Here is a 140007-nt window from a genome sequence, read left to right on the forward strand (position 1 = left end):
TGAACCATATGCACTGTACAGTAAGGTCCCTTTCTCTTCATTCCCACCACATTTCCTAATGGCTGACGACAGGAAGGTCGATTTAACTGCGATTTGGGCTGCAGTAAGAAGGAAGAAATAATCTCAGTACAATAAATTCAGTCACTGAAATCTTTGGAAAAGACCAGAAGTCATTTTTTGTCATAACAAGGTAAGAACATGTGTTAACTATTCTATAATAAAGATTGTAATAATCTACATGTCACCTAAAATCCATGTAGATGAGTACAATTGATGTCAATGTTATGTTATGTTTTGTTGCACTCATTTAATTTTTTATAGAACCATCTTGCCCTTGAATTTTAGAATTGTACTTACAGAGATGCAATGATAGAAATGGCTTTCATATTTCTTATTTCAGTTCTCTTTTTTTTTTTTTGAAGCCCTCTAAATATTTGTGATAATTTACTTTAGGGTGTTCAATAAAATGCCTAACCTGCAAATTGGATGAGATCTGCATATGATATAGGTCCACCTTTGGAATATGAATCTATTTCCTTCTTTGCTTCCTCCAAGAAATTTAAAGCAGCAGCTAGATTTTTATTTTCTGCTCGGCTAATCTCTGAGCTTCAAGAAACAACATATAGCATAACAAAAATAGTAACATTAAGCATGATATACACTGTCACAGAGATATCTTCTGACAAGGACAGCAGAACAACTGAGATTTGACTACCACTAAAAGTTCCTCTTGAACATCAAATGAATAACAAAAGTTTAAGGTTGTATTTCAAACAAAATTTCTCAACTGCAAGTTACAACGTTGACTTTAGTATCATAGATAAACAGTCTGCCGCTGAAGATTTTTGGTAAATTCTAGAAACCATTTTATATTTGCAAGCAAGTAGGGCCTCATGCAACTTCTCCACAAATTTCTGACGTTCTACTTCAATGTAAAAAGGCAAACGTTTTTCAAGTTACCTAAACCGAATCGACCCATTGGGGCCTCCAGATTTTGTTGCCTGCAAACTTAATAAGCAAGTATGTAAGTTTTCCCTTAATCAAAATCTTTAACAAATTAAATATGCAACTTGCAAGATTATGTCTGACCTTATCGTAAGTCATAGCATCGTTGAGTGCTAAAGTTAATATAGATGGGGTGAGTTCTGGATTCCCCTGCACGGACAAAGACATAAAGGTAACACAGATGAAATGTAAAAAGATTGGTTCAAGTCACTTATGATCCTAAGATTTATACCTTCAGTGCTGTAGCGAGGGTCCCCTTAATCTTTGCTGTTAAATAGAAAGGGGATTGATTGAAGCAGATAAAAGATGAGATAGGTCTGATTTCGAAATAGAGAACCGAACTTTTCATAAAGCTTACACTGAAATTCTGAACGTTGTCTGCGTTGTATCAAGTCAGCAGCATTGGCCACTTCACTTAATGAGCTGGATCTTGCAATCAAGTCCTGCGAACAGTGAAATGACAAACTCATCATCACGTTCCTCGTATGGGTTGATCTAATCAATGTTGGACTATATCCTTCCTCAGACAGGAGGAAAAGTATTTCCAATTTCTTTTTAGATGAGTGGGAACTACTTTTCGGTTCATGATATTGAAGTTTTGGTTCAGGAAAATGTCAATCTGATTCATTACAGTATTTCCTACTTTTGTAATACGCAAAAAAATTAATAGATCCCGTTCATTTTCCTTTCCTTATGGCCCTAACCCCCACAAAGCATGAAGATATTCTGGAATAATATGAGCATTCATTAAGGAAATAACAAACTTACATATGACCCTTGTTGAGTCTGTAAGCAAAGTGTATTTATTCTATGGCGGTGAAGGTCTAAATATACTGAATGCACTTTCAAGTGATTATAACAGTGAAAGTGACAAGAGAAAGAGAACAACAAAAGGTTCATGTCTCATATTTCAATTCTAGAAACTATATTTGAATTATTCAATTCTCGAGCCCATAGGTACTTATGTAAGCTTACTCAATTCAACAAAAACCTTCAACCATGTAATCTAAAGTAAGCCTTAACCTCTTGTATCTAAGCAAATCTATCCAAACTCTTTTTCCACTGTGCTGAACCGAGTGTTAAAATCATAACCACTTCATCCCAAGTGGTGAAGCAGAAGCTACTTATTCCAGGAACTTCAGCCCAGGTGATGCAAGAATGACTTTACTCTTAAGAACTCCATCCTGAATGATCTTAAGGCCATACTATTCTGCGACCGACATTCCAATATAAAAATATTAGGAGTCAGTCTTACTAAATCATAACAAAAGTTCAACTAAAATTTATTTTTACAGGCGCAGTCTTGCAACAGCTCACTAACGTGCTCCTTTAGTACTCTATCCTTAGTGGTATTTTCATACTGTCATATTAGCATTGTAATCCTAGCTACACTTGATTCATATAGTTGTTGAGTTTTAACAACCCAATACAGTCCCATGCCACCAAACCAAAATGCATCATTCCTAAAAGGGCAAGGGACTCACTGTTCGGGGTTAACACGACAGAAATCAAGTTTGATCAACCACGCATAGATGGTTGTGATCTTGAGGCCTCCTTAGAATTACACCCCCCCCAAAAGTGGATCCCATTAGGAACTACAGATGACAAAAGGTGTATTGGAAAGTGACTCACTGTAGACAAAGTGACAAACAGATCACCAAATCCACAAAAACACACACAAACAACAATGGCAAACAATTGAAGACCATCAGACTCACCATGCCAATGGTAGCACCAAAGCAATGCAGAACGTGGCGTCGTGAGAGGCGATCTTCATGATCATAATCAGCTTCAATTTTGCAATTTATAGTGCTCTGGAATTTCAATAAGAAACAATTAAGTGAACTGAACCATGTCATAGGAAATCCTGAAAGGCTTGTTTAACTGCCAGTAAATGAAGAAAAATGCTCCAAGGTCGAACTAAACTATAATCGTAGACATACAAACAAATAAAAACAACTGCAACATTATAACTCCAAGAATTGGTCAGAAAGAAGAGCATAAACCAATAGTTCACCAAAACCCATATACTTTCTCTGAGAGAAGAAGTGAAGTAGGGGACGGGGAGTAAACTTACAGAATGACGAAGGAAGCATTTAGAGGCAGCCCTAGATGGTGATGGAATCAACGAAACCAGAGAAGGGACGGTTGAAATGAAGGACACCATTCCCATATCTCTCTCTCTCTCTCTCTCTCTCTCTCTCTCTCTCTCTCTCTCTCTCTCTCAGACTGTATGTTTCTGCAGGGAACTGAGGAGAGTGATGACAAGAAAGGGTCCTTGTCTTTGTATTTGTATGAGATTTTACGTGGTTCTTTGTGGAATGCGGTAGGGCGTTGCCGATTTTGCGTTATCCTTCTATCCTACATGGGACACTCGCGAACTCTTTTATAATTATAAATATCTTTTTAATATTTAAAAATTATAAATATTTTTTTAAAATTATAAATATTTTAACATAATACATTTTTACGACAACTCAACTCATTGTAGGGAGGTTTGTTATGGTATTTATAATTTCAAGATATAATTGTAATTTTTTAAATAATAAGAGAGTATTTGTAATTAAATCAAACGTCAAGAATCCACTTTTTCTAAACTTAAACTACTTACTTAATTTGATGAAGGTTTTTTGTAAGTGTTGAATATAAAAATACAAGATGTTACGAATCACAGTATATCATCATAATATAAATTTCGAATTAAATGCAATTTACTTCCTGACAATCGCCCCCTCCCCCTTCCAACATTTTGAAAATCTAGTAAAACACCCTCTCGGCACTTGTTGTGAGACAAACGTACCCTGTATGCTTTTTTTTGAAATTTTTTTATAATAAAATTAATTTTACGTTTTAATTTATGAACCGTTGGATTTTATTTGATATAGATATATGGTTGAGATTTGTAGGATACAAATCAATTGTTTCTAAAGTATCTATACTTAATATATTGATTGGTTGTGATTTAAATAAAAATAAATAGCTAGATTTCATTTTATTAAATTGACTGTCTAGAATTAACTGTAACTTCCCTAGATTTTCATACATAATAGTTGGATAAATTGGTAATTGTTAAAAAAAATCTAAATTTATTAATAAATAAATTAGAAGTTGAAAATTTGAATATATTTAAATTTTGTGGACTGAATTGGAGTTTTATAAAATATTTTAGCACGAATTATATAATTTTAAGATTGGGAGCAACACAGTTGCTTTGAAATTCTAAGGCACTAATGTAAATATTGATTGACCTTATTACCGCTCACCATTTTAATTTAAATTAATAATTTATGATACGCTCTATATGTGCGTGATATTTTTACTATCTAATAAGTATATACAAAATCATAATTAGTATTATATTTATAATGAAGTGATGATAAAATAAAAAATAATAATAATAATAATAAAATATTGAGATGGGAAAAAAGATGCATGAAAACAAAAAGAAAAACTATCAAAAGATAATGAAAAAGTGGGAAGTTAGATAAAAATAAAAAATAAAAAAATCAAATTAAATAATAAAAAATATATACAATGGCAAACAAAAAATATAAAACACCAAAAAGCCTCTCTCCCTTATAATAAAGTATAGATTGTGCAGAGTGACAAATCAAGGCCAAAGATTGCATCTCATTTTCGGAAAACTTTAACCCACATTCGGTTTGATCGAACTTGAATCAATTATATGATAAGTACAATGTACTTGTCGTGTGATTGGTATACAGTTGAGAGAAAGTAATCAATTACATATAGAGTACGATATACTTGCTCTGTAATTGATTTGATTCGACCAGACCTGATTCGGGCAAGAATTTTCCATCATTTTCATATTATTCTGAAGCCTTTCCTTCTCTCTTTCGTCCTGAGACCACGTGCAACAGGTTAAATATTATGTCCTTTTAATATTATTTATTCATCTTATATATTATGTTATTTGGTTAATGAAAATTATTAAATGTAATTTTTACTATCTGATTTAGTATTTAATCGAGGAATTTATGAGTTTGATAAATAAATTAGTAATTGGTTAAATATTTAATTTGAGTTAGAGGTATTATAGACAATTAATTAATTTACTTAATTTAATAGATTTAATTATTTCTACAATTAATTTGTTCAATTTAACCCGACTTATTAACCATATACTTAATTATATGTACAGGTGTTTAATTAGCATTGTAATAGTAAGAAGTGATGAAATTTATAGAAATATTAGAAATTTATATTGAGAAATATATGTTTTATTAAAAATGAATATAAGTTTTTTTGACATAATTTAATCCAGGTATATCATAAAGAGTGAAAGTTATAAAAATATGAGGAGTTTGATAAAATAAACCGAGCGTTATGAGTTAAGGAACAAGTTATATATAACCTTGGGAAGCATAGGATGTCTAGTTATTTAGAAGAAAACAAAACAAAATTTTAATTTTTTATAAAAAAATATTAAAGATTAGTGAAAAGTGTACGAATATTATTTAATATTTATTTAGATTTTATAAAATTCTTGATATATTAATTACATGTATTATAGTTCATTATAGGATACAAGGATAAACTATAGGACCAAACACCCCATTCTACTATCATTGTGAGATTTAGGTAAGTATAGTAAGTTGAACTTATGTATATGTTTGTTTGTAAACTTGATTGAAAGTTGTTAGTTGTTTTTCTAGATTATATTGTCGTCCTGTGAAATCATCATTACGTGTATCCTCTGTGTTTATGGGTGTAATAGATATAGTGAATGATTGTGAAAAACTTTTATTAGATGACGAGATGACTTACCTAACTGGGGACATATTCAATGGTTTATGATTGTGACTGACGACGATGTGATTGATAATTCAATGGTTTATGATTGTGAATGACGACAATGTGATTGATGATAATGTGACTGATCATGTGGTATGTAATATGAAAAAGATGAATATAAAACTAAGTACCATGGTGCATAAAGTACCAAGATATTTCAGGTATTGTGGAATATTATGTCTTGATAACAACACACTAAGGTAGTATGGGGATGTTATGTTCATTGTAATATCTTGTGTTGATATTACTACATATTAGGATGGTGTGGGGATATCATATTCAATGTTATTCTACGTTGTATATTATATGAAATTGATTGGAAATGATAATGACCAGCAAAACTCATTGAATGATGTACTCTAACTTGGACAACCAAGGTCCTAAGAAAATCAACAATAATTTTGGATCTATTATAATGTGGATTGATGTATGATTGTAGTATGGGTTACTTTGTGATTTTATCGTGATTATATGTTGAATATCATGCATGAAGATTGTCTTACTGGTTATGTGTGTGTATATATAAACTAATTAGTTATACTTATTTAGTAGGCAACTCATTCCTTACCAAATATTTTTCAGGAGATAAGGGCACAGTGAATTAACATTGGATATTAAGCCATGCCTCCCACTATTTTTCTGTTTGGGTTGTATACGTGAATACATTCGTGAAAGTAAATTTAAAATTTTGTGACGTTAACACATTACTTAAGATATATATATATATATAGATATATACATATATTATATTCATAAACACAGAATTTGTCTTATTCATTTTAGATGAAATTTTCTTTTAGACGAAGTTTTAATTAAGGAGGGAGTATGATAATCAACGGTATTAAAGTGTAGTGCTGCAGGGGGTGCTACATTAACAATGATGCCCCTAAAAAGCAATAAAGCCTACTAGTCCAAGGATCAAGAGAAACCCCAACATTGGGAGAAGCCCGATGGAGTGGGGCCTTTTAGGCCACCCTAGGACTCTAAAGTTTAACTGGAGGGAAAGCCTACCTTAGAAAATCAGGTAAGCACAAAGACCCTGCCCACCCGCCTTCATGGCAGCCCACTCGTATATGCGTTAGTCCAACCTCCACAAGGTGACAACCCTTTACAAGCCTACTCGGCACACAATAATCAGTTGTTGCCACGTACAACATCTGGAAAACTGGAAAACTCTGGCGGAGGTTTGCCAACCAACCAACCAGCTTAAAAAGTGGGGTGCTTATACCTGCAAGAGGATTTTCCTTATCCCTAGACAATAGGCCTTATCCCTAAAGGAAGATGCTCAGTCCATAAAGAACTACTTTGCCGAAAAAGGAGAATTCGATCAGAGGGATTAATAACCACCTTCCCACATTCGCTAGAAGTAAACTCCTCCCAAAAGTTGGAGGAGGCCCTTATAAATACTCCCCTTATCTTACTGGTAAGGGTACTTTAACACTCACACAATAAGAGAAATTATCATGCAATTATACTCGCTTCTATTTTATTATGCAATTCTGATTTTTGCCTTCCTACTGTTGGAATAGGTGACCGACAAGTCAATGAGTTGGCTCGTGTCATCTATGGTAGAGGACAACCTTATAAAATGTAGTATTAATATAATCAGACAGTAAAATTCATTTGGCCAACTTTGTCATGTATACTACTTATTGCGTTATATGCATATATTAAACAAAACCCAAATCGTCATAACAATGAAGCTGGGCCATGCATATGATGGTGACTATGTAACCAACTTTTGATGGTTGGTCTGAAATATTTCAAGTCGAAAACATCGAGAAAGGGCATTGAAGGTTTCATTGAGACTTGCACTAATGAACATATTCAAACGATAGGTGTCAAATTTCATTGACGACAGACATGTGATGTCCATACGTTATTAGTGGGTGGTTAACAAAGAGTTGTCAAGCCAACTTAACTGACTCGCGAGGAGTCATCATATGAAAGTCCAAGAGGTATGATCAATATGACCTAAACTCCTTAGCTCCAAAAGTATGTGTTTAGTCCTAAGATTTGAGGATCCACAATAGCCTCATATGTGGGACGCCTGCATCTTGGTCTTGTCAAAAAGTGATTGCCTTTTAACATGGTCACTATAAGCCCTATTCCAGTGCAATCAAAATAAGTATAGTGGCTAATGAGTTTTAAGATAGGATTCGTCGCCTATCATAAGATGATAGTGATCTCCTGTGTTCTTTGAGCAAAAAAAAATAATTTTCCTTCAAATTATTTGGTACAATTGAAAGGGGAATAAATCTCAAATACTTCCTCTTGTTTGGTAGGAGAAAAATAGATTGAAAAGAAAAAAAATTAATTTTTTGTAATTTTACTGATTAGTCCTTTTTCTTTATTTTATATTAGAAAGTAAACAAGTTAAATTGTACTAAAATAATTTTAATATAAAAAAAATTTATATTTTTTATTAATGAAAATATTCATCAAATAAGAACAAAAATATTTTTTATTAATATGAATAGGGTAAATTATATTTTTCCATTCGAACTCTACACGTTCTTACACTTTGCCATTGAAACTTTTTTTTTTTGTGTGTGTGTTAATTTACCATCTCAAATTTGTGAAATTTATACTTTGAAAAAGGTTCAAAATTAACTTTGAAAAATATGAGACATGTTCCTAACCTGACTCATAATTTGATCCCCTATTCTGTCCTTGAGAAAGAAGGGCTTGAAGGGAGATAGGGTAAGGCTCTAATGAAAATTATGAAGGGTTTTATATGTCTGCACTGTAGAATATGACTCTCTTGCTGCATCTGTTTTACAAATCAGTAAACTGATTTATGGCATAAAAGGTTAGGCCAAATCAACTTGAAAGACCTTGAGTTACTACATAAAAATGGAATCTTGAATGAAGAACCTGATGACATGAGTTTATGTGATGAATGCATATTAGGAAAGCATCATAAAGTACATTTTCCCACTTCACCTTCCCCAAAACCTACATCTTCCACCTACATTCTTGATTACATACATGCAGATGTGTGGGAGCCTACAAATTTAGAAACTCATGGTGGAAACAAATATTTTCTGTCAATTAATTGATAACTTTTCTAGGAAAGTTTTTTGTGTTCTTAATGAAACAAAAATCTGAAGTATTTGAAAAATTCAAAGACTAGAAAGTTTTGGTTGAAAACCAAACTGGAAGTAAAAGTTTTAAAGGCAGACAATGGTCTTGAATTCTGTAATCAATAGTTTTCTGCTTTGTGTGAAGAATTTGGAATTAAAAGGCATAAAACTAATCTTTATACTCCACAACAAAATGGTGTTGCTGAAAGGATGAATAAGACTCTACTAACAAAGTTAGATGCTTATTGATTAGTTCTAGCCTACCAAAGTCTTTCTTGGGTGAAGCTTTATTAACTGTTGCATATCTCATTAACAGATCTCCTTCTGTGCCATTGCTTAGTAAAGTACATGAATGTGTTTGGACTAATAATAATGTTGATCTTTCTTCTCTTCGCATTTTTGGCTACTCTGCTTTTGTTCTAACAAATGGTGATGAGCTTGACCCTCGTTCTAAAAAATGCATTTTTATTGGTTATCCTGAAGGGATAAAGGGATATATGCTCTAGCTTAGGAGTCAGCCAGGTTTTAAAGTAGGGATATAATGTTGTGTTTAATGAATTTGAATTTCCTTTCTTATCTAAGAATGCTAAGAAAGATGAATTCTATAATTTAGGAAGCACCTTTAATAAGGTAGAGAAACTTATAGAGCATAACCAACAAGGGAAAGAAAATAGAGAAGAAAGAAACTCTGAAATGAAATCACTACTAATGAGGATTTAGTCTCTGATAATGAATCCCTGGAACATGCTGAACAAAATAATCAAAATTTGTATCTTCTTGCTAGAGATAGAGAATGAAGAGAACATAGAATTCCTTCTAACTTTAGAGATTTTCAGTTAGCTTTATATTCTAAAAGTTTTGAACCTTCTACCTATGATGAAGCTTCTAAATGTATTGATTCTAGAAAATGGATAGAAGCTATGACTGAAGAAATTAAATCTCTGCATAAAAATAAAACTTGGGTTCTTGTCTCAAAATCTAAAAATGCTTATGTTGTTGACTGCAAGTGGATTTTTAAAATAAAACAAGAAAATGATACATCTCGTTTTAAAGCAAGATTAGTTGCAAAAACCTTTACGCAAAAAGAAGGCATTAACTACACTGAAATATTTTTCCCTGTTGTGATATACACCACTGTGCGTATTATTCTTGCTCTTGTTGCAAAATTTGATTGGGAACTAAAGTAGAAGGATGTTAAAACTGCATTTTTACATGGTGGTTTAGAAGAAAAAAATTATATGAGTCAACCTAATGATTTTGCTGATAAGAAAAATCCTAATCATGTGTGCTTACTTAAGAAATCTCTATATGCTTTAAACCAGTCTCCTAGAAAATGAAATAAGAAATTTGATCTCTTTATGCTCTCTTTAAAATTTCAAAAAAGTGTATATGATCCTTGTCTGTACTTTAAATATGACAACTACATTCCTATATTTCTGGTTCTTTATATAGATGATATGTTGATTGTAGTCCTAGCAATAGCTTGATCAAAAACCTTCAAAATAATTTGTGTAAGAATTTTGAAATGAAAGATCTTGGCAATGCCAAGAAAATTCTGGGGATGTCTATTGAAAGGGATAGAAAAAATTCTACTATTCTTCTAAACCAAAAGTCCTATGTGAAATCTGTACTTGAAAATTTTTCTATGACAAATTCAAAACCCTCTTATGTTCCTTTGGCTACCCATTTTCAATTATGCAAATATCAAAGTCTAAAATCAGACTTTGAAAAAGATTGGATGAAAAAATATTCCTTATTTAAATGCTATTGGATCTGTTATGTATCTTATGGTTTGTACTAGACCTGATATTGCTTATGTTGCAAGTTGTTTGAGTTGATACATGGCTAATCCAGGTCTTCCTCATTAGGAGGCTCTTAAGTGGCTATTAAGATACTTGAATGTCACAATTAAATTCGGAATAAAATTCTCAAAAGGCTCTAAAGATGCATGCTTTGTTGGTTATGTAGACTCAAACTATGCAAATGCTAGGGATAGTAGAAAATCCACTACCTCTATGTGTTCACTCTATGTGGTGCATACATTAGTTGAAAATCATAATTACAACAAATTGTTGCATTCTCCACTACTGAAGCTGAATATATTGCCATGACTGGAGCATTTAAAGAAGCCATTTGTCTTGAAGGTTTGTTGAAAGAAATTGATTTTCTGAAACAAAACTAACTGTCTTCTCAGATAGTCAATATGATATCCATTGCGTAAAAACAAGCTTTTCATGATAGGAAAATATATATTAATGTTAGATATCATTTTATAAGGGACATTGTTGGAAAAGAAATCATTAACCTAGAAAATTAATTATGAAGATAATCCTGTTGATATTAGCACTAAGTGTTTACCTGTAGAAAAATTCAGGAATTGTCTACAAAAACTTAACCTAGGTTAAAAATATATTTCCTGCATTTTCTGTCTTTTGTAGCTGTTTTGTAGAATTCTTAAAAGACCCCGAGTGGATAAGACAATGATGTAAACCATTTTGATCCATCCCTTTAAATTTGGTCCAAGGTGGAGATTATAAGAAAATAAGGTGGCCCAAATCACTAACGCCCGGCCCATCACTCCTGGATGGCTGGACCCTCTCAAGGTTCCCTGGCCCAAATGTTGTTATCCACTCTCTGGCTGAGCCCATTCACCTGACCTGCTTCTGTGTCTGATTTGACCTTATATTTTATCTATCTCCTCATTTTTCTATGTCAAACCCTAATTCCCTCGTTCCTCTCTCTCGCCTCTTCCCCATTCCTGGCCTTATGGTTTTCTTCCCACCGCCCTCTTTCTCATTTTCTTCTCCAACCATTTGATGGCCAGCCTCTATAAATATTCCTTTCCTTGCCTCTGCTCAGTTAGTCTATGATCTCTAATCTTTTGTCTTCTTCTTCCTCTAGAAAACCCTAAAATTTCTAAAGCTTTTGTGGCGAAGCCTTTGTGGCCTTGTATTATAACCTTTGTGATTCATCTTGTGCTTTTATGGCTTTAGTATCTGATCCTAATAGCCTTTGTGGCTTAAGGGTGATCAAGCAACCGAGTGTTTGGATTACTGGCCTTAGTGGCCTTTTGGGTTCCCCCTTTTGGATCTAGTTATAAGCCTTCTCTTTTATTCTGTATAATATTTATCTGCTGTAATCTTTCGTTCAAGATCTGTATATTTTTCTGTAACTTGTTAGTATCCTATAAAGGTTTGTCATTTAAGGGTTTCCAATCCATTTTCTATTTCTGTAATAGTTCATTACATAGGCGTGATCCTGAAGTTTGATACCTAACACCTACCTCAGGATTACACCAATGCACAATGACTGATTTCTTTTTGTTGGTTGCAACAAGGGTATCTGAAGGGACGAGACAGCCAGAGAATCTCCCTTTCAGGTGTTCAGGCCTCTAAAGTTAACATCTATTAATGGTGTGAAGGTGATCCAATGCTTTAAAAATGATGGAGCTGGCTTTGAAGGATCAACCTCTGTGTTTAATGTCATTCCTGACTGTCCAAATATGCCATATAATGACCATGGGAATGATGTCTCGTATGTGTATGTGTTGATAGTTTCTAATCTTCCATGCTTGAATAGATGTGGAGATTCTGGTAGTTTGAGGAATTCTAACATTAAAGATGTTAGCAAAAAATTTCCATGCCTCAATTGACTGTGCATTAGTTAGGAAAAGGTGTTCTTCTACTGCTTCATGTTGGCAACAACAACACTTAGAAGCCATGGATATACCCTTTCTCTTCACTTTGCGCGTACTATTATTATTCTTACCTTTTTGCTATTGTATTAGCTTAAAGAAGCATTATAATTTCGTACTTAAAACTTTGATTCTGTATCAATTTTTTTTTTTTGTACACAAAATCAAGCAATAACATTCTCTTCTTCACTCAGTTAACCGTTCTTACTTTCGAGCACTTATTTCACTACTTTCCACTCCAAGTGGAATGAGCGCGACATTTTTTCGCTTACATTATTTATTCCATACGTGGGTTTTTTGCACGCATCAATTATATTTGTTGTGTTTCTACTATATATATATATATTAATTTATACTCCACTTTAATTTAAATCCTTCACTTATTATAAAAAATTAATTAAAAAATAATTTGATGATGATTTAATAAGCAAAATACTAAAATATATTAAAAATCATATAATTGTTCAAGACATGATAGGCATTTTTGTCCAACCAAGGGGGTAAGTGTTACATTTCTTAATTTAGGAGGTAAATGTTACATAAAAATTAATTTAGAGGACAAAGTGTATTTTACCCTTTAAATTATGTTGCTAAGTAATTTGTTTAATTTTATCTATGAATATTTTGAATAAAGACATACAACCATAAACTTCTTTAAATTCAAATCAAATTTTAAAATAATCTTTTACATAATAAAATAGAATTCAAAAGGTTGTGCATCGAAATATTGTTTCTGTTGATGTTGCTAATATACCTGCAATAATGATAAAACGAGTGATGGGAGTTTGGAGTATAAAGTGGTTGATGGGAATTGGATATATATGGAAAACGCTGCCATGATACTCCAACATAATTTAGATGAGGGGGAGATTATTGTGGGTAATGTCAGGCCTTTGACAATTCGCGATCCAATCTACCTGATCAATCGCAATCCCGTTGATACAGAATCTGCAGAACAGCTATTACAGGAGCTGGCCACTCCGATCAGACTGCCCAGAAACCAATTCCCTATGGATAGTAATCGGATTACCTAGTCAAGAATTTGGATGAGAATAAGCAGGTGATGCAACAAAGGAGTAATTTTTGTGGTCCAAGAATTCGGACGAGGCGAATCAAAAGAAGATGGGAGCGAAAATACAAAACATGACGTTGTTGGATGAAACTGTTACGGTGTAAAGGAATAGCACTCCTTTTTTATGCTTTTTGTTGCTGTAAGGATGTAACAATGGCTGTTTTTTTTAATTTCAATAAAGAAGGGACGGGGACCTTGAAAAGCTCCCCCACCATGGTGGTTTAACTAAAATAAAATAAAATAGAATTCAAAAGGATATTCAAGTATGCACACTTGAAGGTTCCAATGTTTTTATTTTTTTTATTATATTATTTTGGGATAATTACACCTTTCTCTCCTAAGATTTGGTATAATTACACATAGACTTCTTGTGGTTTTAGAAATTACATTTAGCACTCTTGAGGGTTGCTTTCATATAACAAATAAGTCCATTCGTTAGTCAAAATTAATCGAATTTATTGATGTTAACAAATTTCAGGGGTGCTAGATATATTTCTCGAACTACAGAGTATTTAAGTATAATTATACCAAAACTCAACTGAGGTAAATGTAATTGTCCTTATTATTTTAGATATAAATTATTATTTAATTTTTTTGTTACTCTTATATATTACATATAGATCATTACACTATGAAAATGACCACAAGGAACAGGAGTTAATTATTTTTTTATTAGTAAAAAAAATTATATTAATATAATTTATTAAAATAGTATAATATTAATATTTAAATCACGACTTGACAAAAGAAATAATTTTTTTAATAGCAAAATGGCCAAGTCGTGATTTAAGATCACGACTTGGCCCATTTTATTTTTTTTAATTCATTTAATTTAATTTTGTATAATTTAATTATATATAATTAATTTTTAACAACATATTAAAGTCCAAAAAATTATAATGTTAAAATTGTATTAATTTAAAAAATTACAATTAAGGGAACAAATGTAATAGTATATTTTTTTTTTGTACAATTGTAAAAAATACAATAAAGTATACAATTACAAATGTAAAAAATGTCCACCCGTTCCACAATTGCGTCTGTGGTGTTGACGCCGAGGTCTTCTTATTTCTTCGCTCAAATTTTGCACTGGCTCATTTTGTGCCTCATTTTCATCACTATCGAACCGACTTTATGTTGTTGCGGAACTAGACTACATATTGTCACGATATGCACTAAACGATGAAAATGGAATTGGTGAAGTATTGTATTCTTGTGCATATGGTTGATTAATACCAAGACCTAGGTCAAGATGTACTTGTGAAAAATAATCTTGTGTTTGGTTTGGCATATATGGAGTCGATTGAAACCAATCGTCTTCAGGCGGTTGAGGCATATAATAATTTTGAGACGGTTAAGACACGTAATAATCTTGAGGTGCATATACTGTAGAAGGACCAGCTATATCCACCCCAATATTATGACGTTCAACTGAACTAGTAGACATTAGGCTAGAACTTCTTCTTTGCCTGTTGGATGTTGTGGGAGTATCATCTGATGGAGAAGCAATTTGTTGTGGTTGTTGGGTTATGGCTTCCTTTATGTAACTCATGTTCAAATCTATCCACCAATTGACTATATCCTTCAATATTTAGTGGTCTAGATCGACATAAAATTTCAAGGGCATTCACCTCATTTGCCTGAAAATTGTAGAAAAATAATGAGCCTTATATTGTAAAAAAAAGATTAAAATAAATATGTAATATTATATACCAACGTACCACAACTTGCAACATAGGTGCTTCTCCAGGTTGGTACCCGCTTTCCATACGTCTTTCAGTAGATGACGACACAAAATTTCTTGTTATGTTGTAGTATCATTCTCAATAACCTCGTTCTATTTCTCTTCTATTGAAAATGGGTGGCCTCTGTACAACTGTGTCAGATCACCTTTGCCATCTAGTGATATATTGTATGTGTTGCAAGTACCAATCTGTGCCTGTGTGATTTTTACAGGAGATCTGATGGAGGCTCATATCTCGGGTATCCGTCGCTTTTGGAATATTTTTCCTCATCCCCAATTGACGAATAATTCGTTCCGGACGATGCATTTCAACTATTGCGTAGAATATTAATGGACATGATGACCTCCACAACTGGGGGTTCAAATCAGCGGCGTAAGCCATAATGACATCCGAGTCCATGTCAGACGGCTGCTATATGAACTGTAATAAATAAAAAGATGTAAATTAATACGCATTTAATTTACGGTATAAATATACATATAATATTAAAAATAAGTTACCTGATCCACTTGCATCTCATCTAGTATTTTTTTTATCACCCGTACAGTTCCCCGTACTGTTCGGGTGCACGTGTGCTGACAATTTCAAGTAGCACCATATGGTGCTGCTGAGAACCAGCGATTGTAGTCCATTTGGACTTGGCCCATAAATAGTCGCTCCACACCAAGTCCAGGATAAAGTGGAGTAATCATGACCATGCCCAAATTTGTACGATTAATACAAATATGTGTTATTAATTAATATTAATAGCAAAAAAATTGTGTAAGAGTTATTAAGTAAATTTTACCTGCAACAATTGTAGCGCACCACCAATTGCCGCTTTGCCTTTTGTGCTGGCATTACATAATTCGCGATATAAAAATGCGAGCACAACACTCCCCCAACTATAGTTCCTGGCTGTTTCTATATCTTCTAATTTTGAGAGATATAGTAATGATACATAGTTACCTGAGGAATCTGGGCACATCATTCCCCCCAATAGAAGCAACGCAACAGCACGGACGTACTGGACGACAACGTCATGGGGAGCGTTATGAGTAATATCGATCGCCGCCAAATGAGATATAATTGCGGATATTTGCAGTCTTGAGCCATTGAATGCATTTGCGTCCGGGCTAAAGCCTAAATAAGTAACCCAATATTCCTGCCATTGTTGTGTTGTGCGCTCGATATCAACTCCAATCACCGGCTCGCCATCTATTGGGAGTGCCTATATGCACGACGCGAGTATTGGGTAGCTGAGAGTTCGAAGGCCAAATGGAAAGTATTATGTAAGCATAGCAGCTCAGGAATATATATATATATATATATATATTTGTATATGTATAAGCATACAAAATTAAGCGACTGATTCATATTTATTTTTTTTCAGATATGTGGTGTAGATGGGAGCTGCGAGGGATTTTGAAATAAAAAATTGGAAGGTGGACAATAACAAAATATTGGGGGACCATACATGTATATTGAATCAAATGTCCCTCGAACATGATAATTTAGATAGGGTTTATATTGCTTCTTTACTTTTATAACAAGTGAAATGCAACCCGTCGTACGGAATAAAGCATGTCATCCAAATTGTGAAAGACCATACAAGGTACGATACTATACCAAAAGGCATGGTACAGTTTGAAGATGGCACATGAAATTGTTTACGGCACATGGGAGAGCTCAGTTCAAAAGCTACCCAAATAGTTGGGAGCTCTCCAAAAATATAATCTAGAAAAGATTGTTGAATGGCAACACAAAACCCGCGACCCATCAACCTGTGCATATGTGATAGAATACGTCTTCTGGGCATTCAAGCCGTGTATTGAAGGGTTCCAACACTGTCGCAAACTTATCAGTGTAGATGGGACCCATCTATACACAAAGTACAAGCACAAAATGTTGATTGCTGCTGTCATGGACGGAAATCAACAAGTACTCCCCCTTGCTTTTGTAATTATCGATGAAAAATCATATTTATCTTGGAAGTGGTTTCTTACACAATTGAGGAGACACATTATACGGGGGTGATGGGGTATCTGCCTTATTTTTGATCGCCATGCTGGTATCACCAAAGCTGTACGTGAATGTTCGGATTTTGTGCCACCTAACGGCGTGCACCGGTATTGCTTGAGGCATGTGTCTTCCAATTTCAACGCTAAATACAAAAATGTCGTGTTGAAAGATCTTTGTTAGAGAGCTGGCTCTGAATATCAGATCAGGAAATTCAATCGCATTATGGAAGAGATAAAGAGCCAGAAACTAGACGCGTTTGAGTGGTTAGATGGGATCAACAAGGAAAAATGGACAGCATCTCATGATGGTGGATGGCGATGCGGAATTCTGACGACAAATATGTCGGAATGCATAAATGGAGTATTGAAGAGATGAGGTTTCAGCGAAGTGTCGATTATTTCCGTGAGAGGTTAGCGAGAAGTTCTGTAATGTTGGCCAACAACCAACCGTGGACGGATTTTGCACATAAGATGTTCACACGTTGGCATCAAAATTCTGTTGAGCATAATCGTCACCAAACACCATCAGTTCCAATAGTCCGCTTTGGTTGTTACAAGACGTCACAGTGGACATAGAGTCAATACCCATGTTGTCAAAATTGCGAACCGAGAAAGTTCGTGCGGCAAGTGGACTCAATTTGGTATTTCTTGCAGTCACGCTCAAAAGGTATGTGCTGCATACATGATTAATGCTGCATTAATAGTAAATGATTATTATGATATAATGGCTTATAAGAATACATATTCTAAGTCATTTGACCTCTACATTCCGAAGATTATTGGGATGTATCGGGATTTAAGTTGGTCCACGATACTACTATTCGCATCTCTTCGCGCCTTGGTCGAAATCAAACAACACGTATTCACAACGAGATGGATTGGACGCAAACGCGTGCAAGGCAACAAGCCCAACAAAGAAATTTTTCAACACAATCAGATGTGCCGGTACCGGGTTGCCAAAAATAATTGTATATTTCATTGTATTTTTTACAATTGTACAAAAATACCACTATTATATTTGTACACATAATTATAATTTTTTAAATTAATATAATTTTAATATTATAATTTTTTAAAATTTAATTTATTGTTAAAAATTAATTTTATATAATTAATTTATACAAAATTTAATTAAACGAAATTAAAAAAAAAAAAGAAAATGGTACAAGTCTGATTAAAAATCACGACATCCTTAATCACGACTTCGCTTTTTTGTTAAAAAAAATTATTTTTAAAGTTGAGTCGTGATTTTAAATTATGACTCGACATATTAATATTAACGTATTAAAATTAATTATATTAATATATATATATATATATATTTTACAATAAAAAAATAAATAACCCCAAGGAACCGCGTTCACTGACAGTAATACAATGAGCATCAATCAATGAGGGAAAGCGGTAAAAATTGATTAATTAGTTGGAACGTCAGCAGTCATAGTGGCCCGCAATTTATTATTCGAATCGGAGTGTTTGTCTGGCATGTCTGAGGAGCGGTGAATCGGAGCATTTCAGAATTCTGTCTCCTTACGGCTTAATCAGTCTTTCCCCTTTCACGTACCAAATCTTCGCAACATTGATGCTAAGCTATCAAGCCCTAAGCTTGATCCCGTTTTTCCGCAGCTCCCGCCACTAACCTCTGGTAATTTTATCGAATTTGTCTTACAGTCGATTGATTATTCAGGATTCGCGATTAATTTTGATTTTTGTCAATGTCTAAATTAGTTGCTGACTGCAAGGCAAGCTGGGATTTCACAGAGATTTGGGTCAGGACACACAATGCAGCGTGCACCAGCGACGATCGAGGAACAGTTGATAGTAAAAGCAATTGCGGACGAATGCCAGTGGGACAGCCTTCCCAAGCGCCTTCAATCCACCTTGAATTCCAAGGAAGAATGGCATCGGAGGTTTAAACTGTTTTCTTTTCCTTCAGTTGTTATTTTTCTGTTTTCTTTGACATGATGAAACGTCTTTCTGGTGCGAGAGTCACGGTTGCTTCTGACTTGTTATTACGTATATATGTCTTTTAAGTAGGTCTGATTGTAATTTCTTTTCGGCATATAGTTCTCTTCTTCTGTTTAGATTTGATACTCCCGTTCTGCTCTAATATCTTTAAGTTAGAAACTGGAGGAAATTAAAGATATGTTGATACAACTCTTGCCATATCAACTTCTATTTGCATTCCACATGTTGGCTGATTGAAATTTGTTCTTTCCTGGTACAATATCTTATATCCAACCAGCTAATAGCTGACAACTTTTTCTTGCATTATATACTTTACCGGCAATTTGGTTTAACTTATAGTTGCATTAACACACATATTGTCCTCGTTTATATGACCCAACTTTTCACTAGAGTTGTACACTTGACTGAGAACAGAGAACCTCAGGAAGTTCGAGGAGATATTTTAGTTTTCACTTGTCAAAAGAGAATTATCATTCGCTCCTATAAGCTGAAGATTAAGGATTCAACTAAAAGAGTAACTTAGGTTGCAGAATACATGCATTAAATAATACTGCATTCGAACCCTGAGCCTTTGCTTAATTGTCTGTACTATTATTTATATTGAAGATATTTGTTAAAAAATGGATTGCTTCTCTACCCAATATGATCACCTTTCTCAATTTCCCAATTAGACATGATCAGAAACCTTAACCAAAACATGGTAATTGAGAAAGCACCACTCTCCTGAAATAATGCATTTGAAAATTTTTTCAATAGTCAAAGGTAAAATTTAAGTTATAGTGTCACTCAGTGCAAAAATACTGATGTTGTAATTTGATTTGCCTTTGATTTGTTTTGGTTTTCATAAAACTTGATGGAAAACTATTTTCTTTTGTTATCTGAGACTTAGACATTACTTGTATATAGCTCAATTGTGTTTGTACCATTTCGGCAGTGACTGTCAAGTGTCAGGTGAACTAGTTAATTATATTACATCTAACTTAACTCATGTGAATCTCCTTCAAGAGAATTTTTTATTCTTTCATGTTGCTTTCATTTTGTGCAAATCAATTTCCGTTGATTTACCATGATTATCATGTTATACAGGGTAATTGAACACTGCATCAAGAAAAGACTTTTGTGGAACAGTTGTTTTGCTCGCAAAGTGTGCAAAGAAGGTGAATACTATGAAGAAATGATGCGTTATCTGAGAAGGAATCTAGCGGTGTGTTTAATGGAAATCCCTTTATCCATTCATTTATTGTGCTAAGTAATTGCTGTTATTTAGCAGGAAATTGATGATAAGTTATTTACCACAGTAAAATGCTAAATGACTGTGCTTCATTTGAAAACTTTAAGCCATTGAATAAGAGTGTGAATTTGTTGAGTAGCATAGCTGACACACCTAGAGCATAAGCAGAGGAGGATAATCAAGGGGCATTATTAATTTTCCAAGACATGAACACAATAGATGACCTTAAAAAAGACAAAACACTGTCAATAAATGAAATGAAAAACAGAAAAGAAAGAAATCACTTTTAAGCTCAGGATGCATAATGTAGACTTTCAAACTATAGTCCAGAACAATATGACTTAGGACGTGAAAGAAGTGAACATTTCCTATTATTAAGGATCTGACAGCAACTTGCAAGTGAACTCTTGTCTTTGCTTCTCATTGTTCTTTAATGAGTTTTCAAGTAAAGGAGCGGCCTCATCTTGTTCTAGCTCAAAGACTAACTATATAGATGAAGTAATGATTGAGTGTTTCAAGGTTCTACTAAGGTTTAGCTTATTGTAGTCTTGCAATTAACTTGTTACGTGCTTTTGCAGCTGTTCCCTTACCATCTTGCGGAGTATGTTTGCCGTGTTATGAGGGTTTCTCCTTTCAAATATTACTGTGACATGATATTCGAAGTTATGAAAAATGGTATGAAGATTTCAAAATGACCTTGTTCATTAAATATCTGTACTAGCTTATCTATTGTCAGCTAGAGAAAGTTGCTCTATTTGGAGATGAAAATCAGTCCTGCTTAAGTTGAAGCAATCTTGCTTTTTTCCCTCTTAATGCTCATAATTAGATGTATAATCATATATAAGTTAAGATGCGGAACTGTTAGAATAACATAATAGACTATTTCAAATGTGAAGTAGAAACATAAATAGTTAAAATGTTATTAGCAAAAATCTGGTAGTAACTAAAAGATGGTCAATAAAATAATGAGAGTGTGAGAGGAAATGCGAGAGCATTAAGATAAAGCATACACACTTCACATTCCCCAATTTATTTCACCAAAACATTCTGCAGGACCACCCCAGAATTGAGAACTGCATAAACTCTTGTAGTCCTTGAATTGGTATTTCTCACTGTAATGTAACATGCTTTAGCAAATACCACATTGGTCCATAGGCTGGTTTTCTAAACTTGAATATTTTCTACGAGTTAATGACTGTAGAAGACATGGATATGATTCACTAGAAATTGATTTCAATCTTAGACTGCATCTGTTATGCTGTTTTGCGTTTCATGATGTTTTATAATGTATTTGCAGAACAACCCTATGACAGCATTCCTAATTTTAGTGCGGCAGACGCGCTGCGGCTCACAGGGATAGGAAGAAATGAATTCATTGACATCATGAATAAGTGCAGATCTAAGGTAGGGTCTAAGAAAATTCATGACTGTTTGTATACCATGTTACAGATCAGAATACATTTAGCAGATACTTAACTCATTAGTTGCTGCATAAACATTGTTGCTTTGTTTTTGTGATGAGGTAATCTTATACTTGAAATATATGTACCTCAAATTTTCACTTCTTTGTTTTGCACTTTTTACCAAGCAAGTTGTTGAAGCACCAAGATTGGAGCCCAGTAAACTGAGTGAAGGAACGAGTCAATATTGTTGTTTATGTCCTGAGACCATTAGTTGGATATCTTTTCTTCTGTTTATTTCATCATGTACTGAAAATGGATAGGCGTTTTGTCATTCTTCATATACAATTAACTCTTGCCAGAATGCATGAATGCTTGAAGAAATTGTTTCATGATTGGGTTAAGGATGGTGCTGCTTTGCCAGTCTTTGCAAAGTTAGGTTGCGTTTCAATCTGAATGGTTCCCTGAAGAGCTAGAATCGTCCAGTTAAGAAGAGATAGAGATACCAGGATGAACTCCATCCTTGAACTCCATAGTTGCATGAATCTTTCCAATTCTCATAAAGAACATTGAAGTGGATTGAAAAAAAAAAATTAGAAACTGAATACACAATAGGATGAGTTATATGCTTACCTAAGTAAAAGGAAGCATAATTGCTGGAAAATTCCTGCAAGCATGATTAACTTTAAAGTTGAAGATTGCCTTATATCTGACTCTGTGTGTGTGTATTTCATGCTGCTGGCTGCTGCTAAGGGTGAAATAATGGTTGAAGAAGCTAACTTTAGGTCCTTCCTGATATGATGAGATGCCAGCTAGTGGTGGATCTAGAACCCTTCGCATTTTCATGGAGTAGCCACTGCAGAAATATTTGACATTCCAAATCATATATGACATGGGTTTTTTTGGTTCGTCCATTTTACTGTATTTAACTTCTTGGAGCCTTCCAGAAAATTATGTGGAAGCTGAATAAGTCAATAGCTAAAGAACTCTTGCCAACAGAACCTGTGGAATTTGTTATTGAGCCATGGTGGGGAGTTTGCCTAGTCAACTTCACTTTGGAAGAATTCAAGGTCTGTGGCTTTTGATCAACTTTTTCTCCAAGTGCATATTTCGGAAGTCAAATTTGAACTAACTGACATGAAATCTTCTCTTCCTTATCCTCTTCCACCTCTTTTATAGAAACTCTCAGAAGAAGAAACAGCAACCATTGATAAGATCTGTAAGGAGGAAGCAAATTCATTCATCCTTTTTGATCCTGAAATTATTAAGGGTCTATATCGCCGGGGACTTGTCTACTTTGATGTTCCTGTTTATGCTGATGATCGTTTTAAAGGTAATATTCTGACCATTTTATTTATCTGATTGATTTGCTAATACCACAGCAGCACAGCCACTTACCTGTGAAATCCGTACTTATGACTTTGTTGATGACATGATTGATTTTGGCCCCATCTTTGCATGTCATTCGATGATTCTTGGGGCAGGTATATTTGTTTGTTGGAAGTAAAATTAGACTTACCTATTCAATTGGAGTTTGAGGAATGCTTGTTATTTACATGTCCAACCTCAGTACCTCATTCTCTAATATGGAATCCACTTAAATTTACCTGGAAATCCTAAATTTTAGTAGTCTAAGCAGAAATTCGTTTCAATATTTGCTAATTTTTGGTAGATGGAAGTTGTTTTACTGCTGTAACACTTTGAGCTCTCTCTTCTTTCTGTTTTCAGAACTTAAAATGCATGGGGCATGCAGAAATTAGAGCTGTGAGCTGGTGCAATTGGTTATAGAAGAGTAGTAATCTGTCTATAGCATCATTTTATGATGAATATTAGGACAAATTTGCTGGGTTAAATTGGGTTGATGTAATTGAGCAAATGAAACAATTTCCTGTTGAGGCATCCCCCCACATGGTTATCCTCTATTACTAAAGATGCAAAATATGTTCCAGAAATTGTCTGCTTTGGATTTCCAAACCGCATTACTAAGGATGAAAAATATTTCCCATAATTTTCTGCTTCGCATTTCCATACTTTGAATGGCCTAAATTTCCTGAAAAATGTCACCTTCCAAAACATTTGATGATAAAAATATCTAGAACAACAAACAACGAATTCCTCGATGCAACAAGGACATTAGGAGTTTATCAGTTGTTCCCCTCTAATGTAAACTAAAGACCACTCTCCGCTGCGGCGCTGCCTTAAACTCTACCAGCAACGCATTTGAAAGTTTACACCTATTTATTCCCATGAGAAGTAGATGCTTGACATTGATTAAGCATCAAATACTAAATAACAAATGATATGTCATTTTGCAATTATGTCATGACTTATGCGCTTATAAGTGAAACTTAAGAGAGTTAAGAGTTTTATATGTGTTTCAGTTTCTAGGCTTGAAGGATTTGTTTCAAACAGGGAGCAGTTATATGAAGATCCAATTGAGGAGTAAGACTCCTGCTAACTCTCTTTTCATTTGGATTACATCTCTCAAGAGTAAAGCTGAGCATTTAAGAATTGGATACTATGGATCACAAAATCCAGGTTGCTTTATGCTGTGTTTGTGGTGTCAAGTGAGAATTCAACTGTCGCTGAATTGGCTACAACTTTACAAGCTGATATCTCTCAGCTACAGGCTGCTGCATCCTTTGCCTGTCGACTGGGATGGGCAGTAAAGCTTATTGATCCTGCATCTATTCTTCAAGAATCAAATGCTCATGGATCTCCAAAAAGTATACTTGGTGACGAGGAAGATGGTGCTCATGCGAATATGAGCTCCTCAAATTTGTCCAGTGATGGCACTGCTCTCCAACCAGGAGATATATTATGGACAGATAATTCTAATCCTGCTGCTGATTGTTCTCGTGTAGCTTTTGTCGTCGATGCTAATATTACATCTTATCTTATGATGGGATCTGTTTCACCAGGTCTGCCTCTGTTTCTCTCTCATCTTTATTTGCCATTCATTTCATAAACATTTACATCTCTCCCATCAATGCTTTCCGTTTCAGTTCTGCATGCTTGGTGCCATATTTTTGGCGCATATCTCAGTGCGTGTTAAATCAAAGAGAACTTTTGAGGAAAACGGGTTACTTATTGGTATATTCTGAAAGATGCAAAGGTTATAACAAACTTCGGTTTGGTGGTAGTGGTGATGGCTGCAGGGTCTCCATTTGATGTCATCGCTGTCTTGGGCAACACTAGATGAATTACATCCTCTTCGTACTTAATTAATTTTTTCTCAAGTTTTATTACTAAACTTTCTAGTCGTATCAGTCAACTTCTTATTTGAGGGCCAAATATGCAAAACCTGAAGCTCTGTTTACCAATGCTCTCAAAAGGTGTTTGTTCAATAAAAAACACTGATTCTCCCAGTGATTAACCTCTCCCCATCATCATTTCCAACAGATGACTGGAGAGTTTGTGGTGGACTCCGAATCTTGTGGTCCCTGGAGGCACCTTAAAACACCAGCCAACTGCTAATATTTAAGTGTTCGAGAATAGATAGGCACCTTAAAACATCAGCCACTGCTAATATTAAAGTGTTCGAGAATAGATAAACTTCCCATCTGCTTGCATAAACTAATCTCTCTCTCTCTCTCTGTTTTCTTGCTCCTTGAGTATACCACTAGGTCTTTATTGTATGAATTGTTGTAATGGCTGAACAAAAGAATCTTCATCATAAGAAGACCAGACTGCAAGGAACTTCCACCTTTGGGGAAAAAGGAACATCTTAAGAAAAGGTAACTCCATTCTAGTGAGAACTTTAGTGTTGCATCCACAGCCCTTTTTAGTGAAAGAACACACTTAATATTTTGATTTTATCACTTTGACGACTGGAGGTATGGACGAATCGAACACAATTACAAATTTGGAAGGAAAGAAAATTGGACATTTTGCGAAAACAATGGAACAGTATTATGTAATTCCAAAATAAATGCATAACAATTAATAAAAAATATAGCTCAATGCAAACCTTCTGACTAATTAGTTGAATGAAGATTCATAGACAAAAGAGAGTGGATAACCCCAAGCATAGCTGGTTCTTTTAGTTAAGTACCTACTTTTGCTAAGGAGTCTTTGCACTAGAAATTTGACAAATGGAATTGTGGTCTCAAGCATTAGAACACAAATCTTTTTAGATCTATTTTCGCCCTTGGTTAGATCCTATGGAGCATGGATGCATGGGACAGTATTAGATACTCTCCAGACACCCAATGCACAGGTGGCAGGGAAGGATACATCTTTGGCTCATAACGACAAACATATCAAATTCAGATAAAATGAAAGAAGTTGGATTTGGGGTCCTTTGCTGAGGATATGGCTAGTTAGGTGATGGTGAGGATGCGTCAGTGGCAGTGAGGTGTTGGTGGTCACTGGTATATAAACATTTATTTGGGGAAAATTAAGCGGACGGAGGGACGAGAAATGGAATGGAAGGAAAAAGAGAGAACAACACTAGAAAGAAGGGAAACAGAAAAATGGTCAATAGGAAACGTTCTTGAGTGGAGCTATTATTGAAGTCTCACTTTCCTCAAGATGGTTTATTATTAAAGCTGGCTTTGTGGTTTGCTTGAGTGGTGGGTTGGGGCTGTTTGCGGTTTTATCTTTGCTATTAAGTTTGTGGTTCTCAAGTCCTTAATTTGCTTGTCATTATTTTATATTAATTCTAGGCGAACGATAGTCCCTACCAAATTTTGTATGCTTGAGACTTATGTACGTAAACTATGTATTTAAGTGGAAATTATATTCTTTTAATTCTTTTCAAGTAAGAACTATTGGGCATTAACGTTTAACATATCAACAGATGCTTATTTGCTTCAACTTTTACTTAGTCTTATTCATGCTCAGTATTGTTCTTCTACGCTTGAATTTGTTCATAAAATATCTAATCTAGCCAAATTATACCATGACATTTGACAATTTTTTCAAAATAGTTCGAATGTTAGATATGCATAATCTCACATCTATTCATGCAAACTTATGATTTGCCTTCTTTCATGTAAAGCTACTACTTTTGCTAGAGATGACACATTAGAGGTAATAGTGAAACAAATTTATAATATGAATATGAATAAAAATTTAATACTAATTAGGATAAAAGTAAAAGAATAAACTTTCTTTTGCATGATAATACTATATTTTTGGTTAATATCACTTTATTATTTATATTATAACTTAAGATATATTATATAATACACAAGTCATAGATTTCAGTTGTAGTTTTTTGCCGTCAAAATACTTACACCATTCCTTCTTACACGCCCATTCAATTGCAAGCAAGCAATATTTTTTAGGTAACATCTTGCACGTGAAACTCATTTTGGCTGCTATGTTTGAACTTAAGATCTCTTATTTAGTCTAGCTCTAATGCGATATTGAATGACCACCTCACTAAAGGCTTAAATTTTGGAGAGGATAAACACTTAGTCCTTGCTTGGTTTCATTTTCAAATTTCAATTTTCAGTTTTTGATACAGTCATAAAAGTGAAACATATGTGTATATATATAATTTCACTAGAAATGTTTTACTATCATTTTCATGTCAATCAATACCTTTTTATATATTTACATACATATAAAAGATTTTTGATTATTAATTTTATAAACTAATAGTATATTCTTTTAATAATGTTTTGATATGACATCACTAACAATTCTAAATTAATAAAAATATAACCATCAAAATCATTTAAATAGAAAATGTATTTTATTTGAAACCACTGACAATACAAAAATAAAACTATCATTTCAATCAAATTAAAAAATATATTGATTTGACACTATTAGACCATAAAACACAATCCATCAACTAATCCATACACATTCTAATTTTCACACGAAAATCTATACAAAATGAAAACACACATTTCCCCCTAAAAACTGAAAATTGAAAATAAAAATAAAACGAAATGAGGTATAAATATTTTAATATCTCAACTAGAAGGAATATTGCTATTGCATTTTACATCTTCAGATATACTATATAAAAGGAAAAGAGATATCTAGAAAATTTTGGTAAATGGATCTGAAGGATAATAAATGAGAGAGGCATATATCGCCTTCCCTAGAAATGGATAACGAAGACCATAAGCAGCAACTTGGACCTTTTATTACTGGGACAAATGGAGTAAAATTTAAAGAGCATATTGATCTTGTGATCTTAAATACCTGATTCAATCAGTTCTGGAGTTAAAATGAAGAGGCACAAGCATTGAGTGGAGGTGGGAATACCTGATTCTGCAAGCATGGATACATATATGGTTTCTCACGATCGTGCATGACATGCTTTAAAAGCTACATAATATTTCCTTAAATCAAAGCATCCAGTGTTCTTTGTTAGTATATTAGCAATTGAACTGTCCACTTGTACCTTTTTCATGTGAGCAGTATGAAGAGCCTGTTTCATGTTCTTTCATTTGTATTTGTCTCCAACTCTCAACTTTCCATGCTTGAGAAATTTTCTTCAAATTCACCTATGCTATCTTCATCTGCTTGTATTTGCCCCATTTTCTGACCTTTTTCAGTCAAATGCATCAAGTCAATACTCTGAAGAGTTGGACCAGATGAGGAGTTTATGGAGGACTTTTAATGCAATGCTATGTAGGTGCTGGGTGATTAGAGGAGAGAAAAAAGGATCAAGAAAGTCATGAAAGAGGATAATTCTAGAATCACATTACTGGATGTTTCCGTGACTTTATGCGTATTACTCCACTGCCTGCCAAAATGGCTGGGATAGGGGGTAGTTAATGGGAAATAGAGTTGGGATCTGAAGTTTATTTCTTCCAGGCTTGTAAACAAGGTAGCTTGTGGGTGCATGCAGGCAACATGGTCTTGTCTTGTCAGCATCGCTTTCTTCTAATCAGTCTTGGTTTATGTGTCGGTTGGCTGCTTTCTTCCTTCTCCTGCCTTTTGGTGTTCTGCTCAGGGATATTTGCTCTTAACTGCAGAATCTTTGTCTATGTTATGCTTATAGGTGACTTCTGCAGCAGTCGTGCACAAGATCTACATGATTATTGCCTTAGTTTATAGCTGAATCAACTTTAATGTTTTCTCAAATGTCCCTCACAGGTCTGAAATCTCATGCTGTCACACTGTATGAAGCTGGGAAACTAGGTCATGCAAGCATGGCAGATCTTTGCAGAGATCTTGTTACTCTAGAGAGTGCCAAATTTGAAGGAGAGTTACAGGAATTTGCTAATCATGCTTTCAGCCTCAGGTGTATCCTGGAGTGCCTAACTTCAGGAGGTATTGTTGCTGATGGAAGAGAAAACATTGGGTCTATATCATTGAGCAAAGAGGAGGCCACTTCATTCACAACTGATGTTTGCTATGGTGACAAGTCTACAGATTCTGGTATGAATAGATCTGAGTTAAATATGGAGGACCATGAGGCATTGATGATGCTAGACGGTAATGTTTCTGCTGAGCCTTCAACTGAGAGGACTATTGATGAAAATTTCTCGGCTACCTTATCTGAAGAATCCAATTCCTATGCTGAGGATTCTAAATTAGGCCTTAGTTCCAAGAATAATGAAAAATCACATTGTGTTGAAGGTGTGGGTACAGGAAAAGAGATAAAGAAACGAAGGAAGTACAGGGTAGATATTCTTCGCTGTGAAAGCTTGGCTGCTCTAGCTCCAGCTACCTTGGATCGTCTATTTCACCGTGACTATGATATTATCATGTCCATGATCCCACTTCCTCACTCTTCTGTTTTGCCTGGACCCAAGGGTCCCATTCATTTTGGTCCTCCATCTCATTCTTCTATGACTTCCTGGATGAAGTTGGTGCTGTATTCTGCTCTCTCCAGTGGACCTCTTTCAGTTGTTCTGATGAAAGGTCAATGTTTAAGGTTGCTTCCTGCACCATTAGCTGGTTGTGAGAAGGCTCTAGTATGGTCATGGGATGGATCTACAATTGGAGGTTTGGGAGGAAAACTTGAAGGAAATTTAGTTAAAGGAAGCATACTCTTACATTGTTTGAATTCTCTTCTTAAGTGCACTGCTGTGCTGGTTCAACCTCTAAGCAGATATGACCTTGATGATGGTGGAAAAGTTGTAACCCTAGATGTTCCGTTGCCGTTGAAGAACAGTGATGGTTCAATGGCTAGTATTGGGGAGGAATTGGGACTATGTAGAGAGGAAAGTTTGAAGTTAAATACACTGTTGCATAATATTTCAAACAAAATAAATTTGTGGACTATGGGTTATATTCGCCTTCTAAGGCTGTTTAAAGAGGGAGAATCTGAAAACTTCTCAGTTGATACTGAGAAGTATGAATGGGTTCCACTGAGTGCAGAATTTGGTATTCCACTTTTTAGTCCCAAATTGTGCAACAATATATGCAAAAGAGTGGTATCCTCAAAGTTACTTCAAACAGACTTACAAAAGGAGCATCATGAAGCAATGCAAGACTTAAGAACCAGGTTACGTGATGTTTGTGCAGAGTACCAAGCAACAGGCCCTACTGCAAAACTTCTTTACCAGAAAGAGCACCAGAAGGAAAAGGATTCATCTCGAGAACTTATGACTTATGCAAGTGGAAGATGGAACCCGCTATCTGATCCTTCTTCTCCTATATCAGGAGCCTTAAGCGAGAACCAAAGATTAAAACTTGCTAACAGGCAACGTTGTCGGACTGAAGTTCTGAGCTTTGATGGTAATATCCTAAGGTGAGTCTTAACTGTTCCTGCCCTCCATGTTCATATGCAGCCAATTCTTTCTTTAAATTCTTATGATATTACTATTTGCTCATTAGATAAGTTGTTCTCTCTTAAAGGCCTGTTAATCTGATATTGGTGTTCAGTTGTTTGTTAATTCAAAAACGCTGTTTTCTCTTGTTTTGTTTTCTTCCCTTACTCATGGATATTTATCCATGTGGGTTAGGGGAACAACATTGTGTGGTTTGGATTGCGGCAGATAGAAATGATATATCTGCATTTCAAACCTAATAGAACTTCTGTGCACATGATATGTATAATCTTGTTAGGTCATCATCTGTAGTTACTGAAAGCTCTCATGTCAAAGGAATAGCTTACGTGTGGTCCCTGTTTCTAGAATTTACTAGTTTTTTCTTTGAAGAGTTATTTTAAGGGCTAAATTCCTGCTCCAGCTCAGCTCGAAACTCATGAATAAAATCTGGATCCACGATTACCTTTTTGACTGAGCCATTTTCTAGTATACTCAAGTGAGTTAAGCTGGTTTTCTAGCATCTATTAAAGCATTGCTGCAGTATGAATTTCAAAGTGAATCAGAATGAAACATGATAAAAAAAAACTTGTGCAACCTGCTTAAATGCAAACAGAGAAAAAGCAAATGATTGTTAGGAAATAGGACACTCTTGGGGATGCTATGTTTTGCTTTCTCCAAACCAACCTTCGTTCTTGTACATCATTGGGTAAATTACACTTTTGGTCCTGTACTTCAGGTTAAAATTGATTTTAGTCAATAACTTTTACAAATTGAAATGATTTTGGTACCTAAAATTTTTCAATGCACGATTTTGGTTCCTAATACTTACAAATTGTTACAATTTTGGTCCATTCGGTTCCCTCATTCTTAACATCTTTAAACCCAACTTTAACGGTTGGACTAAAATCGTAAAAATTTGTAAAGATTAGGAACCAAAATTATACCTCGAAAAGTTTAAGGACCAAAATCGATTTTCAAAGTATAGGGACTACAAGTGTAATTCATTAGTCTGCCAATATTTCCTGAATACCTTGTCCATTGTGGGGTATTTGTCTCATATAAGTTTATGACATTTTGTAAAAGGTGAAAAAACTATTTACTGATCAGAATCCTCGACTGACTGGTAAAGCAAGAAAATGTCATTTATATGATTCATATACAAGTATTTCCGTTTAGTAAAAGATTCACAAATAGATACCATTTCAGGTAGCACTAAATTTTTTCTTCTCATTTTTTTTCATAAATTACTTTGGCATTATGAAGATTTTTATGGCATGATTAATTGGAATATTAATTTCATAAATTTGCAGATCATACGCTTTGAGTCCAGTCTATGAGGCTACCACAAGGCCTATTGAAGATTCTGTCTCTATTGGCACTGCAAAAGGTGAATCAGAAGATGGTGACAGCAAAGAAGTAATTCTTCCTGGAGTGAATCTTCTTTTTGATGGGTCTGAATTGCATCCTTTTGAGATTGGTGCTTGCCTCCAGGCTCGTCAACCTGTGTCCTTGATAGCAGAGGCCTCAGCTGCATCGGCGTCTTTGGCAGTGAAACAAAAAGTTTAAAGTTAAATTTCTCGTAACTTTGAAGCTTGTCTCCTTGAATTCATCTGTTATACAGAATGTGGAGCATATTGGTATTCAGAGTCACTAATCCATTGGTACTGCTCATCTAACTATGAGAGCACAAGACATTGCAGTTTTTGAGGTAAAGTCCAAATTGTCTTTTATGAATCTCACAGTTGCGGTTATATTTCCACTGTAAAACACATCTTTTCTATATGTAGATGCAACGTTCCTTCATCTAATAATTTACCTATGTACTCTGACTATTGATGTTCTAATATCTGCATTTCAGTTAGTATAAATTTTAGATTGGAGTTGACAATGGGAAATCCTAGAAAGTAACAAATCCTGGTCAGTTGTTGTTGATAATTTTCAGAAGGGTACAGTTGAAAATAATTATCCATTCAAAGAGAAGCAATACTAGCAGCTGTACCAAGAAAGGACTCGGAACACTTGATCCAGAACGAAAGAGTAATTACTCTTGTACAAGAATATAGAAAGTGGTCACCTTTTGAGTCTTGGTCTTTCACATCCTTATCTTTATCCACCATGCAAGCTAAACTTATTTATCACTGGTTGAAACCTAAGGGGGTTTGATTCTTATGCATTAATAGGTTTGGTTGAAAATGAATGAACTTAGGGATGAATAAATGAGGGAAATGAATGATTTTATTATATCATTCATATGTTTGGTTCTTAAAAAGAATAAGAAAGGACTTCAGATTTTTAAAAATCATTTAATTGATGTACTTGTTAAATAATAATGAAAGTTACAATTAAAAAGAAGGGAACTTAAATAATAATGAAAGTTACAATTAAAAAGAAGTGAAAGTTCCCGTTAGGTAAGAAACAAAGAAATCACAAAAGGAAATTGAGAAATCTGGTACCTTAGTTCTCTGAATTCTCAGAGCAGCAGCATAGCTCCTTTGAGAGGTTTGGATGGCAGTTACTGCAAAACAAGCAAGATTACCAGGACTACTAACACCAGTTGGCAAAGTTGCAGACTTCATTCCATATACTCCTGTTGCAAATTCCCGCAAACTGTCATTACGTTTCGATATATTCGGTACAGTTGAGACATATTGTATCCTTTTCATATAGCATGGCATAGATGTCAAAGTAGATCAGTAAGCTGGAACTTGCCTTATGTGTTTAACATTCCTGCCTTATGTGTTTACCTTTCCTTTTCAGCATTTGTCATTCATGGACGCACTCTGGATTTGCACGGCCTTGTTTGTTTCGTAGAAGGGAACACTGTTTTGATTGAGCTCCACAGTTTCAATGTGTGCCATGTCTACAGTGATTCATTTCTAGTATTAAGTAAAATAAATTTGCACTGTGCAAGACATGTCGATGAATTTTTTTGTATACAAATTTCTCAGCCTACACATTAATAGAGACAGACCACCACATATGTGACATTTGACATTGTGCATAGCATATTGGATCCCTGTCTGGGGTCTAAAAACCCATGTTTGAAAGGGGTTCTGAGAGGGAAAACCGTGGTTCTTGTGAGATTCTTATCTGCATCTGGCTATATTCTGTTACCGTATTGTTAGCTCGGTTAGCATAGCAGGTTGTGGACATACATTCAGATGTAAAACAATTTTGTTCAGTGGTTATGGCAGTCGTTCTCTACTTAAGGGTTAAATACAAATATAAAATAGGGTAAATGACATTGAGACTCCATGTGATTCATTTAGTTACAAATAATTTTTTAGGGTTGACCCTTTAAAAATACGAAATTACACTCTCTTAAAAAAGTTTTAGAATTACACTTTCTTCCCCTTTGAAAAATTCATCGTTTATGCTTGATCTCTGGTTGTTATGATCTGGATGAGAAATAATGATGTTGGCCACTCTATATATATATATATATATAAATCTCTAAGTTTAATCATTTTGTTATGCAGGTGGAGTAGGCATGTTATGAGATTTTGTGAAAATTCCAATTGTCTCTAATTCGTGCTTTCTAGGACAAGCTTGAACAATTCTTGTTTAGAGACTTTTATGTACATATTTAAGGTAATTTAGAAATTAAGTTCAAATATACAAATATCTTCTAATTTTTATTAAATTACAAATATATTTTTTTAAACTGTAATTAATTATAAATACATTTAATACCAATATATAAACATATTCACAACAAGAAAATTGATCACTTCTAATCTTTTATGCATGTAAACACTGAAAAAATATAGTTCCAGATCCTAAAATCTGGATTTTACAATTTTGGTCATTAATGTTTAATACGTTCAGACACAATAAATTTTCAATTCGAGTGGGAAATGAACACTCTAAAAGAAAAGAAAAAAGGAAGAGGAACTTGAATCAGGCAAACTTGTTCATTATCCCAACCCAAAGGAGTTCAAAATTACCAATTGCAGATCCTACTTAGCAAAAGATCCACCAACAATTATGATACCAACAAAATCCTAAAGGAACAACTCATGAAGAAATTGAATAACTGATGAAATGGGTTGTGGATTGGTTCAAATGGGATTTGTCATCCAATAAAGTTTTGGGATCAACTTTTTTGATCAGTTTAAATCAATAAAAACTCTCTCAATCTTCATGAGAAAACTGGCAATACTAGATGGAATAAGATTACTTTCTGGTGCAACAAATGGAAATTCCTCCAATCTCCCTGTATTCATTCTCCCAGTAGTAGTAACAACTCCACAGACCCAATGCTGCCTGTTAGAAAGCATATGAAAACCCTATAAGGTGCGCAATCTCAAGTATCACTTCATTCAATTTTGGAAAATTCACTATAAAATTTGAACTCACAAATCTTGCCATGGTAGTGGAACAAATGAAGAGCATGAGCATTTATGCCCTTGGTTGAAGGTCGGAGCGATTGTGAAAGCCCTTCAATTCTTGAGAAGAAATCTTGAAATTAGAAACATTACTTCATTAATGTATTGGCTAAGCATCTTGAACACCGGAATATGGCTGGGTGAGTTCCCCAAGATGATGTAACCCTTTTGAAGAAACGACAACTGAAGCTCACAGTTGACGAGCCTCATAATTTTTATAATTTCAATATCCACAAGATCGCAGGTTAGCATGTATTTTTCGATGGATGGGGTGAAATGGAGCTCAAAATCGCCTACTCCTAACGTAACAACCCTATGTATCCAGTAACAAACTAGGCATGCATCACCAGCTACGACACCCACATGTCAAAGCAGAGGTCACTAAAGAAATGCCATGAGTACCTAAATCCTTACACCAAGCCTGCAAACTTTCTCATAAGGAAGGAATAATCGAGATGATGGTCACAATAATGTGATTGGGCAAGTGAGGTACGTTGCTTCTCTTGTGGGGGTTGCTGAGACTGTGAGATATTCGACCTGATTTTGCTCGTTTTGAGTAGCCATTGGTACTACTAAAAGTTCTTACTCAGATATACCTCAAACATACTGTGTTTGAATATATAATTTCATGCAGTTGTAGAGCAATGTAGCTGTAATTTGCAACTGGATACATAGGGCTGTTACTTTAGGAATAACCGAAATACACCTTTTATAACTTTTAAAAAAAAAAAAATATTATGGTCAAGATTAATGTTGCTAAAACACACACACATATATATATATATACACAAGTAATTAAAAATAATAATTAGAAAAAAGTATTATTTTAGTCAGCTAAGTATGCCTAATTTTAATTTTAGTCTGATAACTATGTCTATTTTTGTTTAGGCCAGTAACTTACGAAATTGCTTACTTTTAGTCATCTGGTAGATTTTCAGACAATTTTACCCCTATGCAACTTTTGAAATGCAGTTTTAGTCCATATGCACTCATAGGGGTAAAATTATTCGAAAATATGCCAGATGACTAAAAAGTAAGCAATTTCATAAGTTACTGGACCTAAACAAAAATGGACATAGTTATCAGAGTAAAATTAAAATTAGGCATATTTAGGTGACTAAAATAATACATTTCGCTAATAATTATGAAAAGAAACAGGTAGAAAAGATGTAAAAGGAATATAGTTGACCAAACATGTAAAAAATGAATTAGTTCCCTAATTTTTTCTATACAACTTAATGTATTAGGATTTTAAATAATGGTATGAGAAACCAATCAAATCAATTAGATGCATCAAATAAGCAATACTTATTTACTCATATGGAATAATAACATTCAACCATAAATAATTAAGACTTTCGTATTGTTTTTTCTGAAAAACAAAAATTAATTTACCATAAAAATCTTTTACCTGCTTAAAAATAATTATAACAATAATTTTACCATCAAAACGACAGGGATTTGATTTTGTGCAATTCCACTCCTTCTTGATGAATCAATCCAAGAAATAACTGAGGGGAGTGAAAGTACAAAGAAAAATAAAAGGGAAATTCAAACAAAATACAAAAATCTTATATTGTCATCATTTGATGAAATGCACAAGTTTTTTCTAGACCATCAAGAAAAACCTAAAATGAAAAATATAAGTATAAATTAAATAACAAAAGAAAGAAAGAAGTATAAGTGAGCAAGACGGTGAAAAAGAGAAAACGCACAAGAAAGAGTAAGGTCGCTTGGGGTTTTTATAGTAGAAAAAATCTGTCGTAGATGGTACGCGAGAATCAAAAAAAATGCGCAATGATAATAAATAAAAAATATCTACACATTGCAATACATAAATCTTAACTTAGATTTCAGTGATCCGATATGAAATACAATGCACAGAATATTAAATACAAAAGTGTAATCACACTGGTAACTCTGCAATTATAATGATTTTATAGCGATTTAATCTTTCTTTTTAAGTCAAAATATTCCTAATTATGTGATTTTATTGCATATTCAGCAAAAAAGGAAGATTACAAGGAAATTTCTGCAGAATTGACAAAGGGTGCTCACGCTTAGCGGAGTAGTCAACTCGGGATAAGGATAAGCATGAGCGATTTCCGCAAGAGATAAAGGAATCAAGTGTTTAGATTTAGAAATGATTTTTTAAAACTTATCTCTTGTAATTTATTTATCTTTTTAGAGTTTATCACGTATCTATCCCCCCACTACGTCTAGATTCGTATGAGACTTTTATTATAAATAGGGGGATCTCTTCATTTGAAGGAGTCAGTTATTGTTTAGAACTCCATAGAATTCTTGTTTATCTTTTCTCTTTTATTTTTATTTTACAACCGGAATTAATGGAATTCCACTTTTTAGTGTGTTCTTCCATTAATATGTCCGGCTAAATTCCTTATTTTCTGGTTAAGGTATGGTGATTGCTTGATTCCCATTATGTTGTGAGATCTAATCTGCGTTCTACACTTGTCAAACAAATATTCATGCTATTCTCTGTGCTTTAATTACAAACATCTGATTTATGAATGATTCGGCCGGTTGTTCATTATCAAGAAGGTTTGCTTAGCTAATTGGACTTTATAAATTCGTGTAATTGTTTATTTAGTTCAATGCTTAGTAGCAACGTATCATGATTAATTGTGTCACAGTAATTAGTTATGTTATGGGGAATGCATGATCTAGTTTAAACGAATTATCCTCATAGGAGTTTGTTGATTAGAATCAGGCCTTTCTAATTCTTAATGCTATTAATAGATTAAATTTTGTGGACGTTCTCAGGGTTGTCTGTTAATTAGGGATCTAGCCAACGGTCATACCTTGGCTAACGAAAAGGTAAGGAAAGGTGAGGTTGTTAGGTCGTACCAACAACCATAACTGGTTTATTTGTCTATACATGTGATATTTTTGCATCGATGATTAACTCACAAGAATCAAGCATAATCCTAGCCTTAACTGGAAAATCTCTCTATCATATCTTCACCAGGTATTTTTAATTATTTAGTTTTCGATTACTTTTTTTTTATCAACAACCTTCCCCCATTATTTTATATTTCTCTAAAAGAAATTAACTTAAAACTAATCCTTGTGGATCGACCCTACTCCCACTTTCACAAGTGTAGTATGAATTATTTTTGGTGATCTCGACACTCATCACACATCGAATACAAATACACGTGACAATCTCTTTGAAACTTTTAGATAAGCTTATTTGGTCGTACCTAGTGGTGTGTCTTTTTACCAGAACATTATTTCAGGGGACTCAAGTCTTAGATTAGTTTTTTAACTAAAATTCAATAAAAAAAATCAATATTTTCATACATTTTTTTTATGAACATTATATAATGTATTCTATTTACAGTTACTCAAAATTATTTAAGTTGGATAATGAATCACACTGCCTTGTTGCGCTCTCTAATTTAATAGTAGAAACAGTTGAAAAGTGCTTACAATAAATCCAACTCAATGTTTGTTTTTGTGTTTTTACACTTTATTTGTGTGTTTTTTTATTTTTCAACTTTTTATATATAATATATATATTCTTCTATATATAATATAAAAGAGACATGATTTGACATTAAACAGTGATTTTTATCGCCAAAAAATTAAACATTAAATATACAATATTTATATATATAAAATATATAAAAAAGATATGATTTAACAATGAACAATGATTTTTGTCAACCAAATCCCAACATCAAATTTACACCACTTATTTTAAAATATAAATCCAAACATATCATCTATTTTTAAAACATACTTATTTTTCTCTATTTTCCTCTCTCTATCTCCAAAACACAACAAAAATATTCAAACTACAAATTCAAAATTTTCCAAACACGTCTTAGCTGAAAAATCTTATAGTAACACGATTTTTTATTATCTTTTTCTTAACAGATCACCATAACACATGTAGCGTAAGGACATAAAGAGGCCCCGGATTTTTCCATACTTTCACGTGGCAGACATGAACGTCCCTTCTTCCACGCCGCTCTCCACCCCAAAAATCTCAACGGGAAAGGTAATAGCGAAGTGTAAAGCGGAAGAAGGCAAAATTGATTTCTGAATCTGTTGTTTGGTTTCGCCTTTCCTTTCCACATCCCTTCTCGCTCTGTTTCCACAAACCCCAGACTCACTTGATCAGTCCCCCGAAGCTCACTCCCCATTGCAGTGAATGCTTGCATGCGAAGTGGAATGTCTCACAGCGCTGTGGGGATTCTGTAGATGAGAAATCGTCCTCTCCTTATCCGAGAAGAAATATTAGTATCTAAGTAAAGGAAGACCACATTGATTGATTCTGGTAGTAATGATGCTCCCGCGCTCTACTCTTTGGAGCAACAGCCTTCCCACTCGGGTTCCCGCATTTGGTGTCCACCCCATCGTCATGTACTAAAAAAATCGTTATTTGCCATTTACTGGTATACACTGTTTATAGGCTCGTTTCGATTTTGATTTCTCCATCCTGAGTTTTGATTGCAGTTCTAGATCAAAATCAAGTGAAAGAGCGGCGTCATCTGTGAAGAGTTGGCAGCAGAGAGTTTTCGTTGAAGTAAGTCCTCAATTTTGTCATTTTCATAATATGATTTTAAAAATTTCCAAGTATTAGTACCTTGGTATAAGGAATTTGAAACTGTTGGGTCAGGTTAGAAAAGAATTTGGTGACCGTTGCCAAATGACTGCCTTTGTGCACGCAGCTCGAGAAGGAGATCAGAGTGTACTAGCTGAGGAGGTATGATTGTGGATGACTTCTTGTCCGTGCTGAATGTTTTGGGAATATCCAGTCTTTCCTACTTTATTTTATTGCATCAACTTCCAAGTTTAAGGAGAGATAGAACTGTTAAGGTATTGAGAGAATGTGCTTGGACAGCTGTTGCTTGGTCTATTGATTGAGGCCTTGCTGGTCAAGCTGCAACGACATTCATTAATTGCTAGATTTTTTTACCTGTATCTACTTCTGTAAGTGCAAAAGCCTAGTTCTCCAGTCCTTTCTCTCACTTTGAGTCAATATCTTATTCAAATTACGATGCAATGATATTAATCATGACACATCATACTACTAGTTACTCAGCAAATATTATGGGGAACTTTATATATGTTCATGCAGTGTCAGGTAGCCCATCGTCCGTAACTACCTTAAATAATGCCGGGTACTCTTGTTTGTATAATAATATTTCCTCTTCTTGTTGCTCGTATTTCTAGGAAGAAGCATTTCAGATGATTAGGAGTCCAATGCTGAAAGTTTTCCCGGGTCAGGCACATCCTTTAGGAGTGTCAGAGGTTGAAAGTGGAACCAATTTTGCGATTTTCTCTGAAAATGCTACTGCCGTTACACTTTGCTTAGTCATGCAGAGGTTTGAATGCATCTTCTGCTTGTACTGGTGCAACAGGCTTGTTATACTGATATTGCCAACTACTCCACAGTTTCCTATGTCTTATAGTGTAATTCTTGAAATCTAGGAAAGTTTAAGATGGTTCTATTGTCAGGGGCAGAAAATTTCTATATATTATTGTGGCTTTTTCCAGGCGTCTTCAGCATATGAACTGAAAGACATTTTAGGCTCTGACTCATTTTTATTTCTTGTTGCCCTCGTTATTATTTGATATATCTTCAGGGGCGTCAATAACAAACCAGATCAAGGGATGATTGAAATATCACTGGATCCACAAGTAAATAAGACAGGAGATATATGGCACATCTGTGTTGAGGTAGTCTCATCTTTTTGGTTCTAATGACATCAGTAATTGAACTTTCTGCTTGTTCAAGTAGACTATATGTTTAAAATTGATTCTTCCTTCATCTCACCTTTTCATGTAAAAGACACAGAAAATAATCGATTGAAGGAAAAACCCTCATTGATTCTTGCCAAGTAGGAATGTAGGGTGCTGTATTTTCATACCCTTCCATGACTAGAAAGAAATGGCTTTAGTGTTGGGTTGCCTAAGTACAGAACTGTGATGGTCATATGCATGGTTTTGAGTTTTAATATGTGTAAAATCAAATTGAAGGTTATGCTCTATGCTTGTTTGTGTTTGTCTAGTCTCACTAATTGTTTCTCTTCAATACGCTTTCCCAAATTTTTGTTGATTGTGCTTCCAATTTAAGCTTTAGCAGGACAAGCTGCTGGAAAGATGAAGAAAAGTACATCATTAGCATTTTATTTAAAAGCTTCAGTCTGTATTGTATTCTGAAATTTGAGTTGTTTTGTCTGCTTCAATATGTTTCATTGCATATAATGTATCAGTTCTACACACAGCTCTGCTAAAAAGCTGAAATGTTGCAGCATAAATTCTTTTGTATCTAAAGACTTTTATGAGTTGTAGACTAACTAGGGGTTGTTATCATTTTCTGTAAGGATACATTACACATGGTTTTCTCTTAAGTTTCATATGATATACATTTGTGTGATAATTTTTCAATGCTCAATAGTCCTTTGTTCCGCCAGGAAGGGGACGATTAAGACTCTTGCTGAATAACTGGGTTCTGTATTCCTTGTTAGAGATTTTAATGGGCAGTTGGTAATTTTACGGTTATTAGTATTATATAGTTGTTACTTTGAACATGTGGCATTTATCTCCATTACGTTTGTTGCCAATAGCTGTGGTGCTCAGTCAGTTAACCTTGTTACTCTTCTTGACTTTGTTGTTAGTAGTAGATAACATTGTTGTATTTTCAACATGATGACTCTGTGGGGCTACATTGACTCAAAAGTTTGCATTTGGTTAGGATTTGCCACGTAATAATGTCTTATACGGTTACCGGGTTGATGGTTCTCGCGATTGGCATCATGGGCATCGGTTTGATACTCGCAATATTCTACTTGATCCATATGCAAAGTTGGTTGAAGGACGCCGAATATTTGCTGATGCCAACAATAAGATGTCTAAATTTTTTGCAACATACGATTTTGATTGCTTGCCTTTTGATTGGGGAGAAAACTATAAACTTCCAAACATACCTGAGGTAAGGTGAACTTAACCAGGTAAACGTAAATTTTGTTTTCTGTATTATCTTTATGGAATTTAAGTAGATAATAAATGGCAATTATTTTGGATACATTGCATTTTTTGTGAAATATTGGTATTTTGAAATTGAAATGAGTTAAAATGCCTTTTTCGCTATATGTGTATCTATGTATGGTTTGGGGCGGTCAAACGTACCTCTTTGAGCAAGTATTATGCCTGAATGGATTCTATTCCCTTTACACCTTGTACTTCTTCATTTTGGGAGTTAAGAGGGAAACATGGAAGATGGTGGTTGCCTTCTAAGCGTGATTTTTGCATAGCGATTTTTTTTTTCTATGTAGCATTAAGAGGATACAAATACTTATTCTCATAATATTTCAAATAGACAATTTTTCTTATCACCTAGAAGTAGGATATTTGTTGCTTTAATTTACTCTTGTTCCTCTTTGATTTTGGGTTTGAGAGTGGGGAGAAAGGGGCTTAATGAACTAAAATGTTATGGATGGCGTTATTTGTACAAAGAGTCGTTAGAATTCTCATTGGAAGGACACTTTTATAATTGTTTGTCGTAAACATCATAGCACATTCTAATTAAAATGCAGTTGAATTAAAGAAAGGTTCTTAATTAAAATGAGGTGTTCTCGAAGGTCTTGGATCTGTCATCGCCCAGATGGTGCCCATGATAGTGCTAATGTGATATCTAGTTGAGAATAAATAGTCTGCCTATATACGCTTGAATGGTTTTCCTCTTGTCGTAATGACTAAAACTCTACCCTGAGTATTTCAGGATTGTTCTTGGTTTTTCCAATTACCTGATGAGTTATGAATTTGTGAATTTTAAATTTCTTCTGGTGGTTTTAACTTTCACATTTGACCGCAAAATGCTGTCTTGCAGAAAGATCTTGTTATATATGAAATGAATGTTCGGGCCTTTACAGCAGATGAATCCAGCGGGTTGGATCCAGAGATCCGCGGAAGCTACCTTGGTGTGATAGAGAAGGTATTATTGGCAAGTTTTTGGCAAGTGGAAATGCATTTCTAACAACTTGCTTTCATTTATGGGCTTGGTTTTGGCGGTTGTAGGTGTATGGTGGACTCTATCTATTTTGACTCGAGCTTCTCCACCATTGCATGCTATGTTTGTTTTGTGAAAAAATTGTTTTCCTTCCTAATCAACTTGTTTTTTCCTTTTCTGTCTCTCCCTCTTTTTTAGGATTGCTGCTAGAATGTTTCAATGTGTTTCATGAGGAGACCTTCTATGTACAACTTCAATTCTTAGTTTAAATACGAGGATAGTATGTCCCCTTGTGGGAAATGCATAGCAATTTGATATGATTAATTTCAAACTAACCGGACCTTAGGCAATCCACGCATTAAGAATTTGGTAAAAGATTCTAATTTTCTAGTTCATACCATGCTCAACTATTACGAAGTGGCTAGGGAGTCGTTATGTCGTTTGTTGCGTGCCCTTTGTCGGAAATATAGAAGGGAGAGTATGTTGTTGTGTATTGTTGAAGATGTCCAATCTCTAATACATAAAGATGGGTGAAAAGGTTTAAGTACAAGTTCGTGATCAACTTACCGAACATAGCTATTGCAAACAATTAGAAAGATATACACAATCCCAACAAATCTTTAATTTTCTAACACTCCCATCAAGCTGAAGAATTATATAAATCATATTCACCTTGTTACATAAGATCTTAAATGTTCCATTCCCAAAGCTTCTGTGAAGAGATCTGCTATTGCTCTGAAGTAGGGGTAAATGGAGTACATGACCACCTGATGATGAACGAAGTGACAGTCAATTTCAATATGCTTCGTCCTCTCACTAAAAACTGGATTGCTAGCAAGGTAAATAGCTGCCTAATTATCTTCCAATAAATTCTTTAACCACAAGATTTCCTTAGCAGTGTGTGTGACGGCCCTATAATCAGATTCTACACTCGATCTAGCAACCCTCTGCAGATTGTTTCTTGCTTTGCCAAGTTACGAGATTTCCCCGAACATAGGTACAGTATCTTGAAGTAGACTTCGTATCATCCTTGGGTCTAGCATAGTTTGCGTGAAACTCTATCTTCATATTTCCATGTCACTTGAACTACAAACCTTTACCAGGAGCAGCCTCTATACATTTCAATATCTTGATTGCAGCTTCCGGATGAACAGTCTGTGGCTTATCCACAAATTTACTAAGCCAACTGCAATAAGAGATACCAGGCCTAGTTATAGTTGCATAGATCAATTTTCCTGCAAGTTGTTTATGCTTCGACTTGTCCTCTAAATAAACCATCATCATTCCAGAAAACTAGGACCAAAGTCTATGAGAGTATCAGTAGCAGCCCAGTTTCGTAAAGCAAATTAATAACATATTATGTTTGAGGTAGAGATATTCCATAATTGCTATGAACAATTTCAACACCCAAGAAGTACTGCCGCCGACCAAGATCCTTGGTGACAAAATGCTTCGTAAGTAGGCCTGGCCTTGGTGGCTTTTATAACCCAAGCATCACTACCAGAAATCAAGATACCATCGACATATACTGATAACTCTAACTGATTTCCCCTTTTGTATAAAAACATAATGATATGCTTGGCACTTAGAAAAACCCAAGTTACCAATAACACAACTGAACTTATAACACCACCACTAGAACTTTATATGAGGCCATAAATCACATTCTTCAATTTGCATACGATTTGGTGACTCTCCCCTTAGCAATATACCTCTAGGTTGGTCCATCTGTTCAGTTTTATACAAATCACTGACCTAAAAAGCATTTTTTACATCCTTCTGATACATAGGCTAGTCAATATTGCCATCAATCCAATGTTTAAGGGTCAACACCCACCAACAAACCATAACATCAGCATTAGGAGGACATATAAATTCCCAAGATCCGGAGGAGATTAGGGCATGCATCTCTTCATCCATAACATTTTCATTTATGATGCTGAAGTGCCTCATGATAAGACTTGGGAATGGATATGGAGGAAAGGAAAACAACAAAAGTACCAAACATAGGGCTAAGATTGTTAAAAGAGAAAACATTAGCAATAGGATGAGCAGTACAAGGCCATTTACCTTCCGAATGGCTATCGCAAAGGCCAGTAGTTGCTGCTGAGAGCTCAGGAGGGGACGGGAGGGGCAGCGACATCTGATGTGGTGGATAGGGTGTGACGATGGCGGGCATATACTTGTAGTGGCCAAGAGTCAAACTTGTTGGAGAATGTATGTGTGGACAAGGAACACATAAAGGAATAGAGTCACACCTTTGGGTTTTCCTTGGAAAAGAGTGGATTTAAAGGTGAAATCGGCTGAAATGAAGGAAGAGTGAGAGACATGGTCATAACAATAATAACCCTTTGTGTGCGATAGTACATTAGAAAGATACACTTACCTACCAAGAAGAGCTTAATCTTGGCCTGGAGAGACAATATGAACAAAACTAACACAACCAAAAGTGCGAGGAGGTAGAGAGAATAATATTTATGAGGATAAAGACACTGTTCCCTTTTCAAGAACAATAGGAGGTTACATGATTGATGAGAAAATAAGCAGTCAGCTCGGCATCTCCCCAATAGGATTTAGGACATTCATTTGGACCTAATAGTGCAAGCAACATCAAGTAGATGATGATGTTTTAGTTGTGCCACGCCATTGTGCTTGGAAGGGCGAAGACACAAAGTTTGGTGCAATATATAATGGGACTCACAAAAGTTGGAGACATCTTTTTTACTAAATTCTAAGGCATTATCAGTCCATAAAATTCGAATATTAACAGAAAACTAAATCTGAATTCTTTAATACGAAGTGATAACACGATGAACTTCACATCTAATTTGAGCAAATAAACCCCTGTAATTCTTGAATAATCGTTAGCAAAGATAATGAAATATCTAAAACCAACAACAAAAGACACATCACATGGACCCTTATTTGAATGAATAAGTTCAAAAGGAGAAGTACTATGCTTTTTGACTTTGATGGAAGGAAGTATGGTGGTGGTTTCCCAATTCACGTGATTCACATTCTAAACTAGTTAAATTGATTGGCAGTACATGTTTTAGCTTGGAAAAGCAGGATGACCAAGCCTAGAATGCCACTGAAAAGGGGGGAGATATTGAGGCAAAGCACTCACAATCAGCAACCAGTGTAGTAGATATGTCCAAGTAATGGAGACCATCACATTCATGTCACCACCATAAATATTTCTCCTTGTCTGCAAATCCTAAAAGAAAGAATATGAAGGAAAGAAGGTGACTGGACAATTGTGAGATTGGTAAGTTGATAAGACAAATAATAGGTTGTATGATATCCAACCTAAACCAGAGAGTATGGACGTCAAAAGGTAATAAAGAATCAGAATCAGAGTATGTTAAGAAAGGGATTTGTTACTAGTGATATGGGTTATTCACCCGAATCTATAATCCAATATCCAATATTTACTATGAAAGGCAATAGAAGCACCTGGAGAGGGCACAATAATAGGGATACCAGAGATAGAGATAGCTGAGTTCTGTAGAAGTTTTTCATTGTCCTCACGGCTTCATGTAACTAAATCAGGTTTTAGAGTAGCCTCATAAAATGTAGTGTTCATTGAACCGTAGTACCAAAAGCACTTTTAAGAATGGATGCGATGATGAATACACAGAAATGAAGTAGCAAGTGGTCCGAGAAATGAATACACAGAAATGAAGTAGCAACTGGTCCGAGAAGTTGGATGTCATTGGTGAAGGGGAGATAGACACATAGCAAAGAAATTAAGGTCTGGGACAAAAGACAAACTCATTCTCGCAAAACTCCAGTTCGGCGGATCATTTAGATAGAGAAATACTCTGGCCATATAATAAGGCAAGAATAAAAGGAAGGACTCAACACATAGTTCAAAAAGGGTACAGATCAGAGGTGCAGCGATAGCAATCATCGTATCGAGATGGTTGTTGGTGGTCCGATGTAGCAGAAACGCCAGTGGTATGGGCAGCTTGCATTTGTGCATGCTCATCAGCAATGGTGGATTGATGACAGGGAGGGTTGGCGGTGGGTAGGGTCGGCGGTCTTGGGTGGGGGCTACTTGCAGAGTAAAGCACTTAGGCTTTTCTCTCATTCTTTTCTCTCCTTTTTATACTAAATAAATGTATAATGATTATTTATTTTCCTCTCTACCTGCTTGATGCCTTTTCTGAAAGTATGTTATGTACTAATGAAGATGTTCAACTCTAATAGTCTAATATATAGAGATGGATCACAAGAATAATATCAAGTAAGTGATCTACCTACCAAACATTGCTATCTTAAATAATAAGAAAGGTATAAGACAACCCTAAGAAATCATCTATTTTCTGAAAGCCTTAAATGTAATCGAGATAGTTGTCCGTGATTTGGGATTCAGGAATTGATGAAGTTGCAAATAATTTTGTTCGATCAATGATATAGACTATTTTGTTCTCATCCTATTTGTGTGTACGAGTGCATGCAAGAACAAAGGGAGTGTTTGCAAAAACTTCTACTTTTAGAAAGGTGATTTTTGTAGAGAAAGTTGAAAGTTGTAACAGAATCAAAAGTGGGTATTGTTTGTAAAAAAAATGAAAAGCAAGATAAAGTTAAATTGGATAGTGTTTGGAGAAAAATCACTTTTAAAATAAACTTAATTGATTTAAGATCGTTTTGTCCCTATGTGTTATAAAGATACTATTTTTTGTTTATTTTTTCATTTATTATTTGTCAATAATAATTCTTTTTCCGCAAAAATTAATAAATTTTATCTTGATTATTATATGCCATATTATTTTTTAAGAAATATTAGATAGTATATGTTTAATTTAATAATCCTTAATATAATTCTTGATTTATACACAATAATTAGACTGGGATGATTGCAAAAAAAATATTTTATTAATTAATCAAATAATAATATGTGAATGAAATAATATAATTAGATGATATAGCAAATAAAATGTAAAAATTTTAAAATACTAAATATGTGAAAGTGTAACTTTGATTATTATCAAATTATTTGAAAACTCCCGTATCAACTTTAAATATACAATTTTAAAAATAAATTAAAAATGGTAAAGTTGAATTAAAAATATTCTAATAAAGGTATAGTAGTAAAAAATAAAGTTGGATTTATTTACAAAAAAAAAAGCAACTAGAAGCACCTCCAAAAAGCACTTTTCTTAGCCTTTTTAGAAGCAAAACGCATCCCAAATACTTCAAAAATACTTTTTGGAAGCCAGAAGCTGAAAAACGCTCCCAAACACTCCCAGACACAGGGGTTGGAAGTTGGGTATTAAATTCTTAAATTACTTTTGATTGTTAGAATATTTGGTAGCCTTTTCTCTGTTATATGTTTTATCTGATTTGACGTGATCAGTTTTATCTTTATCTTGGTAGATTTCTACCTTGGTAGGTAGATTGTGTAATTTGGTAGGTAGATCAATTATGTTTCTACCTACTAGGGTTGTTAACCTCTAATCTGTGCTCTATATGTTTGGGATTAACTCCTTCTAAAAACTATGATTTTAGTTTTCTCTTTTATAACATGTTATTTATCAAGTTTAAAGTTTTTCAAAAACAAAAAATGGGAGAAACCTTTACCTAAATTCACTGCCACCTTCTAACCTCCCTTCGTTCCCTTAATTTTGCCATGTTGCATGTCATATATTTGAGCATGCTTCCCATTGTTGGCACTAGGGTTTGCATTCGGATCGAGTTGTTTGGGTCGCAACCCGATCTAAACGGGTGTCACGGGCGGACTCTTTTGTCTCGCAGTGGATTATATTTTTTTCGCCCGTGCGGCGTCTCAGGTTACACCCAACCTTCGACCAGCCTTCACACATCCCAGAGTTTACCGACTGTCCGTCGTGTGTCTTCGACACTGAAGCTCGTTAGCACGACATCTGAACGCATCCCTGCGCGGCACCGCGTGCCCTTGCGCTCGCCTATCCAAAATGCCCATGTTCGCAGAGGCTCTCGGCGCATGCCTTAGCGTCTCTTAGCGGCCGGCCCCGACTAGCTAGTCTGCCGCCATGCGTCTCACCCACAATGTCGGAACCTGCCGACGCATTCCTCAATGGCAAGGAGCATCCTCGCTCTGCCTAGGCATTACAGCGCTCCGCATGCTCCCGCAACGCCTGTCTCATACCCAACGCACACTCGGGGCATCCTCGGCGCACGCCTTTGTCGTGGCCGTCTTCTATGCCTTGCATGAGTAGGACCGCATCATAAGGTCGAGGCCCATTCGATATGCCGACATCCTGCCTTGATCTCGCATGGCATGCCCGACATGCCTACTTCCTTTTTGACATGGCTACATAATATGCCCACAGTGCGGCGTCGCCCTATGACCGCTTATCTTAGCCAACGGACCCCCATGGACGGCTAGAACTCGATAGCGCGTGCCATGAGTTGGATCACGAGGTCTTGGAGTGCTTGTCTCGATAACCCATTCGCACGAGATGTGTTGCCCCTGATATCTCGTAGCCCGGAGAGCAACCTTGCGTGTCACACGGAGCCTCTCGGCCGCTTTTGCGCCCAATACAGGCCATCCTGGCCCTATGCTGCCCATCCGGTTCCCATGCCTTTCGGGGACTCTAAACACTCCTTTGAGATGCCTAGAGCCGGCTCTTGAAGGCCCCGACATGCCCCTAAGAGATGCTCATTTAGTGCCGATGTTGTTTACCATCGTGCATGGGGAGGGCTGGCTGGAGCTCACCCACTGCATGCTCCCCTTATAATAGGCTTAAAAATATTTTCTCTTGTTCCATGAGTTGACACTTGCAATGGTCGATGAGGGCACTTTTTACGCATCTCCCTCAACCGACGTCCAAATCACGTGCCGCTTGAACCGTAGCGTAGCCTACGACTTCCACATCATAACTCTAGAGTTTCAGCCCCATCCGATCATCCATCACTGAGGAATTGCCTACGCAATACTCTGAAATTACAATCTGCCACTGCACTGGCAGAATCTGAACATCATCGTCGTTTCCTACCCAAACAGAACCGTCTACCTCTGAAACATGTTGGAGGTGCTCCCAACACTCCAAGGATCTCGCCATCAAAACATTTTTGCAAATCTCCAAGGATAAAGCATTCTGCTTAACACATTTCTCTCCTGCTCGCGCGCAGGGTGGCGCCTGATCATCGCCCTTATATCTCCTTGCCCAAACGTTCTCGGAATGACTTCATACTTGGCGGATAGCATCCCCACACATCAAGGAAGTTCCCATACGAACAGTATTGCAATCCCCAATCAGTAAGAGTCTCTGCTCGAAGGCCGTTTGCACACCTGCGTGCTGGCCGGCATCCCCTAGCCGCCCGCACGTCCTCCGCAAGTTACTACCGTCTATCTTGCCCAAGGAGCGGCCAGGTAATTTTTAAAATTTTCAGGTTCGAACAATTTTAAATAAATCAGGTCGATTACACAGAAAAGTTACCCGATCGAATAATTGGGTATCAGATATTTATTTGAAAAATAATAAAATATATAAATTTCAAACCTAAAAATAAAAGAAATAAAGATAATGATTTTTGTTGTAACGAGTAAAATAAAGAAGAGAATGATTTATGAATTGGTTGATCTAGTTGTAAAGTTATTAATATTATGAATTGGAATTCATATTCTATCATAAATTAATATTGCTATGCGCTTATTGCTCAAGGGAATATCCCTAGGTCTTGTTGTTACGATACAGTCCTAACCACATGTTTTTCGATTTTATGCCCACTGGTGTTATTTATGGAGATATCTGTATCTTGTTTCCACCCAACAAACTTATACATCCTTTGACCCCGTTGGGTTTTTGGACCAGCCTACATAACATTTCCTTTCCGAGTTTTGATAAATAGCAGCCCAAGTTCATCAAGTGTATTTTCTTAGGTATTCTCGCACATAAAAAGGGTGTTGGTGCAATTTGTTTCTATATGGAGATATACATGGCACTGTTAAAGCAACCACTAGTGTATGTTGCTTAGAGCGAAGAACTACCGTATAGTTTGCTGAGGGAAGGAAACAATTTCTTGTTTAAAGCAAAGCCCGAGAGCTTGGGTTGACAAATTCTACTTGTCGGTTATTTTGGTTTCAGATTATTCAGTTTTTGTGCAAGCTGTACAGTTTGAACAGCCAGTTTTGGTAATTTTTTACTGTATATGTCGATGATATTTTGATATCTCGAGGTGATGCTGATGGTATAGATCATGCTAAGGTATACTTGCAGACATTTTGTTTCGGATTAGAGTTCTTGAAACTTTTTTCTTCCATAACAGCAATGAAGTGAAATAGTGAAAGCACTCTATTTCAAATGCTGCCTACTCTTTCCCATGTAGGCATTGAGTCGATGAATCCTTATCTCATTTACACTCTGTCGGAGGCTGTGAAATTGACTTTCAATTTCTTTGCTCTTTACTTTGCCAGTTCTGAAATGATGTTAGTATTTTAAAATTTCCATCCATCTTCCCCTTGTAGGATGTTTTTCTGTGGAACTATGATTTACTTAAAGCAGAATATCATATCAATATGTTCATGAAGATGATTATCGTGTGCTGTATTTTATGGGTCTGGGGAGTATATTAAGAATTTTCATTTATCTTTCTTCATGTTGGATGTTTTTCCTGTGGAAAAATGATATACTTAAAGCCTGCTCGGGTATTAATGTCTTGTTTGTTGTGCGTTGTACTTGAGTGAAATGTCTCTTATAAGGTCTCATATTTACCTTTTGAATACAACTCATGTGAAGATACCACATCTCTTGGAGCTGGGTATTAATGCAGTTGAACTTTTGCCCGTGTTTGAGTTTGATGAAATGGAGTTCCAACGGCGTCCAAATCCTAGAGATCACATGGTAAGTAAAAGTTCTGGTCCCTGTAAGCATTTGTTGAATAGGGTTATCTTTGTCTGCGAGTCAACCGATGACTTCAATTTGCATATGACGAGGTTCTGTGTATGCCATGCTCTGCAAAGTATTGAGGCTACCCAATGCTATATGTGTGGCTTTTGATTCTTGATTAGCAGACTCATATGGGTTAGAACATGGGAGCTAGGAATATATATCTTCTTTAAATTCTTGACTATGTTTCATGGGACTACCTAGTTGTGCAATAATGTAACTTGATCTTAAATGATCCTGAAAAAAGTTGAGTGAAATCCCATAAATATTCTGCAGGCTGCCAAACAAGGTTTGACTAGAAGAATGTCTGATTATTAATGGAAACTAGTTTTGTCGGGGAGTATGAAAGGCTAAGATATGCTCCAACCTATCAGAATAACAAAGCGTGGCAAAGAAACCTTTCAGCAACTATTTAGATGCTTTCTCCTATGTAGACAAAGATATGAAAATGCTAATAGTACAGCAAGGAACATGAATTTTGTTGTCCGCAAGCAGCAGGCACCCAGAAACATGCACCTTTGTATTGTGAGACTTTTGTGTGTTAATCATCTCTTGATGAAATATATGATCATGTGTTAAGAGTCTTGTTGGTAAGCATTATGTTTTAAACATTGTTCTTGGCATAAGTCTCTGAAACTGCAAACATTTTTTGTTAGCTTACATTGCGATATTTTATTTTAGGTCATTCACATACTATTTTATATGTCGGATTGTATGTTGTCTAGTTCACCATGCTATGTTTTTTGTTTAGTGCATTTGTGTTGTGAGTCAGAGTACAGGTCCAACTCCAGCATCTTGTCAGTTTTGTCGGGCTGTGCTGTGAGTCGAAGTATATGGCCAACTCCAGGGTCTTCTAGATTTTGTCAAGTTGCAGCTTGTTTTAAAGTTTAAGCCTTTGAACTCTTCTTCCTATGGGATAGGATTTTATCGAAAGGGGGCCTGCTTTCTGGTCATGCTTGTGTACTATAAGCCACTATATATTATTTGGTTTCTGCAGTGCTTTTGGATAATTAATAACTAATTCTCATGAACTGTGATTTTATGCAAGATCAATACATGGGGTTATTCTACTATCAATTTCTTTGCACCTATGAGTCGGTATGCGAGTAATGGAGGAGGACCACTTAATGCTTCTCGTGAATTTAAAGAAATGGTTAAGGCATTGCACAATGCCGGAATTGAGGTATTCTCTTTATATTTTGTGGTAGCAGTCCAAAAATGTTATTGAATGGCTAACAGTGAAATTAAGGTTCTTGATCTGGCTTATGACGCTATGTTTTCCAGGTCATTTTGGATGTTGTTTATAATCATACAAATGAGGCTGATGATGAAAACCCGTATACTACTTCATTTCGTGGCATAGACAACAAGGTGATAATTGCAGTTTTATAATAAGCAGGAAAGTTAATTGGTTGTATCTATTGGCTTCTCTTTCCCGTATGCAGTGCATGATCCTTAATTTATCATATAGCGTGTTCATTGGTTTGAGTTTACAAATACCTCTAAAGAAATTCATGCTTCAAATTGTTGCAGTAAATGACCCATACATATGGCATGTTGGTTGATTTGACTCTACAAATGCTTCTAAAGAAATTCATGCTTCAAATTATTTGGTACTATAGTAGGTTTTATTTACTATTTTTGACTTGCTCGTTGGAGAATATTTACTGTCCAAATACTACATATAAGGTATACATGCCCCTTACTTCCACTTCTGGACTTCCTCCAATTAAACTGCTGAAATGGTTTGAGCAATTATCATTCATGACCATTTAGCAACCACTAAAGTTTGATATCCCATTAATGTGGAGAAGTTAGTGATTTATCAATCTGAGCAAATCTATGATGCCCTAATTAGAGCGGATAACATATTAATACCATGCTAGGAATTTGGGATTCTAATGTTTTCCTCTTCCCTCTCATCTCACTTATTACCTAACGTTTTATCTCTTTATATATTCTACTAGTTTTGTTACTTTTTTTTTTTTTAATTTCAAATCATATTTATTTTAAATTATTCAACTTTTCACTTATCGTAATCAATAAATACATTAAAAAACTTAAATAATTACTTAATTTCATATACAAAAATTAATAAATACTTTTATTTTCATATACAAAATTTAATTAGCTTTTTAATTATGCATTTTAAATATTTAAGCACACACATAGAGTGTGGTAATATTGTTAGTGACATTGCTAGTGTTTATGATCTCTGAATGTAGATGGTGATATTTGAGTCTTTGTTTACATTAATTGCAAGTCTACCTCAAAATTTACTCAAAAAGTGTGCTAATGTCATGAATAGCATTGTGAACATTCTTCCTTGTTGTATCTGCTGATGATTTGATCGAATCTGCTTTCTTATAATTTCAATTGACTTAGTAATATCATACATGTTTTGTAGGTCTATTACATGATAGACTTAAACAACAACGGCCAGTTGTTGAACTTCTCTGGTTGTGGTAATTTCAATCTCGTTATACTTCATTCAGTTTCAATACATATGATGCTATTTCTTTTCATTTTTAAAGTGCATGTTTCTGATAGATTTCCGTCTGGATTAAGTTTTGATTTCTTAGCAATTTTTATATGATTGTTTGCTAAGTATTCGAATGTGATTAAATTGTGGAATTATTCTGTTAGCTAAAAACATGTTAAGCAAGTTGTTTCTATCGAACAAGATTCACTGAACTTTGCTTCTTATATTAATGAAACCACAGTATATTTACATGTATATTCTCAGCGAGAAAGTAAAAGTGCTTAGCTTATTCTAGTTCTAGTATAGAGATGGATGCAAGCGATTCTTGAATGCTCCATTGACTTGGATTGCAAAATGTGCTCCAAGCTTGTTAGATGTACTTTACTCTCATTGTAATTGGTGATCCAGTGAATGAATCAGCTGATTGTTTATTGGTTTCACACGGAATGTACAAACAATTTGTTGCAATATTCTCTCTTGCCTAAAAGGACAACTTAAACTTTGTATGCTTGATCGGTTCATGATAGGGCTAGTTGCAACGTTAATGGACCATACTACCAGTCAAGTGACTCCCCTTTGTTGCTAACCAGCACTGATTGGAGAAGACCTACCACACTGAAGATGCTGGGGATAGAATAGGTCCTACAGATTCCTTCTTATATTTAAGTCAATATATAGGTGAAATATTAGGAGCTGTAAGAAATTCTTGTGTTGAATTTGTTTTACCTCCATTGCCTAGTTGAGGCCCCTTTTATAGCTATAGGTTACTACTTGTTTAATATTTCAGCCTACTTTGCTAGGCTAGTTTCATCTCTTTCAAAGATGTGCCATCCTCAAAATTGTTTCTTTGGAGTGCAGTCTGTAGGACAAACCTCCGATCGTTTCAAGAAGACCAGAAAAGTTTGTGCAGCTATTATATATCCCAAAGATAGAAGTAGTTGAAATTGTAATTTTTATCCTCCTAGAGCTAGTGTCAATTACATTGTAAAATTTTGCAAGATTTGACTATCGTAGTATTATCACTATTATGCAAGATTTGACTACAAGGAAACAAAAACCAAGAAACAAAGTCTAACAGCTAGCAGGATTAACGAAAAGGAAAGCATCAAGAAACAAGAAGAATCTTTCCTAGCTATTTACCATGAAAAGTAAAGGTTGTACAAGAATTTTCCATCAAGTAGGTAAGTTTTGTTTTCCACTATTAGACTAGGGAAACATGATTTAATGTATTAGTTTTGAGGACTATTCAGTCAAGAGATTGACAAGCAAAGATTTTAGGTGTTTTTGCTAGTCATGAATTAGTTAAAAAAATTTGAACTTGGACTAGTTTATTGAACTTTGTACATTCGCTTTGTAGAAAAGATAACCCTCCCCATCAAGCTGGAGCAAATATATTAATCATGCCCAGCTTGTTACACAAAATACTAAATTGCTTTGCTTCTAAACCCTTTGTAAAAATATGTGCTCTTTGCTCTAGAGGAGTAAAAAGAGTGCAGATTTCCTGTCATGAGACAGCCTCACGACGAAATGACAATCAACCTCAATATGCTCTTCTCATGGAAAATAAGATATTGTCACATTACATAGGTACGGGTCAGTGAAATCTATAGATTCTTCAACCACAAAACTTTGCTAGTAGTGTGAACCAGAACGAGGTATTTAGCCTCTGCACTCGATCTAGCGACTGTAGTTTGTTTTTGCTACACCAAGTCTGCATCTTGATAAGCTTCTATCTTGAAGTGCCCTTGTCATACTGTGTTTAAGTACTTTCTCGTCTTTGTGGATGATTACTCTAGAAAGAAGTTAGTCTATTTACTCAAGGATTGGAGTCAAGTTACGAATGTCATCACTTCCGTTTATAATGAAATCAAAACCCAATTTTCTGATAATATTCGTGTCTTGTATCTTGCATACTGATAATGCCCTGAGTTTAGCAGTTTCTCAGTTTTGTGATTCCCATGGCCTTTTACATCAAACCTCTTGCCCATATACATCTCACAAAATTTTATCGCAGAACGCATACACCGTCAGTTTCTCGATGATGCTCGAACTATTATGGCACATATGAATGTTCCCAAGTCTTATTGGGGGATGCAATTCTCAGTGCGTGTTATCGTATTAACCTTATGCCTTCAATGTTCTTAGTGGGGATACTAGGTTCTCCTGTTTTTTCTCTGGTAAGACCCTTTTTGGGGTAACTCCGAGGGTCTTTGGCTGTGTGTGTTTCCTTCATCTCGATAAAGTTTCTTTCTATATTTCTGGGGTATCGTTGTTATGATCCAGCATCTCATCTGGCTTTAACCTATGTTAGCTTCCATGAGACTATGCATATTATTTAAAGAACTCTTCCCAGGTTGATCCTACTCCTTCTGTTCCTTTTCCTATACGGGCATCTTCGAGTCCAAAGTATACAGAAGTGCATGTACAACCATTACAGGTGTACTCTCGATGTAACCGCTCTACCCCTACCACACTTTTATATCCGCCTCGTCTTCCTCCAGCTGCAGCTCCTAGCTCCATTTTCACTCCATGTGATGATGATGATCTTCCCATTGCATTGCTCTTCGCAAAAGTAAAAGATCTTGCACCCTCATCCCTTGGCTTATTCTATTTGGTGTCAGTACATTAGTCCTGTTTATCTGGCACTGTTTCTATTCCTAGTTCTTATTGTGAGGCACTTCAACATCCTGAGTGGAAAATAGCAATGGAGGAAGAGATGTTTCCGGGGGACCTTGGAGCTTGATGTTGTTGCTTGGCGCTGGGTATTTACCCCCAAGTTTTGAGCACACAGTACCCTTGAACGGTATAAAGCTCATCTGGTTGCCAAGGGCTTTACTCAAACATACGGCGTAGATTATTTGGAAACTTTTTCCCCTTTGCATGCCTCAATGTTTTCTTGGCAGTTCATCTCAACTGGTCGATGTACTAGATGAACATAACAAATGCTTTCTTATACGGTCATCTGAATGAAACTGTAATTATGGAGCAAACCTCCTCAATATTTTGCTCAGGGTGAGAAGCAACACATGGTTTTCAGGTTGAATAAAGCTATTTACGGTTTCAAACAAAGTCCCAGAGTATAGTTTAATAAGTTTACTCGAGTTATCGGTCAGTTTGGTTTTGTTACGGTGCCAAGCAAATCATTCAGTTTTTTTTCGAACATACTGTCGTTCTAGCAGTCTATATTGAGGATATCTTGAACTCTCGAAGTGATATTGTTGGAATAGGAGAGGCCAAGGCATACTTAGTTGAGCACTTTGTCACTAAACATTTGGGAAGGCCAGCGTATCTGGGCATTGAAATTGCTCATAGAAGCATGGGATCCCTCTATAAATATGCTTGTAATCTTCTTCAGGAAGCAGGTTTACTTGGCGCTAAACCGGTGGACACTCCCATGCATTTGAATCCTGATTTCTGGAATGATGATGGCAATTATCTGTTGCCAAGCTAATCTACTTAACTGTGACTAGGCATGAACTTGGACGAGTTTATGGAAAATATTCACTTTTATGTATGCTTAATCTTTTTAAGAATGTATGTAGTATATCTAAATTTTTATCTATATCCACATGTTACATTTGTTTTATTATTTATACACATGCATATGACCCCACATATTATTATTTGTATTTATTGTATAAATACTTAAACATACATAGCACTTCAAAAGTACAAACATATCAAATATTCCATGTTTCTTAACTTTCTCTGTAACAATAAAATTATCCTATGTAACTAAAGGATTAAATGGCTATATACTATTAATGACCTCTTTGCAAAGTTAGAAAAAATCTTGACTTCTTGCTTAATTTAATTTGTTTCAGCTTGTTTGGTTTTCTTGATTGTGTTAGAAAAATACAAAAGCTAAAATAAAGACAAAGGATGCTTCTAGTTTCTTGTGGCATTGAGGTAGATTACTAAGTGATGTTTGTGAACAATCATGTATCCAATAGTTATAGAATGTTCCACGACTATCCTTTTATTGTTGTTATACTAGTCTATGATTAATAATAGAAGCATACTGAAAGACTCTTTGTAGTATAGTACTATTTGGCATCTACAATTATTACATTTTTTATATGCATATGATTTAACTTATGCTACCATCACGGATGTTCTGCTCATTGCGATGGTATGCTGTTTGTGTCTTAGTATGATCATTTTTATTTGTCATATAATTTTGGAATAATGAACTTCTTCACATCAATTGATCTAGCTCATCATTTTAAATTGCTCCATTCAATATCTTGTATTTTTTATCTACTTGATTCATAATACAATTAAGTGCAATTGTACTGTAATGATTTTGTAAAAACAAATTTCTATATTACTGACTATATTACAGCATATAAGCTATTAAATATTTATATTTAAATAGCTTCATTTATTTTTATGAAGAGATATCATAACACGTAGGAGTATTAAAACCCAAAGTTATATTATAGATGGAGTTGAGATTAAGTTTTCATTTGTTGTAATGACTATCTGATCAGGCCAAATAAATGATCTAAAGTATAAAACAGAAAAATATTATGACATGTTTATAGATATATAGTATTGGGTGCCTCTAAACAAACGAAAGAGATTGTTCTCTTCAAAATATGAATCAATATTTAAGAATTGCATTTGTTTTGTCACTGTTTTTTCGGGGCAATCACGAAGATAAATGAATATATTTAAGAAATGCAAAGAGCAATTAAAAATGAAAAAATGTAACTATCCAAGAAAAAATTGACAAATTAGAGCCGAGAAAAACTATTCTTAGTAAAAATATAATGTCAAACGGATATATGAACGTCTGTTCATACTTCATGTGTACTTAAAAAAATTGACTATATATTCTCCATTTTGAAGCAAATATAAACGAGGAAGAGATGTCGGAGGATAAATAGTAAAAGCGTCTTTACCTGTATTGAGGGCTCAAGTAGTCCACGTAGAGGTTTGTATTGGCCAAATCTTCAAGAGAAACCAATATAATGAGGATGAAATGCAAGAAGATAAATAGTAAACGAGCCTTTACGTGTACTTAAGGCATAAGTATTTCGACGCACAGGTTGGTATTGGCAAAACATAAACATTTTCAAGTATGTATTCTTTGTAACAAGTGCAACGCGCACATGTTTTATTATTCTGAATAATTTTTTAAGATTATGATAGTGGCTCTTCAAGCAAAACAAATGTATAATGAGGAAGAAATGTCTAAGGATTAGTAGTAAAAGAGCCTTTACCTGTATTAAGGGCTCAAGTAGTTCCAGGCACAGGTTGTATTGGCAAATAATGATAACATCTTCAAGAGAGACCAATGTATAATAAGGATGGAGTGCAAGAAGATAAATAGTAAAAGAGTCTTTACCTGTACTAAGGGCTTAAGTAGTTCCTTGTAGTGGTTGGTTTTGGGAAAATAATCTCTTGTTCATGCTCAAGTTATTCTGCATAATTAGCACATACATGTGATTGCTTAACCATCTCTGTGAGAAGATTGAGGGCCTACATGCATTATATTGTAAGTTTTTGCCTCTTATTTTTCTGAAGTCACTATTTCTAGTCTACAGGTGATGGTGACTGTTTATGATGGATCCAAATGTGTCTAGTATAATATATGATTATGTTTATTGCTCTGATATTTAATCTTGTTGTCTAGGTAATACATTGAATTGTAACCATCCTGTCGTCATGGAATTAATACTTGACAGCTTGAGGCATTGGTATATCCTTATTCCTTTTAATAATCCTGAAATTTTCTTGAAGGTGTCTTATGTTACAACCGAACGCAGTAAAGATATATGAAATTGCCTCCATGTTAGATTATCATTTATAATTGTTAAAATGCTACAATATCACTATTTTGTGTTTCATGAGTTCAAAGTTTTCCCAAGTAAATGTCATCTGTACTATTTTCTTTGATAATTCTAATTGAGGTCAATTCATCCAAAAAAATAAATAAAGAAATAACAAAAAATAGATGTCCACGTACAAAGTGGTTGCATTGAGGTATCATATGCATTATATAATGAGGTTGTAATTGTTATGAATGTAAAAACACGGTCCTAATATTCTAATTATTGATCAGTGTGAAATTTAATTGAATTAGTTACTTAACATATCCTGATGGACTAATTTGCATGGTCTAGTTCATATTTTAATTCTTCAGGAGATGTTCAATGTCTTTGACAAATGTCGAACATTCTATGCTTCAGTTATTGAGTTCAATTCAGATGCTGTGTTTAGGTGTTATGATCATTCTTTTGGGTTTTCTTTCTATTGAATTTTGTTTCATTAAATATCCCGGTGAATGCATTACCTATTTGTAGAGGATGTTTAGTTTAGCACCTTAAGTTGTTTATTAATTGGATTTTCACACTTCTCAATTATCATTCTACCTGAAGGGTTGTAGAGTATCATGTGGATGGGTTCCGTTTTGATCTTGCTAGTGTGCTTTGTCGAGGAACTGATGGTTCTCCACTCAATGCTCCCCCATTGATCAAGGTAAGACACGGCACCCTCTGCTTGAAGTTTTAACAGCATTCCTTAATGTGTCATGGACAGCTGTATGGGAACATGTTAAGCATAAACTCCTTGATTTATATATGCGCTTCCCTTCTACTTATTTCTTTCAAGTTCTTATGGGATTGAGATGTTACTCTGTATTTCTCTGTATGTACCATATATGCCTACAAATGCTACAGACTATTATTGTTTTTAAAATTCTTTTATAGATTTTTATAATAGTGAAAGTAAATTAAGCTGCTATAATCATACTTCTAAATTTTAGTTTCCTTTTGTCAATTATCTTTTACTTCCGATCTAAAATTAAGTACCTCTTTGTGTTATGAAAATCAAAAGATAAACCTCTGTTTTATCATTCTTATATATTTAGTGAATATTCTGAAGACAATTGCATTTTACAACTTATTCATCTTATTAATTTGAAATTCAATTCTTTTCTTTTAGTAAATGAGCTCAAGCTTGAGCATTAAGAAATAAAGTTTTCAAGCTCAAGCTCAAAATCTGGTTTAAGCTCGAGCCTTGAAATTTTCCCAGGCTCGGCTCATTGTTAGCTCTTTAAGACCCCTACCTCCCACCGTCTCCCTGGTATGGGCTAAGTTTATCCTCCTAGTTCTCATAGATCTATTTGGAAGGATTCTTTATTAACAGATTAGAATCCTATAAGTCCAATTCTTGTCAGGGTCTCCTTCACAATCTCTGTGTGTTGATTTTCTTCTACCAAATGAATATGAGTGAGATGGTCTCCAACAGAACCTCCATTTTCTCTTTCCTCCATTTGGAAGGATTCTTTATTAACAAATTAGAATCCCATAAGTCCAATTCTAGCCAAGGTCTCCTTCACAATCTCCATATGTTGGTTTTCTACCAAAATGAATATGAGTGAGATGGTCTCCAACAGAACCTCCATTTTCTCTTTCCTCTTGATTCCTGTCTACATTCTTACAGATCAAGATAAGATTAAGCCTACTCTGTAAACAAATTCCTGGACGTGGAGGTCTAAACTTTGATTTTGTGCATGGGGTGATTCTTGTTTAATCATGTACTTACCATTTTCTGTATGTCATACTGCTTGTAACTGCTATCTGACCATGATCACTAGTGTCCTGACCCGCATTTTCTATTATCATGTTATGTAAACCCACACTAAGCACATCAATGCATTCCTTTTGCCGTGAAATTAGGGACATTTTTAATTATGTCAATTTGGGTTGATTTGGTTTCAATAGATTGCAAGATCAAATTAAAGAGTTGTTCTGGTGCTGCCAAGATCTCACCAATGGCATGCCTAATCTCCAACGTTTTGACCTTTTCGATCCCCCAAAAACTTAAATTGCCACAGCTACCATCAATTTCATTTCAAGCAACAGTAATTGGTTATCAATACTGAGGAATACACTGCTACTGTGTGAAAATTAAATTTGTAAAATGCATAGATAAATATATGTATGCGTAGTCCTTCTGACAGATCATCCTGAACGTTAGTTACATGCATGCTACATTCAGATGGGGACAAGAAGTAAGTTGGCTCCTGAAAAGTTGGTGCTTAAAGCATAATTCATATAACTCACTGTGCTCCAAAGTGTTCAGAGTGTCAAGTCAATACAGAGTGTTCAGAGTATTGGTGCTTTAATATGGTTCTTGTGGTTTATTCTGTTTATGCTCCAGTGCACATACATTGAATTATAGAGAATACTGAGCTGTGAAGTTCTCATTTTTGTCACCTTATTCTTGCTGGACTTTATATCTCATTTGTGTACTTTAAAAACACATGTGATGGGAAAAAAGTTGTCAATGGATTTAGTTGAGTTGGTTCCTCTTGTGCGATTATTTCAAACAAAATTAAGATTAGTACATTTCTAAGGATTTTGACATTCTCTGTCCATCGTGACTGCCAGTTTTCTTATTGTTCTGTATTCTAATTTACTACAACGATATTCCACAGAGCTGATGTATTAATGTGTTTACGATTGATGCAATGCTGGTAACTAGCTTCCTTATCCTTTATGGATTTGCTTCATTTTTAATTTAGTCTTAGTTTGCTTCCTCCGAATACCAAGGAAAAGGAATGATCCCTTCAAAACAATACTGTTATTTGATATTTGATACAATTCATACAAACAAAAAGTTATTGTCTTTTATTCTTCTACATGCATGGTGTTCAGTGCTTAAATGGTGCAGGCAATTGCCAAAGACAGCATCCTGTCAAGGTGTAAGGTCATTGCAGAACCTTGGGATTGTGGAGGCCTATACCTTGTTGGAAAATTTCCTAATTGGGATCGGTAACTTCTATAATTATTTCTTTTTGTTTATTTGGTTGAAACTAGTACATAATCAACAGAAACATAACTATGTGGATTTCTTTGGTTTACAGGTGGGCAGAGTGGAACGGGAAGTACCGAGATGATGTTAGAAGATTTATCAAGGTGCTGTTAATTTCATTAGATGTACAAAAGGAAGTTACTTCAGATCATATATTCCTAATTTTTTTGGATTGATGAGATAACTTAAAAATATAAAACAGTCCGTAGTTAATATAAAACTGGACAGATATAACAATAAATTTAATATTGTCTAGTCAAATCCTATGTACATTAATATTGGGAATATATATGTTCGTAATATCATTATTATATATTTAATATTAGTTACTGTCAACTGGTAAAGATGTAGAAAATATGCATAAAACTATTTACATATTTACACATAACTTGGTATTAGTTATATATTGGTTAAATTAAAAAGATCAATAAACTATGAAAAGAACTCGATAGTGCTTACAGTATATATTTTTGTGGGAAAAGGTTCTTATTTTAAATGGAAATATATAATAAATTAAGGAAAAATTATTTTTTACTCCTTTATGTATATCCAATATTAATTTTAGTTCGATAACTATGTCGTTTTTCTATGGAATCCTTTAAGTTTCAAAATGGATGAAATTTAGCCCGATTAAGGGTTTTAAATGTAATTTTTCAGCCAACTTTTGAATTTGCACGCGTGTCATTTCTTGCTTGGCTGTCCGGCCATTTATCCACGCGTATAGCCACATGCACAGCCACATAAGCCTAAAGTTAACTGGGTAATTATTATAAATAATATTAAATTCTTTTTTATATTATTTATTAATTTTAAAATGTTAATATATTTTATTAACTTTTTTAAATACTTTCTTAATTTTCTATTGTTAATTAAAATATAATTAAGTTTTATCTTTCTAAATAGGTTCTGCTGGCGTGAAGGGCAATTGCGAGGGGGCACTGCCCTCCCCACTGTTTCTGGGTGGGTGACGCCTTTCACCCTTGGGCGATCTGGGCGACCACCGTTGCCCATCGCAACGGAGGGCGACCCTTGCCCTCGACCTCTGGGCGATGCGGTCACCCTGGTGTCGCTGAGATGCCGTTACCTTAAATAATAATTAATAAAATTATAATTATACGTATAATATAATTATATTCAACATGTCTTCCAACTCATGTCTAAAGCCACGTAGGATTAAAACCCTAAAAAAATATTCAATTGACATGACATATCATTTTTCCGACCAAAAATCAAATTCCGACAACCGGAGGACTACATTTTATCAATTTTGAAATTTAAAGGACTTAGTAAAAAAAGGACATAGTTACAGTACTAAAAAAATAATTTTTCAATAAATTAATTGCAATAATATACATAAACATTAAAACGGTCTAGAAATAAAATAAGAAATTATTATTAAAACACATTATTGGAATATGATAACAGCAATTTAAGTTCTTATTGCTTATCTATTGTATAAAGAACCAAGCATCCGTTGATCTCATTTTAGACATATATAATATGATATCAATGAAAATAAGTATAATCATCCAATTGTCATTGTTATTATTATCTTCATATCAATTTATGGGAACTATCAAATTTTTAACATAAGATCATGAGCAGTAAAATGAAACATTATGCATATTTATGTATCTTGGTAAATATATACTCACAAGATAAATGTTAAAAACTATTGTTATTTGTGAGAACTTAATTTACAAAAGCACCAGAGATTAAGAATTGATACTTTCGGTGTATTTCATTTAAGATTTAAGTACATGTTTATACAAATACAACAAGGCTAAGATGGGAAACATGATAAAATTGGAATCCTAAAATCAAGTTAGAATCTGTAAAATCAAGCCTAAGGCATATCACAAAGTCACAAAAGACATAAACCTGAAAAAAACTCTAAACATAGCCATTGTGTTTGTTATTACTTTGTATGTTGGGTGGGAGTTTAGCGTAACATTTGTTTTCAGTCAACGGATGCTTGTCCTTGGGAAAAAACTTGCCAAAACAATTTTCTAACAAAATGTTGTGGTTTGGGTGGTGTGTTCAGGGTTTTCGGAATATATGTGATGGCTATGCCATAGTCTATAGGGCTTGATTAGTAGAAGTTTTTAGCATCATGTCAGCCGATCTTTTCTTTAAGACAACTTTTGACATGTATCTTCTCTAAGTTAGTAGCTGGCTTTTCTTGTTTATACTGGATGTTCATAGAGTACATCTTTTTCAGTCGACAGAATGCCGATGCTTGTCTTTGGGAAAAACTTGCCAAAACAATTTTTTAGGAAGATAGTGTTTTGGAATTGGTGAGTTCGAGGTGTTCGGTATACATGTGATGGCTATGCCAGAGTCTACAGGGCTTGATTAGTAGAAATCTTTAGCATCATGTTTGCTTATCTTTTTAAGACAGCATGTGGCATGTATCTTCTCTATGTAGCGTAATGTTTGCCAATCTTGTTTATACTGGATGTTCATAGAGTACATCTTTTTGCGACTTAACAATTTGTCTATTTATAATCTGTACAAGGAAATGGTTCAAATATTACTAAGCCTCAATATAATCCTTAGCCGTCAGAGTGGTGCTTGTCATGCATATTATGTGATTTATTTTCCTACTTGATGAATTTAGATAGATTTCGTATAGTTATTAACGCCCCAATTATGTGTGAAACCGAGGTTTGAAGTTTTCATTTTGGTCTCTCATATTTTACTGATCAATTCGGAATTATATGAGATAAAAAAAAGTCTATTAATGTTATAATGTCGTTGTAATGATTTTTCTTACCATTCTCATATGTTTTGGATTTGACTTAAACTTAGGGGGACACTGGTATGAAAGGAGGTTTTGCAACTAGGATTGCTGGTTCTGCTGACCTTTACCGAGTAAGTATTACTTATTTCATGCTTAGGAAATATGCATGCTCTTGTCATCCGTATTAAATGATGTTGTGATGGTGGTTATGCCCTTTGGATCAGTCATGAAATTCCTGACCTGGCTGAGGATGCACTGTGAGTAAATGTCTAGTCTGCCTTTGATTGTTAATCTCTAATACTTTATCTAGCCTTGCTATCATCTTTTTGTTTTATTAAATGAATTTTGCAGCATCTTATTGTAAACTGTAAATATTTCACTAAAGAGGCACCAGGAGGTCCATCCCATTTACAGCCAATAGACATTATCTATGGTGTATGTGTACATAGAAGTGAGGAAAGTATTACATAGTCCAAAGAGAAGAGAGTGCAAAATCTCTTTCATTTTCATTCAGTAGAGCAGGTTTCTTTCAAAACCCAAGCATTCATCTCCTTAATAAGAATCAGAAGGAAAAGGTTAGGAGAAGCTGCATCCCAAGTTCTTTGTTATTTATGCTTTCCCCTATAATTATCTCTGAGAAATGTTTCAGAAATAGAAAAACTCACTCCATATGGCATTAGCGAACTTTGGTTACACAAACCAAACCAAAGGACCACAAATCACTTGTCACTTCACAGTGACTAGCAAGTTTGGTTTTCTTGCCTCTTTCAATATGACATGTAACATCTTAAATAATTTTCCTCTGGTGACTGAGTTTCTTTCAACTTAAATGGTACCATATATAGCATCCCATGGGAAAAGTACCACTCTTCTGGACATCCTAGTTTTCCGAATTTGATCCCAAGGTGATTTAATCAATGTATTCATGTGTATAGCTTGATAAAAATATTTAGCGAACATTTTCGTGGATCTTGTCCATCTCATGGCCTGTTATTGATTTGTTCCTAGTTTGATATCCAATAGCTATGGCGGTTTATATAGTGATACGGTACCCTGCTAGAAATTGTGGTTCTCATAACTAACAGCTACAATGAAATAAGATTCCATAATTTTCTATTTCTAATATTCGCTAGTGGAGTAGAAAATAGGTTTTTAATTAGTCAACAAAATGTTTACAATCTGTAATATTGCATGTCCTATTATATTGATGATTTCACTAGGTTGCAGTAATATATGTGGTTTGTTTGGAACATCTGATTTACAATATGATGTCTTCTCTCCTAGCCATCCACTAAAGAAAATAACCAGTTGATGAGATTAATTAGGCCCATAGTTTTTCCAGATGTCAATATATAATCTTTTGTAAGTTATGATCTCATATTTCAATGACTTACTCAGATATAATAAGTGAACAGTCTGTGTGAATAAGCTAAAACCATACAGGTTACTGAAATAAAATTTTATTATGTCACTTATTATGAATAAAGTTAGAATGTTCTGATCAGACCTGCACTTTGCTGAAAATTGTAAAGTTTCCAGGCAACATTTCAATGACATTACAACTATTCCGTAATATAAGATTCATAAACTATATTAAAGAACTTCAAGTTCGTTAAGTGATTATAACTTCTACCTCAAATAATGGCATTTCTTGAGTCCGGAAACAAATAAATCCCTTTTATGACCTTCAAGTCATATGCAATGTTCTTAGCAAATATAATTTTAGTATTGGAGTCTATGTTCCTTTAATTGTGACCGTACCATTTTATTGTTTTACTACTCTTATTAGATATATCTTTTCCTGAAAAGATGCTAATTTTTTAGGTAATCTATGAGTTCTGTTTTTCTTTTTTTTTTTTGATAAAGGCATAGATATTGTTTCGTAATTGGAAACAAATACTTATAGGATTCAGACTATCGTAAGTATTATAACATCTTATTGCTTTAACCATGATCTTTAGCATTCTATTAGTTATTTTTATTTTTCTTCATAATAAAGGCTTGCTTAACTTTTTATAACAGGAAAGCATACTTATAGGATACATTTTTATCAGTATAATAGGTTTTCTCGACATTTTAACTAATGTCACTTTCTGATACTAATTTTTGGTACATGTATAGCATGACACGATTCTTTTTTAACTTTTTAGGTATGTATATAGCATTATCATTTTTTGATCCATCTCATAGTATAACTATTTCTTTTTCAAGAAAAAGCAGAGTTAATTCTCTCTGTAAGGAGTAAGTTTAAGTTTGTTCGTAATAAATTAATGCAATATGTTGAAACTTTCTTTAATTGTAGTCGAATAGCCATTCAAGGATCTCTTTCTCTGTAGGTCAATAAACGCAAGCCATGTCATGGTATCAATTTTGTAATTGCACATGATGGATTTACACTTTATGATCTTGTTTCATACAATTTTAAGGTATGTCATGTATTACAAGTTCCACCTCAATTTGGCTAATTCCAGTATTAGCTCCGTATTTATCATCTCTTCTTTCTGCTGAAACTTTAGCACAATGATAACAATGGAGAAGGGGGAAATGATGGGAGCAATGACAATTTTAGCTGGAACTGTGGTTTTGAAGGTAGATCTGAGTTCAACATATCTTACTTTTGGACTAATGCTAGGTACTTGGATTCGTAGTGTCATGTTTCCTTGGTATAGTGCTTTTATGATTCACTTCATCTTACCACATGATGCTTTAACTACTATTGCACTTCTTCAAGTTGGTTTTAGAGCATTTCTATATTTCCACCGTCAATATCCTCATGATTTTAGTTTTCTTTTTCTTTCTTTTAGAATGTACAACTTTGTGCATCCTGATAATAAACAAATGCATGACCTTGTGCATTCTGAACATATTAAATTAGGAAGTTTAAAGAACAAATATAGTATAAGAAACTTAATATTTTACAAGTTGGATGGAGAAACTGTTTCTAATTTTCTGAAACAAGGATTTAGATGAATTTTAGATTCTAGTAACATAAGATTACAACCAATAAACTTACAAAGAATTTGACGACATAACAATCATTATAAGTAACATATAATTATTATATTTCATTAATCATGATCTTGATATGTAGGAGTGTATTGTCAACATGAATGTAGTATATATTTCGTTATTCATGATCTTGATATGTAGGAGCATCGTCAACATGAATGATAAACGTATCCTGTATATGGGTTAAAAGTTCGACTTGTATATGTTCAACAAACTTGGTGAAAGTACTATTTTATCGTTGTTTAAGTTGTACAAAAACAATTCATGCAATTACATTGTTTTGAGATGTTTGTAAACTTTTTCTTATTCAGATGCTCAAACACATATATGTGTGCGCATGCGGGTGCATATATAAGATAAGAGTGTGTTTTGGAGACATTACAAGTGCACAAACAGATAATAAAAAGAGTATTATTCTATAATGTACTTTTTGATTCTTGTGACACCATATTCTTAGCGGAAGAAAATCTTGATACACTTAAAATACCATTATTTTCTATAGTATTCATTGAGAAATAATATCATGCATAAAAAATGAAGTAAAGTTTTTGTATAAGATTTAATTCATTCTAACTAAAAGTTGTATAAGGAAATTACATAATCTAGAATCAAATTAGTCTACCAGCTTATAATATGAACTATTAATTATAAATTAAGATATTAATCTATATTACTGTCTTTTTATTTATCCTACGTCGAAGAGTTCTAATCTTAAGAAACTTAAATGAACAGGATGAAACAGAAGTTTTATTAGCAACATATTTTAGTTAATACTTAGTCAAAACTATAATACATAAATATATGTAGTACATTATTGAGATGATCACTGAACTTTTATGAGTATTACCTTCTTGTTTCTCATAAACAATGTCAATTGTAGAAGAGACCTCGATAGTTTAGAAATATCATTATTGAGTGTATTATCTATTTAGACATCACAATTCATGTAATAATTCAAAAACTGTATCTATATTTCAGTATTGCTAATTCATATGTAACAGTTCAAAAATAAAAGAGAAGATATACAAATTATCTTTCATGGTATACCATATAAAACAAAACTGACAGCAAGTTTTTTTGTTTAAAGAACAATGACATGATCAAAAGTCATAAAATGATGTTTTGAATTAAATATATTTAGATATTTTAATGGATAACCTAATTGTGACAGAGTCATCTTATGTATTAAAATTATTCTATAAAATTTGAAAATATTTTTATTAAAGCTCTTAGAATAATAAGTTGAGAAACTCTATAACTTCTTGATAGAATTTACTAAGGATAATACTCTAATATGTTAAAAAGCTCTGTAATCTTTTTATCCCCACAAATATTCTACATTATGTATGTACGTTTAACTGTATCAATTTGGGAACTCTCTTTCAAGATGCGTGAGTGCACTTTTTGTTTTTGTGTAAATTCATTGTCTCCTATTGATATTCTATATTTCATATGTATTTACTTTATTAGCTCTGGGAATTCTCATAAGAAGATTTTTTGAGAATTTTTCATAAGATTCTCTGGAAAAAAACTTGAAATAATGTTAATTATTGTTTATTGTAATTTTCATCGTAATCCTAACACAAGTTAACTTAGTAAGTACTGCGATTACTTCTACTGTTCTTCTATTAATATTTAATTTATTTTAATTTCCATCATTGTCCTACCACCATTTGATTTTGTAAGCAATTAACATCTAATAATAAGCTAGCTATAAAATTGCTGATTATTATCCATAAATTAGTAACTTATATTTTATTAGAGAATTATAATAGACATCACAAAAAAAAAGTTAAAGAAACACAAAAGACTCCTAACTATTCATGCTTTTATATACATAGATCTTCCTTTGTAAATAGTCTTTTGGAATATTGAAGTCTTGCAATGGTTTTCTCGAATGTTTATGTGAAATTTGGCTTTCAACTTAGTTCAAGTGATTATCAAGTCCTTAAGTTAACAAAGAACTGGATACTTCATATTTTTTGTACTTATTTTGTCCTGATGGTTCTTTTTTACGACTAGCAAATTTGGTTTAGGGAGATGGAGTAGATGAGTATTAAATTCTTCAAACAACAACTGAGATGATAAATGAGAGAAGTAATCAAACTTGGGAGATGCCATTGCAAAAACACATTAGGACAAGGACATGTTACCATTTTGGCAACTTATAAAGTTGTATCAATAGAAACCCCAGGGTCACTTAAAATGATGCTCATCGGTAAGGCAAGTGGTATAGGTTTGCATGAGTAATCGCTGAACCATAATTGCTTAGAACAAGTTCGAGGAGTAACAAACATGAAGGATGGGATAGGTGTAGATTATTCAGTCTACAAGAAACAATATTTTCAGAACCGGACGGGGGATCGAATTTGACCGGCAAGTTGACGTGGACCCTATTATATATATGTATGTATATATATACACATAATATAGCAGTACATTGGGATCAAATTTATTTCAATGTTGATGAGGAATATGAGCAAAGCAAGAACACCCAAAAACCTTAGGTGGAATAGATGAAATAAGACGAAGGATAGGATTTAAGGAAGACTTAACATGGACATTGAAACTTGAAGACTCAAGAAGGTATCCAGCAGCAAGGACAGTCCCCCCCCCCCCCCCACCCCAAAAATAAAAGAAAAAAAAACATTTTGGTGCGAAGAGACCATGACTGTAAGGGTAACTTCTAATAAATGTCTATTTTTTCTTTCCGGAACTCCATTTTGTTAGGGAGTGGTAGGACAAGAGCTTTGATGCACTACACATTCTCGCTAAGATATTCACCAAGTATTAAAATCATTTGGGGCATTATCAGTGTGTAGAATTTGGATTTTGGGGTTGAATTGGGTTTATACAATGTAATTGAAACTTTTGAACAGTTGAAACCTCTGATTTTTGTTTCACGATGTATATCCAAGACAAATGAGAATGATCATCTATGACTGAGATAAACCATCCAGCCCCTGTCACACTTTTTATTTTGGATGGTCCCCAAACATCATAATGAAGTAATGAAAAAGGATTTGACTCCTTGTATTCTTTAATTGGATAAGAGTTGTGAATATGCTTAGACATTTGATAGGTTTCACATTAAAATCGGAGGAACTTTTATTGAGTAATGGTGGAAAGAGTTTTTTAATGCACAACAAACTAATTATGATCTAACTGATTGTGCCACAATATAATTTCATTATCCTTATTAGACCTGAAGACAGAAAAAGGACCATTTTTGTTCAAGTGGCGTCTGAGGTCCTCTCTCAAAGGGTTTGGCCACAGTAAACATGAAGAGGCCAGAATGCAACTCAACAGTGCCAATCGTGTCCCCAAAATTTAAATTCTGAAAAATACAATGATGTGGAAATTACTTAGTAATATAGTTCGTGTCTGGCTAATAGTTAAAAGATTGCAATTGGGGACCAATAAAACTGATTCAAGAAGGAGATTCGCTGAACTTGCAACAGAACCTATATCCAAAACCTTTGAAATGGAACCATCAGCAATTCAAAAAGTGTTGCAGAGCAAGGTGTGAAGTTTTTTATGAGAGATGCATGAGGTTCCAGAATCAACTATCCATGAATTGTTTATGTCCACTTTCATAGCTTTAAATGCAATTAGAAAATTACCTTTTCTGAGCCACAAATGCTGTTTTAGGGGTTGCATTATCGTGTTACAGGGGCTATATTATCTGGAGAATCTAAGTATGTTGGGCATCTAGTATCGCTTTTGAAGGATTACAGTCGTCCCTTGCTAACATGACCAGTTTTTGTAGTAGAGGAACCCTTCTCTACTGCAATGTAATTTCCAAAAGACTCTTGCTTGCTTTTTGGTTTCCAAAGAGCAGGTTTTTCATGAATTTCCCAGGTCTCTCGGGTATGACCAATCATATTGCAGCTGTCACACCAAGGTCTTCCATTCTTGGATGTTTTGCTATCTATTCCCCGAGATGCAAGATGCAAGATGCAAGGCCAGATGCTTAAGTAGTTAGTGATTGCACTCCACTGCCCAACATAATCTTTTTTCGGCTTTCTTCATGTCAGACTGCAGATGCCACTTCACGCAAGTTTGGGACAGGTTTAATGGCTAAAATGCCACCACGAACTTCGTCTAAAATTTTGTTGAGCCCTAAGAGAAACTTGTAGATTCACTTCTGTTTCTATGATTTTCTTCTGTTTGCCTACGTGTGTTGGACTCTCCCATTTGGTTGTTCCATACATGTTGGGTTGTTGAGCAGAGAATGAAGTTTTCCCCTACTTTGTTAGTCATGGAATTGATAAGCCATGACATTACCATGTTTTCAGCCTTCCATGTCTTGTAATTTGATTCTCCTGGCTTTGGTTTACTGGTTGTACCAGTAAGTCATGCAATGGGACCAAGAAGATAAGTTTGTCCATTCAATTTGTGACCTGTGATGAGATTAGCAAGACGTGGTCCTCCATTAGAACTAGCAACCCAGGACACTTGAATTGAGGAAGCCGAAACTTCTGAGGTGTATGACTCCATTGGAAAGACAGAACTTTCACCACTTCTTTTTTTTTAATTGCGTCATAAATGCTCCGGCACCATGCAGTATTTTGGAATGAAAAGTCAATCATTCTCTTCAATGTGGTCAGTAATACCCTCTATAATATATGCTACAGAGGCATTGAAAATATTCAGCAGACAATATGGGAAGTCCTAAAAAACAAGAAAGAAAAAGATCTCCTAGGGAAAGAAAACTTTTACACTTGCCTAATACGAACAACTAAAACAAGGAAGCACACCAATTGAATCCTGATGAATATTACAGTTGACTACAAAAGATTCAATAGTTTTACATACATATGTGATATATATTGTTTCAGGGATATATTTGTCTTTTCAATAAGATCTCCAATAACCTTGCTGCCCCACCAGCAACGAGCAAGCTTTTCGTTCAAAAAAGTTTGGAACTTTGGAGCATTCATGTCACCCAAAATTCATGTTTCATGATCAGATTTGTCTTTCTGCACCTAATAGTTGTATATTTTTACGCTGTTCGTATCAGGAGAAACTGCAGATGCAAATGTTAAGGCCCTTCGTTTGCGGCAAATGAAGAACTTCCATGTAGCACTAATGATATCTCAGGTAAACATGTATTAAGATGTATCAAACACTGCTCGTGTTCTCTCTGTTTCTTTCAGAACGAGCACAATTTTTATGCTTAATCATAAGTTCCTGCATTAGAATTCGCTGCAATGGGCGTTTATCTGTGTGAGAGCAATTGTTTGCTGCAGCAAATGATTTTGTTAAGAATCTTCTCCCCAATTAATTTTTAGTACCTTCATCTAGAAGAAATTCTTAGTTTTTAACGAAGATTGGCCAAGAACTAGTGGCTTTGTTGTTTCATGTTTTGCTTGTTTGAAGATATCCAAAAACATAATATACCTTAATTTTATTCATTCTACACTAGTACAAAACACATACTGAAATATACCAATAATATTCATAAAAAACACAAAATTATTTTTGTGTTTTTTTCTCTATCTCCAAACAAAGATAAATACTTTAATAATTGAACCAAAAAATGCCAGTAGTTTGTTACTGTCTCTACACGCCTTCTTCAGGTTCGCTTAGATACATGATCTCAATGAGAAAAGAACTTGCAAAGATATTTTGCCAAACCCCTTTATTCATGTTCCCCTCTTCTTATTATGTTAAAGTGAAGCTCCATGGATTGGCAAAAGTGATGAAAGAAACATCCTAAATGAGTTTGTTACAAGGAATATTATGGTTGAAACTAGGATATTGGCATCAAAATTGTTGAAATGGGTGGAAGCTTACCTTATATACGAGCCATTCAGTTTTAGTCATATGAAGGCTGAGTGTCGAAGAGCCTAAAGTTGGCGCCATAATAGTTTGTTATGTTACTTTCTTTCATATTTTTCTTTGGCAGGCATTCTTTCGAGTTTTGCTGTTTGAAAAGCGTTCCCTTTATCCATCTGTAGTAGTAAATTCGTTCAATTGTGTTTTCCTGCAAAACCCTTGTGCTTTCTGTCTCTTTATAGAGATCTTCTAGCTTATGCCTGTTCACTCTCACATTGCAATGACCAATCATGGTTCCTTCTTATACATCAACGTCGCTGTTCTGGTGGAAATAAGAGCCACTTATCAAATCTGACTCATTTCTGCTTATGTGGCAATAGTTTCTGTGAAATGTGTTATTTGAACTTATCGGCCTATATATTAGCAACTTCTTTGGTTCTCTGTTAATAGGGAACTCCAATGATGTTAATGGGGGATGAATATGGTCATACCCGTTATGGAAATAATAACAGCTATGGACATGATAATGCCCTTAATCATTTCCAGTGGGGACAAGTAAGTACTTTTAGAGTTTGTTCTTTTCTTCTTTATATTTATATATATATATATATATATATATATATCTGATAAATTTGTAAAGTTGGAATTGTATTTTGCTGTGACAGTTAAAGGACAAGAAGAACGACCTTTTTAGGTTTTTCTCAGAGATGATAAAATTTAGACAGAGTCATCATGTCTTCACAAGAGAAAGTTTCATTGGCAAGGTAAAAATTTTTAGTTTCCTGTACATCTGTTCTTTGGACAAGGATTTTTCTGTTATCAGCTTCATTTTACTCTCTCGGATGTTGGGTACAAACAGTCTTTTTGGTGGATCGAAGCAATTCATAATATTACAAACATATGTAATTCAGTTTTGTATTAAGAAATTACTCTTGGGGGAGGCTGTGTCAAGTTTGTTTCGTGGTTCTCATACCATTACAGTTAAAACTACTGGACTTTCTAATATTTTTATTCTTCCTAAAATTGAATGTCCTAGAAATCTTCTTGATAAGTTCTGATGAATATCAACTCATGTGAATTTTCTTGGTTCTCTTACAATTACTGTTAAAAGTAATAGACTTCATAATATATTTCTCCACCTAAAATGGAATGTCTTAGATTTCTTCTTTATAAGACCTGATTAATATCAACTTATGTGAAATACTTTCTCCCAGTATTCATTTCCCTCCATATCATGGCAAACAGGACATATAGTTCTCAAAGTTTACCAAGGCACTCTCCTCAAATATGAACTAAACATGATAAATAGCTAATCTTGCTTTGCCAATGGCGTAGGAAGACAAGTCCTCTAAGCATAAATTCAGATATATATTGTTCTTCTGAATGCTTTAGTATTCACACAGGCTCATGAAGGTTTTCTAGGCTTAAGCATGTCTTTTTTGGTAAGAATGAGCCCTAACATTGTCTGAGCTGAAAAGCAAGGGAAATATGTGCATGTAGATATGCCTTCCGCTTGCTCTACCTTCAATCATCTTGTCCTTAGCGACTGTGATACATAACATATAAAAATCATGAAACGGGGAACAGTCAAGAGCAGCTGCTGCTATAGGGATTCCTGCAAACAATGGGAAAGGACCATATTTCATTTCGCAGTGTTCTACAGCCATGGATTATGCAGCATCCCTTTTAATCGCTCATTATCGCATCCACCAATATGCCAGCAGAGATTGCCATGTGTCAAAATAGTCAAACTTTGAAAAGGTGGAGCAGGTAGCTGTAGTTGAATTTATAACAAAAATGGGAAATAAATCACATTATTTACATGTGGAGAATTATTTTCTGCTGCTGATTAACTCGTATGACGAGTATGCACTTTTCATCAGGGCACCGTGCACATTTCCAGCTTGGGTTGACTGTGATTAAGTTTTCCTGATAGGTTGAAGTCATGGTGTTTAAAGTTTATGATTTCATGCTACTGCAAAAAGATCCTTTCTTGATTATACTTTATTTAGATTCCTTCAACATTATAAATTTGCGGTTCAAGACTTATTTTTGGCATTCCTTTTAATGCAGAATGAAGTTACATGGCATGAGGACAACTGGGAAAATTGTGAAAGTAAATTCCTTGCATTTACGTAAGGGCTACCTCCTTTGCATTTCTGTAACTTGGATATACTGATATGTGGCAAATGCGAAAAGAAACTAAGAAATTGTTAGACACTAACTTGTTATCTGAACTCTCTATGGGACATAACTAATTAATATATTTTATCTAATAATATGAGTTACACATTGATATGAAATGAAAAGATTAATGAGATATGTGTTGGGTGGGGGGGGGGGTTGTTTTTTAATTTCAAAAGTTTCTAGATTGAAATTGGAAATTGGTGAACTTTTGACATTTTATTTATCAAATCTCATATAAAACTTAATTTACCGTGTCAAACAAGACTATTCAAATATATGGAAAAGGTATACATGGTAATGGACTTTCTTTTCCATTTTTTAGTGGACATACTAACAATCAGATTATGCAATTGAGTCACTAGAGCTATATGTAATTATCTCTTTGAGAATCCTGCAAGTCTATTATCCCCATCTCATCCCACAATGTTAGAATTGAGAAACTTGTATGATAAAAGTTTATGTAGTGGTATAATAAAATTGTGTGAAGTAACTGTACAAGTTAGTGTATAGTACCACTCTACAACCGTTTAGAGGGTGTTTGGTTAAGGTTATATATTAAAACAGCTTAATCATGCCGAATCTTATTTGAAAATAAGCTTTTTTAAAGTGTTTGCATGAATAAGATGTTATAGCGTTTAACATAATAAGCCCCTCATATGTAATAATAATCGAAATTTCCATCAAACTATTTGAACTTAAAATTATATAAAAATAGATATTTTTTAATTGGGGGGAAAACTTCAATTATATGAAGGATAAAGTTGAAATATTAATAAAATTGTGAATGTTTTTGTCTATTGGATATTAAGATTAAACAACTTAAAAGATCTTATAAAAAGGATGTGTTGGGCTTACTTCATTTTAAAGAGCTTATAAGACTCTAACCAAAATAACATCTTATTTTGAGCTTATAAGCTCTCAAACATGTGAATAGCTTATAAGCTTCACGCAAAGCTGATTTCAGTCATGTGCTTCACTAATGATAACTTTATAAAAGTTTTGTGTGTGCTAGTCATTAATGATTTGGGATTTCGTCATCTTATGAAATAGTGTATTTCACACGAAAGATTCTAAGATTGAATAATTCTACAGTAATTTGTAGAGATGGATTTTCATATAAATTAGTGATGTTTTTAATATAGTACAAAACTTTGGTACCATGAGATTATTGGCAAAACTTGGCTACCAATATGATTTTTGGCCTTCAACTTCCTGAACGAACATACATACCTTTGTTTCCATTAGTTTCTCATTAGATTAACAAAAATTAATAAAATCTGTCAAACAGTTCAAATAGAACTCTGTAAAGCTATAAAGACACTGAGAAGTAGGACCAAAAGATCCAATAAGTAGAAAGAAAAATACTTGTTCTGGAAAAACATATTGAGATCAGCAACTTGCGGCATTATAGGAGTACATCGAATGATGATAGAATGGGCCACATATTAACTGCCAATGAGAGCAGGAGGTTCAGGAACCTCAGATAATGGAGTTGGGCTCCCACGAAATGGGAACAGGTTTGACATTAATGAGACTTTTTTGGTAGACGGTCTAACCCTAGAGTTCCCCAGTGTTTATGGAAGTTTTCCCAAATGATAACAGACAATGGGATTCAGGTAGAAATTCTCTCAAAACTCTGCTATTGGCTAATCTCTCTTCCTCTGCAAACAAATGTGATATTTCAGGCTTCATGAAGAAAATGGAGGTGATCTATACGTGGCATTCAACGCACATGACTACTTTGTGAAAGCTGTTATACCCTCACCACCAGACTCAAGGAGGTGGTTTCGAGTGGTTAGTTTACAAAACTCATCTTTGTCTTCACTTTCTGATGGGAACATGCTTTTCTTGAATGTTCTAAGTTATCGACAGACGTCTTAGTTGGAAAGTTCTTATGTTATATGCTTCCAACTTCATGTTTAGCTCTTATATTGTTTAATTCACACAATCTGTTCTTGGGGCATAAAAGTGTGCCTGTGTTTTGTGATAGTCTAATCTGGTCTTCATTTTATCCTCATTAGCTTATCCACTCGCATGGGCAATTTCCCGCAGACTATATTGTATTTCCTGTGTATTTGTGAACTTGTGCTTCGTCTGTCATCATGAGGAAAACCAGCAGACTGATTTTTTAGCCTGTTGTGGTTGCACATTAGCAGTGATACATCACTTGATCCAGCTTAGCATCACAATTTGCATCTCATTGTTTCATGTGCAATTTAAGATTAAAAATCTTTGTTGAACAAAGTGCCTGTCACCTTACTTCACAAATCACAAATGCACCATTCTTTTGGCAAACATAATTTTCCTGTAAGTTGGCTTATTTCAAGCTTCAACCTTCATCTATCTCTCATGTAATTTAGTCAACCATCTATTGGCTAGGCAATTTTAATTAAATTGTTTAGAAATTCAAAACATGGCTGGAAAATTCAAATATTGGCCAGAAATTGAAATTCTGGGGGAGCTGATGTATAAATTGAAGTTGCAAAAGAAACCCCATGATTTAAAAGAACGGTAAAAATATCACTTCCTGCTCCAATTGCTGAAAGTAGTAAGATGATGATGGTGGCTGACTTGGGCTGTTTGGTTATGTTCTAAGCAAATAGCATCTTTCTTGCATCTTCGTTAACATACAAGTGAGTTTTCTGCAACTTACAAGGAACTTATGAATCTTGGATATTTGAGTGAATTAAATTGAAATTGCCATTGAACAGATAGGTGGTCAACTTATTAAAAATGGATGAATAAAGGATGAAACATGAAGAAAAGGCAACTCATTGTTAGCCTAGTTGTATGTGGAGAAAGGACAAGAAGAGAGTTTAGGATTAAGAAGCTGAAAATCATTCTAGATATTTATGGTGATTTCATAACCAGTTTTGGTCCTACATTATTATGCTCAGTTTAATCTAAAATTACTGTCCCATTAAGTAAAGATTCTTGTTGGCACCAGAATTGTAGATATAAACCATACCCCTTAGGAAACGATCTATGTTGGCTCCAGAAGTCACGGATAATGTTCTAAACTCGCCCTATTCTTTGAGTTGCACTTTAGTGTGGGGGCTTTGTAGTGCACAGCCACATATGAAATAGTAAAACTCTGGAATTTGCAGCAGATTTCTTGCAATTCTTTTTGAGGAGTTGCTTGTTTTCATAACATACTGAATTGCATCTTTCGTGGAATTGTATGAGTCTCCTTGATTCAAATGATGTATGACGTAGAGGCCGAAATGGCTTAAACAAAGATTTATGTCAATAACTGCAGGTGGACACGAATCTGGAGTCTCCAGATGACTTCGTTCCAGAAGGTTTTCCAGGCATTAAGAAGATATATAATATGGCTCCTTACTCTTCTATTATTCTTCAATCCAAGATGTAACGGCTGCATGCTATTCGGGAAATGTAGACTAGGAGGTCTAGAGATTGGATTGCAACTAAGAAACTACATATTGATTGCTGAATAGGAATTATAGGAACATATTTTCAAGGAGAGAAGTGTTTTTTATGGATAATACTCTACTCTCTACACATATCAAGGCAACAGCTCAAGAATGATGCAATTTACTATGCAAGTAATTTCTCATGGTTATAAATATGGAACAATCGCCCTACTTGAGTTGGCTGCCTAGATTTAAACTTTTTTAACTTCTTATGTTGTTGCATAGGATAATAATAATATAAAGATTAGGCCAAATCTTGTTGTTAGTCTCTCATCTCTTATTTTTGTTCTATTTCAGTCCCTCATTTCTTAAATGTATTTTGTAGTCCCTTGTCTGTTAAATTTGACACATTAAAGTCTTTCACTGTTAGACTTAATGGAATTTAAATTATAACAAATGAAATATTCCATTGAAAAGGGGTTAAAATTGAAAATTGCCAAACTCACATATTATTCTTTCCATAAAATATTTACTTAATATATTATAATCTTATTTGCTTAAAAGAAATACAAAAAAAATTCAAAAATCACAAGACCATGTATAAAATAAATTTCATTGCAACTCTCCACTAAATTAAATATAAAATCACTTGCAAACAAATAAGTTTCAAATGTCAATATAATAATACCACGCTACATATTATAATTTGTTTTGTATTAAAAAATCAACCTCAATTTGCCACTAATGCTGACCAAAAGATTTATATATTTAACATCATGTACTATTCCTAATCTCGGTAGTCTATTTTTTTTTTTCCTTAATAAGTTCTTGTCTTACAACACTTTGCAATAATTTTAATATAACATACTGTTAATCCTGCTTAATAAAGTCGGCACTAATTAAAACTTCATTAATGCTAGTGGTAGTTTTAGTTTAGCCTACCCCAATTGTACTTTGCAAATTTAGAACCACCTAAAATAAAGTCTGACATAAGTAAATTAAAAATTACTAAGCATATGCAATGACAAATAAAAACTACAGAAGATTGCATTTTGTTACCACAACATAGGGGGGAATTGCAAGTTTCGTACCATGCTTTACAAGATAGTCAATTTTGATGTTGTCCTTTATAAGGATTTGCACTTTAGGTACTTTATTTTTATTTTAGCCCCTAACCTTCGCAATAGTATTTTGGTCCCAAAAATAAATTTTCTAGCAAAAATAGTCCCAACATTTACTAATCATATCCAACATGCTTTCAAAATAAAATCAAGACTTCATAAGTTCATACCTTATTTTGATCGCTTTGCCACCAGGCATTCCAAGTCCTTAATTTTACGAATTTCCTCCAATCATACTACCATAATAGATGACTCGTAGGTACTTCATTCCTTTAACAACAAATAGCACAATTCTATTTTGTTTCCTATCTTAGGGCGCAAAGTACTCCAAAATATAGACTTAATAAAATTTTGGATAATCATATTGAACAGAAGCCCTCATTTTGTTTGAAGAAATATTTTAAATATTACATAAATATTTATTCCTCTCCAAGATGCAAAGTGGCCCAGGTTAGCCAGGATTGGATTGGACCAATAAAAAAATAGGATAGGTTCGCCTAGGACCGCTTGGGACAGAGTAGGTCCTGGGCCAGTCCTAGGTATTGAAACCTGGGCTTGGTCTTGAGTCGGGGCTGCTACATCATTTTTTCATAAAAATAATGAAGGCATATATGTTTTATTTTAATTTTCTAACCTGGCTATTCTAGTAGTTTTTTTATACTTTTGAAACTCTAAAAATCATTATCTTTATTGTTCTACTTCTAAATTTTTAGTATTTTAATTCATTAATACTCTTTGGTTATTTTTTTTCAAAGTTTATTTTAAGTCATTTTTTAATTTATTATCATCTAAGTTTATATGTAAGCTTATTCATCAAATTATTATTTAAGTTCATTATATAGTGGTAATTATTCTTTTTTGTATGATTTAATTTACTATTTATTTTATTTCATAAGTCAACCCTAAATTTAAGTAATTCTTCAAAAAAACATAAAAACATAAAAATAAAACAGGCACATTTAGCCTAGTCTGACTCACATTCATGGGCTAAGGTTGGGTTTACAAATGGACCAAATTGGGGCCGACTAAAGCCCTAGGACTTTAAACAAAGACTTCAAACTTGTTCTTAGATGGTGTCATTGTGCTTGTCACCTATCTCAACTTTCTAGTTGTGGTCATTATTAGGGGTGGCAAACTATTTTTTTATTATTAGTAGTAGTAGATTAAATCATGGTGATATGTGTGGCCCAATGGGTTGCGGCCCAAGAGCGAGTTGAAAAGCCCAATACTCCATCCCTGTGCACGGCTATGATGATGGAAGAGGCCCATTGCATGCAACCTAATGAATTCAGCCCAAACGCCAAACTAATCCTCATGCACATGACACCTTTTGAAGCCTGCATGGCATACACGTAGACCCTCCACATAGACCCTTCTGACCAACAGAGAATACACGTGATAGGAAGGTCTCCCACAAGAACCCGAATTCTTGCATTCAACAGATTCCTTGCGGACTTGGAGTCCTCCTCCGCCTTGGACTCTCTCCCTTACCCAAATGATAATTCCAATGATGTGATCCCTAAAATAGGACTGGATCAGACTTTATCTTAACTAATTTTATCTATTCTCCACAGGAATATGAAGCAACATTAGTTCCTTGATAAAGGTGGGATACTCTTACATTAATAGGGAATTCACCCCCAAGGAGGACGACGCCTTCATCCTATGAAAATTCGGCTACTACTCTACTATGCTTCTATAGCATCTATAAACACAATTTATCTCTACTTTCCCATCATTTCGCTTCACTCTTTTAACGTTTTTTATTATTTCGAATTATTGCTTCAAATCCAGTACTAACTTGGGCGTTGGAATACTAACGTATTGTTTTGCAGGCTCTTGTTCTCAAGAGCTTTCACTCAATTAGCCCAAATCCTATATCAAGATCCAAAAACTTTGGACCCGTGCTAAAATCACACACATCATATGGAAACCACTAAATTTTTACACAAATTTATAAGTAATAAAATAGATTGCATAATATGTTCTAAATATACCAAAATATAATATGATATTTTAATTTATTATTATATATATAAACTACTAATTAGTTTAGTAGTAATATAATTAGTAAAATATACCATAAAAAAACATACTGAACAATTTAAAATTATAGAAAAGTATCCATTATCTGGAATAATGCAATTGAAATACATAAAAATATTTTATAGTTGAGACTAATATATGTTCACAATCTACAATAAATTTATATATTTATAAATATTAGTATTACATTGATGTAATTGTCATCTTACATTGTTAAACAACATTGGTTAATCGGGCCATCAAAATTTAGATCAAACCGTTAGATAATATCAAACTTACAGAAAAACACATTTGGTAAACTTTTAGACTTTTTGGATATACGAGTATCGAGATATCGTTCTCAAAATATAAGACGGTGTATGATCAGGCCATGTGATTTTAAATCATATCATTTATATGATCTGATGGACACAATCTTATATATATTTGAATTTGGTATGATTCAGGCGCCCAAATTTTAAAATATAGTAATTTTTTATTAAACTTTTTGATCCCATTATATATAATAAAATAATGGTAAAAATAATTAAAATTGTTCGACCATCATTATTTTTTGATTAATTCATAGGAATCACTAGATTTCAACATAAATTTATAAGTCATAAAATAGATTCATAATGCATCCAATGTATCTTGATATAAATATAAAATTCAGAAATAAATAAAAAAATTATAAGTGATTTACTTGCCAATTTAAAAAAAGTATAACACAATATAAATTTATTTTTATATAAAGATTAAATGTATAAATAAAAGTGCCATAATTTATTATTATTCAAAATAAAATGTATGATATTGATTAATAATTATAATATATGGTCAATTTTGAGTATAAAATTGATAAAGTATTGAACATGAAATTAAATATATAAAAATTTTAAAAATAAAAATATATATAAAAAAATAGAAAAAAGCTCGCGAGTCTGATGAACAAAGGGAATTGAGCTTGAGCTCAAAATCGAACCTCTCCAGCTGGCTCGGCTCGTCTGCCACCCCTAGTCATTATGGTTTGTAGGCCATGTGCTTTCCAATTGGTATTCTTTTTTTTTTTACTACTGTTGGTGCCTTTGTTCTATTCTCTCGAAGGTCTCCTTTTAGATTTTTTACATTTTGAGGTTTTTACTACGTTGTGTAAAAATGATTCTTTTACCCTTTTCTAGTTTTGGTTCGGATTTCTTTTCGGTTCTTCGGATCTTTGTCTTGAATAAGGTTTTTTCCTGTTTCTCACAGCAAGAGCACATGTGGTTATGTCATTATCCGACATGCATCATGTTATATGCCTTCTTCCTTGTAACCTTCGTTGCAGACAATTTATTTTTCCAAACAAGCATTCTTTTCTTTTCAAATAAGCTTTTTGCAAACTTGGTTCTTTTTTTTGTCAAGATGTTTAACAGGAATGATCCATTTAATTTATTAAAAATATTTTAAACGAATATTTGACTTTTCAATCTCAGTGAGACAGACCAAGAACCCCCAAGCTTTTCTGGTAAATATTCCATCTTTACTGATGGATGATACCAGGGGAGCTTTTCCTATAACAGTCTTGACTTTGTTAAATGCTACCATGTCAAGTCTCTGCAACATAATAAAATAAAATGCTGGATGAGACTCTTTTCCTGTGATTTTTGGAGCCGTTGAAATAAATTTAAACTCCAAAATATCTCCTTGTTTAATGTGAGGATTGTTTTTTCATGAGTCATAAACCGCCCCATTGATCTATTTCGAAAGTTTTGAGATTTTTGGAAAACTTGGTGAAATAATATGAACTGAAGCGAAGGCTACAAAATCATACCATTCTCCCACTTCTTCTGGGTTAGACCTTTTGAGAATCTAGGTCCTATTATATTTCCTGAATGTGTCTATTATGGTCTTGCTTAGGTTGATTCCGCTGCGGGAGACCAATTTTCCACATTGTTGGGTATACCTACCAAGCATAAACAGAAGAATTTGCTTTGTTAGTATTAACTTTACAGGTGTTTCTCATTGGCCTAAGGTAATCTCTTCCTGTTTAACTCTAGAGGTGTTGGGTTGACTTGAACCATTAGAAGTTTGCACTTCTTGTTGTTCAATTGTTGCCTTCTCACAAGAATCTGATGGATGGCCTCGTGCAAGCAGTATTTGAATCTGTTGTTACAGGGTCAGTGCCTTATTTTCTGAGTGCAAGGTTAGTTCCATGTTCTTGCAATTCTCAGGTCATCACAAAAGTAGATGCCTTTCGAATTAGTTCTATTAATGAGTCCCATAGAGTGCAAGAAACAAGTTTGGGATTCCTAATGGCGATCTGGACAATATTAAGATTAGCTTGTTCAAGCTTCTAAAGGTTTTTCCTAAGATGCTTGAGCCTCACAATGATGGAGTCTACTTTAGATGCTTCCATCTCTTGTCAAGAAATCTACAATAATATATCCATGAGATTGAACAACGACAATACTATGACAATCAACATTGCATTCTACTTGCCACCTAATAATACAAGTTTTCTCAATCTTTGATTCAAGTTTACTTTTTAGGAAAGCTTTAACATTCGTATCATCAACTTCTAAAGTAAATTCTTTGCCTGGTAGAAATAAATGTCATTTCTGGAATGCCTTCCAAACAACAAAAAACTCCTTCTCATTGATATGTCAAACTTTAGTTTGTTGTTCAGTGAACAATCCTACTGTATATCTACATTGTTCCAGTAGTTGTCTTGTTCTTGAGCAATACTGTCCATCTATAGTCATTAGCGTCTGCATAGACTGCCAATTCTTCTTGATCCTGTGGGATTGCAAATTTTGGCAGGTTATTGTAAACTTGTTTCAACTCACGAAACATTTGGGTGTGAATTTTCTCCCATTTCCGCTTCGAGCTTTCAGTTCTTTAAGAAGTGGTCGGAAATTCTTTTTGTATTTTTCTAGATCCGTCATGAAGATTCCTGCAAAATTTACGATTCCCTAGAAGCTTTGAAGTTGCTTCTTATCTTTAAGAATATCATAAAAATTGCGGATTTTTCTCACGATATGCTCTTGCAATTTGATACTTGTTTCGTCAATAAAAATTCCTAAAAATTCAATTTTATTGGTAGTTATGATGGCTTTCTTTTCAAAAAGAATTAATCTTCATTTGTGGCATGCATCAATGTTTCAAGGTGTCTAATTGATTTTGCATATAACTTTCGATAATCTTTGAAATGATTATCCATCTTCCTTTGAAATATCTAGGGTGCATTTGCAAGTCCTATAGAAAGTACATTCCAAATATATTGTCCTCGGGGTGAAAAATATTTTGTATTTCTTTGAATCGTTTTCATCTTGATCTGATAAAAATCAGATCTGCAATAAAATTTTGGAAAATACTTCTGCATATTTGATACATCCAATTAAGTGTTCTCTACTCGTAATAGTATAAACATCAAATTCTAATATCTTAGTGATACCTTGATAGTTAATTATTAACCTACATTTATGTTTTTTAATCTCACCATGATTTCTTACCAGAAAGCTGGGTCTATTATAAGTAGAGACTCCAGACTCGATTAGTTTAAGATTGATATGCTCCTCAATGATCCCATGCATATATTTCCTATCCTCCATGTTCATCTGGATATGTTTGTATCAAACAATACTTGTACTTGCATTCATCTTTAGCTTTTAGAGTAGTTTCGATCTTGTTTCTATCCCACCACGCCAGAGGGTTCTTATTGAAATTTCTTTTGATATTTTTGAGAGAAAGCTTACTCTTTTTTTTTTTTTATGTTTAATTGCTTACATTCTTCTATAGTTTCTATGCAAATCCTAAGTTCATCTTTCATTGAAACTCTATTGACTGAAAAATAAAAGAGTATCACTAAATTTTCTTTCAATACTGCACTTTTTAATAGGTCATTTGGCAGCACAATCACCATGTTTGCTATGAAAATTTATGGGCATTATCTTATTAAATATCTTTTCTCTTTTCAAAATACTTAGTAGCAAAAATCAATAGATTTCTATGGTTATTTTATGCATATTTCGCAAAGGCCTAGATAAAATTATTACCTAGCAAAATATCTGGTCCTATATCATGAAAGTAGATAGGAGGTGTTTCTACTTGAACCAAGGTGTTTCAAATTCTCATTCGATCATGATTTTTATTTCTTGTATTTCTTTATTGAGTACTAAAATTTCTTGTGAAAATTCCTTTTCAGCAATAACAAGTAGGGTTTCCGTAGCTTCGCTAGGAAAAACATCAGATTTTGTGTACAAATCTTTGATTCTGAATCAATATAAGCTGCAAAGTATTCTGACTTATATTGATCATACAACATACCTAATAGATATGTATATGGAGAATGGACTAGTCATTTAATTCTAATGGTGAAACCATCTAAATTGAATTTCATACCATTACCTTTCCTTCCTCATGATTTATAACTTTTGAGGTAACTTAACCCCAAAGTCATAGTCCCATTTTGTCTTTGTAGAACACATGTAAAATAATCTCATGGCCTGTTATTTCTAGCATGCCTTTACATTTACCAACAACAAGTTTGCTGGAAATGATAAAATTCATCACAAGAAAAATAATTTTTCTTTTTTAATATGTCAAATACAACTTTAATTTGTTTTTAGCCTCCACGGCATCTGATTTTTACTTTGTCAACCATAGTTATCTGAGGAGTTAAAGATAACAACTCATTTTCTTTACCTTTGTAGCATGTAATCCTATCTTCTAAAAAGTACATCATGTTACTAAACTCAATTCTAGAGCTAAGTTTTCGATCTAAATCTGAAAGATCTTTATTAAGATATCAACACCACCTATTCTAGGTATTATAATTGGATCCAGTGTTATTACTTTAGCAAATTTCTTAAAAATTCTAGAAATCTAAATATACTCTTTCCTAATAAACAAATCAGAATGATGTGTATTTTGGAAAAATGCATAAGCTATTCTATATGTCATAGAATATGGTATATTTCCTTATTTAATAAGATCTTTTCTCTTAATATCCTGATGAAGGGTTAAGACACAACTGAAATCTTGGTTGGCTAGGTTGTACACAATTCTAGGGTGAATATCAAACATTAATTTTTCTGCATACAAATTTTTTATCATCTTTCCAAGACATCTATCTCTTAAATTATTAATTCTTTTATCAGTAATTATAGATGTATTTTTGAATCAATTCATTCCTTAACGGTTGCTTTTATTACTATTTCAATAGTTCATATATACATCCATTTTATAGTAACCGCTACTTCTTCTCTAAACTTACTTAATTTTTCAAAAAATTCTTCTTTAGGAATAATTTGCATTTCCATCACATAACCAGTTTGTTCAATTGGAGTACCAAACTCACATGAACTTAATTTGTAGATTATGTGATGTTTTCTCTGGTTTATCCCTGTTTGATTGAGGACTTTATCAATTCCTTCAATCCTAAATCCATCGTATGGGTTGAGATTAGAGTCTTGATGCATGATTGCTTCCATAGTTTTTTTTACACCGCTGAAAAGAATCCTGACAGGCTATCAGATGTTCAAAATCTATCTCCTTCGTTGTGATTACTCTAACTCGATTGGAGATCCATCAAATCACTTTCTATTTCTTCCTCACAGATACTTTCATTTGAGGGAAGACCTTCAAATTAGTATAGGGGTACCAAATCGCTATAGTAAATTACATTTAGAATATTGTCCGTAGCTTCAAATTTTTGTAATTCACCATGTTTCTACAGGCAACCTGGTGATATATGTCCTTTTGCTCCGCATGTCTAGCAGTTACGATCTTTGAAACTTTCATTAGATCTAGTATGGGCTTGTATGAATGTTCTCTTTGTAGAGGTTCTTCTTGTGGATCTTGCATCTGTTCGTCTTAGATCCATAAGATGAAACCCTTATTGGTCCTTTCTTTCTCCAAATTTGCATGATATGACTTTTGATTTGGACCACCATGATTTCCTTTGGAAAGAAGGGTTTTGGAACTCCTACAGTATGGGTCATTGCTCTTCTTCTTCCTCTTCCTTTTGTCGTTTGTTTCTTCTATAATGGTTGAAAAATTATTATCGTCACAATTGAGAGGGGATCTTGTAATCTTATCTCTCATTCTCTTTATATTCTTTTGGAAGGATATTTGATAACACCAATCTTTCAGTTTGTCTTCGAGGAAAGGTATTCTTCTTGCTACTAAAGCTAACTATCCTTAGGGTACTTTGTATGATTGAATTAACATTTCCCTCCAAGGACTGTAAATCTTTGCAAAGAACATAGGTGCAACTATTTTGGTTGCTACTTCACTCTAAAAGAAATACTTGTGGAACCAATAGATATATTCATCTATTGCACAAATATTCCTTAGTTAGAGGTCAATCAAAGCTTGTGAGTACTCTCCAACCTTCTCTGCCATGCTTTATTTGAAATATCCATCTTCAATGAAGTGGATCTTAATGAGCCTTTTGAGTTTTTCTGCAATGGCGCTTTTGGACTCTCCGCTAGAATACTTGCTTTTGTGTATTCTGGGGTATTGTCCCATCCAACTTTCACGGAACCCTCCAAGTTTAACTCCAACAGATGTATGAAGCTCTCCTTACTGAGTTCCAATGCAGTTGTTGTTATCTTCATGGCTGCAACCTATTCATCTATCAACTTTTTGATAATCTGGAAATCGAAAATATCCAAGTTAAGTTAGCGCCACATGAATGCAAGAGCTGGAGCATTTTCCTAGCCCATGGTTGTTTTTCAGGCACTCTTCTTAGATTCTGTCCTGGACTTTCTCTTAATCTAGTTCCCACGAATATCATTGTGACATTAGTGTGGAAGTCCGCACTTTCCCTCATTAGATTATCTTGTAAGGGTTCATTTGAACCTGTACTTCCCTCTTGTTGTGGTAGTGTTGGAGTGATTTCATTGGTTTTGACGTTGACTAGATCCACAATCCCAAGTTAGAAAAAGAATTCTGCTAACTCTTGTAGATATGATAGATATACCCTTGATATCTCTATTATTTTATGGATCTAACGGATCCAAGAATTAGATCTTCTCACGTCTTTGACTTTAGAAACTCCATCGCCTCTTCCTTCTGATGTAGAAAAGCTACTGGTCTGAAGGCATCCCTAATACGCTCTTGGTTTGGAGGTTCAAGGGGTATTGCTTTGGTCTCTCTTTAGATTTGTGACTTTAGCTTTTATATTGGTATGATCCTTGTGTAGGTATAGGAGGATCTTAAGAATCCCGTCCATTTTTTGACTTAAGAGGTCAATTTTCATAGGTAAATGGATTAACCTAAGTCCAAAATCTTGAACTATCTTTTGAATCTCTCTCAGATCTTGAGAGAATTTTGAAGTATCTGGCTTTAGTTCTTTTCAATTAGTGTATTTTATCATTTTTCAAAGAACTATATTGTTTGAGAAATTTACCCGATCCGTTTTCCTTGTTCGTATTCTACCATGGATCTTGGTGGATTGCAGACGTCTCATTATTTTTCCTAGTAGTGTTTGGCAGACGCGGTAGTTTCTCGTCCATTCCCCTTTTTCTTCTTTTGTAAGAAGATTTCAGTCTTTTCTTTCTGGTCTTGCATCCAACATCTTGAGAAATTTCGTGAAAAAATTTCCTTTTCTGTATTTTCACAGTCTGAAAATATTATCTATTTTCATTATAACTTGAATTTTTGTTTGGTTCCATACTTTGAAAATCTCCTCCGTTAGGGATCAAAGTATCTATATGCAATATAAACAAATATTTTCTTCAATAAAACCTAGACTCTGGTACCATTTTTCAAGCCATGGGACTAAATCTACAAGAAAATCAAACTTAAGGGACTAAAAAACGATATTATCAAAAGATAGGGTATGATACTGAAATTGTTAATCCACAAACTAAGGTACTAAAATTGAAACTTTTGTAAATTACAACATCAACTTTGTTGTTCCTTCTATTGTATGGTACTGAATTAGGACATTTTAGAAAATATGGTACCGAAATCACAAAGTACCCTACAATATGATACTAATTTTGCATTCATCCATAAAAACTAAATAATTATTCACTGGTTCGTGCTTCTTCTCATGTATCCCTATAGGAATTTGACATTTTTATATTTTATCCCTTTTCGATGGAATATCCCATCATTTATAATTTAGATTTCGTTAAAATCTAATGGTCAAAAAGCTTAATGTGACAAATTTTAAGAGATGAGGGACTACTAAAGTGCTTTTGAAAGTTGAGAGACTAAAGTGGGATAGAAACAATAGATAAGGGACTAACAATGAACTTGGAGTAAAGATTAATAGCACTTAGTCCCCCTCTGTAAGTATGAAATTGCAGTTTGTTCCTAAAAAAATTTGAAATCATACTTGCACCCCTTTGGAAAAATATGCTTCTGTTAATCCTAACGGAAGTGACAGAATTTTTATTTTATCCGTGATATTATAATTTGAAAATTAATGATAATAAACTTATTAACTAGCCATTTTGCCATTAGATGTATTTATTAAGTTCATATTGTGGAAGGGATGAATTTGTTGCATTTATATTGATGCTTACTTGGGTCCAATGACACTCCAAGAATCGAACAGTATGTTTGGTTTTGATTTTGGCCCATTTTTGAGATGGGCCAAAATATAGAGTATGTTTGGCTTATTTAGTTTTGTAAGTTTTGGATATATTTTTTATTATTTTAAAACAGTTTTAATTACTTTTTGTCCAAAACATATAATTAATTAAAAAATAATATTTATTTTAATCACTCACAACCAAATAAATTATATATATATTTTTACATACATATATATAAATATATATAAAAGAGATATGATTTGACAATGAACAGTACTTTTTGTCTCCCCACTACCCAACATCAAATATACCATGCTTATTTTATATTATCTCCAAAAATAAATCCAAACATACACACTATCTCTAACTTATTTTTATTTATCTTTGTTTTTCTCTCTCTATCTTCACAAAACACCCCAAAACAAGTTAAAAACAAAACCAAACATTATGGAAGATTTTTCAAGAAAAATTCTAGAATTTGGGGAGACTAACCTACAGAGAAGGATTAACACTATGATACTTAAACCAGTAATGTTCTGAAATAAAAAAAAAAAAAATTGAAACTGAGTGAGAACAATAATGAAATATGATTATGTGGTGTGATAGTTAGTGTAATGTGTGCAAAATATAAGCTTAAACCAACCTAAAATCGAGAGAGAATTGAGTGAATAAGTGAGAATTGTTAAAATGAAGAGAAGTTACAAATGACTTAACAAGACCTCTATATGATGCATGGATACGAACATGACAATATGAAAAATGTAACACGGCTATATATAATATATATTTTTATTATGAGAAAAATGCAATTTACCTCCTTGTGATTTGAGAAATGAGTAAAAAAAAATCCTTGTGAAAAATAAAATTGCAAGTCACTCCCTGTGTTTTGGAAAAAGAAACAACTTATCCCCCTCTCTAAACCTTAGATAAGGGGGTAAATTGCTTCATTTTTTGAAACACATGGGGGTAATTTGCTAATTTTTTTTTCATAGGGGGAGTATTTGTCAATTTCACATATCACAGGGGGTTAAACTACATTTAACCCTTTTTATTATATATATTTTCAATTTCTCATAAGATTAGAATATACAATATGAAAAATTTTAAGCTAAAATATAAAATAAGCATGTCTTTACATCTACATTTTTAACTAAACTTGGCTTTAAAAATATACATAATTAGTTTATTCTAAATATCATGCAATGAAAAAATTTTAATATTCAAATTAGTTAAATCATCATGACAATATCTCGAATTTTTAATAATTTCATCCCGAAAATTTTAGTTTGAGAGGAGTGAATTAAATTTTTTTCTTTTTTATTAAGCCAAAATTATTTTTTTTTTACTGCCCCAAAACCTTTTGAAATTATAAAAAAATCCTAAATGTGTCCAAAACATGTGTGCCTGTCTGGCGCCGTGTCCTTTATATATATATATTCGGGCACGCGGATGCTATGTTCGACATGTTTTCATGGCGTGTCCAATTATTTTAAATCATCTATGTTCGACACTGCATCGCATAAATTTTTAAGTGTCTAATTATTGACTGCCGTTTATGAGAGCAAAGTTTTATTTATTTATTTATTTTTTATATTAGCATAGATATTGATATTAGTATAAATAAGTGGGTAAATTACGGTTTTTTCTTTCTTTCACAAGTGTTCTTTTTCCGGTTTTGGTTAACACATCCACTAAATTGCATTTAACCCCTCTTCAATTAGCCTTTTTCAAAGTGATATGTACATGTTAAGAATGGGAAATAGGCAGTACTACTAAAAAGAAGAGGGTTTTGGGAGAAGAGAAGCATCTCTCAGATTTTTAGGACTTTTCAGCATACTCGCTTCATTTCCTTTGCTCTCTCGTTTGCAGAGTTCTGGAATGGGCGGAGGAAGATGGCTGGCGTGCTACCCAAAATTACTTGTGCAGAAATTTCTGGTAGTTTGCTCTACTTCCAACAGAATTTCCATCTTGATTATTTAAACATTTTAGCGGTTATCTTCTTATGGTTCTCTCCGGTATCAGACAATTCCGGTGCAGTCATCGAATGGAGTTTTATGGGGGAAACTTTCTCAGTTTCACCGAGCATTGATCCATTCTCCAAGTAAGAATGATCGAAGACTTATTGCAATATATTACTGTACTCAAATGGACACAATTCTACAGGAATCATTACTCTGTAGAAGATCATGATGTTAATAACTACTAAATTAAGGGCGTTACATTATTCAGCGGCCTCGCGTTGCTACAGTTATATGGGAAAACGCGCTGATTTTGCTCCTCATGAGCTGCTATGGTCGAAGCGTTTTCTACACGCCACAGGTTTTCCTTTCAAATTCATGAGGTCAAGTTTTATCCCTTTTCATGGTTGCTGATATCTTAGGCAGCCTTTTGCTATAATTCTATTGAACAGCACCATATTGTTCAATGGAGCGTGATTATTACGAGATTCTTGGCATTTCTAAGGATGCCAGTCGGGATGAGATTAAGAAGGCTTTTCATGCTGTAAGTACTAGTTTCATCAGCATTGTATTCTGGTCCTTTTTATTTCTTATGAATTTCCTTTTTAGGTGGCTTGATGGAAATGTTATACTCAAGCATCCTAGTTTCTCTATGTTATTTCCAATGCTTTAAGTAGAATGCTTTGAACAGCAATGACAGTGTCTATTTGTTACCTTCTGGATTCATTTGTTTCTGTAGCTTGCTAAGAAGTACCATCCTGATTCCAATAAGAACAATCCTTCTGCAAAGAGAAAATTTCAAGAGATAAGGGATGCTTATGAGGTCTGTCAGTAATTGTGACATAAGCATTATCTTTATTTCCTCAATAACTCGTTAGATCCTTGCATTGTTTTTCTACAATGATAATATTTCTTTATCATTTTATGTGGAAGGTAATTCCAGACTTTGCAAGATCCTGAAAAGAAATCCCAATATGATAGGGTGGAGTATTTTCGTTTCTATCTTGGCTTTACTCGATTATTTTTTTTGTGATGGTTACTACCACATAACTGGATTCTGATCATTGACTTAGAAGTTTGGAAATTAATAAAATAACTTTTGTAGCAGATGAGAATGAGTTCAGGCAGGGCTGAGAATGCAGAATATCCTAGTAGGGAGTGGGATCAATTTAGAGATGCTCATAGAGCTAAGTTCTCTGATTCATTCCACAAAATTTTTTCCGAGGTACCATGGTCCTGCTGCTATGTATAAGATATTGGAAATAGGGAATTTGATTGTATTATTGTAATAACAATTTATTTTGTGTCTTACAGATTTTTGAAAATGAAAGTGAAAATCTGGCTGCTGATATTCAGGTCAACTATTTATTTCCTGATAGCATCAGTTGTCACATGAGCCTTATATCCTCAGGTTTGCAAATTGAAGCTCTTATTCGGTTTCTCTTTGGAATTTAGGTGGAACTTTCACTTACATTTTCTGAAGCTGCTAAAGGATGCACAAAACAGTTGTCTTTTGAAGCAGATGTGCCATGTGATTCATGCTGTGAGTAGAAACTGAAGTTGTTTTTGTATTAGTTGTAGTTTCTGTTTCCAAGTGTTTTAATTAATTAACTTATTGATTCTCTTCCTCAAAATGAAGTTATGAGCCTTTTTGGGTAGATTTCAAGGTCTTAAGATTGAATATATTCATATTGTTTCATAAAGGAACAGTTACATGCTGAAATACGTTGTTTTTAGCTATAACAAACTATGCTTTGATTCTTTACTCTGAACTAGTCGCACTAAAGTAGCTTGGACTCTAGACCCTAGCATAATGCACTATATAATCAGGCTAAAGGCTAGCAAGCATAGCGATTCCATAGATGAGCTCCTATGTGCCAATGCACAGATAGATGGGGGCACCAAGCACTGAGGAGATGGAATTTTAATTGCGCTTATAGCACCATTCTCAGAATTGGGTTCAACCCTCCCCAGCCCCTTCACCATCTCAGATCCATCGATATGCACCCCAACTGAAGAAAAAAAATGATTTTCGGTTGTTAGGCCCACGTTCTATGGATGTGGGAGCATCAACTCCTTTCCTGTGGATTTTCAGGAGTGGAGAATTGCTGGAATAAGATACCTTTCATGCTTGTATGTATTATTCCTGTCAAGCAGAATGAAATTTTACTTTTATGAAATAGCTGAAAATTCTGCAGTAGAGACTTTCTTAAGTTTGGAGTTCGGAAGTGAATTCATAAATTGCTCTTGGTTGCATTTTTGGAAGTATCTAATTATTCATAACTGGGTTTCATTCTGAAATCCTTGTGGTTAGCTAGAATTTGTCTTTACCAGTTGCAATGCTGATTTGGATAATGTCAACGAATTTGTATATTTCTGCATTTAGATAATGGATGATATAGGATATGAATTACAAATAAGTATCAAGCTTTCTATGTGCCATGATTGTTAGCTTTTAAAAACTTTAAGCGTTACTGCTTCAAAAGTTCTATCTAATTCTATGGTTGTATATTAGGACCTGAATACTGCCGCAACAAGCCTGGCAATCACTCTCATTAAGCCTGAAAGAATGACCTAGAAAAAAAGTAAAAACAAAAATGTAAGGTAAAGATTTCATGCACCCTTACTAGGGTAACTTAATTATAAATGTGAAAAAAAAAAATATCTAGAAATGAACTAAGATTGCTATTGGTAACATATCATTAAGTTAATTTTGTTTGTGCTGCACATTTCCTTGGATTGAAGGAGAACTCAACTTTCGGGGTATTTTTTCTTTTTTCTATTTGTCTCTCCTTGTCCCCTCCACCTCCTCCCCTCCTCTTTTGGTAATGAATAGGCTATGTAAAAGTACTTCTTCATCCCTTTACTCTTCTTTGATCATCTGATAGTTTGCTTGTGGTCAGTCTTCTTTTACTTTGTTGCAGAGTAAATTGTGCAAGGGTAATAAACATTCCGAAATCATTTCTTGTATCCATTGCTTGAAAACTTGTTTTGAAGCGTAAACTAAGCTGCAAATAAGCACATTTTGCTATAAAACTTGCAAATAATATTCTGATCTTTTCTCAGTTAATTCTACAGTAGCTTTGGTTATTTGTTGATGGTTGATTAGTTAAGTAACTTTTCCTTTCCTTCATTATGAGAATCACTCAAAACCCACCCACCCTTCCTGGTGTTCTTGACTCTCCACCGCGTGCAATGACACCCAGCACATCAAATTTCATGAAAGATTTCAGTATTTTGAGTAATTTATTATTTTGATTTTATGAAACCTTGATATTGTAAAACTTTCATACCTTATTTTGTTATACATAAATATATATTATGATACTATTCAAATACTTTTACATATGTTAGCTAACTTGTCTATCGTAAATATAGTCAAATTGACTTGTGTACAAACCAAGATTGGTATCTCTTGTGATAAATTCAGTATTTAGGGGCAAAACCACAGTAAATATAATGTATCTGGGTATCTCCTGATGAAGGTTGCATTATATTTGAGTGTCAACTGCATTAGCATAGTAAATGGGAGCATCCACATAAAACTGTAGCCAGTGGAGTATTAGACTATTAGTGAATTCAACCACTGAGTTATGACATATCCATATTTAGTATTCCCAGTGAAGAAAATAGTTTCCTAGTCAACCTTGATATTAATCTCCTACAATAATCTGTGACATGCATTGCACCTAACAAATCATTAGTGCAATTACTTCTTTTGAACTTGAGACCTTTTCTCTTTTTCATATATCTCATCATGCAGATGGCCGTGGCCACCGATTAGATGCTGCAACAAAAATATGTCCGACTTGCCAAGGCATTGGAAGAGTGAGTATACTTACATAATACTTTGTGAAGAAAGATAAATCTTAAACTTTTAGTTTTGCAGATTATATTTCCTAGAGCATCAGAAGCTTTCGATGTTTATTCATGGCTGTTGCTTTTACTGTGTTACTGGTTTATTAGGTAACAATACCACCATTTATCACAACATGCAGTACCTGTAAAGGATTTGGACGAATCATTAAGGTTTAGTTGTTATGATAGTTAGTACTTTTTTTTTATATACAAGATTTTATATTTGTTGAATGAAAAATAAAAAATGTCTGCAGGAATACTGCGTGGCATGCAAAGGATCAGGGGTGTGTGAAGGAGTCAGGGATGTTAAAGTAACTATACCAGCAGGTTGTTTTCAATTTGCATTCCGCTAATTGATAAGCTATGAGCTTGTTTGTTAGTTTTTTCTCTTTTGTGATTTTTTTGGTGTTTGTAGTTGTAACTTTATGTAATCAATTCTGCGGCTTGCAATTCTACTAGATACGGAAAGCTTGTAATTTGGTGCAAGTTGTACTGCCTGCACGGACTCAAAGGCAGTGGAAAGTTGGGAATCTCTTATAGTGAAAGAAAGTTTCTTAAGATTTACAAGCATGGATTTACGAAAAAGATTATTGGGATTTGCTGGAGTAGCCTCAAGGCTCTGTTTGAAACTTCAAGCTGGTCATGCACTTTGAGATAGTCTCAGGATTACATTTTGATTAGCATGAAAAGTCTAATCTTGGTTGGAACAACACTGAATGATATGTTATCGAACCTGGAGCAGAATAGAGTGAATATCTTATTCATAGGTTTGTTTAGATGAAAGCTTTCAGGTAAGGTGGGCATAGGGAAGGATATCTTAGTAACTTAGAGCTTGTGGCGTGGAGCCTCTAGAACCTCAGTGTCTGCAGGGGCTCCACTGTAGAGAAGACAGGTATAGATTTTTCAGTAACAGGTAACTAGAGTTACCTATTCTCCATTCCAGAAAAAGGAGTTACCGTAGGAAGAGCTATGTAAGAGTAAAGGTAACTTTTGCTGCTTAATCTCTATCAACAAAATTAGAGGTTGCATATTTGCTTTCTCCAGGATGAGAATATTTCCTCATGCAAGGTTCATAAGATTGATTTAAATTCAAGTTTTGCCATGCGATCGGTGTGCTCTCTTTAACATATTGTTAATATTCTCAAAACATTGAAATCTCTTGCTGCAAGTGCTGCATTCCCATTTCGCTATAGTAATTTCCATCACACAGTTGTACGTAAAGAAGTCTGTTTCCACAGTATTAAGGAAGCAGATGAAAGTTAAAAACATGCATCTCTTTGTTGGCTTTTCTAGTGGATTCACGGTTCCCTGCCCAGTTTCTCTTGTGAACTAATCTCAATGCGTCTATTATTCTATTTCATTGGCCATAATTTACAAAAAAACGAATTCCTCTTGTGACTAGTTGGATTAACCTCATTTCTTCTCCTTTTATTTTTGGTCTGTTGATAAGAAACAGTAAAAGAGGCTGTGAAGCAAATGGAATTGACTAAATACACTCTTTCTTGAGGGGTATGCCCTGGGGAACCTACTGGTCAATTGGACACCAGAGTCAGCTACTGTACCGAAAATCATTGACATTGAGCATGTCGTTTTTGTTTAGATGCATTTGTGTTTTGCTTACTTTTTAACTTCTGAAAGTCTGGACATCATTGTTGAGTCCATAGGCAGTGTACTGAAGAAGTTCTACAATCTGCTATAAATGTAAAGTGATTTTGATAGATCCTCCCAAATCCATTTAGAGCTATGAGCCATCAGTTGTAGAACGAACAAACTGGAAAGACAACTCCTTTGGCATTCGGGAACTCCACCTTTTTGTTTTTCTAAATCCATACAGCTCTTATTGTCTTTACTTTTGGTAACCTTGTTCTGTTTTTGTAAAAGTTCCATGGTGCTTGTTCATTGATTGGATTCTTTTGTATTTTCCATTGTTTAGGTGTGGACTCTGGGGATACCATCCGTGTGCCTGAAGCTGGTAATGCTGGTAGATGGGGAAGGTCTCCAGGCAACCTTTTTATAAAACTAAAGGCAACAGTACTATTAGCTACTTGAAATTCTTTGTCATATCTATGGTTTATATTTGGTTCACATGTTCAATTCTTTTGGTAAAAGAATATAGGTTTTTCTAGAGATCTCTCAGATTTAGGAATAACCTTCATAGTGAAAGTTTTTCCTATAAATTACTACTACTATCTTTGTGTTTGGGCAAATAAGTTTTCATGAAAAAGGAGTTGAAAGTTTAACTTTAGCAACAAAAGTATCCTCTTCTTTGGAGGAGATAAACTAACATAAAAACCCTCAAAGGTTGACCTAACAAAAGAATGTTCAGAATGAGAAAAAGAAAACAAAGTTGTCCTTGTCTTATGTGATAGGCCTCCAGATCAAGGTCGCCTTGAGCAGATTTCATGTAGAAAAGGTTCAAAATTAGTAGTGTTAAGTTCAATATTTTTGTTTCATTGTTGACAAAATAGATATACAGGATGCTGGATCTTCTAATCTGGAGGAAAAAGAACTCTTGACTATAATATAAGTTTACAAGCTGTCAGTTGTGCTCTTAAGAAAAACTGTTCAAGACATTTGCATCTGTATGTTTATTAGAATATAGGTTTGCTTATGCATCTGTATCAGGAGATATGTTCTTAACTTGTTACATTGTTTACCCAAAAGAAGATGATTGGTGATTCTAAATCAAGGTTAATCTAATAAATTATAGTTGACTGTTATACACCCCTCCACCTCACTTTACCTCATGTGCAGTAACCAAGTTTGATGGATTGAATGTCTGCTGTCATACACTATGCAGATGCTGCAGTTAGCAATTTGTTTTTGAATATCTTTTGCCTGATTAGCTAATGACTTGTAGTTGCAGTCACTGTGATCATGCAAAGTGGTTTGAATTGATAAATTATGGAAAGTTAACCAGTTTCTGTGAACCATCTATAGTTGATTAATGCATCAATCTCTTTTAATTGATGCTTTGAACAAAAATGATACTTCTATTTATGGGGTTTATAGATTCTAACAAAAGCACTTCCTATGGTTTCACTTGGTCAAAAACTCTTGCCAGAAGATTGTCACCTTGGTTGTTATATTGCCACTTGAATTGTTGCTTCTTTAAATTAGCGGAAAAAGAATTATTGCTGCATTCTGATATGCACTCCTAAAATGTTTTTGTGGTTCTAATTATTAATATTTGAAATTTTATTCAGGTTGCAGAAGATCCTATATTTTCTAGACGAGGTGCTGATATTTATGTGGATTCTCATATTAGCTTCACACAAGTAAGAACCAAATCTTGGTCCCTTTTTCTTCTTTACCTCCTTTTTGGGCTTGAATTTAGAAGGAGATCTCTCTAGTATCAGTTTTTGAGTTCCCTAAAATGAAAGGTTTTTATTCTGTTTTCAAGTTTTTAATTTTGTGTCTTCTTGGTAAATGAGTAGTTGATAGTTACATTCTAGAAATAGTTAGTTTGAATGTCCATTTGGTAGCTCTTATCTAAGGACATCCATGCTCAGTCTTCAGTAATATTTTATGGAATTCATTTTAATTTTCTGCTGGGGCGTGAAAGATGAGTCATTTGCTTACAAATTCAAAGATCTGGTAAGCTTTTAAACTAAATAACACTTAAGTTAAGCATGTGCTGAAGGCATCCATGTCATGCACTTTGCTGATAAGGAATTAAAGTTAAGGGGTGTTTGCACGTACTTTTACCTTTCAAAGTGTGGAATTTAAGTTACTTTAAGTGAAGTGATTAGGACTAGAACTGGGGAGTGTTTGGAAATTGATTGGAAAAGTAGTTAAAAAGGGGGACACGGTGGTTGGGTAAAAACTCAATGCTTACGGTTATTTTTGAAAGACCAAATTACCCATGAAATTAATTTCCCTTTGGGCAGTCTTTAAATGATACAAAAATTTAGCGGAGAAAAAAATTCCAAAACAACTTTAACTATTTACCAAATTTTTTTAGAATCTGAAAGAAGCATCCATATTAGTGTTTTAGCTTTTGCTAACAGAAGCTAAAATTTTAAGGCCCGTTTGGTTGTGTTTTCATTTTCATTTTCAGTTTTCAACAATTGGAAATGTATAGAAATGCTTTATTGGTTTTTGTGCGAAAATTGAGAATATGTTTGGATTAGTTGTTTTCAAATATAGGTATATAGGTATGAGAATGTTGAATATAGGTATATGTATTTTTGATGTGACTGATGACCAAATTGATTGAACATGTAAAATTATAAAATAATCAAAGTGAGTCTTGCCATTTGAAACAATTTTAATTGATTTGAAACAAGAAAAGACATGTTGACAACATAAGACAAGTATGACAAACTTATGAGACCTATAATTTCAAAAAATTGAGAATTAAAATAGGAATGCATTTTCAATGAAAATGGCTTGACCAAACAAAATCCCAACTACCGAAATAGTGAAGAGTGGAAAAAATCTCATTAAAAACACAACAAAACAGGCCCTTAGCTTTTGAGAAGCAAAGCAAGAAGTTTTCAAAACCCTTTTAGTTTACCAACTGTTAATGTTCCTATAAGCATTTTAACTCGAATGACCAAGTACACATATCCAGATGTAATTTTTATAGTCTTAAAGTTTAACTTTTTTATATTTTTATGCTGTATGAATCGGTTTAAGTCCATGTAGAATTTTGCAAAGTATCAAGCATTACAGCCGTATTGCCAATCTTATTTCATTTTTACATATTTGTTGATCAAACAAAGCAATCACCCCAAGTTCTATACAGATATATATTTACAACTTAAATATAATGTTAATTAAATATAAAAAGTTTTAGATACATCATAAATGAATGTGAAATATATGCATAATATATGTTTAAATAATATTAATTGAAGATATCATATATGAACTATGTGTGTGTATATATATCTATCTATGTCTAAAATATTCACAATTATAATGAAAAATGCAGACTTATAAATTATATTATTTTATGCACTTGTTTCCTCTTTTAAATACAATACATATGTTGTTATATTTAATTTTATTTTTAATGGTAATTACATCTAGACCCCATTGGGATGATATAATTACACTTTATGTGATCTTTACATCAGAGTTAGTTATTCTAACTCTGTCCCTTTTAATTAATAGTATAGATTAATAGGAATAGGTCCAGGAGTGAGACTTGGGGCCAATAGGGTAAGGAATGAAGTGAGAGAACATGCAGTGTTCATCGGCTCCTCCCCTATGGGGGAGTGGCTTTAGTTCTTTTTAGTTCATGCATTTAACAGAATGGAGAGGAGAATTAGGCGGACCTTGTAAAGCATCCGTTGGTAGAGTTAGTGATTTCTTCTTTCTTGCGCAGCGGATTTATCCCCCAAGTCAAATATTGTTACCTTTGGAATAATTTTCTTATTTAAAGAATTTATTTTATTTTTATAAACAATTAGAGTTAACGCGTACTTTATCTATCCAAAACATAATTGTTTAATTTCCTATTGTATGAATAAAACCTTTTAATGTTTTAACTAGCATGTCATTGATTATCAGACTTTCTAAACTTATTAGTTGTCGTATATTATAACAATATTTACTTAACTTTTGAAAATAAATTCACAATATTATTTACTATTGGGTTAATGAAAATACAATTGAAGCAACTGAAATAGAATGATAACCATTGAAAGCACATTAATAACTTAGTTTAGGTACATAGATAATGTACAATATCTTTTATATTGTAAAGATCTTTATATTCAAATTTAAATTTGACTTTTTGCTCAGTTTCTTAATAAAACATTTAGTTAGAATCTTATAACTTAATGTTTCAAATTTTTAATTGGAGTGATGTTGAATACCTTGCCTTTAAAAATAAAGATTTTACTTGACCCCTATGTTTGGTTGTTCATTTGGTTATTTAGCAGGGAAGCACTATTTAACTAATTTCAAAAGTAACTGTTACACTATTATTTTTCTATAATGTAAATGGTTATAAACTAACTACATAAGAAATAAGTAGAAATGAACAAAGGGGCCAGGTATGGGACTTTCATAGGTGGGTCCGGGTTGAAGTTGGGGCCAAAAAAAGGAAACCCGGCCGGCTCCGGGGCATGCCTTAGGATTTATCCCAAGCCGGCCCTGTTTAATTTTTTTACTTTATCTAATTTTTTTAATATTTATATACTTATATATGATACTAGTTATTGGAAAATTATTATATTAAATATAAATCTTTAAATAATTTTGGGGATATCCAACTCTATATAATAATACAAAAAAATAAAAAATTAGTTGAATGTTTTGTTTGTATTATATAATTCATGTTAGATAAAAGACTGTGTTGAAGTACTTAAGGAATCGTTTGGTCCAAGTAAGAGGAAAAGGGAAGTGAAAAGGCAAAGGGAAGGGAAAGAATAATAACTTTCCTTCAAGCTGTTTGGTATAATTGGAAGGGGAGTAAATCTCAAATACTAAATCTTGTTTGGTATGAGAAAAATGGATTAAGGAAAAAACTTAATTTTTGTAATTTTATTTAACCCTTTCTCTTTATTTTATATTAGAAAAATAAATAAATGAATACTATACTAAAATAATTTTAGTATATAAAAGTTTGAAAATCTTATTAGTAAAAATATTCATAACAAGAACAATTATATTTTTTATTAATAAAAACATTAATCAAAATGAGTATTGTGCATTTATTCTAAATTATTCAGCTAAATAAAATAAAAATTACTACTAATGATCGACGGCATAGTAGTATATCTAATGATTTGATTATCTTTTCTAAAAAATTATGTATAGGCGTTGTCAGTTTGGCAAAAAAAACAAAAAGAGACCTAGAGGAAAATCATCTATATGAGTAATAGTGTAAATGAAAATAAAATATGTACCTTTTTTGTCTTTTTGACTTTATATGTTCACTTTTTTTCCCAACATTGGACGAAAACGGATTTGGAATTTGGAGGGGTTTCATATAGATCTCCCTAACAAAGTTTTTCTTATACATTCACTTTTCTTATACACCCATTTGTCACCCAAGCCAAACAAATCTTAAACCTAAAATGATATTACTTATTGAAATAAAAAGAAGGAAAAAAAAAGAATATAAACTCACATTAAATGAATTATAAGAAAGACAATTGAAGGATAAGAAAAAGAAATAAATAAAATGTAGTTAAAATAATATAAATGCAAATATTGTATAAGACTTATTTGATTGTAGTGAAAAATAAATATGTGAGAAATTTACATGAGGGTAAACAATAAACTCAATAAAATATAGTTAAAATTCATGGAGAACTTCTTTTTCCCTCTTCATCCAATATTTAGTGTTTAAACAATCATATCATAGTATGTAAATATGTAGGCTTAAAAGATTTAAATATTTATGGCGTTATTAAAGACTTGGACTAAAATTAAGCTCGAATTTACAATACTAATAACTCAAGAAAATAAAATACTACTTAAGTGGGAACATGCTTTTAGTTTTCTCTTGGGTAAACTAGGTAAGGAAACTGCTTTTCAGTCTCTGTGGACGTCCCTCAAATGTGGACACTAAACAAACCTAGTGTGTCGCACCAATTAGAGGTGAGGCGTGCAACTTTTTGTCAAATGCAAATATTAGTGAGTAGTAATCTCTAAAGATACGAATTCCTTTCGACCAGAATGTACCAAGTCATGGCAAAAACAACTGATTTTCAGCACATCTTAATCTTTTGTTTACTCAGACCCCTACAAACCACATAAATAGATATCACTTATCAAAGATGGAATTTTCAGTTGTCTCATTTAATGAGTGGAAAAGTCTGTTCTAAAGTTTCTTCATCAAAGGGCAATATAGAAAAACTGGCCATAATCATTCTCTTTACTTTTACACATGAGACACTGCTGTGGGCAGAATGTCTTCTGGAATCTTGTAATTTGTGACAAATCTATGGAACCTGCTATGAACTAATGACCAATTGAAATCGTTAATCTTGGATGACAGCTTTGCATTTAAAATGCGTGAGTTACAGTGAGTACAACGGAAAAGGATGATGGGATGGGGAGTGCGGAGGATAACAAAAGTAAATTATGAGTCTATTATGAAGGATTGATCTTCTGGACTTTATAATCTAGCGATGCAGAAAGAAAAACTTTAGCAAATGCATGTAATAAAATTTGAGTGTTCTTGACTTCTTATGGTATCCTAGGTGTTTCCTTTGGATCTGTTGTCGTTTTCCATGCTTTAGACTGGCAAAAAATATGGAAGTAGGGGAAATCATCCTACTTCTGAAAAGTAAAATTCGTTTTTAGATTAGTCTCATTGCGTAAAGTTGCCTGTTAGTAGGTTATCACAATTCCTCGGTCATCTCTACTTGGGTTCATGGTTATTGGCTTTTACACTTCATGCTGATTATTAATACTAAGTATAGATTTAAGCTATGCAAAAATCTGAGTGCGAGCAAGTGAAGCACAGAACTCAATTTTGTTTGTTTTGGTTGCTCCGAACAGGCCATTCTTGGTGGTAATATTGAGGTACCTACACTTGCTGGGAAGATACAACTGCAAGTACGAAAGCTATCTCTAGTTTTGTGATATCTTCTTCTTTGTTGTGTCTCATCCCAAAATATTTTAGTTTCCCGCACTTCTCTTTGAATTTCACCCAAAATATTTCTATGTTGTACCTTATTTATTTGTTAGTTCTTACGGAGTTGACAATTGTCAACTTGCTTTAGAATCTTTTGATGTAGACCTGTATGGTAAGATAACCACATTTAGCATGGAAGTCACTAAAATGCTACTGTGTAATAAGTGGGGCCACAAATCCAGCTTAATTGAGACAAGGATTGATGTTCCTAGCCAGCTAGTAGAGGATTAGGTTTCCTCTCTTCTCCCTCTTATTTAGCATTTCTCCTCTCTTGCTGTATCTACGTATACCGTAACATACAAGAACTAATTTGCAGAAGTTTAGAACAGAAAGGGGGTGGGAAAGAGAAGAACATAGAGAAGAAATGAGAACTGGAACTTAATTCATTTTCTAATGATTCCCCACAAAACGTCTGTTGTTCCTTTTACATGGAATTGCCGCTAAAATTTGACAAAAAGTAAAAAGGCAAGAGTTACAATTAATTCATCAGAGAGGGTCGCTCTCAATCTTCTTCTTTCAGCTTGCTTTGAAGGGTTCCTGATTTCTCAAGCTTCAAAATGAAACAGCTGCAACTCCATAGCCGTCTGCTCCAGCTACTCTTCCTCCATGTCCCCCACGTGTTCCCTTGTCGGTCCTTTTAAAGAATGAATACCCTAGTCGCACTCAACCAATTTTTCCCCAATTCGACCATGCCCTAATTCACCTGAAACGACTTCGCCTTCTGCTGAATTTGTTGGTTCAATCCCCAATTTAATTGGGCCCTTGATCAAATGGCTCTCATTCATCATCTCCATTGCACGGCTGTCGCTAAGAGTAGCATTTCTGATAGAAAACGCGACATTCCCTCCTTTTTTTTTTGATCTTTGTCCCCAAGGATCAAACCCAGGGAACCTTGAAGCCATGACACTGTAATCCTCCCAGGTTGTTTGGTCTGGAGAAGCATGGGACCATTGAATCAGCACCTGTGCTACGCCCACATTGTTCCTTGGTATCAATCTTCTAGATAAGATAGCCATGGGGTGTACCTTGAAGACCTCATCTTCAAACTCTGGAAGGTCCAATGATGGAAAGTATTTTGACCAAATCTTCTTCTTTAGCAAGGACACATGAAAGACACGGTGAGTTTTAGCCAGCTTATAAGCCACTTTTCCCACTTTTTCTATCACCTTAGACGGGCCAAAGCAGACAGTTTCAGCTGTTTCCTGAGAGGCACAGTGGTTTTTCTGTATGGCTGAAGTTTAAGAAAAACCTCATCTCCCACTTCAAATTCTCTCTATGATCTTCTCTTGTCTGCATACAAATTCACTCTCTGTTGGGCTTGGTGTAGATTATCCTTCAGTAATTGCATGACTTGATCCTTTCTTGCATTAACCCTTCTACCTCTTTGTGATGACTTTGTAAATATGGTCCAATAGATAGTTGATGAAGAGGATAACCATATAAAGCTTGGAATGAAGTAGCTTTTAACCCGGTGTGGAAATTTGGTGTTGAACCGGAACTCTGCAAGAGTTAACCATTGTGCCATTTCTTCGGTTTTTGGTGACACATACACCTCAAGCAATTCTCAAAACATTGGTTAAATCTTTGTTTATCCATCAGTTTGGCGATGGTATGTAGATGACATATCTAAGGATACCCCAGACAAGGTAAATATTTCCCTCCAGAATTTGCTAGTGAACACTCCCTGTCAGTTACAATGCTCACAGGCAGCCCATGTAACTTGTAGATGTTATCAAAGAAGATTTTGGCAACAGAAGTAGCAGTATAGGGGTGTTTAAGAGCCAAGAAATGAGAATATTTGGTCAACCTGTCCACAACAACTAAGAGAGAATCCTTGCCTTCAGAATTAGGTAGCCCCTCAATGAAGTCCATGGAGATACATGACCGAGCTTGGTCATGAATAGGCAAGGGTTGCAATAGCCCTGGTTAAGGGCTGTTATCATGTTTGGCCCTGTGACAGACCTAACACTCCTTCACCCATGCATGCACACCATTCAAAGTTGGCCAATAGAATAGGGGTCCGATTCTTTGAAAGGTTCCATTAATTGCAGAATGTCCTCCAAGAGCATAATCATGCAGTCATTTGATAATTTTAATTCTGATTCCCCCATGGCTGCCTACACAAATTCTTTTTCCTTTTTTAAGTAATCCTGATTCATAGCTGTAATGAGGATATGCTTGAGCATCCATCACCTTTGCTTGAATGATTGTCTGAAACAATGTGTTGCCTTCATAACTATCCTGTAGCTCTTGAATCCACAAGGATATTTGTGTGGTGATGGCATTAGACTAGAGATCCGCCTTATCATGCTCCATCCTAGAAAATGCATGTGCAACACGGTTTTCATTCCCCTTTTTATACTGAACCTCATAACTGAGGCCAACATTTTTCTCACCCACTTTTGCTGCAGCATGAAATCCACCCTCTGGTCAAGAATGTGCTTCAAGCTGTTTTGATCTGTCCTTATGATGAAATGGTTATCTTGTAACTAATGATTCCACTTTGTCGCAGCCAATAACAGGGCAAAAAGTTCCTTCTTATAAGTGGATAGACCAAGGTCTTGGGTGCTAGAGCCTTGTTCAAATAAGTTATTATGGGCCTGCCTCCTTGCATCAACACAACCCTTATCCCCTTTCCACATGCATATGTCTCAACAACAAAAGGTTGAGAAAAGTCAAGCAAGGCTAGTACAGGTGCCTTGATCATCATTTCCTTTAACTGATTGAAGGCCCGTTCAGCTTCAGGATTCCATCCAAATGCATCCTTCTTGAGAAGGGAAGTTAAAGGTTTGCTAATGGTTCCATACCCTTTAATAAACTTACTGTAATACCCGGTGAGCCCCAAGAAGCCTCTTAGATCTTTGATAGTAGTAGGTGTAGGCCATTTTTCATACATTCAACTTTCTGGCTGTGAGTTGCTACCCCATTCACAGATATAACATAACCAAAGGTAGTCCACCTGTAACTGAGCAAAGGAGCACTTGCTCTGCTTTGCGTGGAGCTGATGTTTTCGTAGCCATCCAGCACCTTCCTTAAGTGCAAGAATGTGTACCCCACTCCTTGTTGTACACTAAAATGTCATAGAAAAGACCAATACAAACTTTTTGATATAGGTCTCAAAAACCTGATTCATCCGTGCCTGAAATGTTGAGGGTGCATTGCATAATCCAAAAGGCATCACCAAGAATTCTAGTGCCCACTATGTGTGATGAAACTGGTTTTGGAATTTCCTCCTTCATTCTTATCTGAAAGTACCCTAACCTCAAGTCTATCTTTGAAAAGTTTTTAGCACCATGTAATTCATCTAGCCATTCATCAATGAGAGGAATAGGAAAAGTATGCTTAACAGTTAGCTTGTTAACGTACTGTAATCTAGACATAACCTCCATCCTCCATTTTCCTTCTTTTGACCAGCAAAACAGGAGAGGAAAAATGAGCTTTGGCTGGTTCTTATGATTCACTTTTCAGCATCTCCTTTACTATGTTTTCAATTTCTGTCTTTCGTCCGTAGGCATATGTGTAAGGATGTTTCTTTGGAATGGAGTCAGGTAGCAATTCAATGCTGTGCTCAATTGTTCTCTAAGGAGGTGAAGTGTTTGGCTCCTGGAATACATCCTTGCACTGGTGGAGCAATTCTAGTAATGTGTGTCACCTCTATCCAGCTGCACCTCCTTTCTACTGCATGGAGTTGACCCTTCATCCCTCAAACTCCTCTTCTCAACAACTTGCTTAAAGAGTGAACTAAGAGTGTTCTTAAGTACCCTATGTCAGTCAGGGCCTTCAGGATCACCCCCTTTCCTGAGTAGTTAATTGTTACTTGCAATTTGTGGAAATCCAATTCTATTGGATTCTTGGCTCTAAGCCAATCACACCCCAAAACAAAGTCATATCCCCCTAATTTCAGGACTCTGACAGGGGTGTAAACTGATACCCTTGCATAGACAGGGTGTGTAAACTGATACCCTTGCACCTACCAAGAAAAGGCAGGACAGTGGAGTTTACTCAACAGTTTCCCTCCATTAGCAACTCTCACCACATTGGTTCATGTTGGACCCTTCTGCTGCCATTGGCTGGATTATGCTCCAGGACTATCTGCAGTATTGATTTGGTTGACTTTTACTCTTATAGAACCTGTTAACCATGAGTATGGGCCATCTATCCAGATTCTGTGCAACGGCATCCTGAAGAGACTAGTTTATATCTTTTTTTGCAGAAACTATCAACCGAAGTTATTGTAGGAGCTTACTATGCATACCTATGAATATATACATATTCTCCCCCATAAACACATACAAGAATATAGCGTACGTGCCTACCTAGATCATAATCCTCCACCAGGGGTTACTGAAAGCTTTCTACTATGCTTTAAATTTTTTAAATCTCACTTGAATAATTGGTAATTATACTTTAATCAATGAAATACACACAGAAACACAAAAAATAATAAAATAAAAAAGGCAATCACCTGTTGCTGTCATCTTGTGAACAATTATGGCAAACTTTATTATTGTTGATGGTGAGGAAGAACAAATGTTTGGAAATAATAAAAGATTCTATGTAATGAAGGAAATTGTTTGCATGACTGATGATAAATAAAGAAGTTTGGCAAGTTTTAGCGATAAAAAATTTGTCTCAAAAAGTTGAAAGTATTCCAAATTAGACGACTAGGATTTTTTTCAATATGCTTAATTGTTTTCCTTGCATCAGACAAGAGAATCAAAATAAAAACTTAGGCTGACTAAAAAATAGTTTTTTTTTATTAAAAGATATTAAAGGTCTATAGTAAAATAATTTAATCATTCTAGCTTGTATTTGTCAAGTCAAATGATTGGAGGAAAATGCAAAGTGATTGGTTTTCTTTGGCATCAAGTTTAATCGTTGAATTTCTAATGGTCTATAATATTCTAAGGCTCACTTAAAAATAGTTATTTTGTTGAACAATTTTAAAGGCCAATAGTAAAAATTATTTAATCCTTCTAGCTTGCACTTTTAAGTCATGATATAAGGAAAATGCAAAATTATTGGTCTTATTAGTACATATTGCATAATTATGTGGCTATTTATATCTGCAGTTATTTAGTGGTTTTGAAGCAGCACATCTGTGCAAATAAAATTACTTGGATTATTCTTGGAACTTGATGATGCCTCTTGCCTAAATGGTTGGTCAAAGGGGTTTTGTTTCTCAGCTCCCTTCCACTCTACCTTTTCTCAAGAAGTGTTTTAGATATAAATTAGACCTGATGGCTGTGCAGGTGTTTTCTTTAGACCTGACCAATATTTCACATATTCCTTATTAATCTTCTCTCTTTTCCCTTTGTATGGTTGTGGTCGTTATAGATACCTAAGGGGGTTCAACATGGGAAACTAGTTTTGCTTAGAGGCAAAGGTATGAGCTCCATTTTGTTCTATATTGGCCTGCCTTATCTGCACTAATTTAATGATGGGCTGATGTACTGAAGGATTGCCAAAAAATGGTTTTCTGGTGGACCATGGAGATCAGTATGTGCGCTTCTGCATAAATTTTCCTTCGTGAGTTTTCCTCTTTGCTCTCTTGTATTGTCTGCCTACAGATGTTTGCAAGTCCAATGCTGGGTTAAGAGATGATACTTTTACTGCCAATGTTCTTAATTTCAATTGACGAGTGCATGTGCTATAAACATTTGGTAGAAAACAACACGTAATGTATTCTAGGTGCGACCTCCAAACTATAAACAACAAGCTCTAGTTCGTTTTTGAAATTTTTTGCATACTATTTGTAGTTTCCTGGTTCTTGATCATCATTAAAAAGTGGCTGAAGACTTGAAGTTTTAGGTACGTATGTTGGAATTAATGTATTCATTTGCACTTGAGAAAATTATCCCCTCAAGGCCCGCTCCCGAAATAGAAGGCTCCTTGATTTGATACTAGGACTTGAGCTATTTTATAGAGAATAGATTCACTCTTTCATCCTATAGCGGGATTTTGGAGGGAAGTACACAGCAAGTAGGGTCTGATCACTTCAAGTGTTGATCTAATCACTTGAAGGAGATCCTTACACTCGCCTCTACTGTTTAGGTGGGTTGGATGTGGCTCACTCACCATCCATACAATCTAAATAGGTATAGCTGCTAAAATATATTATAAATAAGAATAAAATATATACACTGATACATCATATTTAAAAAATAAACAAATAACAGTAAACTAATTTAGCAATATTGTTGACACAAAAAAATTGGTATCCTTGTTTTACAAACTGCCATTTGTGACTAAAATTTTCATGTAAGTGTATATATATAGATTAAAGGAAGAGTTTGAATAGGAATTGTTAAATACATAAGGACATTTTTGGTAATTTAAAAATTTAGTATTACTGTGTAAGTAATCGCTATTTGTGAGTGAAAATAGGATTTTTATTTGTATATAGTATTGATTTAGAAAAAGCAGTAATAGAACTGAGGCAAACCGACACAGATATGAGTGTATTAAAAAAATTACTTTTTGGAAAATGGTGGCCAGGCTTAACAACTAAGCATGATTAATTATTAAAAAAAAAAGAACTAAGCATGATTAATTAATAACATTTTTATTTTCTAATTTTAGTAGTTGAATATGATTCGTATCACAATTTTTCATTGCAAGTCCAAAAAAAAAAATTACGTAAATATATTTTAGTATAAAATACGTAAATATACTTCAGAAAAAATAATTTATTCATATTCTCGAGAATTTCTCCAACCCGATAGAAGAATAAATTCGAGATTAATAGACACTTTATTTGTTTGATAAAATTTGTATTTAAATCTTGAATTTCAATATGGAAGATTGAATATAATATATTATGTATATAGAAACGATCAAGTTGCTCAATAGTGACATCTTGTTTTCATGAAAGATAATTCATAGGTTCAAATCATAGCGAGGAAGTTATGGAACCGGCATTAATTCTTCTTAAAAGAAAAACCAAATAATGTTTGCCTAGAATCAAAGCATTTGAAATAATGAAAATTTTAATATTAATAGTTTTCTCCATAAAATTAAAGTTATATATATATATATATTAAATTACGTGACATACATAAGGAAGTATTAGGTAATATATATGGAGAAAATTAAAAGGTAATACATATTCACAAGTGGTTGGGTTGAATTGATTTTCAAATTATTGCTATATCTCTCACTTATTGAATAATTTCGTAGAATGGTAGGTGCAAAACACCCATTTTTTTTTTTATTTTTTTATTTTTTATAGGCCAAGCCTTTTTTGTTTCATTTTTTATTGTTCAAGGCTGGAGCGGTTCTCCAAAACCTAACCTTATATATATATATATATATATATATATTAAATATTTATAAAATTTGGCCGACCCACATTGGCACTTAATGTATATGGAAAGAGGCAACATTAATTCTATGTTCTACTTTTGGGAGTGTTTGTGAGAGTTTTGGAAAAGCATTTGTGAGCTTCTAGGTTTAGAAAAGCACTTCAACATGTTTTAGATGTCAGCATCTATTTCTGGAATTTCTAAAAGAAAACACTTCTAAAGTAAAAACTAGAAGCACGTTGGGGGATTGCTTCTAGCTGTTTTGGCCTTTTGTAAATAAATTCTACTTTCTTTTAGGCTACTTTAGTCTCATTATAATTAGACATAATTACATGTACACCTCTTGACCTATGGTTATTTACAAACCATAACTACAAAAACTGTTCTTGGCAGTCAAAAAATAGGGGTAGTTTGTATAATGATTTTGATGCTTTTGGAGGGTTTGTGAAATTTTCCTAAAAGCAGGGGTGGTTTGTACAAGTGATGTTGGCGTTTTTGTTGGGTGTATGTATAATTTTTCAAAAGACGAGTGGTTTGTGTGAATTGACCGTAGGTTAGGCGGTGTAGATGTAATTATGCCTTATAATATCTTAATTTAAGTGTACCCTTTTAATTTATTTTCAAAAAATTGTGCATCTAAAGTTGATATTAGAGTTTTAATTAATTTAACACTAATAATATCTACACTTTCACATATTTAATATTCAGAATTATTATATTTTATTTGCTATTTTATCTTATAGTGTTGCTATATCGTAGAAAAATATAAATTAAGTTGCTATGATTAATTAATAAAAAAATATATTTTGACAATCAAGCAAGTTTATTTTTTGTATATGAATGAAATTGTATATCTTTAACGGGATCATTATTAAATTAAACATTCAAGGAACTGTTAGTATTTAATATTTTGATAATATGCATGGCAAATGTTTATACGTGAAAAGTTAAATATATACTAATTGCAATGAAATTTATTACTTTTTGAGGAAAATTATTATTATTAACAAAAAGATAAGTGAAAATATTAAGCATAAGTAGTAGATTTTTGACACATGGAAACAAAATGATATTTAATCAATTAAGCTTGTTTTCTAAGTGTTTTTTCTACAAATACTATCCAATTTACTTTTTTTTTTTTTAAAAAAAACATTACACAATTTTGATTTTGGTACAATTTTTAACTTTTTCTACAAAAATCATTTCTCTAAAAGTAGAAGTTTTTCAAACACTCCCTTTGTATCTCTGCTCTTGATGTGAGTCAATATGGGCCGTTGTCGTCATTGATGGACTTATGCTCTAATGATTCTTATACTGTTTCTATTATTATTAAGAAAAGCTGATGCAGACATTGTTCTATTGATTTTTGGGCCAAAAAAGGAAACAAAGAAGAAAAGAAAAGAAGAGATAGAACAGAATACATATTTTACTTTGTGCTCGCATATGAGCATGTATCTGTATTATTTCGATGGGCTAAGGGTGAGGGCCTTCAGAATGTGTTGGAGATGCTGTTGAACCCATTCCACAGACCAGGTGTTGGAATATACTCCGGAAAGTGGAGTTTGAGTTGTTTAGTTCTAACTACATGGTTTTCCATTTGTACAAGTTCATATGTTCTTGTTCTTATTTTTTTCCTTTGGTTTACCCCGACTAGGTGGCTCTGCATAATTTTACTTGCAATAGATTTAACTGATTTATAATTCTGGTTTCTTAAGTTCCTCAGAATATTTACCATTTGTTCTGCAAAAGAAATGGCGACCCCTGTTTAGCTTTATTTGTGTTTGTGCCGTCTTCACTTCAGAACGGTTACCGAAAGGCAACGTGCTATACTAGAAGAATTTGAGGAGGAAATAATGGAAGAGAATAGCACATCTGCAGAAGACAATTGGTAAGTCTATGCTAACATGCTCATATAAATGCCTCAACCATACAAAAAACCCCCTTTCCCCCTTCTCTCCATATTTCTTTATACTTTCAGGCTTCAAGGCTACTACATGTTTAGGGTTGGCAGTTTTCAATACAATCTGTTTAGCACATAATTTGAATTGCTAATTTGACATGAAAGCATAGGAATAGTGTGAAGAAACATGGACATTAAAAGTTGAACAAAAATGTGTATAAATTAATTGAGATGAAATTGAGTAAGTTAAGTGTCAACCCTTTAGCTTTCCAGAGTCGGAATATCCCATCCAAATATCAGTATCATCTTTTGGAAATTCGGAAGTTGGTCAATTTGAATTCGTCTAATATCAAACGTTAATAAAGAAAAAATAGAAATGCTTTCTCATTGTAGCTTCTATTTATGTATTTTGTGAAAGAAAAGCTTGAAATCCAAATTACAGTTTGGTTCTTATTTTGTGGGTATTTTATACACGTAAAATAGGAGATTGCCCTACTCAATTTCCGAGAATTGAGAAACACAAGGGAGACATCGATCTACAGCTATACAAATAACCAAATATATGCAACATTATCCAGATAATTCCGGATCAGATAAGAATGTTACTCGCACTCAAGTTGGTGAGTTGATATCAATCATTCCCAACTTGCCTACAAGGAACTCAAATCCTGATTTAGACCTCGCCTTAATGAGATATCTCTCGTTGGAACTTTCTTCACATATTGGTAGACCAATGATCCAATCTTCAGTCTTCTCTCTTATAAAGTGAAAAGTGACGATCAATCTCAACATGTTTTGTTCTATCATGAACTGGATGCACAATATTGAGAGCACTTTTATGTCACTGGATAGCTTCATAGGACTAAACCAAGAAACACTTGAATCCTTCACATCTTCATTAAGGCCTCATTTACTTAATGGGATAAAGGTGGACTGGGGGGCCTGATTTATCTTTATCCCATGTTTACTATAATAGATGAAGACCCACCAGAAATCCGTCTAGCCTGGGAAGTTGTGAAATCAGGCCCGACAAATAATCCAGCCTGAGGGCCTGATTGAATACAATTCTCCTTATTTTATCCGGTTGAATGTCCTCAATATACCTCCTTTGCAAGGTGTTGATTATTTAAAATAATAAGATGCTAAAAGGGTATAAAGTTAATAACACTCATTTATTACAAAATTTATCATACAAAGTAAACATAATACTACTTTATACAATATCCATATCATTATTTAATCCAAGAAAGCTTGATAAATTGTCGAGCTCAATCAACCATTTATCTCATACAACAAAGTAAACAATTGGACGGCCGCTAAAAGTAACCCAAGATACTCCTAAGTAAGAGCTCTAAATTCTGCTTGATCGGTACGTCGGCTAAAACAGATTGTTTCTTCCTCCATATAACTGAGCTACCCTTCGTGGATAACATGTTGTGGAACTCCAGTCTTCATCAGCACCTGCTCAATCAGCATTGACAAACCCTCAATTTCTGTGCTCATTCTATGAAAACGCAAGTCCGCTGTCTCAGTTCCCTTTTCAGAAACTTAATATGATTTACTTCATCTGGGTTGCTGAGTCTAGTTCTTGAAATAGGAGAGTACATAAACTGGGCAATAGCTGTCACAATGTAGTATCAGGTCTAGAAAGAGATAAGTAAATGAATCTTAATGAATCTTCCTACTGACTTTGGAACCTCCATCTAGATCAGTTTCTTTCCCTTTTCAGTTTAACTGCATTGGTCTTCCTTCTAGTTTGCATCCAAACTTTCGGTTTGTTTTGAAGAGATCAAGTCTGTACTTCATTTGACAAATAAAGATATCCAGTTTGCTTCTTCCGTCTTCCATGCCTGTGAAATACCAACATTTCCCAAATTTCTTCACTTCAAACTCAGGGTTTAAGTGGTTCTTTATATTCTGTCTTGAGCATCATCACCGGTTATTTTATCGGAATGGACAATCAAGATTGCCCTTTTCTATCCCAAGCATGCTTGATTAAAAGGTATGATTAACTTGCCCTTGATGGTAGCCGAACTGCTTTGTAACAGCTGAACTTCTCAAGCCAAGCTCTTGAGGTTGCTTCAGGTAAAGCTATTTTTTTTTCTTTTTGCATACCTTCTACCTTGCCTCCAATACCGAGTGGGCTTCTCATGTTTGTTTCTTTTCCAGCTTCTGATTCAGGCAGGGAACATTCTTTATATCCATTATGTTTGGTTCCCACTTGTAGCTAGAGATGATATAACTCTACTGGAAATCAACTACGCAACTGCAATGAATGTCTCGTCATAATTTATGCGAAATCTCAGTAACTCTCTAGATGAACAATATGGCTTTGTGTCTCTCTTATTTCCACCCAACAATCTTCAGTTTCTTTGGAATTTTAACAATTTTCTTTGTATCATTCCTGTTGGCACCTTCATCTCTTCTAAGGGAGCTGTGATTTGTTATTACTAGTTTTAGGATCTTAAGAAGTTCTGTTTGTACTTGTTTTTGGACTGTTCAACTTCTCCTGCTCCCTCACCCACAATAACTGCTGATGAAGCAGTTTTAGGCATAGAGCTTGCTGTGCACGCCTTTAATACATTTCACTCTTCTTCTGATAATCTGATTCTTTCTATCCAGATTGTTTAGTTGGATGCTACAAAGAGGGTGTTTGGGTGAACTTATTTGAAACTCTTAGAAGCTCATACATATTATAAATTATTGTTCGATATTATTTTAACTTCCAAAGTATTTGGCTAAATAAGATTGTGGAGCTTATAAGATGTTAGCAACGACAATTTTGTAATTAATATGATCAAAATTGAAGGAGCTTGTTAAAATCTTAAAATTAAGTTATGAACTTTTTATTATTTTTTTTAAAGGTGTTTATAAGCTCTTAAAATCAATTTCTTGGATTTCATTTTCTAAAAATTTTACCATACTTTTCAATATCTTATAAGCTCACCAAACATCCTCTAAATGTTATTTGCAAGCTTACTGGTAGGGAAAAAAAAAAGAATTTTGCCTAAAAAGATTCACCAATGTGTTATGTTGTGAAAATGATTTTGCATACAAATGGGGTTAGCTGCAGTAAAAATTCGCACCAATTTATCTGAACTAGATATTGCATGTGTCCATACTTTTATCACCATTCTTAATATGGTGAAAATCTGGTAATGCAAGCAGGCTTTACCAGCGGCTATCTACTGGTTGAACTTACAGGTGGGAGTACTGGGTTAAACATGCGCCTGCGCCTAAGGTCATACTTGAGTTCTCAATATTGATATTGATATTCCTATTCCTTGGCAAAATCCTGCAATAGGACCACTGCATGTTCTGGCCGCACAAGTGTGTAGAGATTGACTGGTCAACTGATGCGCGATGCTTGATGCTTGATGATCATCTATGATGCAGATATACCTTTTATCGCCTCCTTGGCCAGATTCAACAGATTTTGTCTGTGTAAGATCTGATATGCTGTGGAGAGTTTTGAAATTCAGTTTAGCTCGTTTTCTTATCATCAGTGATAGAGGAGTAAGTTTCATTCAGTTGGTAGCAATAAGGGCTCACAAAATTTTACCTTGTAACTTCTGTTGATCCATTATCTTCGATCATCCTGTAATTTTGTCTCTGTACATGTTCACGGGTGCATGCAATGAACTTATTTCCACAGCTTGCAAAAGTGCGATGCACTTAAAAGCTTTTTCAGTTTCCATGTTCTCTTTCTCCCAACCGCTCCCTCTACGAAACCAGAGGATGCTATGAAGTTCGAAATTTTGTTGGTAATGATGCTTGGAGTGTACGGTGAATGACTTTGATTCAGCCTGTTTCTATTCTTCCATAAAGGCTGTATGATTTACAAAAATGCACTCGAGTGGTGGAGAATTCAAGGAGGAGGATATCATTTACTTCCGTAGGTTGATTATGGGGTAAATTCCAGCTGCTTCTCGCGAGTTATGGGAGAAAGTCTTACATTACCATGGTTCAGTAAATGAATTATTCAAGACTTCCAAAATCCAAAAGTTACTTTGAATACTTCAGTATAATTTTGTTCTTTGCGTTGGAGTTAAATTTCACGTGCAATGTTCTGATAGATTATGGATGTGGATAAATTCTTACCCATCAGAAAAAGAATACAAATTCATTTTTGCCCTTGTGCTACGGAGGTAGTATCAAAATCTCCTCCAACTATTAAAATTGAACAGATTCAGTTTGCCCTCTACTATTAAAACCTTTGAATACTACGCTAATTATGAAAATTTTACCGAAATGGGCAAAATAGTTTTATACTATTTGTTTCTTTTATTTATTTTTGTTCTAATAGCTTATGGCTTAACATTAAAAAATTAAATTCAATTCACTTATTATAATTAATATAGCATTTAGACACCTATAAAGTTTGAAAATTTAATATCGGAATAATTAAAAAATTTAGTTTTATGGTTAAATTGCATTTTTGATCCCATAAGATAAAGCTGTTATCACTTCTAGCCGTAAGCTTTACTTGGTCGCACTTATGGTCCCAAAGTTTTCAGAATTTTAACAGTATTGGTTCTTTAATCAAATTCTTTTGCAATTATTTGATAATCTACCCCTATGCTCAGAATTAGGCTCAACATGCTTACGATATAAATTAAGACTCTTAAATTCATATCTTGCTTTGACCGCTCTATTTTCGGGTTTTCAAGCCTTCGGTTTTATGGATTTCCTCCAACCATATTACTGCAGCAGATGGTTTACAAGCACTTGACTCATTCAGTAACAAAACAACACAGTCTTATTTTGTTTCCTACCTTAAGGTATAAAAAGGACTCCAATATAAGGACTTAATAGAATTTCGGACAAACAAGTTGAATAGAAGCCTTACTTTAATTGAAGAAATATTTGGGATATTACATAGATATTATTGGAGGAGACAACTGTTTAGTCTCTCATATGATAGAGGGCTTGACTAGTTGGGAAAACCCCCATAAACTAAGAAAATTGAAAATACAAAAGCTCAAGATCTGAAATATTATGCTTTGAAGAGTTGGAGAAATTTTCTGATGATCCCCATCTGCTTCATTATATTCTTATTTATAGACATCCACGGACTTCAAATCCAGACTCCAAACTTATTTTTGATGATGTCATTGCGTTCGTCATCATCTTGTCTCTTTCGGATGATGTCACTGCGTTCGTTATTACCGCGTCCTTTTCAACTGTTGGTTATAATGGCTTGTCGACCATGTGATTGCTAGCTGGCTTTCCTGCTTTGTTAATTGTTAGCCTTTGTCATTTTCTGCCGACAGTCTTATCCGTGATCTTTTTGTAAATTTTTTTCTTTTTCCCTTGTCCTGGTTTGGTTTTGGTTTATTTTGTGTGACCTGAATTTTTGTCCTGAACAGGGGCTTCTCTTGTGTTTCACAAGGGCATAAATGGTTATTTCATTGCCCAACATGTAACATGTTGCACATATTCATTCTTGTAGCTTCAGTCGCTGGTAGTTTATTTTTTTTCAAATTAACATCCTCTTTTTCTCAAATAAGCTCTCTGCGAACTCTGTGCTTTTTCCTGTCATGAAATTTAATAGGAACGATCCATTCACTTTGTTGGAGAAGATTTTGGATGGATACTTGACTTTGTCCATCTTAGTGAGATAGGCACATAATCCCCAAGCTCTTCTGGTAGAAATATCGTCTTTACTAATAGCCGATACCAGGGAGCTTCTCCTGAGACAGTTTTGATTTAATTGAAATCCACCATGTTTGTCCTCTGCGACTTCATAAAATGAAATGATGGGTAAGACCCTTTTCTTGCAGTTTTTGGAGCAACTGATATGAATTTGTTTCCAGAACATCGCCTCTATTTAAGTGGGGGTTATTTTGCCACGAACGAAAGACCGCCCCACTAATCCACTCCGAAAGTTTTGAAATTTTCGAAAAACTTGGTGACGCAGTATGAACTGAAGCAAGGCTAAATCATACCATTCTCTAACATCCTCTGGTTTGGACCCTTCTAACATCCAGACCCTATTATATTTTTCGGATGTTTCGATAATGGTCTTGTCTGGATTCACTCCTTTGTGGAAAATTAGTTTTTTCCACATGCACTGGTAGTCCTGCCAAGCAGAAGAATCAATTCGTTAGTATTAACCTTAGAAGTGTCTATCATTGGCTTAAGGCTAATCTCTCCCTCTTTAACCCCAGAGGTACTGGGTTGACTTGAATCATCAGGAGTTTGCACTTTATGTGACTTAATTTTTGCCATTTCATCAAAGTCCGGTGATGGCTTTGTACAATAGGTACTTGAATCCGATGCTACATGTCTAGAGCCATGTACTCTAAATGCATGTCTAGGGTCATGCTCCCTCAACTCGTGAGTTTTCTCCGAAGGTGATGCTGTCCGAATTGGTTCTCGTAAATCGTTCCATAGTGCGGTGGATGCTAATAAAGAACTCCTTATGGCGACCTGGACTATGTTTATATCAATTCTTTGAATTTGCCCGGCAACTTGGGCATTTACCGCTAGATGTCCGAACTTCTTGTCAAGCTCCTCGAGGTTTTCCCAGAGGTGCCTGAGTCTCAGCATGATGAAGTTTGCTCTAGATGCCTCCATCTCTCGTCAGGAAATCTGCAAGAACATTTTCATGAGATTTTATAAGAAAAATATTATAACAATAACATTGGCATTCAGCTTGCCATCTGATAATAACTCTTGAGGAGTAAAAACTATTAATAACTCTTTCTCCTTTCCTTTGTAGCTTGTAATCCTATCTTTTGAAAATGACATCCTGCTACTAAACTCAGTTCTAGAGCTACGTATACAATTTAAAATTGTGTGATCTTTTATAACAATATTGACACCACCTATTCTCGATACACTCTACTGTCATAACATTAGCAAATTCCTTGAATATTATAGGAATCTCAATATACTCTTTCTAAGAAACAAATCTGTTTTGAAAAGTTAAGCGTGCTTGGGCGAGAGTAGTACTAGGATGGGTGACCCCCTGGGAAGTCCTCGTGTTGCACCCCTTTTTGCGAGCCGCTCCTCCCGGTTGTCAAGTCTTTCTTCTTCTTGTTTTTTTCTTTCCCCTTCGCGCACTCCGCTCTCCCAAAACGGCCCGAGGGACCCCATGTCCGACTCCGGACGAATGGGGCCCACGGGCCCACCGAACGCGACGGCCGATGGAAAACGGCCCCGGAATGCGCCCGAAATGGCTGATTTTGGGGGACGAGATGGGGCACAACGGGGCGGAGCCCAGTTGTCCACGTCGTGGAGCTCGGAGAGAGCTTCGCGTGCATATGCTGCTCGCCGCGTAACTCCACCCGTGCGCAAAGTTAGGCCGTCCGTAAGTTTCGACGCCCCTCCGGGCTCCCCCCCGCTGCCTGATAAAACATTAAAGCGCCCAAATCTCAGCGGGTGCGATCATACCAGCACTAATGCACCGGATCCCATCAGAACTCCGAAGTTAAGCGTGCTTGGGCGAGAGTAGTACTAGGATGGGTGACCCCCTGGGAAGTCCTCGTGTTGCACCCCTTTTTGCGAGCCGCTCCTCCCGGTTGTCAAGTCTTTCTTCTTCTTGTTTTTTTCTTTCCCCTTCGCGCACTCCGCTCTCCCAAAACGGCCCGAGGGACCCCATGTCCGACTCCGGACGAATGGGGCCCACGGGCCCACCGAACGCGACGGCCGATGGAAAACGGCCCCGGAATGCGCCCGAAATGGCTGATTTTGGGGGACGAGATGGGGCACAACGGGGCGGAGCCCAATTGTCCACGTCGTGGAGCTCGGAGAGAGCTTCGCGTGCATATGCTGCTCGCCGCGTAACTCCACCCGTGCGCAAAGTTAGGCCGTCCGTAAGTTTCGACGCCCCTCCGGGCTCCCCCCCGCTGCCTGATAAAACATTAAAGCGCCCAAATCTCAGCGGGTGCGATCATACCAGCACTAATGCACCGGATCCCATCAGAACTCCGAAGTTAAGCGTGCTTGGGCGAGAGTAGTACTAGGATGGGTGACCCCCTGGGAAGTCCTCGTGTTGCACCCCTTTTTGCGAGCCGCTCCTCCCGGTTGTCAAGTCTTTCTTCTTCTTGTTTTTTTCTTTCCCCTTCGCGCACTCCGCTCTCCCAAAACGGCCCGAGGGACCCCATGTCCGACTCCGGACGAATGGGGCCCACGGGCCCACCGAACGCGACGGCCGATGGAAAACGGCCCCGGAATGCGCCCGAAATGGCTGATTTTGGGGGACGAGATGGGGCACAACGGGGCGGAGCCCAGTTGTCCACGTCGTGGAGCTCGGAGAGAGCTTCGCGTGCATATGCTGCTCGCCGCGTAACTCCACCCGTGCGCAAAGTTAGGCCGTCCGTAAGTTTCGACGCCCCTCCGGGCTCCCCCCCGCTGCCTGATAAAACATTAAAGCGCCCAAATCTCAGCGGGTGCGATCATACCAGCACTAATGCACCGGATCCCATCAGAACTCCGAAGTTAAGCGTGCTTGGGCGAGAGTAGTACTAGGATGGGTGACCCCCTGGGAAGTCCTCGTGTTGCACCCCTTTTTGCGAGCCGCTCCTCCCGGTTGTCAAGTCTTTCTTCTTCTTGTTTTTTTCTTTCCCCTTCGCGCACTCCGCTCTCCCAAAACGGCCCGAGGGACCCCATGTCCGACTCCGGACGAATGGGGCCCACGGGCCCACCGAACGCGACGGCCGATGGAAAACGGCCCCGGAATGCGCCCGAAATGGCTGATTTTGGGGGACGAGATGGGGCACAACGGGGCGGAGCCCAGTTGTCCACGTCGTGGAGCTCGGAGAGAGCTTCGCGTGCATATGCTGCTCGCCGCGTAACTCCACCCGTGCGCAAAGTTAGGCCGTCCGTAAGTTTCGACGCCCCTCCGGGCTCCCCCCCGCTGCCTGATAAAACATTAAAGCGCCCAAATCTCAGCGGGTGCGATCATACCAGCACTAATGCACCGGATCCCATCAGAACTCCGAAGTTAAGCGTGCTTGGGCGAGAGTAGTACTAGGATGGGTGACCCCCTGGGAAGTCCTCGTGTTGCACCCCTTTTTGCGAGCCGCTCCTCCCGGTTGTCAAGTCTTTCTTCTTCTTGTTTTTTTCTTTCCCCTTCGCGCACTCCGCTCTCCCAAAACGGCCCGAGGGACCCCATGTCCGACTCCGGACGAATGGGGCCCACGGGCCCACCGAACGCGACGGCCGATGGAAAACGGCCCCGGAATGCGCCCGAAATGGCTGATTTTGGGGGACGAGATGGGGCACAACGGGGCGGAGCCCAGTTGTCCACGTCGTGGAGCTCGGAGAGAGCTTCGCGTGCATATGCTGCTCGCCGCGTAACTCCACCCGTGCGCAAAGTTAGGCCGTCCGTAAGTTTCGACGCCCCTCCGGGCTCCCCCCCGCTGCCTGATAAAACATTAAAGCGCCCAAATCTCAGCGGGTGCGATCATACCAGCACTAATGCACCGGATCCCATCAGAACTCCGAAGTTAAGCGTGCTTGGGCGAGAGTAGTACTAGGATGGGTGACCCCCTGGGAAGTCCTCGTGTTGCACCCCTTTTTGCGAGCCGCTCCTCCCGGTTGTCAAGTCTTTCTTCTTCTTGTTTTTTTCTTTCCCCTTCGCGCACTCCGCTCTCCCAAAACGGCCCGAGGGACCCCATGTCCGACTCCGGACGAATGGGGCCCACGGGCCCACCGAACGCGACGGCCGATGGAAAACGGCCCCGGAATGCGCCCGAAATGGCTGATTTTGGGGGACGAGATGGGGCACAACGGGGCGGAGCCCAATTGTCCACGTCGTGGAGCTCGGAGAGAGCTTCGCGTGCATATGCTGCTCGCCGCGTAACTCCACCCGTGCGCAAAGTTAGGCCGTCCGTAAGTTTCGACGCCCCTCCGGGCTCCCCCCCGCTGCCTGATAAAACATTAAAGCGCCCAAATCTCAGCGGGTGCGATCATACCAGCACTAATGCACCGGATCCCATCAGAACTCCGAAGTTAAGCGTGCTTGGGCGAGAGTAGTACTAGGATGGGTGACCCCCTGGGAAGTCCTCGTGTTGCACCCCTTTTTGCGAGCCGCTCCTCCCGGTTGTCAAGTCTTTCTTCTTCTTGTTTTTTTCTTTCCCCTTCGCGCACTCCGCTCTCCCAAAACGGCCCGAGGGACCCCATGTCCGACTCCGGACGAATGGGGCCCACGGGCCCACCGAACGCGACGGCCGATGGAAAACGGCCCCGGAATGCGCCCGAAATGGCTGATTTTGGGGGACGAGATGGGGCACAACGGGGCGGAGCCCAGTTGTCCACGTCGTGGAGCTCGGAGAGAGCTTTGCGTGCATATGCTGCTCGCCGCGTAACTCCACCCGTGCGCAAAGTTAGGCCGTCCGTAAGTTTCGACGCCCCTCCGGGCTCCCCCCCGCTGCCTGATAAAACATTAAAGCGCCCAAATCTCAGCGGGTGCGATCATACCAGCACTAATGCACCGGATCCCATCAGAACTCCGAAGTTAAGCGTGCTTGGGCGAGAGTAGTACTAGGATGGGTGACCCCCTGGGAAGTCCTCGTGTTGCACCCCTTTTTGCGAGCCGCTCCTCCCGGTTGTCAAGTCTTTCTTCTTCTTGTTTTTTTCTTTCCCCTTCGCGCACTCCGCTCTCCCAAAACGGCCCGAGGGACCCCATGTCCGACTCCGGACGAATGGGGCCCACGGGCCCACCGAACGCGACGGCCGATGGAAAACGGCCCCGGAATGCGCCCGAAATGGCTGATTTTGGGGGACGAGATGGGGCACAACGGGGCGGAGCCCAGTTGTCCACGTCGTGGAGCTCGGAGAGAGCTTCGCGTGCATATGCTGCTCGCCGCGTAACTCCACCCGTGCGCAAAGTTAGGCCGTCCGTAAGTTTCGACGCCCCTCCGGGCTCCCCCCCGCTGCCTGATAAAACATTAAAGCGCCCAAATCTCAGCGGGTGCGATCATACCAGCACTAATGCACCGGATCCCATCAGAACTCCGAAGTTAAGCGTGCTTGGGCGAGAGTAGTACTAGGATGGGTGACCCCCTGGGAAGTCCTCGTGTTGCACCCCTTTTTGCGAGCCGCTCCTCCCGGTTGTCAAGTCTTTCTTCTTCTTGTTTTTTTCTTTCCCCTTCGCGCACTCCGCTCTCCCAAAACGGCCCGAGGGACCCCATGTCCGACTCCGGACGAATGGGGCCCACGGGCCCACCGAACGCGACGGCCGATGGAAAACGGCCCCGGAATGCGCCCGAAATGGCTGATTTTGGGGGACGAGATGGGGCACAACGGGGCGGAGCCCAGTTGTCCACGTCGTGGAGCTCGGAGAGAGCTTCGCGTGCATATGCTGCTCGCCGCGTAACTCCACCCGTGCGCAAAGTTAGGCCGTCCGTAAGTTTCGACGCCCCTCCGGGCTCCCCCCCGCTGCCTGATAAAACATTAAAGCGCCCAAATCTCAGCGGGTGCGATCATACCAGCACTAATGCACCGGATCCCATCAGAACTCCGAAGTTAAGCGTGCTTGGGCGAGAGTAGTACTAGGATGGGTGACCCCCTGGGAAGTCCTCGTGTTGCACCCCTTTTTGCGAGCCGCTCCTCCCGGTTGTCAAGTCTTTCTTCTTCTTGTTTTTTTCTTTCCCCTTCGCGCACTCCGCTCTCCCAAAACGGCCCGAGGGACCCCATGTCCGACTCCGGACGAATGGGGCCCACGGGCCCACCGAACGCGACGGCCGATGGAAAACGGCCCCGGAATGCGCCCGAAATGGCTGATTTTGGGGGACGAGATGGGGCACAACGGGGCGGAGCCCAGTTGTCCACGTCGTGGAGCTCGGAGAGAGCTTCGCGTGCATATGCTGCTCGCCGCGTAACTCCACCCGTGCGCAAAGTTAGGCCGTCCGTAAGTTTCGACGCCCCTCCGGGCTCCCCCCCGCTGCCTGATAAAACATTAAAGCGCCCAAATCTCAGCGGGTGCGATCATACCAGCACTAATGCACCGGATCCCATCAGAACTCCGAAGTTAAGCGTGCTTGGGCGAGAGTAGTACTAGGATGGGTGACCCCCTGGGAAGTCCTCGTGTTGCACCCCTTTTTGCGAGCCGCTCCTCCCGGTTGTCAAGTCTTTCTTCTTCTTGTTTTTTTCTTTCCCCTTCGCGCACTCCGCTCTCCCAAAACGGCCCGAGGGACCCCATGTCCGACTCCGGACGAATGGGGCCCACGGGCCCACCGAACGCGACGGCCGATGGAAAACGGCCCCGGAATGCGCCCGAAATGGCTGATTTTGGGGGACGAGATGGGGCACAACGGGGCGGAGCCCAGTTGTCCACGTCGTGGAGCTCGGAGAGAGCTTCGCGTGCATATGCTGCTCGCCGCGTAACTCCACCCGTGCGCAAAGTTAGGCCGTCCGTAAGTTTCGACGCCCCTCCGGGCTCCCCCCCGCTGCCTGATAAAACATTAAAGCGCCCAAATCTCAGCGGGTGCGATCATACCAGCACTAATGCACCGGATCCCATCAGAACTCCGAAGTTAAGCGTGCTTGGGCGAGAGTAGTACTAGGATGGGTGACCCCCTGGGAAGTCCTCGTGTTGCACCCCTTTTTGCGAGCCGCTCCTCCCGGTTGTCAAGTCTTTCTTCTTCTTGTTTTTTTCTTTCCCCTTCGCGCACTCCGCTCTCCCAAAACGGCCCGAGGGACCCCATGTCCGACTCCGGACGAATGGGGCCCACGGGCCCACCGAACGCGACGGCCGATGGAAAACGGCCCCGGAATGCGCCCGAAATGGCTGATTTTGGGGGACGAGATGGGGCACAACGGGGCGGAGCCCAATTGTCCACGTCGTGGAGCTCGGAGAGAGCTTCGCGTGCATATGCTGCTCGCCGCGTAACTCCACCCGTGCGCAAAGTTAGGCCGTCCGTAAGTTTCGACGCCCCTCCGGGCTCCCCCCCGCTGCCTGATAAAACATTAAAGCGCCCAAATCTCAGCGGGTGCGATCATACCAGCACTAATGCACCGGATCCCATCAGAACTCCGAAGTTAAGCGTGCTTGGGCGAGAGTAGTACTAGGATGGGTGACCCCCTGGGAAGTCCTCGTGTTGCACCCCTTTTTGCGAGCCGCTCCTCCCGGTTGTCAAGTCTTTCTTCTTCTTGTTTTTTTCTTTCCCCTTCGCGCACTCCGCTCTCCCAAAACGGCCCGAGGGACCCCATGTCCGACTCCGGACGAATGGGGCCCACGGGCCCACCGAACGCGACGGCCGATGGAAAACGGCCCCGGAATGCGCCCGAAATGGCTGATTTTGGGGGACGAGATGGGGCACAACGGGGCGGAGCCCAGTTGTCCACGTCGTGGAGCTCGGAGAGAGCTTCGCGTGCATATGCTGCTCGCCGCGTAACTCCACCCGTGCGCAAAGTTAGGCCGTCCGTAAGTTTCGACGCCCCTCCGGGCTCCCCCCCGCTGCCTGATAAAACATTAAAGCGCCCAAATCTCAGCGGGTGCGATCATACCAGCACTAATGCACCGGATCCCATCAGAACTCCGAAGTTAAGCGTGCTTGGGCGAGAGTAGTACTAGGATGGGTGACCCCCTGGGAAGTCCTCGTGTTGCACCCCTTTTTGCGAGCCGCTCCTCCCGGTTGTCAAGTCTTTCTTCTTCTTGTTTTTTTCTTTCCCCTTCGCGCACTCCGCTCTCCCAAAACGGCCCGAGGGACCCCATGTCCGACTCCGGACGAATGGGGCCCACGGGCCCACCGAACGCGACGGCCGATGGAAAACGGCCCCGGAATGCGCCCGAAATGGCTGATTTTGGGGGACGAGATGGGGCACAACGGGGCGGAGCCCAATTGTCCACGTCGTGGAGCTCGGAGAGAGCTTCGCGTGCATATGCTGCTCGCCGCGTAACTCCACCCGTGCGCAAAGTTAGGCCGTCCGTAAGTTTCGACGCCCCTCCGGGCTCCCCCCCGCTGCCTGATAAAACATTAAAGCGCCCAAATCTCAGCGGGTGCGATCATACCAGCACTAATGCACCGGATCCCATCAGAACTCCGAAGTTAAGCGTGCTTGGGCGAGAGTAGTACTAGGATGGGTGACCCCCTGGGAAGTCCTCGTGTTGCACCCCTTTTTGCGAGCCGCTCCTCCCGGTTGTCAAGTCTTTCTTCTTCTTGTTTTTTTCTTTCCCCTTCGCGCACTCCGCTCTCCCAAAACGGCCCGAGGGACCCCATGTCCGACTCCGGACGAATGGGGCCCACGGGCCCACCGAACGCGACGGCCGATGGAAAACGGCCCCGGAATGCGCCCGAAATGGCTGATTTTGGGGGACGAGATGGGGCACAACGGGGCGGAGCCCAATTGTCCACGTCGTGGAGCTCGGAGAGAGCTTCGCGTGCATATGCTGCTCGCCGCGTAACTCCACCCGTGCGCAAAGTTAGGCCGTCCGTAAGTTTCGACGCCCCTCCGGGCTCCCCCCCGCTGCCTGATAAAACATTAAAGCGCCCAAATCTCAGCGGGTGCGATCATACCAGCACTAATGCACCGGATCCCATCAGAACTCCGAAGTTAAGCGTGCTTGGGCGAGAGTAGTACTAGGATGGGTGACCCCCTGGGAAGTCCTCGTGTTGCACCCCTTTTTGCGAGCCGCTCCTCCCGGTTGTCAAGTCTTTCTTCTTCTTGTTTTTTTCTTTCCCCTTCGCGCACTCCGCTCTCCCAAAACGGCCCGAGGGACCCCATGTCCGACTCCGGACGAATGGGGCCCACGGGCCCACCGAACGCGACGGCCGATGGAAAACGGCCCCGGAATGCGCCCGAAATGGCTGATTTTGGGGGACGAGATGGGGCACAACGGGGCGGAGCCCAATTGTCCACGTCGTGGAGCTCGGAGAGAGCTTCGCGTGCATATGCTGCTCGCCGCGTAACTCCACCCGTGCGCAAAGTTAGGCCGTCCGTAAGTTTCGACGCCCCTCCGGGCTCCCCCCCGCTGCCTGATAAAACATTAAAGCGCCCAAATCTCAGCGGGTGCGATCATACCAGCACTAATGCACCGGATCCCATCAGAACTCCGAAGTTAAGCGTGCTTGGGCGAGAGTAGTACTAGGATGGGTGACCCCCTGGGAAGTCCTCGTGTTGCACCCCTTTTTGCGAGCCGCTCCTCCCGGTTGTCAAGTCTTTCTTCTTCTTGTTTTTTTCTTTCCCCTTCGCGCACTCCGCTCTCCCAAAACGGCCCGAGGGACCCCATGTCCGACTCCGGACGAATGGGGCCCACGGGCCCACCGAACGCGACGGCCGATGGAAAACGGCCCCGGAATGCGCCCGAAATGGCTGATTTTGGGGGACGAGATGGGGCACAACGGGGCGGAGCCCAGTTGTCCACGTCGTGGAGCTCGGAGAGAGCTTCGCGTGCATATGCTGCTCGCCGCGTAACTCCACCCGTGCGCAAAGTTAGGCCGTCCGTAAGTTTCGACGCCCCTCCGGGCTCCCCCCCGCTGCCTGATAAAACATTAAAGCGCCCAAATCTCAGCGGGTGCGATCATACCAGCACTAATGCACCGGATCCCATCAGAACTCCGAAGTTAAGCGTGCTTGGGCGAGAGTAGTACTAGGATGGGTGACCCCCTGGGAAGTCCTCGTGTTGCACCCCTTTTTGCGAGCCGCTCCTCCCGGTTGTCAAGTCTTTCTTCTTCTTGTTTTTTTCTTTCCCCTTCGCGCACTCCGCTCTCCCAAAACGGCCCGAGGGACCCCATGTCCGACTCCGGACGAATGGGGCCCACGGGCCCACCGAACGCGACGGCCGATGGAAAACGGCCCCGGAATGCGCCCGAAATGGCTGATTTTGGGGGACGAGATGGGGCACAACGGGGCGGAGCCCAGTTGTCCACGTCGTGGAGCTCGGAGAGAGCTTCGCGTGCATATGCTGCTCGCCGCGTAACTCCACCCGTGCGCAAAGTTAGGCCGTCCGTAAGTTTCGACGCCCCTCCGGGCTCCCCCCCGCTGCCTGATAAAACATTAAAGCGCCCAAATCTCAGCGGGTGCGATCATACCAGCACTAATGCACCGGATCCCATCAGAACTCCGAAGTTAAGCGTGCTTGGGCGAGAGTAGTACTAGGATGGGTGACCCCCTGGGAAGTCCTCGTGTTGCACCCCTTTTTGCGAGCCGCTCCTCCCGGTTGTCAAGTCTTTCTTCTTCTTGTTTTTTTCTTTCCCCTTCGCGCACTCCGCTCTCCCAAAACGGCCCGAGGGACCCCATGTCCGACTCCGGACGAATGGGGCCCACGGGCCCACCGAACGCGACGGCCGATGGAAAACGGCCCCGGAATGCGCCCGAAATGGCTGATTTTGGGGGACGAGATGGGGCACAACGGGGCGGAGCCCAGTTGTCCACGTCGTGGAGCTCGGAGAGAGCTTCGCGTGCATATGCTGCTCGCCGCGTAACTCCACCCGTGCGCAAAGTTAGGCCGTCCGTAAGTTTCGACGCCCCTCCGGGCTCCCCCCCGCTGCCTGATAAAACATTAAAGCGCCCAAATCTCAGCGGGTGCGATCATACCAGCACTAATGCACCGGATCCCATCAGAACTCCGAAGTTAAGCGTGCTTGGGCGAGAGTAGTACTAGGATGGGTGACCCCCTGGGAAGTCCTCGTGTTGCACCCCTTTTTGCGAGCCGCTCCTCCCGGTTGTCAAGTCTTTCTTCTTCTTGTTTTTTTCTTTCCCCTTCGCGCACTCCGCTCTCCCAAAACGGCCCGAGGGACCCCATGTCCGACTCCGGACGAATGGGGCCCACGGGCCCACCGAACGCGACGGCCGATGGAAAACGGCCCCGGAATGCGCCCGAAATGGCTGATTTTGGGGGACGAGATGGGGCACAACGGGGCGGAGCCCAGTTGTCCACGTCGTGGAGCTCGGAGAGAGCTTCGCGTGCATATGCTGCTCGCCGCGTAACTCCACCCGTGCGCAAAGTTAGGCCGTCCGTAAGTTTCGACGCCCCTCCGGGCTCCCCCCCGCTGCCTGATAAAACATTAAAGCGCCCAAATCTCAGCGGGTGCGATCATACCAGCACTAATGCACCGGATCCCATCAGAACTCCGAAGTTAAGCGTGCTTGGGCGAGAGTAGTACTAGGATGGGTGACCCCCTGGGAAGTCCTCGTGTTGCACCCCTTTTTGCGAGCCGCTCCTCCCGGTTGTCAAGTCTTTCTTCTTCTTGTTTTTTTCTTTCCCCTTCGCGCACTCCGCTCTCCCAAAACGGCCCGAGGGACCCCATGTCCGACTCCGGACGAATGGGGCCCACGGGCCCACCGAACGCGACGGCCGATGGAAAACGGCCCCGGAATGCGCCCGAAATGGCTGATTTTGGGGGACGAGATGGGGCACAACGGGGCGGAGCCCAGTTGTCCACGTCGTGGAGCTCGGAGAGAGCTTCGCGTGCATATGCTGCTCGCCGCGTAACTCCACCCGTGCGCAAAGTTAGGCCGTCCGTAAGTTTCGACGCCCCTCCGGGCTCCCCCCCGCTGCCTGATAAAACATTAAAGCGCCCAAATCTCAGCGGGTGCGATCATACCAGCACTAATGCACCGGATCCCATCAGAACTCCGAAGTTAAGCGTGCTTGGGCGAGAGTAGTACTAGGATGGGTGACCCCCTGGGAAGTCCTCGTGTTGCACCCCTTTTTGCGAGCCGCTCCTCCCGGTTGTCAAGTCTTTCTTCTTCTTGTTTTTTTCTTTCCCCTTCGCGCACTCCGCTCTCCCAAAACGGCCCGAGGGACCCCATGTCCGACTCCGGACGAATGGGGCCCACGGGCCCACCGAACGCGACGGCCGATGGAAAACGGCCCCGGAATGCGCCCGAAATGGCTGATTTTGGGGGACGAGATGGGGCACAACGGGGCGGAGCCCAGTTGTCCACGTCGTGGAGCTCGGAGAGAGCTTCGCGTGCATATGCTGCTCGCCGCGTAACTCCACCCGTGCGCAAAGTTAGGCCGTCCGTAAGTTTCGACGCCCCTCCGGGCTCCCCCCCGCTGCCTGATAAAACATTAAAGCGCCCAAATCTCAGCGGGTGCGATCATACCAGCACTAATGCACCGGATCCCATCAGAACTCCGAAGTTAAGCGTGCTTGGGCGAGAGTAGTACTAGGATGGGTGACCCCCTGGGAAGTCCTCGTGTTGCACCCCTTTTTGCGAGCCGCTCCTCCCGGTTGTCAAGTCTTTCTTCTTCTTGTTTTTTTCTTTCCCCTTCGCGCACTCCGCTCTCCCAAAACGGCCCGAGGGACCCCATGTCCGACTCCGGACGAATGGGGCCCACGGGCCCACCGAACGCGACGGCCGATGGAAAACGGCCCCGGAATGCGCCCGAAATGGCTGATTTTGGGGGACGAGATGGGGCACAACGGGGCGGAGCCCAGTTGTCCACGTCGTGGAGCTCGGAGAGAGCTTCGCGTGCATATGCTGCTCGCCGCGTAACTCCACCCGTGCGCAAAGTTAGGCCGTCCGTAAGTTTCGACGCCCCTCCGGGCTCCCCCCCGCTGCCTGATAAAACATTAAAGCGCCCAAATCTCAGCGGGTGCGATCATACCAGCACTAATGCACCGGATCCCATCAGAACTCCGAAGTTAAGCGTGCTTGGGCGAGAGTAGTACTAGGATGGGTGACCCCCTGGGAAGTCCTCGTGTTGCACCCCTTTTTGCGAGCCGCTCCTCCCGGTTGTCAAGTCTTTCTTCTTCTTGTTTTTTTCTTTCCCCTTCGCGCACTCCGCTCTCCCAAAACGGCCCGAGGGACCCCATGTCCGACTCCGGACGAATGGGGCCCACGGGCCCACCGAACGCGACGGCCGATGGAAAACGGCCCCGGAATGCGCCCGAAATGGCTGATTTTGGGGGACGAGATGGGGCACAACGGGGCGGAGCCCAGTTGTCCACGTCGTGGAGCTCGGAGAGAGCTTCGCGTGCATATGCTGCTCGCCGCGTAACTCCACCCGTGCGCAAAGTTAGGCCGTCCGTAAGTTTCGACGCCCCTCCGGGCTCCCCCCCGCTGCCTGATAAAACATTAAAGCGCCCAAATCTCAGCGGGTGCGATCATACCAGCACTAATGCACCGGATCCCATCAGAACTCCGAAGTTAAGCGTGCTTGGGCGAGAGTAGTACTAGGATGGGTGACCCCCTGGGAAGTCCTCGTGTTGCACCCCTTTTTGCGAGCCGCTCCTCCCGGTTGTCAAGTCTTTCTTCTTCTTGTTTTTTTCTTTCCCCTTCGCGCAGTCCGCTCTCCCAAAACGGCCCGAGGGACCCCATGTCCGACTCCGGACGAATGGGGCCCACGGGCCCACCGAACGCGACGGCCGATGGAAAACGGCCCCGGAATGCGCCCGAAATGGCTGATTTTGGGGGACGAGATGGGGCACAACGGGGCGGAGCCCAGTTGTCCACGTCGTGGAGCTCGGAGAGAGCTTCGCGTGCATATGCTGCTCGCCGCGTAACTCCACCCGTGCGCAAAGTTAGGCCGTCCGTAAGTTTCGACGCCCCTCCGGGCTCCCCCCCGCTGCCTGATAAAACATTAAAGCGCCCAAATCTCAGCGGGTGCGATCATACCAGCACTAATGCACCGGATCCCATCAGAACTCCGAAGTTAAGCGTGCTTGGGCGAGAGTAGTACTAGGATGGGTGACCCCCTGGGAAGTCCTCGTGTTGCACCCCTTTTTGCGAGCCGCTCCTCCCGGTTGTCAAGTCTTTCTTCTTCTTGTTTTTTTCTTTCCCCTTCGCGCACTCCGCTCTCCCAAAACGGCCCGAGGGACCCCATGTCCGACTCCGGACGAATGGGGCCCACGGGCCCACCGAACGCGACGGCCGATGGAAAACGGCCCCGGAATGCGCCCGAAATGGCTGATTTTGGGGGACGAGATGGGGCACAACGGGGCGGAGCCCAGTTGTCCACGTCGTGGAGCTCGGAGAGAGCTTCGCGTGCATATGCTGCTCGCCGCGTAACTCCACCCGTGCGCAAAGTTAGGCCGTCCGTAAGTTTCGACGCCCCTCCGGGCTCCCCCCCGCTGCCTGATAAAACATTAAAGCGCCCAAATCTCAGCGGGTGCGATCATACCAGCACTAATGCACCGGATCCCATCAGAACTCCGAAGTTAAGCGTGCTTGGGCGAGAGTAGTACTAGGATGGGTGACCCCCTGGGAAGTCCTCGTGTTGCACCCCTTTTTGCGAGCCGCTCCTCCCGGTTGTCAAGTCTTTCTTCTTCTTGTTTTTTTCTTTCCCCTTCGCGCAGTCCGCTCTCCCAAAACGGCCCGAGGGACCCCATGTCCGACTCCGGACGAATGGGGCCCACGGGCCCACCGAACGCGACGGCCGATGGAAAACGGCCCCGGAATGCGCCCGAAATGGCTGATTTTGGGGGACGAGATGGGGCACAACGGGGCGGAGCCCAGTTGTCCACGTCGTGGAGCTCGGAGAGAGCTTCGCGTGCATATGCTGCTCGCCGCGTAACTCCACCCGTGCGCAAAGTTAGGCCGTCCGTAAGTTTCGACGCCCCTCCGGGCTCCCCCCCGCTGCCTGATAAAACATTAAAGCGCCCAAATCTCAGCGGGTGCGATCATACCAGCACTAATGCACCGGATCCCATCAGAACTCCGAAGTTAAGCGTGCTTGGGCGAGAGTAGTACTAGGATGGGTGACCCCCTGGGAAGTCCTCGTGTTGCACCCCTTTTTGCGAGCCGCTCCTCCCGGTTGTCAAGTCTTTCTTCTTCTTGTTTTTTTCTTTCCCCTTCGCGCACTCCGCTCTCCCAAAACGGCCCGAGGGACCCCATGTCCGACTCCGGACGAATGGGGCCCACGGGCCCACCGAACGCGACGGCCGATGGAAAACGGCCCCGGAATGCGCCCGAAATGGCTGATTTTGGGGGACGAGATGGGGCACAACGGGGCGGAGCCCAGTTGTCCACGTCGTGGAGCTCGGAGAGAGCTTCGCGTGCATATGCTGCTCGCCGCGTAACTCCACCCGTGCGCAAAGTTAGGCCGTCCGTAAGTTTCGACGCCCCTCCGGGCTCCCCCCCGCTGCCTGATAAAACATTAAAGCGCCCAAATCTCAGCGGGTGCGATCATACCAGCACTAATGCACCGGATCCCATCAGAACTCCGAAGTTAAGCGTGCTTGGGCGAGAGTAGTACTAGGATGGGTGACCCCCTGGGAAGTCCTCGTGTTGCACCCCTTTTTGCGAGCCGCTCCTCCCGGTTGTCAAGTCTTTCTTCTTCTTGTTTTTTTCTTTCCCCTTCGCGCACTCCGCTCTCCCAAAACGGCCCGAGGGACCCCATGTCCGACTCCGGACGAATGGGGCCCACGGGCCCACCGAACGCGACGGCCGATGGAAAACGGCCCCGGAATGCGCCCGAAATGGCTGATTTTGGGGGACGAGATGGGGCACAACGGGGCGGAGCCCAGTTGTCCACGTCGTGGAGCTCGGAGAGAGCTTCGCGTGCATATGCTGCTCGCCGCGTAACTCCACCCGTGCGCAAAGTTAGGCCGTCCGTAAGTTTCGACGCCCCTCCGGGCTCCCCCCCGCTGCCTGATAAAACATTAAAGCGCCCAAATCTCAGCGGGTGCGATCATACCAGCACTAATGCACCGGATCCCATCAGAACTCCGAAGTTAAGCGTGCTTGGGCGAGAGTAGTACTAGGATGGGTGACCCCCTGGGAAGTCCTCGTGTTGCACCCCTTTTTGCGAGCCGCTCCTCCCGGTTGTCAAGTCTTTCTTCTTCTTGTTTTTTTCTTTCCCCTTCGCGCACTCCGCTCTCCCAAAACGGCCCGAGGGACCCCATGTCCGACTCCGGACGAATGGGGCCCACGGGCCCACCGAACGCGACGGCCGATGGAAAACGGCCCCGGAATGCGCCCGAAATGGCTGATTTTGGGGGACGAGATGGGGCACAACGGGGCGGAGCCCAGTTGTCCACGTCGTGGAGCTCGGAGAGAGCTTCGCGTGCATATGCTGCTCGCCGCGTAACTCCACCCGTGCGCAAAGTTAGGCCGTCCGTAAGTTTCGACGCCCCTCCGGGCTCCCCCCCGCTGCCTGATAAAACATTAAAGCGCCCAAATCTCAGCGGGTGCGATCATACCAGCACTAATGCACCGGATCCCATCAGAACTCCGAAGTTAAGCGTGCTTGGGCGAGAGTAGTACTAGGATGGGTGACCCCCTGGGAAGTCCTCGTGTTGCACCCCTTTTTGCGAGCCGCTCCTCCCGGTTGTCAAGTCTTTCTTCTTCTTGTTTTTTTCTTTCCCCTTCGCGCACTCCGCTCTCCCAAAACGGCCCGAGGGACCCCATGTCCGACTCCGGACGAATGGGGCCCACGGGCCCACCGAACGCGACGGCCGATGGAAAACGGCCCCGGAATGCGCCCGAAATGGCTGATTTTGGGGGACGAGATGGGGCACAACGGGGCGGAGCCCAGTTGTCCACGTCGTGGAGCTCGGAGAGAGCTTCGCGTGCATATGCTGCTCGCCGCGTAACTCCACCCGTGCGCAAAGTTAGGCCGTCCGTAAGTTTCGACGCCCCTCCGGGCTCCCCCCCGCTGCCTGATAAAACATTAAAGCGCCCAAATCTCAGCGGGTGCGATCATACCAGCACTAATGCACCGGATCCCATCAGAACTCCGAAGTTAAGCGTGCTTGGGCGAGAGTAGTACTAGGATGGGTGACCCCCTGGGAAGTCCTCGTGTTGCACCCCTTTTTGCGAGCCGCTCCTCCCGGTTGTCAAGTCTTTCTTCTTCTTGTTTTTTTCTTTCCCCTTCGCGCACTCCGCTCTCCCAAAACGGCCCGAGGGACCCCATGTCCGACTCCGGACGAATGGGGCCCACGGGCCCACCGAACGCGACGGCCGATGGAAAACGGCCCCGGAATGCGCCCGAAATGGCTGATTTTGGGGGACGAGATGGGGCACAACGGGGCGGAGCCCAGTTGTCCACGTCGTGGAGCTCGGAGAGAGCTTCGCGTGCATATGCTGCTCGCCGCGTAACTCCACCCGTGCGCAAAGTTAGGCCGTCCGTAAGTTTCGACGCCCCTCCGGGCTCCCCCCCGCTGCCTGATAAAACATTAAAGCGCCCAAATCTCAGCGGGTGCGATCATACCAGCACTAATGCACCGGATCCCATCAGAACTCCGAAGTTAAGCGTGCTTGGGCGAGAGTAGTACTAGGATGGGTGACCCCCTGGGAAGTCCTCGTGTTGCACCCCTTTTTGCGAGCCGCTCCTCCCGGTTGTCAAGTCTTTCTTCTTCTTGTTTTTTTCTTTCCCCTTCGCGCACTCCGCTCTCCCAAAACGGCCCGAGGGACCCCATGTCCGACTCCGGACGAATGGGGCCCACGGGCCCACCGAACGCGACGGCCGATGGAAAACGGCCCCGGAATGCGCCCGAAATGGCTGATTTTGGGGGACGAGATGGGGCACAACGGGGCGGAGCCCAGTTGTCCACGTCGTGGAGCTCGGAGAGAGCTTCGCGTGCATATGCTGCTCGCCGCGTAACTCCACCCGTGCGCAAAGTTAGGCCGTCCGTAAGTTTCGACGCCCCTCCGGGCTCCCCCCCGCTGCCTGATAAAACATTAAAGCGCCCAAATCTCAGCGGGTGCGATCATACCAGCACTAATGCACCGGATCCCATCAGAACTCCGAAGTTAAGCGTGCTTGGGCGAGAGTAGTACTAGGATGGGTGACCCCCTGGGAAGTCCTCGTGTTGCACCCCTTTTTGCGAGCCGCTCCTCCCGGTTGTCAAGTCTTTCTTCTTCTTGTTTTTTTCTTTCCCCTTCGCGCACTCCGCTCTCCCAAAACGGCCCGAGGGACCCCATGTCCGACTCCGGACGAATGGGGCCCACGGGCCCACCGAACGCGACGGCCGATGGAAAACGGCCCCGGAATGCGCCCGAAATGGCTGATTTTGGGGGACGAGATGGGGCACAACGGGGCGGAGCCCAGTTGTCCACGTCGTGGAGCTCGGAGAGAGCTTCGCGTGCATATGCTGCTCGCCGCGTAACTCCACCCGTGCGCAAAGTTAGGCCGTCCGTAAGTTTCGACGCCCCTCCGGGCTCCCCCCCGCTGCCTGATAAAACATTAAAGCGCCCAAATCTCAGCGGGTGCGATCATACCAGCACTAATGCACCGGATCCCATCAGAACTCCGAAGTTAAGCGTGCTTGGGCGAGAGTAGTACTAGGATGGGTGACCCCCTGGGAAGTCCTCGTGTTGCACCCCTTTTTGCGAGCCGCTCCTCCCGGTTGTCAAGTCTTTCTTCTTCTTGTTTTTTTCTTTCCCCTTCGCGCAGTCCGCTCTCCCAAAACGGCCCGAGGGACCCCATGTCCGACTCCGGACGAATGGGGCCCACGGGCCCACCGAACGCGACGGCCGATGGAAAACGGCCCCGGAATGCGCCCGAAAT

General features: G+C 37.4%; 4 protein-coding genes, 34 non-coding genes and 1 pseudogene across 72 annotated transcripts in view; 37 read left to right on the forward strand and 2 right to left on the reverse strand.

Moving 5' to 3' along the window:
- Nucleotides 1-3288, reverse strand: part of TL29 (ascorbate peroxidase 4) — a 5658-nt gene extending 2370 nt beyond the window's left edge. The window contains exons 1-9 of one of the 2 annotated variants that reach the window (XM_088877417.1): nucleotides 3208-3288; nucleotides 3083-3177; nucleotides 2724-2819; nucleotides 1364-1448; nucleotides 1238-1272; nucleotides 1090-1155; nucleotides 961-1001; nucleotides 476-606; nucleotides 1-98 (exon numbers count right to left, since the gene is read on the reverse strand). The exon at nucleotides 1-98 is cut by the window's left edge and continues 9 nt beyond it. In XM_088877417.1, the coding sequence (XP_088733543.1) occupies nucleotides 1-98; nucleotides 476-606; nucleotides 961-1001; nucleotides 1090-1155; nucleotides 1238-1272; nucleotides 1364-1448; nucleotides 2724-2819; nucleotides 3083-3177; nucleotide 3208 (648 nt within the window). In that variant the 5' untranslated portion in view covers nucleotides 3209-3288. Of the gene's footprint in view, nucleotides 99-475; nucleotides 607-960; nucleotides 1002-1089; nucleotides 1156-1237; nucleotides 1273-1363; nucleotides 1449-2723; nucleotides 2820-3082 lie in introns of both variants that reach the window. The other variant, XM_011100445.3, reaches the window with a different exon arrangement.
- Nucleotides 3289-18818: 15530 nt separating this feature from the next.
- Nucleotides 18819-33788, forward strand: LOC105177348 (FAM91 carboxy-terminus protein). 4 transcript variants are annotated; one of them, XR_016063964.1, is made up of 12 exons: nucleotides 18819-19062; nucleotides 19160-19327; nucleotides 20472-20589; nucleotides 21195-21291; nucleotides 21914-22020; nucleotides 22964-23086; nucleotides 23196-23349; nucleotides 24398-24458; nucleotides 24555-24937; nucleotides 29082-30684; nucleotides 32014-32411; nucleotides 33461-33788. XR_016063964.1 is itself a non-coding variant. In XM_088877416.1 (11 exons), the coding sequence occupies exons 2-11, from the start codon at nucleotides 19200-19202 to the stop codon at nucleotides 32267-32269; spliced, it is 3030 nt and encodes a 1009-aa protein (XP_088733542.1). In that variant the 5' UTR covers nucleotides 18820-19062; nucleotides 19146-19199; the 3' UTR covers nucleotides 32270-32535. The 4 variants fall into 4 exon arrangements, 1 of the variants encoding a protein (XP_088733542.1); XR_016063963.1 differs by having other exon boundaries at nucleotides 18820-19062; nucleotides 19146-19327; XM_088877416.1 differs by lacking the exon at nucleotides 33461-33788 and having other exon boundaries at nucleotides 18820-19062; nucleotides 19146-19327; nucleotides 32014-32535.
- A 5229-nt stretch (nucleotides 33789-39017) lies between these two features.
- On the forward strand, nucleotides 39018-80678 carry ISA3 (isoamylase 3). 3 transcript variants are annotated; one of them, XM_011100492.3, is made up of 24 exons: nucleotides 39018-39483; nucleotides 39577-39646; nucleotides 39740-39826; nucleotides 40297-40448; nucleotides 40710-40803; nucleotides 41822-42058; nucleotides 42956-43060; nucleotides 51802-51906; nucleotides 53000-53134; nucleotides 53236-53322; nucleotides 54359-54416; nucleotides 60075-60138; nucleotides 60820-60919; nucleotides 63119-63219; nucleotides 63312-63363; nucleotides 66071-66133; nucleotides 68339-68428; nucleotides 68519-68591; nucleotides 74035-74114; nucleotides 75243-75347; nucleotides 75458-75556; nucleotides 76866-76927; nucleotides 78665-78773; nucleotides 80239-80678. In XM_011100492.3, the coding sequence occupies exons 1-24, from the start codon at nucleotides 39404-39406 to the stop codon at nucleotides 80350-80352; spliced, it is 2322 nt and encodes a 773-aa protein (XP_011098794.2). In that variant the 5' UTR covers nucleotides 39018-39403; the 3' UTR covers nucleotides 80353-80678. The 3 variants fall into 3 exon arrangements, with proteins under 3 accessions (XP_011098794.2, XP_011098801.1, XP_011098810.1); XM_011100499.3 differs by lacking the exon at nucleotides 39018-39483 and having other exon boundaries at nucleotides 39745-39826; XM_011100508.3 differs by lacking the exons at nucleotides 39018-39483; nucleotides 39577-39646; nucleotides 40297-40448.
- On the reverse strand, nucleotides 72985-73511 carry LOC148788936 (uncharacterized; annotated as a pseudogene).
- A 13069-nt stretch (nucleotides 80679-93747) lies between the features above and the next one.
- ATJ1 (DNAJ heat shock family protein) lies at nucleotides 93748-119319 on the forward strand. 29 transcript variants are annotated; one of them, XR_016063948.1, is made up of 21 exons: nucleotides 93750-93968; nucleotides 94056-94134; nucleotides 94263-94352; nucleotides 94444-94535; nucleotides 94731-94814; nucleotides 94935-94973; nucleotides 95100-95216; nucleotides 95306-95347; nucleotides 95447-95534; nucleotides 97755-97819; nucleotides 97958-98020; nucleotides 98104-98176; nucleotides 99783-99874; nucleotides 101056-101127; nucleotides 106316-106372; nucleotides 111789-111837; nucleotides 111911-111980; nucleotides 115557-115643; nucleotides 117704-117740; nucleotides 118824-118859; nucleotides 118960-119319. XR_016063948.1 is itself a non-coding variant. In XM_088877392.1 (20 exons), exons 1-19 carry the CDS (start codon nucleotides 93912-93914, stop codon nucleotides 117705-117707), a joined length of 1320 nt encoding a protein of 439 aa, XP_088733518.1. In that variant the 5' UTR covers nucleotides 93750-93911; the 3' UTR covers nucleotides 117708-117740; nucleotides 118824-119319. The 29 variants fall into 29 exon arrangements, 21 of the variants coding, with proteins under 21 accessions (XP_088733522.1, XP_088733523.1, XP_088733521.1 ...); XM_088877392.1 differs by having other exon boundaries at nucleotides 118824-119319; XM_088877394.1 differs by lacking the exon at nucleotides 118824-118859.
- Nucleotides 119320-123039: 3720 nt separating this feature from the next.
- On the forward strand, nucleotides 123040-123158 carry LOC148788937 (5S ribosomal RNA). The gene has a single exon (XR_016064223.1). It is a non-coding gene; the product is annotated as a 5S ribosomal RNA (ribosomal RNA).
- A 386-nt stretch (nucleotides 123159-123544) lies between these two features.
- LOC148788938 (5S ribosomal RNA) lies at nucleotides 123545-123663 on the forward strand. Its single transcript, XR_016064234.1, has one exon. It is a non-coding gene; the product is annotated as a 5S ribosomal RNA (ribosomal RNA).
- Nucleotides 123664-124049: 386 nt separating this feature from the next.
- Nucleotides 124050-124168, forward strand: LOC148788939 (5S ribosomal RNA). Its single transcript, XR_016064245.1, has one exon. It is a non-coding gene; the product is annotated as a 5S ribosomal RNA (ribosomal RNA).
- A 386-nt stretch (nucleotides 124169-124554) lies between these two features.
- Nucleotides 124555-124673, forward strand: LOC148788940 (5S ribosomal RNA). The gene has a single exon (XR_016064256.1). It is a non-coding gene; the product is annotated as a 5S ribosomal RNA (ribosomal RNA).
- A 386-nt stretch (nucleotides 124674-125059) lies between these two features.
- On the forward strand, nucleotides 125060-125178 carry LOC148788941 (5S ribosomal RNA). The gene has a single exon (XR_016064268.1). It is a non-coding gene; the product is annotated as a 5S ribosomal RNA (ribosomal RNA).
- Nucleotides 125179-125564: 386 nt separating this feature from the next.
- On the forward strand, nucleotides 125565-125683 carry LOC148788942 (5S ribosomal RNA). Its single transcript, XR_016064280.1, has one exon. It is a non-coding gene; the product is annotated as a 5S ribosomal RNA (ribosomal RNA).
- A 386-nt stretch (nucleotides 125684-126069) lies between these two features.
- On the forward strand, nucleotides 126070-126188 carry LOC148788943 (5S ribosomal RNA). Its single transcript, XR_016064291.1, has one exon. It is a non-coding gene; the product is annotated as a 5S ribosomal RNA (ribosomal RNA).
- A 386-nt stretch (nucleotides 126189-126574) lies between these two features.
- Nucleotides 126575-126693, forward strand: LOC148788944 (5S ribosomal RNA). The gene has a single exon (XR_016064303.1). It is a non-coding gene; the product is annotated as a 5S ribosomal RNA (ribosomal RNA).
- A 386-nt stretch (nucleotides 126694-127079) lies between these two features.
- On the forward strand, nucleotides 127080-127198 carry LOC148788945 (5S ribosomal RNA). The gene has a single exon (XR_016064313.1). It is a non-coding gene; the product is annotated as a 5S ribosomal RNA (ribosomal RNA).
- Nucleotides 127199-127584: 386 nt separating this feature from the next.
- Nucleotides 127585-127703, forward strand: LOC148788946 (5S ribosomal RNA). Its single transcript, XR_016064320.1, has one exon. It is a non-coding gene; the product is annotated as a 5S ribosomal RNA (ribosomal RNA).
- A 386-nt stretch (nucleotides 127704-128089) lies between these two features.
- LOC148788947 (5S ribosomal RNA) lies at nucleotides 128090-128208 on the forward strand. Its single transcript, XR_016064321.1, has one exon. It is a non-coding gene; the product is annotated as a 5S ribosomal RNA (ribosomal RNA).
- Nucleotides 128209-128594: 386 nt separating this feature from the next.
- On the forward strand, nucleotides 128595-128713 carry LOC148788948 (5S ribosomal RNA). Its single transcript, XR_016064322.1, has one exon. It is a non-coding gene; the product is annotated as a 5S ribosomal RNA (ribosomal RNA).
- A 386-nt stretch (nucleotides 128714-129099) lies between these two features.
- Nucleotides 129100-129218, forward strand: LOC148788949 (5S ribosomal RNA). Its single transcript, XR_016064323.1, has one exon. It is a non-coding gene; the product is annotated as a 5S ribosomal RNA (ribosomal RNA).
- Nucleotides 129219-129604: 386 nt separating this feature from the next.
- On the forward strand, nucleotides 129605-129723 carry LOC148788950 (5S ribosomal RNA). The gene has a single exon (XR_016064324.1). It is a non-coding gene; the product is annotated as a 5S ribosomal RNA (ribosomal RNA).
- Nucleotides 129724-130109: 386 nt separating this feature from the next.
- On the forward strand, nucleotides 130110-130228 carry LOC148788951 (5S ribosomal RNA). Its single transcript, XR_016064325.1, has one exon. It is a non-coding gene; the product is annotated as a 5S ribosomal RNA (ribosomal RNA).
- Nucleotides 130229-130614: 386 nt separating this feature from the next.
- On the forward strand, nucleotides 130615-130733 carry LOC148788952 (5S ribosomal RNA). The gene has a single exon (XR_016064327.1). It is a non-coding gene; the product is annotated as a 5S ribosomal RNA (ribosomal RNA).
- A 386-nt stretch (nucleotides 130734-131119) lies between these two features.
- On the forward strand, nucleotides 131120-131238 carry LOC148788953 (5S ribosomal RNA). The gene has a single exon (XR_016064328.1). It is a non-coding gene; the product is annotated as a 5S ribosomal RNA (ribosomal RNA).
- Nucleotides 131239-131624: 386 nt separating this feature from the next.
- On the forward strand, nucleotides 131625-131743 carry LOC148788954 (5S ribosomal RNA). The gene has a single exon (XR_016064329.1). It is a non-coding gene; the product is annotated as a 5S ribosomal RNA (ribosomal RNA).
- A 386-nt stretch (nucleotides 131744-132129) lies between these two features.
- LOC148788955 (5S ribosomal RNA) lies at nucleotides 132130-132248 on the forward strand. The gene has a single exon (XR_016064330.1). It is a non-coding gene; the product is annotated as a 5S ribosomal RNA (ribosomal RNA).
- A 386-nt stretch (nucleotides 132249-132634) lies between these two features.
- On the forward strand, nucleotides 132635-132753 carry LOC148788956 (5S ribosomal RNA). Its single transcript, XR_016064331.1, has one exon. It is a non-coding gene; the product is annotated as a 5S ribosomal RNA (ribosomal RNA).
- A 386-nt stretch (nucleotides 132754-133139) lies between these two features.
- On the forward strand, nucleotides 133140-133258 carry LOC148788957 (5S ribosomal RNA). The gene has a single exon (XR_016064332.1). It is a non-coding gene; the product is annotated as a 5S ribosomal RNA (ribosomal RNA).
- Nucleotides 133259-133644: 386 nt separating this feature from the next.
- LOC148788958 (5S ribosomal RNA) lies at nucleotides 133645-133763 on the forward strand. Its single transcript, XR_016064333.1, has one exon. It is a non-coding gene; the product is annotated as a 5S ribosomal RNA (ribosomal RNA).
- Nucleotides 133764-134149: 386 nt separating this feature from the next.
- Nucleotides 134150-134268, forward strand: LOC148788959 (5S ribosomal RNA). The gene has a single exon (XR_016064334.1). It is a non-coding gene; the product is annotated as a 5S ribosomal RNA (ribosomal RNA).
- A 386-nt stretch (nucleotides 134269-134654) lies between these two features.
- Nucleotides 134655-134773, forward strand: LOC148788960 (5S ribosomal RNA). Its single transcript, XR_016064335.1, has one exon. It is a non-coding gene; the product is annotated as a 5S ribosomal RNA (ribosomal RNA).
- Nucleotides 134774-135159: 386 nt separating this feature from the next.
- Nucleotides 135160-135278, forward strand: LOC148788961 (5S ribosomal RNA). Its single transcript, XR_016064336.1, has one exon. It is a non-coding gene; the product is annotated as a 5S ribosomal RNA (ribosomal RNA).
- Nucleotides 135279-135664: 386 nt separating this feature from the next.
- LOC148788962 (5S ribosomal RNA) lies at nucleotides 135665-135783 on the forward strand. The gene has a single exon (XR_016064338.1). It is a non-coding gene; the product is annotated as a 5S ribosomal RNA (ribosomal RNA).
- A 386-nt stretch (nucleotides 135784-136169) lies between these two features.
- On the forward strand, nucleotides 136170-136288 carry LOC148788963 (5S ribosomal RNA). The gene has a single exon (XR_016064339.1). It is a non-coding gene; the product is annotated as a 5S ribosomal RNA (ribosomal RNA).
- A 386-nt stretch (nucleotides 136289-136674) lies between these two features.
- LOC148788964 (5S ribosomal RNA) lies at nucleotides 136675-136793 on the forward strand. The gene has a single exon (XR_016064340.1). It is a non-coding gene; the product is annotated as a 5S ribosomal RNA (ribosomal RNA).
- A 386-nt stretch (nucleotides 136794-137179) lies between these two features.
- LOC148788965 (5S ribosomal RNA) lies at nucleotides 137180-137298 on the forward strand. The gene has a single exon (XR_016064341.1). It is a non-coding gene; the product is annotated as a 5S ribosomal RNA (ribosomal RNA).
- Nucleotides 137299-137684: 386 nt separating this feature from the next.
- On the forward strand, nucleotides 137685-137803 carry LOC148788966 (5S ribosomal RNA). The gene has a single exon (XR_016064342.1). It is a non-coding gene; the product is annotated as a 5S ribosomal RNA (ribosomal RNA).
- A 386-nt stretch (nucleotides 137804-138189) lies between these two features.
- LOC148788967 (5S ribosomal RNA) lies at nucleotides 138190-138308 on the forward strand. The gene has a single exon (XR_016064343.1). It is a non-coding gene; the product is annotated as a 5S ribosomal RNA (ribosomal RNA).
- Nucleotides 138309-138694: 386 nt separating this feature from the next.
- Nucleotides 138695-138813, forward strand: LOC148788968 (5S ribosomal RNA). The gene has a single exon (XR_016064344.1). It is a non-coding gene; the product is annotated as a 5S ribosomal RNA (ribosomal RNA).
- Nucleotides 138814-139199: 386 nt separating this feature from the next.
- LOC148788969 (5S ribosomal RNA) lies at nucleotides 139200-139318 on the forward strand. Its single transcript, XR_016064345.1, has one exon. It is a non-coding gene; the product is annotated as a 5S ribosomal RNA (ribosomal RNA).
- A 386-nt stretch (nucleotides 139319-139704) lies between these two features.
- Nucleotides 139705-139823, forward strand: LOC148788970 (5S ribosomal RNA). The gene has a single exon (XR_016064346.1). It is a non-coding gene; the product is annotated as a 5S ribosomal RNA (ribosomal RNA).
- The last annotated feature ends 184 nt before the right edge of the window (nucleotides 139824-140007 follow it).

The sequence above is a fragment of the Sesamum indicum genome, linkage group LG2 (genome assembly GCF_026168435.1).
Source record: "Sesamum indicum cultivar Baizhima isolate 11 linkage group LG2, ASM2616843v1, whole genome shotgun sequence".
Classification (NCBI taxonomy): Eukaryota; Viridiplantae; Streptophyta; class Magnoliopsida; order Lamiales; family Pedaliaceae; genus Sesamum; species Sesamum indicum.

Bases quoted from the DNA above. Each gene is read 5' to 3' on its own strand.
- LOC105177348 (XM_088877416.1), top strand. From the start codon at position 19,200: ATGCAGCGTGCACCAGCGACGATCGAGGAACAGTTGATAGTAAAAGCA. The intron at 22,021-22,963 runs GTAGGGTCTAAG...GGAGCCTTCCAG, and splicing joins TGAATAAGTGCAGATCTAAG to AAAATTATGTGGAAGCTGAA. The intron at 23,087-23,195 runs GTCTGTGGCTTT...CCTCTTTTATAG, and splicing joins TCACTTTGGAAGAATTCAAG to AAACTCTCAGAAGAAGAAAC.
- ISA3 (XM_011100492.3), top strand. From the start codon at position 39,404: ATGATGCTCCCGCGCTCTACTCTTTGGAGCAACAGCCTTCCCACTCGG. The intron at 39,647-39,739 runs GTAAGTCCTCAA...CTGTTGGGTCAG, and splicing joins AGCAGAGAGTTTTCGTTGAA to GTTAGAAAAGAATTTGGTGA. The intron at 60,920-63,118 runs GTAAGACACGGC...TAAATGGTGCAG, and splicing joins ATGCTCCCCCATTGATCAAG to GCAATTGCCAAAGACAGCAT.
- ATJ1 (XM_011100521.3), top strand. From the start codon at position 93,912: ATGGGCGGAGGAAGATGGCTGGCGTGCTACCCAAAATTACTTGTGCAG. The intron at 111,981-115,556 runs GTGAGTTTTCCT...TCTTCACTTCAG, and splicing joins TTCTGCATAAATTTTCCTTC to AACGGTTACCGAAAGGCAAC. The intron at 115,644-118,859 runs GTAAGTCTATGC...TTGAACTTACAG, and splicing joins ACATCTGCAGAAGACAATTG to GTGGGAGTACTGGGTTAAAC.